The sequence below is a fragment of the Schistocerca piceifrons genome, chromosome 2, assembly GCF_021461385.2.
Source record: "Schistocerca piceifrons isolate TAMUIC-IGC-003096 chromosome 2, iqSchPice1.1, whole genome shotgun sequence".
Lineage (NCBI taxonomy): Eukaryota > Metazoa > Arthropoda > Insecta > Orthoptera > Acrididae > Schistocerca > Schistocerca piceifrons.
In genome coordinates this window covers 440984472-441128650 of record NC_060139.1, presented here as the reverse complement: position 1 = coordinate 441128650, position 144179 = coordinate 440984472, and the positions used below count along the sequence as shown (strand labels likewise).

The window sequence follows — 144179 nt, the reverse complement described above, 5'->3', positions numbered from 1 at the left end:
CCTTCGCAACCTCTTAGTTCATCCCTATGAAATCCCCAAACCACCTTCCCTACCCTCTGGCTCCTACCCCTGTAACCGCCCCCGGTGTAAAACCTGTCCCATGCACCCTCCCACCACCACCTATTCCAGTCCTGTAACCCGGAAGGTGTACACGATCAAAGGCAGAGCCACGTGTGAAAGCACCCACATGATTTACCAACTGACCTGCCTACACTGTGAAGCGTTCTATGTGGGAATGACCAGCAACAAACTGTCCATTCGCATGAATGGACACAGGCACACAGTGTTTGTTGGTAATGAGGATCACCCTGTGGCTAAACATGCCTTGGTGCACGGCCAGCACATCTTGGCACAGTGTTACACCGTCCGGGTTATCTGGATACTTCCCACTAACACCAACCTGTCAGAACTCCGGAGATGGGAACTTGCCCTTCAGCATATCCTTTCTTCTCGCTATCCGCCAGGCCTCAATCTCCGCTAATTTCTAATTTCTATTTGCCGCCGCTCATACCTCACCTGTCTTTCAACTTCATCTTTGCCTCTGTACATCCGCCCCGACTGACATCTCTGCCCAAACTCTTTGCCTTTACAAATGTCTGCTTGTGTCTGTGTATGTGTGGATGGATATGTGTGTGTGTGCGAGTGTATACCTGTCCTTTTTTCCCCCTAAGGTAAGTCTTTCCGCTCCCGGGATTGGAATGACTCCTTACCCTCTCCCTTAAAACCCATATCCTTTTGTCTTTCCTTCTCCTTCCCTCTTTCCTGACGAGGCAACCATTGGTTGCGAAAGCTAGAATTTTGTGTGTATGTTTGTGTTTGCTTGTGTGTCTATCGACCTGCCAGCGCTTTTGTTTGGTAAGTTTCATCATCTTTCTTTTTAGATATATTTTTCCCACGTGGAATGTTTCCCTCTATTATATTCATATCATTAATTTGAAGCCAACAATCACGTTTGTTATTGTTACCGTTATTGTTATTGTCACTGTTACATTTCGAAGTCTTTTCTGTCGTCTTATTTCCTCCTTCTGTTTTTGCCAGCAGTTTCACTTTCTATTCACCTTCTCCTTTTTTACCGTATTCCAGTATACAATTTTATCCCGTCGATATACACTCAATAATACGTAATAATACGTAAATCACTTCGAAACCATAACCAAAAAATTTTTTTTCCGCTTTGCTGCTATAAAATCCACCGTTTCCAGTCCACAAACAGTTCCTTTTAGCTATTAAACAACCCTTTCGGCAGTTTTAATAACTTTTGCTTTATTTCCATTTCCGTTTTTCTCACATCACCGATCATTTTTAGCCGCTTCCGACAGGTTTTAACGTCATTATTTCTTCATCAAACAATTGTTAGCTTCATTTCCATAATCTGCCACCACCAAACCACTCCTTTTAATACATCCTCACGTAGTTTTTTCGAAATTTTCCCGAATTTCTCCACCCTTTAACGTGTTTTGGCGGCAACACAACCACCTAACCTTTATGCACATCATTATCTACCTACACAAGTTCACCACAGGATCAACATAGCCCAGCCCTAACCAACCCTTTTTCGCCTTTTTTCACACCAGATCTCCATTTGCTTTCTAATTTTACCTTTATCTCTCCCCATATATTTTTTCATATTTATTTTCATTTTCATTTCAGCCTCGTGCTCCACTTTCCACCTTCTAGTACCATGTCACCCTCACAACACCTTCACAACGACCCCATTAAGTTTTATTTACATTCCCTCCGCAAACATGCCTTCGCCCTAGCCAGATTACACTCCCATATTTTATTTTCTCAGGCTTGTCTGACATTTGGCATCACCCCCAAAGGCCTCACACTTAACGTTCCCATCTCTGGCTGCAACCCTTCTTTCCATCAGTCCCTATACCAGTTCCAAACCAAACAATCCATTGCCCTCACCCACCTAATCCTTCACCTACACATCCACTCAGCCAATCAACACGCCCATCAACTCCTATCCTTTATAAAAATCCTCAATCTTTCCTCTCCCACATCCACACCTGTTGTTCAGAGCATCCTCCTACAGGCCAACCGCAAATTAGAGCAGCATGCCACCCTCCACCTTAAAAAACTATCCAATCTCCTGGTTTCCCACCTCCGGAAAGGCAACTCACTCACCCTTCACAACCTTTCCAGCAAACCTCAACCTCCTCTCATTGCACACAAACCCAGTCTCTCCCATCTACTCAATCTCCCACTTCCAGCTCCACTCCCTCCAAAACCTCAAAATTCCAATCAACGCAATCTGGAACCACAACACCCCAATTCAGTAGTTAACCTTTCCTCCAAACCTCTCTCCCAATCCGAAACCTCTGTCCTATCCAAAGGCCTCACCTTCAGCCCCACTCCCAGATTTAACCAAACAGCCCTCGTCAAAGATTTACTGTCCTACACCCGTACTCTCTGCTGGAAATATCACTTTGCCACGAAGAAAAATGATCCTAATCCTACTCCTAATGACCCAACTCCCCAAGACACTATCCAAATTGAACCATGCCTGGAACAGTTCCGTCCTCCGTCACAGCGGGACCCACCTCCTCTTCCTCAAAATCACCCTCTCCTAACCTTCCAGGAATTTCTGACTTCCAGCCTTGCCTCTCAATCCTTCTTAAAAAACCTTAATCCTACTCCCAACATCACCACTGCTGAAGCCCAGGCTATCCGTGATCTGAAGGCTGACCGATCCATCGTCATTCTTCCGGCGGACAAGGGTTCCACAACTGTGGTACTTGATCGTCGGGAGTATGTGGCTGAGGGACTGCGTCAGCTTTCAGACAACACTACTTACAAAGTTTGCCAAGGCAATCCCATTCCTGATGTCCAGGCGGAGCTTCAAGGAATCCTCAGAACCTTAGGCCCCCTACAAAACCTTTCACCCGACTCCATCAACCTCCTGACCCCACCAACACCCCGCACCCCTACCTTCTACCTTCTTCCCAAAATTCACAAACCCAATCATCCCGGCCGTCCCGTTGTAGCTGGTTACCAAGCCCCCACCGAACGCATCTCTGCCTACGTAGATCAACACCTTCAACCCATTACATGCAGTCTCCCATCCTTCATCAAAGACACCAACCACTTTCTCAAACGCCTGGAATCCCTACCCAGTCTGTTACCCCCGGAAACCATCCTTGTAACCATTGATGCCACTTCCTTATACACAAATATTCCGCATGTCCAGGGCCTCGCTGCGATGGAGCACTTCCTTTCACGCCGATCACCTGCCGCCCTACCTAAAACCTCTTTCCTCATTACCTTAGCCAGCTTCATCCTGACCCACAACTTCTTCACTTTTGAAGGCCAGACATACCAACAATTAAAGGGAACAGCCATGGGTACCAGGATGGCCCCCTCGTATGCCAACCTATTCATGGGTCGCTTAGAGGAAGCCTTCCTGGTTACCCAGGCCTGCCAACCCGAAGTTTGGTACAGATTTATTGATGACATTTTCGTGATCTGGACTCACAGTGAAGAAGAACTCCAGAATTTCCTCTCCAACCTCAACTCCTTTGGTTCCATCAGATTCACCTGGTCCTACTCCAAATCCCATGCCACTTTCCTTGACGTTGACCTCCACCTGTCCAATGGCCAGCTTCACACGTCCGTCCACATTAAACCCACCAACAAGCAACAGTACCTCCATTATGACAGCTGCCACCCATTCCACATCAAACGGTCCCTTCCCTACAGCCTAGGTCTTCGTGGCAAACGAATCTGCTCCAGTCCGGAATCCTTGAACCATTACACCAACAACCTAAAAACAGCTTTTGCATCCCGTAACTACCCTCCCAACCTGGTACAGAAGCAAATAACCAGAGCCACATCCTCATCTCCTCAAACCCGGAACCTTCCACAGAAGAACCCCAAAAGTGCCCCACTTGTGACAGGATACTTTCCGGGACTGGATCAGATTCTGAATGTGGCTCTCCAGCAGGGATACGACTTCCTCAAATCCTGCCCTGAAATGAGATCCATCCTTCATGAAATCCTCCCCACTCCACCAAGAGTGTCTTTCCGCCGTCCACCTAACCTTCGCAACCTCTTAGTTCATCCCTATGAAATCCCCAAACCACCTTCCCTACCCTCTGGCTCCTACCCCTGTAACCGCCCCCGGTGTAAAACCTGTCCCATGCACCCTCCCACCACCACCTATTCCAGTCCTGTAACCCGGAAGGTGTACACGATCAAAGGCAGAGCCACATGTGAAAGCACCCACGTGATTTACCAACTGACCTGCCTACACTGTGAAGCGTTCTATGTGGGAATGACCAGCAACAAACTGTCCATTCGCATGAATGGGCACAGGCAGACAGTGTTTGTTGGTAATGAGGATCACCCTGTGGCTAAACATGCCTTGGTGCACGGCCAGCACATCTTGGCACAGTGTTACACCGTCCGGGTTATCTGGATACTTCCCACTAACACCAACCTGTCAGAACTCCGGAGATGGGAACTTGCCCTTCAGCATATCCTTTCTTCTCGCTATCCGCCAGGCCTCAATCTCCGCTAATTTCTAATTTCTATTTGCCGCCGCTCATACCTCACCTGTCTTTCAACTTCATCTTTGCCTCTGTACATCCGCCCCGACTGACATCTCTGCCCAAACTCTTTGCCTTTACAAATGTCTGCTTGTGTCTGTGTATGTGTGGATGGATATGTGTGTGTGTGCGAGTGTATACCTGTCCTTTTTTCCCCCTAAGGTAAGTCTTTCCGCTCCCGGGATTGGAATGACTCCTTACCCTCTCCCTTAAAACCCATATCCTTTTGTCTTTCCTTCTCCTTCCCTCTTTCCTGACGAGGCAACCATTGGTTGCGAAAGCTAGAATTTTGTGTGTATGTTTGTGTTTGCTTGTGTGTCTATCGACCTGCCAGCGCTTTTGTTTGGTAAGTTTCATCATCTTTCTTTTTAGATATATTTTTCCCACGTGGAATGTTTCCCTCTATTATATATATATATATATATATATATATATATATATATATATATATATATATATATAATATATATATATATATAAACTTCTGCACAATTTCAGTGCAGTAATGTGTTCATTGTAAATAAGTGTGTATGTGTATGTGTGCATGTGTGTGTATGTATGTGTGTGTGTAAGTACAATCTAACTTCTGCACCATTTCGGTGCAGTAATGTGTTCATTGTAAATAAGTACTATAGTAGTTGTATTACACATTTATTACCTTATGAATAAATAAAAAACCTTTTTTTATTTTAAATTCAGTGCATTAGTAATTGTAAAATGATTCTTTCGTATAGAGTTCATTAAAAAATGATGATCATTTAGCTTATTTGTTTGAGTTGTAAATATTTGTCATGTATTGTTGTTTTTCTGACATTTTCTACATCCTGGAGGAACTCCTCACTATGGATCAATTGGAATGAAAGTAAATATAATCTAATATTCTGTAACCTGTCAAACGCATTTGACTGTGTGAATCACAGCATTCTTTTAAGTAAATTAAAATATTATGGCGTCACTGGTAGTGCTGCAAAGTGGTTTCAGTCATATCTTACTAACAGAAAACAAAAGGTGTCATTACGTAACACTTCAGCAGTAGGCAATCAGATATCATCTGACTGGGAAGAAATTACATTTGGAGTTCCCCAAGGTTCCATACTAGGTCCACTACTGTTTTTTGTGTATATAAATGACCCATTCTGTTACATTACCAGATGCCAAGTTTGTCTTACATGCAGATGATACAAACATTTCATTTCAATAAATACTAAATCAAATATAAATTTAGAAAGGGCAGCTAATCAGATTTTTACTGACATTAATAAGTGGTTCATAGCCAATTCACTGTCATTAAACTTTGAAAAGACCCACAATATGCAGTTCAGAACTTCCAAGAGATTTCCTTCTCGTGTGTGTGTAAAATATGACGACATGGAAATAGGAGAAGTTGAGAGTGTAAAATTCTTTGGATTACAACTTGATAATAAATTCAGTTGGGAGCAACATACTAACGAACTGCTAAAGCGCCTAAACAAGTCTGTGTTTGCAATGTGAATGATGTCAGACATAGGAGAACATTTATAAACTGGCATATCTTGCTTATTTTCACTCCATTATATCATATGGCCTCATATTTTGGGGTAATTTCACAAAGAGAGAAAAAATGTTTAGAGTACAGAAGCGTATAATAAGAGTAATGAGTGGTGTAAATCCAAGAACATCATGTCGAAACCTGTTCAAAGAATTGGGCATATTAACCACAGCTTCTCAGTATATTTATTCCTTAATGAAGTTTGTTGTAAATAATACACTCCTGGAAATGGAAAAAAGAACACATTGACACCGGTGTGTCAGACCCACCATACTTGCTCCGGACACTGCGAGAGGGCTGTACAAGCAATGATCACACACACGGCACAGCGGACACACCAGGAACCGCGGTGTTGTCCGTCGAATGGCGCTAGCTGCGCAGCATTTGTGCACCGCCGCCGTCAGTGTCAGCCAGTTTGCCGTGGCATACGGAGCTCCATCGCAGTCTTTAACACTGGTAGCATGCCGCGACAGCGTGGACGTATGTGCAGTTGACGGACTTTGAGCGAGGGCGTATAGTGGGCATGCGGGAGGCCGGGTGGACGTACCGCCGAATTGCTCAACACGTGGGGCGTGAGGTCTCCACAGTACATCGATGTTGTCGCCAGTGGTCGGCGGAAGGTGCACGTGCCCATCGACCTGGGACCGGACCGCAGCGATGCACAGATGTACGCCAAGACCGTAGGATCCTACGCAGTGCCGTAGGGGACCGCACCGCCACTTCTCAGCAAATTAGGGACACTGTTGCTCCTGGGGTATCGGCGAGGACCATTCCCAACCGTCTCCATGAAGCTGGGCTACGGTCCCGCACACCGTTAGGCCGTCTTCCGCTCACGCCCCAACATCGTGCAGCCCGCCTCCAGTGGTGTCGCGACAGGCATGAATGGAGGGACGAATGGAGACGTGTCGTCTTCAGCGATGGGAGTCGCTTCTGCCTTGGTGCCAATGATGGTCGTATGTGTGTTTGGCGCCGTGCAGGTGAGCGCCACAATCAGGACTGCATACGACCGAGACACACAGGGCCAACACCCGGCATCATGGTGTGGGGAGTGATCTCCTACACTGACCGTACACCACTGGTGATTGTCGAGGGGACACTGAATAGTGCACGGTACATCCAAACCGTCATCGAACCCATCGTTCTACCATTCCTAGACCGGCAAGGGAACTTGCTGTTCCAACAGGACAATGCACGTCCGCATGTATCCCGCGCCACCCAACGTGCTCTAGAAGGTGTAAGTCAACTACCCTGGCCAGCAAGATATCCGGATCTGTCCCCCATTGAGCATGTTTGGGACTGGATGAAGCATCGTCTCACGCGGTCTGCACGCCCAGCACGAACGCTGGTCCAACTGAGGCGCCAGGTGGAAATGGCATGGCAAGCCGTTCCACAGGACTACATCCAGCATCTCTACGATCGTCTCCATGGGAGAATAGCAGCCTGCATTGCTGCGAAAGGTGGATATACACTGTACTAGTGCCGACATTGTGCATGCTCTGTTGCCTGTGTCTATGTGCCTGTGGTTCTGTCAGTGTGATCATGTGATGTATCTGACCCCAGGAATGTGTCAATAAAGTTTCCCCTTCCTGGGACAATGAATTCACGGTGTTCTTATTTCAATTTCCAGGAGTGTACATCTCTTTTTCCAACTAACTGCTTAGTACACAGTATCAATACTAGGAATAAGAACAATACACATAAAGATTTAAAATCACTTACTCTTGCCCAGAAAGGAATCCAGTATTCAGCAACGCATATTTTCAATGAGTTACCAGCACCTATGACAACTATGAAGAGTTTAGTTTCAGACAAAGCACAATTTAAACATAATTTAAAAGAATTTTTGGTGGGCAACTTCTTCTATTCCATCCATGAGTTACTCAACAAGTGCAGTAGACCATTTTAATGAAAATTTATTATACTTTAATTTTTGACAATAGTTGGTTGTAATAGCCAAGTAACTACCTACTGTGTGAATGATGGATGTATGGAAAGCAAATGTAAGTCTGTAAATAGTGGAAGTTTAATTTTAAATCTTGTATGTAATCTGACTGTCCTTAACTGAGGATCACTGAAATCAAGCCAAGAAACTAACAAATGTCCGAATGATGGATTTAATGAAAGCGGATGTAAGTATTAAACCTGTAAATATTAGAAGTTTAAATTTAATTAATGTACATAATTTTACTGTTTATTGATTGAGGATCATTAAAATTAACAAAACTCAAGTTTTTCTAATTACATTTTTGTAATGCGTTTATCTGACATGTTCCACACCCAGGAGGATTCCCTCTTTTATGGGTCTATGGAATGAATAATTAGTCTAATCTAATCTAAAAAAAAGAGGCAACACTGTAACAATAGAAGTATGTTGCAATGCAGCTGGTTCATATATGCCTCTTCTTTTTATTTTTCCAAGGGTTTCAGCTAACGATCAATTAATGAATGACTGCCCTCCTGGAGCCTGGACAGCATATTACCCAAGTAGTTGGATGCAATCCGATATTTTTTTTTCAATGGTAAAGAAATTTGTTGACTGGAGCCAAGCTACTAAGGAGAGGCCAGATCTCCTGATTCTCGATGGACATTTTACCTACACCAAAAACATGGATGTTATTGACTTTGCAAGGGAAAATGGCATAGTGTTGTTGTGCTTCCACCACATTGTACTCATCGCTTACAGCCTCTCGATGTAAGCTTCATGATGCCTTTGAGTGTTTTTTATGACCAGGAAGTTTCATTCTGGCTCAGGTCGAATCTAGGACGTGTTGTCACTTTGTTCCAAATTTCTAAGCTATATGGAAGGGCTTTTGTAAAGGCAGCAACTATGTCCACAGTAATTAATTGATTTCACAAAACTGGAATTTGGCCTACCAACCAAGGCGTTTTCAGTGACCATCATTATGCCCCATCTGAGACTACAGATAGGCTTAGGCCAGATGTCACAGATAACGAACCCGCAACCCACAGGACTAGAAACACCAACCAGCTTTCTGCTGCTTTCAACTCACCCCAGCCTGCTGCTTCTGCCTATTTAGGCCTACCTCAACCTTCTGGTGTCTCCAGCCCACATCAGCCTGCTGCTACATTGGATATGTCAACTCCAGCTGTTCCCTCCGACATTGTCCAGGCTGATGCTGCATATGAAATACTTGAAGCTGCTGCTCCAATTGAAAATATTCAGCCTGTTTCAAGTCAAATTAACGTTACTACAACTGCTGGAAACGCTGTAACCATTCCAAAATGTCCAACACTAGAAGACATTTTACCGTTTTCCTATTGCAGTGGCCTCCATTCAAAAAAGAAGAGCCGAAAGCATGGTAAACCAGCAGTTTTCACTGAATCACCCTACAAAAGTGATTTACAACCAGAAATAAATTCGAAAAGAGAAAAATAAATGAAGCAAATGGGACAAGCTAGGAAAAACTTAACAAAGAGATTTGCTCAAACTATCACTAAACAAGTATTGCTAAAGAAGTCGAGTAGTAAGAAGAAAATACAAACAAGGCAAAGAAATTAACAAAACCAACTTAAAACGTAAGTAGATAAGTTCCTCTTCATCAGAATCTTCTGATGCTGAGTGTCTTTAGTGTGGAAACTTGTACTCACAGTCAACTGAAGGGTGGATTCAGTGTTTTATATGCAAAAGATGGGCTCATTGTTCCTGTGCAGGAGAAGAAGATGAAGATGATGAAGCAGTTCATGTTTGTGCACTGTGCAAAAACTGACCATATCATGCCCCACTAGTAACCCCATATTGCCCCATTAGATGGGAATTTGTCCTTCTATTACAAAGACAGTTTTATATTGTAATTGAAAAGTCAAAACAAATTTGTTTGTACTTCATTTTCAGCTACAATGATGTACAATTACACTTTAATTTTTTCATAATCTTCTGACTATGATTGTTGATGTTATGGCCCCAAATATAATAACTATCCCGTCTTACCCTACTCTCCCCTATGGTGTAAGAGGTGGGCCAAATCAATTGATTAAATCATATTTGGAATATCGCTCTCAGGTAACTGAAATTAAGTACATGGAAGGAAATGAACACCAGGTACACCTTTCATAACCATATGGACAAAATCATGATATTCCACAGGGATCCATTTTAGTTCCCTTTCTTTTTTGGTGTACATTAATGATTTCCTATCACACACTGGGCACTATGAACCAGTACTGATTGCAGATGACACCAGTCTGTTGATTGTAGTGAATAAAGATGAAAATCATACTGCATCTGCAAAAGATATCACAAAAGTAGTGTCTGAATGGTTTGCCAGAAATAGGCTAGTAGTTAATCCCCCAAAACCGATACTCATGAATTTTCACACCAATCAAAATAAAAATGCAGCACAACCCGTAATATGTATTGATAACCAAAACGTTGGTGCTGTCAATGAAACTAAATTTCTTGGGATTTATATCAAGGAAAATCTTAAATGGAGCACTCATATCACATCCCTAATTCAAAACTAGCAAAAATGAGATACATAGCATGAATTCTTTGCAAAAATACTAGTGCAGAAACAGCTAGGGCTGTATACTTTGCTCATGTACATTCAGTACTGAAGTATGATATCATTTTCTGGGGAAATGTACACCAGGCAATAACAGTTTTCCGTAAACAAAAGGCAATTATAAGAATAATGAAACAAGTGAGCAGAAGAAAACCATGCAATCTTTTCTTTAAAGATCTAAAGATCCCACCCCTTCCCTGCATTTCTAGACTGGAAATAGTCATGCATGTTAAAAAAAAGTATACTGAGAAACAAAAACCTTTCTCCTCAAAGCAAAAGTGTCCATGATTACAGTACTAGGTCAGACAGTGACATAAATGTTAATCATTGTAACACCACATTATGCCAAAAAGGTGTGTATCATACAGGAACAAAACTATACAACAGATTACCAGGACATAAAAAGTCTCTTCCTGAACTACAGAGCTTTAAAAAAGTCTGCAACAGCCTACCTTCTGAAAAACTGCTACTATTCAATTTCACAGTATCTTATGCACGGAAAAATGTAATTTGTATCTTTAACTGTAGAAATAAGTTATTAATGAACAATATTTTTAAAAATTTGTAATTACTAACTGTATAGGTCCAATTTGTTATAAAATTTTAATAATGTATATTTAACATTTGAAAACCCAGTAGATAAAAGGGTTTTCTGTTCAATACCCTGTGAACGAAATATGTACTGAAAAAGGGATTTATATGGGCAAATAAACAAATGAATTATGTGTTTCCCTTATGAATCTGTTCTTGTACTTTCTTTGCAAAGCTTTCAACTTTTAACTAACTACAGCAAAGCATTTGTTTGTTTTCTAAGTCTGTGCCTGCTGTGGAACTGTCACTCAAGATTACAACAATGCTTTTTAGATTAGTTATTACAGAAGTGTATTGTGCATTTTCTCTTACAATTTATTGCCATTCTTTTGATGTGACCATGTGACTTTTCTTAGGTATCAGTGGGACATATTGTCAAACTCGCTTTTCATTGTCTGGAACAGGCTATTTAATGCATTACTAGGTACAATTTCTGTAGTTTTCTATTGCCAGTCAATATAAGACAGTACAGGGATATTCAAGTTGGCGGTGCATATCGATGTAATGGTAAATCGCTCCATAAATATTGGTAAATTACCATCAGTAAACTGCTTCCTATGCGGAAAAAAGTGATAAAAGGTGTCAGAATATGTGTAGTGAAGCATAAATGATATTCATGTTCTTTTATGGAAGCAAAACTCAGAAAGTATTCTTGTGATTGTGGAACTGAGTGCATTGGTCAACAAGCTGCTCTAGAAATGTGTAGTGCTGGACTTGAAATAACTGTGAGAGAAGAACGACTTAAGCAAAGGTAGACGATATGCTGAAATGCTGAAAAGTTTGATTCAGTATATGAGCATTCCCATGGAGACGCACAACTGTGAACAAGAGAGTATATATATTAGGACTAAGAGATTCTCCCTCCCTGTGTTAAATAAGAACGCTTTTCTAGTTACATTTATGAATAAATACAATGTTCTAAATGAAGATTGTCCAAAACCATGGAAAGAAAATTTCAGTGCTGCGGAAAACTTGCTCAGAAGCAACCACTGACCAAGAAAGTGCCAGAGAAAACTCATTACTGCCGCCCACCATTAAATATAAAAATCGTGTTAGTGCAACATATGAAAACACGGAAAACAAGACAGAAAAGCAAAGAGCGAAGAAAAAAGATGAAATATATATATTATCAATAAGTCTTGGAAGGGGACTACCTACAGTCATGTCTGATATCTAGTCAGAATATAAAGTAACTGGAATTTCAAAGCCTGGATTTCATTTACGAGAACTGTTAAAGAACTGTGAAACAACAGTAAAAAACTGTGTGAACTGTGTCATAATCGGAGGGGGAAATGGTGTGAACAAGAACAGTAGTAGCCTTGCAGTGAAAGCACTGAAAGAATTGATAGGAAAAATTTCACAAGCCAAGGTATTTGTCGCAAGCATGACTTAACTGAAAACCCTTGTGTAAATAAAGACATCATCATGACAAACAGAAAATTCAGGAAGATCTGTAGCATTTTTGCGCACCCAACTTTCATTGCAGACACCAGTTTGTCAGAGAGCATTTTACCAGACATGGATACACAGAAATTAGCTAGGCAAGGAAGGGCTGGATGAAGAAGATCTCCAGATCATAAAAATTGTATAAGTGAACACCCACGATAAAACTGCACTACCTGCAATATGTTTGTTGCCAATGGCAAATGAAAAGAAGAATGGACTAACACCATATGAGGGAGTAACATCTCTGGCAACACATCAGGAAAAAGAAACGATGTCAGCACCCCATTTGAAGCATCATTGTCACCAGTGGCTTTATCAGAAGCAGCTGTAGCATCACGAGCCACAAAAAAAGTTTCACCATCAACAGTAGGCCTAACTGCAATACCAACAGGAGGAGGGAAGAGAACTACAGTTGAAGAAGCAGTGTCAAGTGTTATGGGTAAGTGGAAAACAGTGTGTCCTCTCTGTCTAAATGACTTTTTAGTGGAATGCAGCAAGATGAACAAGCCAATAAGATAAGTATTGTAAAAGATACTACAGCTTTTCACCAAAAGGGTCAGTCTGAAGGGAATAACAATTTTGAGATTACAATTTGTACCTGAACATTCAAGGAATAAAAGGTAAAGAATTTTTTGTGAATACATTTGGCCCAGATAGTAAATTTAATATTTTTTGTATGTGTGAACCTTGGGCTACTGAGGGTGAAGTTACAGTTGTGAAACTTTACAACTATAATATAGCAAATAGTTACTGTAGAAAATTCCATAGAAGAGGTGATGTGACATTATTTTCATTCTCGGACCATAATTCTATATCCTTAAATTCTGAAACTAGATTGTCCACTGATAAGCGTAATATTTCAAGGCCTGTCCCAAAAGTTGTAATCACCAGATTTATCACAAATGATAAAATTATGAGGTTTTGTAAGTCCCTTGCCGACCGAAACAGGTTTGGACAGTGTTATGGTGACATAAAAAAATGTTTGTAAACCACCGACTAATATACACATGTCTGTCTTTTCCAAATCTCATCCTAAGAATAGTAAAACAGCTAAAACCATCAGACAGTGTAGATGTATATGTCAGATCTTGCAACATACTAAATAAAGTAACAGATTATATTGTGTATCCCGTAACATATTGTATAATCAAGTGTACAGCTGAGGGATATTTTCGTGATGAGGTAAAAGTGTCTAGGGTAGTTTCAATAAATAAAAATGAAGATACTGACACATTTTCCAGTTACACACCAATTTCTATAGTCCAGCTTTTTCTAAAGAACTGGAATGCGTAATTTACCAACAATTATATGTTTCCTTTGAAAATCTAGGAATAATAAATGTATCACAGTATGCTGCTGGTAAACCTTTTGGGGTGTGAGATTGTAGTCCAAGAAATTCTTCTGTTCCTTACGTTTCGTCCAGGACTGCATTGGACATCCTCCAAGTCGCTCATCCGCCGAGTCTTGCCAAGTGAAGGAGCGCCTCTGAGGATGTCCAGCGCAGTCCTGGACGAAAAGTCAGTAACAGAAGAGTTTCTTGGACTATGACCTCACATCCCAAAAGGTTTACCAGCAGCTATGTCATCAGGTCGTGAAAGCCTTAATTCTGTAATCAAAGTATGGTTTTAGGAAAAATTTGTCAACCGTTGATGCTATGGGATTCCGGATATGGATCGTAATATACATAATAAACACTTCCCAAGTTTCCTATATACACATATATTTTACCATAAAGACTGATACACCTGAACACTTCATGAAGCACAAAGGCAGACTGAATAAAACATGGCAGCTCGTCGGAACAGTTAATGTTCCAAAGATTGTAATTTGTGTGGTCGATGTGACCTACCGAGCCCTGAAGGGGAGGGTTGTGTGGGTGTCAGTGTCAGCGTGAATGGTGCAAGGTGGCAGGCGCACAACCAGAAGCTCCATCTCCATCGGGTCGGCATGCGAAGGTCAGGCGGGTGGCCGCTGGTCCAACTCGTAATGCGAAAAGCAGTAGGGAGGAATGATGGGTTGGCCAACTCGGGAGTAGCGGTATGGGAGAGGAGGCGGCATGTGAGCGTTCATTCTCCGAATGCATACTGAGCCGTCTGAAGAAATGAAAGCTTGAACACAAGATGGGTCGCACTCTTGTTGGAGGTACAAGCTGTGCACTATCTTGACGTTGAGTTCCTTGGTGAGGGTCGAGCCTGTGCTGTCGGTGAGCAGTACAAGCACACAATTATCTAACACCATGTTCGACACAGATGAATTCTTCTTGGGTTATCAGCTGAATGGTGCTGTCATCTTGTCGCAACGTTTCAATGAGTTTTGTACCCATCAGCTTCTGGCGAAGTGTCGGGATGCTGTGTGCTCCATATCCATATAGCTGCTTGGCCGTCGTTTGCTACTGTAGGTCGGCCAATCACGTTCCTCCGGAAGGGGGTACCGCCATCCATGGTGGTGGGGGAGGCAGCGGTGCAGCCCGGCCTCAAGACCCAGTAGCTATCCAATCTGTCTGTGGACACTGCTGCCTGCAGATCAGAGCTTTCCTGATGTATTTTGTCAATTGTGGGATTACACGCTCCACTAAGCTGAAAACCGTTATCCCTGTTTACCAAATTGTTGTGCAGACATATCTCCACTGCCTCTTTGAAGATTGAGTACCAGAAACCATTGGCGCTGCACAATTTCTTCGTTTTTTTTTTCGAATTCGAAAGTGTGTTCCTCGATAACGCAAGTGGGCAGTACTGGTTCTGCTAATGTTGTACTTGATTCTGCTGCTGTTGTGGATGGTTCTGCTGCTGTTAATGATGGTTCTGTTGCTCTTGATGTTGATTTTGCTGCTGGTATTAGGGCTGGCTCTGCAGTTGATAAAGCTGTTACTGTATTTGTTGTTGTTACTGTAACTGTTCTTGATGTTTTTACTAGTTTTGGTGGACATACTGCTGTTGATTCTGCTGCTGCTGGTATCAGAGGTTATATATATAGACGCTACTGCCTTTGTTGTTGTTGTTGCTGTGATTGTTTCTGATGCTGTTAGTATTTTTGGTGGAAATACTTCTGCTGCTTGCCTTAAGACTAATGGCTCATCACAGTTTGCCCTTCTTCACATAGGATTTCTGGTTCTGCTTATTTTGTGTATTTAATGGAAGGAGTATTTGCTGCATGTTTATGCTTGGAAGAATGGGCTGTTGGAGCTGATGGTAATGATATGCTGTCATCATATTTGTTGAGTCTCTCCAACATTTCACTAATTTTCCCATACAAAAATTTGTTGTCCTTTTTGTTCAGATGCATCTCATGTTTCGTGAAGCAGTCCCCCTTAAGAAAATCTATACAAAGTAAGTTTGTATTTGGATACATTTTGCATATTTTCTGAAATAGTGAGTTGCCATGCCTAACTTCAGTGTTTACACACGAAGTGTGAAAGTAGCTAATAGAACATTTTTCAAACAATTCTATATCTACATCTACATGGTCACTCTACAAATCACATTTAAGTGCCTGGCAGAGGGTTTATGGGAATGGGATACAATTATCGATCGAATGCAATAACTATCCCCACTAAATTCCACATAGAGATCTATTTTGTAGTTAGTCATAAACGTGTACACAGCTTGAGATGCAGAACAGAACTAAAAACTAACATGGAAGCTCGCCAGAGCAAATAAGAGTCCAAAGATGGTGTTAATCGTGGTTGATACGATGCCACAAGGCCCCCCCCCCTCCCCCCCAATCACAGTACGGTGTACCACCTATGAGGTTTGAATGGAGGTCATGTGGGCGTCGGCGTCGGTAGTAGTCATGCTAGGTAGCAGATGCATGACCAGGATTTCCATCTTAGTCGAGACAGAGTGCGGAGGTGGAGTGATTGGCGGTAGGTCCACCTCGTAGTCAGTCAACCCAGTGGGGGTGGACGATGAGTCGGCCAGCCCGAGAGCAGGCATGTGGAACAGCCTGCAGTGTGGTGCAGGCATCCGAGGAGATGAACACGCAGATTTCTGATGAGTCGCACTAGCGAGGGTGTGACAGGCTCTGCACTACACTGACATTTAACTGCCCATCGGAGGGTGAGGCCATGGTGTCTGTTAGGAGCACTAGCACATGGTCATCGAAGGTGACAATCGACATGTCATCCACGTGGTGTGGTGGCATGTTGCAGCACAGGTTGAATGTGGGTGAGTGAGTCTCTGCGATCAGTGAAGTGGCAGCGAAACCCGCAAATGGGGTGGATGGCGACGTGCCTAGAAAACCTACAAATGGTGATGATGAATCATGGGTTGGAGATAACAGTACCGTGGGATGAGAAAAAGTATTTTCAAGCTCCAGGGCGGAAAAGTCGTCAGGAGGGTCTGACTGAGATGGCAGAGGGGTGTCGGAGTCCATGAAAGCAGGTTTGAGCCTGTGCAATGAAACATTTTGAGGACAATCTTTAACCATAATGTTGAACGTTGTCTCACGCCACCCGTGTACTTTAAACGGGCTGAGCAGGGTGATTGCAGGGGCTGTCTAACAGATTCATCCCTGAGCAGAATGTGGGAGCAAGTGTTGAGTGCGGTTCAAAAAATGGTTCAAATGGCTCTGAGCACTATGGGACTTAACAGCTGTGGTCATCAGTCCCCTAGAACTTAGAACTACTTAAACCTAACTAACCTAAGGCAGGATTCGAACCTGCGACCGTAGCAGTCGCGCGGTTCCGGACTGCGCGCCTAGAACCGCGAGACCACTGCGGGCGGCTGAGTGCGGTTGGCACTTAAGTGTCTGGTGGGGAATGGTTGATAAGCAGGTGTAGCCCTGCATGTTTGAAGTGAGTGCCCAGGTGACTAATGAAGTCTGGGGAGTGGGGAAATCCTCAGGTGCTTGAGGCAGGATAAGTTCCCCTGTTAGGACTCGGTTCTCCCCGAAAACGAATTCAGAGATGGTTCCCTGTAAGTCTGGCTTAAAGGTTCCAAGTAACACCCATGGAAGCACCTCAGACCAGAGGCAGTCATGCCACCTCAGGGCAATTTTGAGGGTGCAGTGCCACCGTTCAAGTAACCTGTTGTTTTGCGGGTGGTAGGATGTTGTATGAATTTTTTTAATGCTGCAGATGTTACATAAAATGGTGAACAGGGCAGACTCATACTTCTCACGTTGTTCAGTGGTGATGGTGGTTGGGCAGCTGAACCTGGCAATCCATGAGGAAATGAACCCTTGGCCACGGTTCCAGGGATGGTGTTGGGTAAAGGAACAGCTTCCACCCAGCGAGACATGCAGTCGATTGTGGAGAGAATGTATCTGTGGCTCTCCGGCGGTGGTAGTGGGCCAATAAGGTCGATATGTACATGACGAAATCTTCCTTGTGGAATGTCGAACTTGCCTAGTGGTGGGGAGGTGTGGCGGCCGATTCTGTTGCGTTGACAGGAAACACAACTGTGTGCCCAGGTCGGACAGCCCCATCTAATATTTTTCCAAACGAAATGCTCTGGTACGAGCCTTGTGGTGGTGCCAGGGTGAGCGAGGTTATTCAAAGGCGTCGAATGCTTGCCAGCGCAATGTGGGCGATAGCAATGGCAGCAAGGTGTCAGTAGAAGAATCACACCAAGCTCGTCCAAAATGCTGGGGTACTTGGCTTTGGTAAACACCAGAGATGTTTGAGGATCTGCGAGAAGAGCTTGAGATTCCTCGTCACAGGCCTGGAGAATGGCCAGGTTGGATAGGTTAATGATTAGTGAGACAGTACTGATCCGAGAAAAATAATCAGCGGGGATATTTTCTGTGCCTTTGATGTAGCAAACGTCTGTTGTGAATTGAGAGACTAAATCAAAGTGGCGGAAACGCCGAGGGGGTGGGTCCTCGGGAGGGTTGCAGAAAGCGTCCGTTAGTTGTTTGTGATCAGTAAGGATTTAGAAAGAATGGCCCTCGTTATCAGGGCGAAAGTGTTTGATGGCTTCATAGACTGTCAGAAGTTCCCTATCAAAAGCGGAATGTTTCTTCTGAGCTGTAGACAGTTTTTTAGAGAAGAAACGAAGGGGAGAAACCATGTTGTATTTGCGTTGCTGTAGTACTGCCCCCACCGTGATGTTGCTGGCGTCTGTAGTGATGAACAACTCGGCGGACGGGTTGGGATGGGCGAGTGTCACGGCCTGAGCTAAGGAAGTTTTTAGAGCCTCGAAGGCCTCCAGCAAAGGATCAGTCCAGCGAACTGGTTTAAGGCCTGAAGTATGTTTTCCCGACAGTGAGTCTGTCAGCGGGGCCTGCATGGCGGCGGCAGAAGGCAGATGCTGACTGTAGTAATTTATTGTAACCAAGAAACGTCGGAGTTCTTTGTAAGTAGAGATGTGGTGGCCTACACGCGGGATTTGGAACGCTATATTCCGTCTATGGAGATGGTGTAACCCAGAAATGTGACAGAAGACTAGCGCAATTGGAATTTGTCCTTGTTGACCTCAACGCCGTTGGAATCCAGGCCTGGAGGACCTAGGATAAATGATTTTCGTGTTCCTGTGCCAAATTGCTGAAAATGAGTATGTCATCTAGATATGCAAAGCAAAACTCGAACTGTCGTAAGATTGAGTCGATGAAACGTTGCCATGTTTGTGCCACGTTTTTCAGACCAAACGGCATGAAGCTGTATTGGAACAAACCGAGAGACGTGATAATAGCTGTCTTTGGAATGCCTTCTGGTGCTACGGGAATCCGGCGATAGGCACGTTTACAGTCATTAACACTGAAGATTGTGACGCCCGATAACACAAGAGGGAAATCGTTTATGTTCGGCCCTTGGTAATTGTCCATGAAGGTACGAGCATTTAAGCGTCTGTAGTTGCCACACATTCGGAAAGAACCATCGTGTTTGGTGACGAGGTGAATCCGAGGAGACCAGTTGCCTTCTGACAGTTGCAGGATAGCTGGCTCCAAAAGTTTGTTAATTTGCTGCTACGCCGTGTGCAACTTAATGGGGTTGAGGCGTCTAACATTGTGCCTAATAGGGGGGCTGTCAGTGGTAACTATCTTGTTTGTCATTCTGTCAGTGACGGAAGAAACTGAGAACTGCTCACGAGACTGAGAAACGTCCTGACGTGAAGTTTTTGGACGAGTGGGGCTCGACTAGGCGTAACCATTAGCACAAGTGGGAAAAGGCAGCACAAAAGTCACATGCCCATTACGTGAGCGTGGCGTGCAGTTGTTTGTAGAGATCGGCTACGCACGCAGCGTGGAGCGGGTTGGGATGCACACTGGCTGTCTGTTGTCAGCCTTGCGTTGGGTAACCGGCGCGGGCTAGAGAGGTGTTGGTGCCACATGGGGAACAGTGACAGTAACCGAGTCACGTGGTTGGCGAGCGAGGGAGGGGGAATGTTTATCAACATGCAGGGCAGCTGCCTGCATGGTAGTCGTGGTCGTATCATCTGTAGGACTGCCATCAGAACCACTGTTTGAAACACATTGCACTGAATGTGGCAAGCGCATCGGGGGTGCAGTGTCTACCAGACACGAAACGTCATATGCAATTAATATTTTTGGACTAACCTGCTGAGTGTCCAAGTTGGTGCCTGCTGGAGAAACACGGTTTGGTGGTGACACTGTGGTTTGCAGTATCAGCAGCAAGGTATGAGCCGTGACGAGCTCATTGTAAGTGTGTGCTATTCGTTGTTTCAGCTTGTCGTTTTCCCGGTGGAGTTGTGCTGCCAAGTCTTATTCTGACAGTAGGTTAGTGACGCAGGTCACAATGTAGCCCGTGAGGGTAGAGTACTCGCGTACTAACTCACATGTCGCAAGAGCAACAGAACGTGGAACATAAGTGCAGGAGCACAGTATATGAGTGTTAGTGGGATTATGTAGCACTGATCCCTGAACCACGTTCGAAAGGAGTTTGTAATGTGACAAAAAATCCGTACTGAGAATTGGTTCATCAATGTCGGCAATCCAGAAAGTCCATGGAAAACACAGAGAAGGAGATCGGTGCACCACAACTTTGACAGAGCCTGATGTTTGTAATGTTGATGCGTCGACAGCTCATAGAAGTGACCTCATCGGTGAAAAGGCAGGAGGAGCCAACGATGTGGGTATGATAGACATGTCAGTGCCTGTGTCGACTAGGAAGGCGAGCCGTGATGAAATGTCGGTCACATATAAATGACCGCTTGGTCGGGTAGACTAGTGGATGGAGTGCAATGTGTGAGGACGCCTGTGAGGTTCCCCGCAGGACTCGGCATCTTCTAGATCCTGCAGTCAATATTTGGATGCTGGCAAGGTAATCGACACTTCTTGGCATCATCACCGAAAATATTGTGGTACCAACAATACGGATGAGCCGGATGTGGTGGTGGTGGTGGCGACTGTGGCAGCAGAAGAGGCTCATCCTCATTGATTTGTTCCAGGATGTATACTGGCACGTATGATGCATGGGCGATTCTTGATTGCTCGGATGGAGAGAGAGTGAGCAGTTACTGCATAGGCAGTGTAGATGGTGTGAAGGTGCAGCAAGCTCTGCCACTGCCTGCAGATGACTGGTAAACAGGAGCAGTTGTGCCAACCAGTGGTGATTGGTGTGCTGGTTGGTGTTTTTGTAGCAGTGTATACAGATGGTTTGTAATGTGAAGACGAGAGCCGATTGACTCGAAGGAGTGCAGTAGCAGGTGAATCTGTAGATTGGTAAGTAACATGACAGACCATACCGCCCACAGAGTAACGTCCGGCATGTATGTTCACTCACAAGTAATCGAAGGTGTCCCCAGAGTTGTGATGGAGCTTGGTCCCCCAGGTGCTCCATGTACAAGATCTTGACGATCTTCTTGTGGTGAGCAGGCGAGTTGGTCCAATATTGTTTTCTCTGGGAACTTGTACTTCAGTGGAGGCGGTGGTGAGAGGAGTAGATCACAAATTAAGTCCGAGTGATTGTGGAGGTGCGTGACGAGACATAGGAATTTAGAGTTGTCTTCGGACACCTTACGTAACTTGAACAGATGCACATTATGTAACTCGAACAGATGCCCCACACGTGCAAACCTTGATACGTGGTTGTCCTCGTATAAGGGGGGCAGCTTCAGCAAACGGCCAGGTGGGAGGGGGGCGGAGGCAGCATCAGTGTATCTTGGAAGGCCTGCTGGTCCGTGGTAGGATGGGCTGTACTGCAGCACAGCACCATAGGCATAGGTGTGTTATTGGCAAGCACGTCCGAAGCAACGGTGGGTTGCATTGTCCTTGACATGTTGTGAAAACATGACCATGGGAACGAGTGGTTGCACAACATGTGTGGCGGTCCCTTAAACTGGACCAGAGGTTAGAGGTATAGATTTGAAATTGTCCACGTTGGAAATGACATGGAAGGCTGGCATGACAGACACAGGAAGAACTGTGGGAAAGGCGAGCGGTAGTTACACAGTTCTGAAAATTATCCACTTCACATTGCACATGTTGGCGAGCACAGTCCGGCGACACAAAACCTGAGTCCATTGTTTGAGTTAACGGTGTAGCACTCGACCATTAAAGAACAACAAAGTTTGAAGTTAACTTGGTTGGAGATCACGAATCACTGTTAATTAGCGGAGAGCCAGCCATTGGCAAAGGATTGGAATGGCCTGGTTGCCGTAGCTGGGCCTCCAAATCCTTGAACAAAGCGTTGCGTGAGGAAGCGATGGCGTCAAACGCATAACCTGTTGATTTACAACACCCGGTGTAGAAGTCGAGGAAGATGTAGAAACTTCAGGGTCACCAGTATGGAAACGGGATATGATTATCGGTCGAATGCAATAACTATCCCCATTAAATTCCACATAGAGATATATTTCATATCTAGTCATAAACGTGTACACAGCTTGAGATGCAGAACAAAACTAAAAACTAACATGGAGGGTCGTCAGAGCAATAAGAGTCCAAAGATGGAGTTGATCATGGTCGATACAACCTATCAATGCCACAGGTTCATCGAACCACCTTCACAATTCTCTATTATTCCAATCTCGTATAACGCATGGAAAGCATTAACACATGTGTCTTTCCATGCCAACTCTGACTTCCCTTATGTTATCATGGCGTCATTTCTCCCTATGTAGGTCAGTGTCAACAAAATATTTTCACATTCAGAGGAAAAAGTTGGTGATTGGAATTTCGTGAGAAGATATCATCGCAACGAAAAACAACTTTTTTTCATGATGTCCAGCCCAATTCCTGTATCATTTCAGTGACACTCTCTCCCATATTTCACGATAATACAAAATGTGCTGCCCTTCTTTGAACTTTTTCAATGTACTCCGTCAGTCCTATGTGGTATCAATTAAAATTGATCAATTAAAATTGCTTTTGTACTCTGTAAAATTAAATATATTATTAAAAAGAATTTAATTATAGGATAGCATATTTGTAAAATGTTTATTATTAAAAAACTGATCAATGCTTGAGATTTCTTTCATTGGCACATACCTAATTTTTTCTGATTTCTGTATGGCATTTAGCAGGTTCTGATTTCTTCAGAATAATATATTTATTTTCAATGATAAAATAAAGGGAACTTAAAACATTTTCACACTACTTATATCACTTTCACTGTTCACGACAAATGACGAGTATTGTTCAGATTTTTTCACTAAAATATTTTTGTCAAAACTAAAAAACTCAGAATCAGTTCTTCGGCACTTAGTCTGTTATTGATTTCCACTCTACATTACTGTTCAGTGATTTTGACAGTCTGTGGTATGGGCTATACATTCATCTGTTTCGTCTTGTGCCATAACAATGTACATTTTCTCTGTGTTTTGCTTCTGGTAACTTCTTTTTTTGTGTAAATTAAAATATAATATATGTATAAGTTTATTACAGTCATGGGCTTTTGCTCACAAAACAACGGGTTGGAGTGTGCCTTATAAGAAGAAGCAGTAATTACCCTAATAGCTTTTTTCTGTAGCATTGAGATATCATGCACACAACTAGAGTTCCCCTATAAAATAATACCCTATGTTAGTACGCTTTGGAAGGAAGAAAAATAGGACGTTCTACCACACTTTTTGGGGACACAGTTCATAAGTTGCCTTAATAGATAAATTACTCTTGACAGGTTACCACTAATACAGGGTGGTCCATTGATAGTGACTGGGCCAAATATCTCACGAAATAAGCATGAAACGAAAAAACTACAAAGAACAAAACTTGTCTAGCTTGAAGGGGGAAACCAGATTGCTCTATGGTTGGTCCGCTAGATGGCGCTGCCATAGGTCAAACGGATATCAACTGTGTTTTTTTTTTTTAAATAGGAACCCCCATTTTTATTACATATTTGTGTAGTACGTAAAGAAATATGAATGTTTTAGTTTTACCACTTTTTTTGCTTTGTGATAGATTGCGCTGTAATAGTCACAAACGTATAAGTACATGGTATCACGTAACATTCCGCCAGTGCGGACAGTATTTGCTTCGTGATACATTACCCGTGTTAAAATGGACCGTTTACCAATTGCGGAGAAGGTCGATATCGTGTTGAAGTATGGCTATTGTGATCAAAATGCCCAACGGGCGTGTGTTAGGTATGCTGCCCAGTATCCTGGACGACATCATCCAAGTGTCCGGACCGTTCGCGGGATAGTTACATTGTTTAAGGAAACAGGATGTGTTCAGCCACATGTGAAACGTCAACCACGACCTGCAACAAAAGATGATGCCCAAGTAGGTGTTTTAGCGGCTGTCACAGCTAATCCGCACATCAGTAGCAGACAAATTGGGCGAGAATCGGAAATCTCAAAAACGTCAGTGTTGAGAATGCTATATCAACATCGATTGCACCCGTACCATATTTCTATGCACCAGGAATTGCATGGCAACGACTTTGAACGTCATATACAGTTCTGCCACTGGACACAAGAGAAATTACGGGACGATGACAGATTTTTTGCACGTGTTCTATTTAGCGACAAAGCGTCATTCACTAACAGCGGTAACATAAACCGGCATAATATGCTCTATTGGGCAACGGAAAATCCACGATGTCTGCGACAAGTGGAACATCAGCGACATTGGCGGGTTAATGTGTGGTGCGGCATTATGGGAGGAAGGATAATTGGCCCCCATTTTATCGATGGCAATCTAAATGGTGCAATGTATGCTGATTTCCTACGTAATGTTCTACTGATGTTACTACAAGATGTTTCACTGCATGAAAGAATGGCGATATACTTCCAACATGATGGATGTCCGGCACATAGCTCATGTGTGGTTGAAGCGGCATTAAATAGCATTCAAGGTTTGTCGGGAAAATACGTATAAAAGTTGAATAATAACTTTATTTTACAATTATTCAGGTATTACAATATGGTCTCCTTTGAAGTACTCGCCCTGAGACACAATACACTTCTGCCAACGCCATTTCCAGTGTTGATAACATTGCTGAAAGTCTTCAGTTGTGATGTTGTTCGGTTGCCATGTCAATTCCACCTTGATGGCTTCCACATCTCCGAAGTGCCGCCCCCGAAGCACCATTTTGCATTTCTGGAACATGAAGAAGTCACACGGGGCTAAATCGGGTGAATAAGGTGGGTGGTCTGTCACAGTGATTGAGATTTGGGCCAAAAACTCGCGCACAAAGAGCGACGTGTGAGTGGGCGGATTGTCGTGATGAAGGATCCACCTGCCTCCTTTTGCCAAATCCGGTCGAACTCGGGCCACACGAGCTCTGAGACGTGTCAGAACTTCAACGAAAAAATTTCCGTTCACTCTCTGGCCGGGAGGGACAAATTCCTTGTGAACAATGCCCCTAGAATCAAAGAAAACAATCGACATTGTCTTCACATTGGACCTTGATTTTCGCGACTTTTTTGTTCTCGGTTCTCCTGCTAGTTTCCATTCCTTGCTTTGAGATTTGAGCTCCACATCGAATTCGTAAAACCAGGACTCGTCTCCAGTGATGACTCGGTTGAGAAAGTCCCCTCGTTCCTCTGCTTCCAACCAATCCTCACAGCACTCAACCCTCTTTGCTTTCTGTTCTGGCGTCAAGAGCTTCGGTACGATTTTCGCACACAATTTCTTCATTTCAAGTTTTTATATCAGGATTTCGTGAACGATTGTTTTGGGGATTGACAGCTCGTCAGCAATCATTCTGACTGTCAATCTACGGTCTTTAAGAACACAAGCCCGAATTCGTTCAACATTTGCATCGGAACACGATGTTGACGGGCATCCTGGGCGAGGGTCATCGTTCACTTCTTCTCGGCTATCCCGGAACCTTTTTAACCACTTGTTCACGGTTGGTTCCTACAGAGAATTGTCTCCGTAAACCTGTTTCAAACACTCAAAAATCTCACGGCCATTCTTGCCTAGCTTTGCAAGAAACTTGACGTTGATGCCCTGTTCCTCAATCAGAGAGAGCTCCATGCCGACGGCAGGTGAAAAAGTGTAACTGTCAACAAGCTGCCGCACACTCCCACCTTCACACAGAGTGCTCTGACTCGAACTATGCGTTGATGGGATTGATTACAGCAGTAGTCCCACCTGGCGGTGACTGCAACTTGTAACATAAAGACATTATTCAACTTTTATACGTATTTTCCGGACAAACCTCGTATTTCATGACAGGTGGATTGGTCGTCGAAGCACCATACCATGGCCCGCACATTCACTGGATGTGATGTCCCCGGATTTCTTTCTGTGGGGAAAGTTGAAGGATATTTGCTATCGTGATCCACCGACAACACCTGACAACATATGTCAGCGCATTGTCAATGCATGTGCGAACATTACAGAAGGTGTGACTACGAAGGTTTTCCCGGTGTAATAATTGATAATATTCTTTTCGGGTATGCAGCCGCCAGCCAAGATTAGAGCGCTTCTTGGCTCTTTTAAGGATGACTTGGATTTGAGGAAGCCCAGTGTGTACAAGATCCCTTGCCACTGTGGGAAGGCTTATATTGGTCAGACAATCCGGACCATTCAGAACCGATGTGTTGAGCATTAGCGGCACACACGGCTGCTTCAACCTGAGAAATCCGCAGTGACGGAGCACTGTCTCACCGAGGGACACAGAATGCTATATGATGCGACACAAATGGTTGCCCCTGCATCTCGCTATTGCGACTGTGTTTTAAAAGAATCCATAAAGATTCGTTTATCTGACAATCTTATTAATAGAGACAAGGGTTATCTTTTAAGTAAGACTTGGGACCCGGTGTTATCTGACATTAAAAAACAACGGTCTGTGTCTCACTCGTCGGAATAAAAAAAAATTTTTTTTTCTTTTATTTTTGACAGCGATATCTCGATTTCGCCTCTTTCCATAACTGGCGGTGCGGCATGTTTACTGCGCTAGAGGGCATCTATGGCACCTTCTCGCGCACGCTTTGTGGGTCTTCTGCGGCCTATATAGGGGCTGCCGCTTGTGCTGGGAAGTCAGTTCCGGCGAGATTGTGCACCAGCGCTCTCACCTGAAGATGGCGGCCAGTTGGACCGCGGAAATATTGTGTCATGAAGACGTTATGATGCGGCTGCATAACCGAGAAGAATATTATCATTAGAGAAGGTGAACTACTCGTTGTTGAGAGGAATGTCGTTATACGTATTGCCAAATGCAATGAGGTTGACAGACATCATTTTGAGCATTTATTGCATTAATGTGTTATTTACAGGTAATCATGCTGTAACAGCATGGGTTCTCAGAAATTATAAGTTCAGAACGATACATGTATCACACTGGAACAACCGAAATAAAATGTTCAAACGTACATACGTTCTGTATTTTAATTTAAAAAACCTATCTGTTACCAATTGTTGGTCTAAAATTGTGAGCCATATGTTTGTGACTATTACAGCGCTATCTATCACAAAGCGAAAAAAGTGGTCCAACTAAAACATTCATATTTCTTTACGTATTACACGAATGTGTAATAAAAAATGGGGGTTCCTATTTTAGAAAACGCAGTTGGTATCCATTTGACCTATGGCAGCGCCATCTAGAGGGCCAACCATAGCGCCATCTGGCTTCCCCCTTCAAGCTAGACGAGTTTTGTTCTTTTTAGTTTTTTCATTTGACGCATATTTTGTGAGATATTTGGCCTGGTCACGATTAATGGACCACCCTGTATACTGTACATGTTGAGCCCAAGATAATTTATCATCTAAAGTACTGAGTTACGTTGTGCTGGATGGTAGCAGGTCCGAGCTGTGAGATATAAGTCTGTGAACGACTTTTTCCTGTAGACCGAGTGTCCCAACGTACTGTCCGAATTTTTCTTGGTGAAAATATCCAAGAAGGGAAGGCAGCCATTCTCTTCTACCTCCATGGTGAATTTGATACTGTCACGTATGCCATTGAGATGGTGTAGGATCTCCTGTAGTTTTTCGTTGCCATGGGGCCACGATACAAAAGTGTCATCTATGTATCTTAGAGCACTTTTGGTTTACGTTCAGTGCCACATCTTCAAAGTGCTCTATGTACATGTTGGCAATACCTGGGGCCAGGGGGGAACCCATGGCAACAACATGTGTTTGTTCATAGAATTTCCCACCACATTTGAAGTACGTTGTAGTTAACATGAGATGAAAGAGTCCGATGAGTGTGTCCTCATTGAAGTGATCTTCGAGTAGAGCTAAGGAATCATCCAGCGGCATGTCTGCGGTAGCAGAACATAGAATTATTGAGGGACACACCTTCGAATTCGAAAAAACGAAGTAGTAGTGCAGTGCCAACGGTTTCTGGGACTCGATCTTCAAAGAGGCAGTGGAGATACGTCTGCACAACAATTTAGTAAACAGAGACAGCGGTTTTCACCTCAGTGCAGCTTGTAATCCCACAATTGACAAAATACGATGGTCACTCCAAAAGAAATGCACACTATTTTTGTAAAAATACAGTTTTCATTATCCATGTGTGAAAGTTTTACAGCGTGCAGAGACATCCTTCCTGCTTGTTTTCAAACTTAGTTCAACCTGTTCCCGTGAGTGGCGCCTTCACAGCATGTCTTCAAGATGGCTGCTACACTTGACGTTCGTCAGAAGCAAGGTGCTGTCATAGAATTCCTGTGCTGTGAAAACGAGACAGTGGGAAACATCCACAAGAGGTTGTAAAAGGTGTATGGAGATGCTGCCGTTGATCGCAGTACAGTTAGTCAGTGGGCAAGCAGGTTACGTGATGAAAGTGGGCACGGTATTATTGAGGATTGTCCTTGCAGCGGTAGGCTTCATACTGCAACACACTCCAGACAATGTGCAGAGAGTTAACGAATTGGTAACAACTGAAAGACTCATCACAGTGAACGAATTGTCACGCTACATTGGGATAGGGGAAGGAAGTGTTTGCAGAAAACTGAAAGTGTTGGCGTTAAAAAAGTTTTGTGCCAGGTGGGTTCCCATGATGTTGTCAGTGGCTCACAAAGAAACAAGAAAAACGGTATGCAGCGATCTTTTGGAACAGTACGAGAATTGTGGAGATGAATTTCTTGGAAGAATTGTGACAGGTGATGAAACATGGCTCCATCATTTTTCACCAGAGATGAAGAGGCAATCAATGGAGTGGCATCATGCAAATTCACCCAAGAAAAAAAATTCCAAACCACACCTTCTGCTGGAAAAGTTATGGCTACGGTGTTTTTCGATTCCGAAGGACTCTTGCTTGTGGACATCATGCCAAGTGGAACCACCATAAATTCTGATGCAAATGTGATGACACTGAAGAAACTTCAAGCTCGACTGAGTTTTGTTCGACCACATTGGCAAAAGCAGGATGTTTTGCTGTTGCACGACAATGCACGGCCACATGTCAGTCAAAAGCCCATGGAAGCGATCACAAAACTCGGATGGACAACACTGAAGAACACCCGCCTTACAGTCCTGACCTGGCTCCATGTGGCTATCATCTCTTTGGGAAACTGAAAGACTCTCTTCATGGAACAAGGTTTGAAGATGATGACTCCCTTGTACACGCTATTAAACAGCGGCTCCAACAGGTTGGTCCTGAATTTTACTGTGCAGGTGTACAGGCGCTGGTTCCAAGATGGTGTAAGGCAGTTGAGAGGGATGGAAATTATGTGGAGAAATGAAGATATTGTTCCTAAAGGATGTATCTACACACTGTAAGACTTTCAAACATATAGAACAAAAGATGGATTTTTAAAAAAATAGTATGCATTTCTTTTGGAGTGACCCTCATACATCAGGAACACTCCAATCTGAAGGCAGCGGTGTCTGCAGACAGATTGGATAGCCACCTGGTCTCAAGACTGGGACGCGCCACCCCCACCCCCCCACCCTCCCCGCCACCACCACCACTGATGTGGTACCCCACTTCCAGAGGAACGTGATTGGCCGGTCTACAGTAGCAGACGACGGCCAAGCAGCTATATAGAAACACAGCCTCCCGACACTTTGCCAGAAGATGATGGGAACGAAACTCATTGAAATGTTGTGACAAGATGAAGCCACCACTTGGCTCATAACCCGAGAAGAATTCATCAGTGGAATGTACTGAGAAATACTGCAAGCGCATATACCGTAATCGACACGTCATTGACGTGGTTAGGTGGTACATTGCACTGCAAAACGAAAGAGGGGGCGTCCGCGCCTCTAGTACCTGAAATGTCTTCAAAACCTGTGAATGGGGATGATGATGACATGCCTGAAGTGCCTGTGAACTGTGGTGGTGACTTGTTGGATGGAAAAAACCCAACTGTAGGTTGAACGGACTCATTAGCAGGTTCGTCAAAAGAAGATGTGGTTGGGCAATCCGACTGGGATGACAGAGGGGTGTCAGAGTCTATGAAGGCCGGCTTGAGTATGTGTAGAGAAATGGTTTGCAGGTGATCTTTTATCATAATGTCGAACGTCATCTCACCCCTCCAGAGTACTTAGAAGGGGCCGAGGTAAGGGAGTTGTAAGGGTTGTCTGACATGTGAGCACGAGCTGAGTGCGGTCGGCACGTAAGTGTCAGGTGGGTGTAGCCGGGTATTTCTAAAGTGTACACGCATCCTTCCGATAAAGACTGGGAAGGAGGAGGAATCCACAGGATCTTGGGGGAGAATTAGTTCCCCAGGTAAAACCGGGTTTTCGCCAAAAACGAGTTTGGAAATCGTCCCATGTAAATCTGGTTTAAATGTAGAACATAGGCCCAGCAACACTCAAGGAAGTGCCTCGGACCAGAGACAGTAGTGGCACCTGAGTGCAGTTTTAAGGGTGCAATGCCATCGTTCCACCAACCTGTTGCTTTGTGGGTGGTAGACTGTCATATGGATCTTTCTAATACTGCAAAGAGAATCATAAAAAGTGCAGATTCGAACTGTCGACCCTGGTCGGTTGTGATGGTGGATGGACAGCCGAACCTAGTGATTCAAGAAGAAACGAATCCTTTGGAAATAGTTTCTGCTTTGATGTTGGGTAAGGGGACGGCTTCCACCCAACGGGACATTCGGTCTATTGTGGACAGGATATACCTGTGGCCTTCCGACAGCGGCAGGGGACCGATAAGGTCGATATGTACATGACAGGAACGTCCCTTACGGATGTCAAACTTGACGGGTGGTGGAGAGGTGTGACGTCCTATTTTCTTTCGTTGACAGGAAATACTGCATGCCCATGTTTGACAGTCCCGTTTCACATCTTTCCACACAAAACGCTCAGTGACAAGGCAAGTGGTGGCTCAGATGCAGGGGTGGGCGAGATTATGCAAAGTGTCGAAAATCTGTCAGCGCAGTGTGGACAGGAGCATAGGCCGCAGAATGCCTGTAGAAGAGTCGCACTACACTTCGTTCGAAATGCCAGGGACCTTAGCTTGGTAAACATGAGCGAAGACTGCGGGGCCATGAGCAGAACCTGAGTGTCCTCTTCCAAAGCCTGTACAGTGGCGAGGTTGGACAAATTGACAATACTTGAAACGGCATTGATCCCCGAGGGGAAATCAGTGGGGATATTCTCCATGAGTTTGATGAAGCATTCATCCGTAGTAAATTGAGAGACCAGGTCGAAGTGGCGGAAATGTCGGGGTGGAGGATCCTCTGGTGGGTTGCAGCTGGCATCTGCCAGCAGTTTGTGATCAGTAAGAACGAAGAAAAGATGGCCCTTGATGTCAGTGCGGAAATGCTTGACAGCCTCATACACTGCCAGAATCTCTCTATCAAAAGCAGAATATTTCTTCTGTGCTGAAGACAGTTTTTTGGAGGAGAAATGAAGTGGTAAACTGTGTCGCCTTTGCTCTGTTGTAATACTGCTGGTGTCCATAGTGATGAGCAAATCGGCAGACGGATCGGGGTGGGCGAGTACAACTGCGTGAGCTAAAGCTGTTTTAAGAACCCTGAAAGTCTCTAGCATGGGTTCAGTGCAACGGACTGGTTTAATGCCCAAAGTTTGTTTGCCGGTGAGAGAGTCCGTCAGCGGGGCCTACAAGGCAGTGGCAGAGGGTAGATGATAGCAGTAGTAATGTATAGTACCTAGGAAACGTCTGAATTCTTTGTACGTAGATGAGGGTGGCAGTGTCGTGATAGCCTGCACGCAGGATTTGGGAGGCTGTATTCCGTCTGTGGAGACAGTGTAACCCAGAAGTGTCACAGAAGACTGACACAATTGGAATTTTTCTTTGTTGAACTCGACACCATTGGATGCCAAAGTCTGGAGGATCTGGGATAAATGATCTTCACGGTCTTCAGTCGATTTGCTGAAAATGAGTATGTCATCAAGGTATGCAAAGCAGAACTCGAATCGTCGTAAGGTTGAGTCAATGAAACGTTGCCACGTTTGTGCCGCATTCTTTAAACCGAAAGGCGTGAAGTTGGACTGGAACAAACCGAGCAGCATGATGATCGCAATCTTTGGAATGTCTTCCAGCGCTACGGGAATCTGGTGATAAGCACGTATGCAGTCAATCACACTGAAGATTGTGGGGCCTAATAACATATGAGTGAAATCATTAATGTTTGGCACAGGGTAATTGCCAAGTGCAAGAATTTAAGCAACTGTGATCACCACACATTAGGAAAGAACCATCGTGTTTGGTGACGAGGTGAATTGGTGAAGACCAATTGCTGTCTGATGGCTGTAGAATGCCTGCCTCCAGATGTTCGTTAATTTACTGCCAGGCTGTGTGCAACTAAATGTGGTTGAGGTGTCCAACCTTGTGCCTAATAGGAGGGCTGGCAGTGGTAGTTATCTTGTGTGTCATCCCGTCACTGGCGGAAGAGACTGAGAACTGCACATGAGGCTGAGTAATGTTCTGACGTAGAGTTTTGGGACGAGTGGGGCGCGATGAGGTGTAGCCGTTAGCGCGAGTGGGAACAGCCAGCACGAAAGTCACATGCCTATTAAGCAAGTGCGCCATGTGCTTGTTTGTGCGGAGTGGAGAGTGCAGCGACTGTCTGTTGTTAACTTTGCCTTGGGTAACCAGCATGGACGAGAGAGACACTGGCATCACGCGAGGGACAGTGATGGCCGCCGAGCTGCTCAGCTGGCGTGCAGGAGAGAGGTGATGTTTATCAACAAATGGGGCAGCTGCCTGCATAGTGGGCGTGGTTGTGCTGCGTGAGCAACTGTTATTAGAGACACTGTTTGAAACATGAGGCACTGCGCGTAGTAGGTTAGTGACGCAGGTCACAATCTTGCCTGCAAGGACAGAACACTCGCGAACTAAATCCCATGTTGCAGCAGAAACTGAACAACCACGGTATCTGAGTGTTAGACTGATGGTGTAACACAGAACACTTGACTACATTTGGGGAGAGCTTGTAATGGGACAAAAAATCCATACCGAAAATTGGTTCAACGATGTCGGTGAAGTAGAATGTCCACGGGAAATGCAGAGAAGGGGATAGGTGCACCATCACTTTCACAGAACCGACAGTTTGTAACGTTGATGCGTTGACAGATTGTAGGAGAGACTTTGTTGGTGAAAAGTCGGTAGGAGCCAATGATTGAGGTATGATAGACACATCAGCGCCAGTGTCAATTAGGTAGACAAACTGTGATGAAATGTCTGTCACGTATAAACGACCGCTCGGCCGAGGGGTCTGAGTGCAATGTTAGGGGATGCCTGTGAAGTTCCCTGCAGGACTCAGTGTCACTTACTTCCTGCAGTCGGTGTTAGGGTGTTGGCAAGGTAACCTGCACTTCTTGGCCTCGGCCCCAAAAATCTTGTGGTACCATCAGTACAGATGAGCTGGATGTGGCGGTGACTGTGATAGCGGGGGAGGCTTGTCCTCGTTGATCTGTTCTGGGACTTAAATTGGGATGTATGGAGCATGGGCAAGTCTTGAGTGCTCGGAAAGAGGAGAGAGCGAATAAATACTGCCTGGCAGCATAGAAAGCATGGAAGTGGAACGAGGCATGCCCCTGCCTGCAGATGGCTGGTAAACAAGGGGGTGTAGTGTCACACAGCGATGGGGGACGAGCTGGATGTTTCTGGTGCAAAAGTGCTTACAGCTGATCTTCGATGTGTAGGCGAGAACCGATAGACTCGAAAAAGTGTGACAGTAGGTGTATCTGCAGGTCGTTAGGTAACTTGGCAGACAATACCGCCCACAGAGTGATGTCTGTCATCGTGTGTTCACTCACAAGTAACCTGAGGCAGCGCCAAAGTTGTGATTGAGTGCAGTCCCCCAGGTGCTCCTCGTACAGAATCTTGATTATCAACTCCTGTGGCGAGCAGGCAAGTCAGCCCAATATCTTTTTCTTGGCGAACTCGTACTTCGATGACGGTGGAGGCGAAAGTAGGAGATCACAAATTAAATCCGAGTGGTCGTGAAGGTGTGTGGCCGAACATAGGAACTTGGAGTTGTCATCAGTCATTTGATGCAGCTCGAAGAGGTGCTCCACCAGTGCGAGCCATAAAACTGGATTGTCCTCGTATAGGGGAAGTAGCTTGGGTAGGCAGCCTGGAGGTGGAAATGAAGGTGGCTTCAGCGTGTCTAGGAAGGCCTGCAGTCCCGCTGCACAAGAGTTCGTGCTGGGATCCGGCATCACCGGAGCAGAAATATTACTAGCACATATGTTCAGAACAACGGCCAGTTGTAATGCCTCTGAAGATGCCAGAAAACAAGAGGCAGCAGGTACAGTCAGTACTGTGGGAGCAAACCGTCGAGTGGCGCATAATGAGGGCCCGTAAACTGGACCAGAAGTTGCAGGAATAGCACTGACGTCATCGAACTCGGAAATGACGCACAAGGCCGGCATAGCAGACACAGACGGTACCGCAGAAGTAGCAAACAGTTGTATGGTCGGAATTGTGGCCCCACATGGGTGAGGGGGGTAGGGGAAAGGGAGTGGCCTGGAGCTTAAAGTGGCAACGACGAGACTTTTCTGCACGCACTGGCCACACGCCTTTCGTGGTAGGACCATCAAACACTGGTGAAACCTGTTGTCGGTCGCATTGTCATAGTACGTGTGCAAATTCTGGTCCCTTTAAACTTCGTACAATCATCACACTATTTAGTAGATTGTCCACTTCACTTTTCACTTGTTGTTGTGTGTGGTCTGGCGAAAAAAAGGTGAGTCCATTGTTTGAGGTAACTGCATAACACTCGGTCGTTGTGGAGTTGCTGAAGTAGAAGTTATTCTCGTCGAAGATCGTAGATCATTGTCTGTTAGCTGCTAAATAACCGACGGCGGAGGGTTGTGTTGGCCTGGTTGTAAGAGCTTGGCTTCGAAATCTTTGTAAAGAATGTTGGGTGATGTAGCCATGGCGTTATACGTGAAACCTGTTGATTCTATACGACTAGTGCGGAAGTCGCGGAAGACGTAGAACTTTTTGTCCGGGGTAACCATATGGGATTCTGGATACGGATCTTAATACACATGATAAACAGTTCCCAAGTTTCCTACATACACTTATATTTTACCCTAAAGACTGATAAACATGAACACCGCATGGAGTACAAAGGCATACTGAATTAAACATGGCGGCTCGTCAGAGCAGTTAATGTTTCAAAGATTGTAATTTGTGTGGTCGATTTGACCTATCGATGCCACAATGCTATAGACTCTGTAGTTCGATACATGCATCACGTTTGAGGATAAAGGCTCTTCTCAAACCACCTTATGATCTAAGTAAAGCTTTTGACTGTGTAAAACACACACCATTTCCGGAAAAAATTGAATTCTACAGCATTGAAGGTAATGGTCTTAAAGTATTAAAGTCATATCTACAGGACCATAGGCAAATTGTCTGTGTTAGCAAGGAAATGAGAAGAAGAGAACAGGTTGAAGTAGGTGTTCCCCAAGGGTCCGTATTGGGTCCTTTCTGGTTCCTAGTAATGCATCTGGATCCCACTTTTCTTGCGACTGTACATTCTCCTGACCACCGCAACCAGCAATCATGTACGCTCCTGCCCAGTGTTTCTGCAGTATCACAGGAGGAGCATCGGGCTTCTCAAAGCATTATTTCACAACCTCGTTAAAACTCAGTGAGGTATTTAGAATGGTGTCTTTGCTGCATTAAAGGCATTCTTGACTAACATCAACTCACCACGCCCAGTCTCAAAGGTCAATAACCCTCACAACAATTATAGTGTGTATTTCAAGAAAACTTTATTTGTAACCTCGTAATGGAGTTATTAGCGCCATTCTTATGCAACTGGTGTGAAACCTGAATGGACACCATCTTTCAGATGTAGAAACATGCCTACCAACTTTTTCGTCTCTGTCGAAAAACTCCTTCTTAGTGCCTCGATCTTTTCCCATCAGTGTACTATCATCCCATTTGATTGTTGGATAATTGGAGTCTCTTCCAGTGATTATAGTATGATTAGGAAAGTTATGCACCAGCCAACTGGGTCTTTTAACACTCACTTGTTTACTCGCTCATATTTTTGTCATGAATGAATTTGAATCAGCAGCTGTTTCCTTACCTCTCCTGATGTTCTGAATTGAAAATGCAGTGTTGTATGGTCGTTGTAGAGCCGGGTGTAGTCCAAAGAAACTGTGCTGTATGTCGTACAATACTCATCCGAACTAAATACACATGAAAGCATTAGGATTGCCACTAAACAAATACAAATCAGTGAATCCTGCCTCCACCATATTGTTTAATCTTGGTGGAGTGTTTGTATTGCAGTGATACTCTTTAGCTGAAATTCAATGAAAATTACTCGGCCATTAAAAAATGCATTTGTTTTAATGACTACCATCCAACTCGCTTATACTATCCGTGATACTCTCTTCTCTATTTCGTGATAATACGAAAGAAGCTGTCCTTCTTTGAACTTTTTTGATGTGCTATGTCAATCCTACCTGGCTAGGATCTCATAGGGCACAGCAATACTCTAGCAGAGGACGGCCAAGCATAGTGTAGGCAGTCTCTTTAGTAAACCTGTTGTATCTTCAAAGTGTTCTGGCAATGAAATGCAGTCTTTGGTTTGCCTTCCCCCCACAACATTTAAGTTCTCCATAATTGTAATTCATAGGCAGTAGCTGAATTCACAACCTTTAGATTTGTGTGATTTATAGTGTAACCGAAATTTACCAGGTTTTTTTTATTACAGTACTCATCTGGATGATCTCACACTTTTCACTATTTAGTATCTATCGCGGCTTTTCACAACATGCGATCAAGTCTAGATCATTCAGCAATTCGTTTTGCTCTTATGATGACTTTTCTAGATAGTAGGCCTAAATGACTGCGACATCAGCAAACAATCCAAGAGGGACGCTCAGATTGTCTCCTAACTCGTTTATACGGATTAGGAAGAGCAGAGGGCCTTGAGCACTTTCTTAGGGAAAGCCAGATATTATCTCTGTTTTACTCGATCACTTTCCATCAATCACTTTGAACTGTGACCTTTCCAACAAGAAATCACGAATCCAGTCGCACCACTGAGAGGATACTCCATAGACATGCAATTTGATTATAAACCAGTTGTGAGGAATGGTATAAAAAGTCTTTTGGGAATCTAGAAATATGTAATCAATTTGAGATACCCTGTTGGTAGCATTCTTTACCTCTTGAGATTAAAGAGATTGTTGCGTTTCACAAGAATGATATTTCCTGTCTGCGTATTGAGTGTATGTCAATGGATTGTTTTCGTCAAGGTAATTCATAATGCTCGAACACAGTACATGTTCCAAAATACTACCATAAATTGAAATCACTGATATTTCTGTAATTAATGGGTTTACTCCTACTTCCTTTCTTGAGTTTAGAAGTCACCTGTGCAACTTTCCAGTCTTTAGGTATGGATATTTCCTCGAATGAGTGGTTACACATGATTGTTAAGTATGGAGGTATTATATCAGTGCCGGCCGGGGTGGCCGAGCGGTTCTAGGCGCTACAGTCCGGAACCGCGAGACCGCTACGGTCGCAGGTTCGAATCCTGCCTCAGGCATGGATGTGTGTGATGTCCTTAGGTTAGTTAGGTTTAAGTAGTTCTAAGTTCTAGAGGATTGGTGGCCTCAGATGTTAAGTCCCATAGTGCTCAGAGCCATTTTAAGCATATTATATCAGTGTCCTCTAAAAGGAATCTGACTGGTATACAATCTGGCTCGGAGGACTTGCTTTTATTAAGAAATTTACTCATTTTGGTAGCATTTCTTTATCCAAATTCTGGAATACTTACTTTGTCTTCTTTGGTGACATACAGTATTTTCGGAAAACTGTATTTACACTACTGGCCATTAAAATTGCTACACTAAGAAGAAATGCAGATGATAAACGGGTATTCGTTGGACAAATATATTATACTAGACCTGACATGTGATTACATTTTCACGCAGTTTGGGTGCTTAGATCCTGAGAAATCAGTACCTAGAACAACCACCTCTGGCCTTGATACGCCTGGCCATTGAGTCAAACAGAGCTTGGATGGCGTGTACAGGTACAACTGCCCATGCAGCTTCAACACGATATCACAGTTCATCAAGAGTAGTGACTAGCGTATTTTGACCAGACGTTTTCAATTGGCGACAGATCTGGAGAATTTGCTGGCCAGGGCAGCAGTCAAACATTTTCTGTATCCAGAAAGGCCAGTACAAGACCTGCAACATGCGGTCGTGCATTATACTGCTCAAATGTGGGGTTTCGCAGGGATCGAATGAAGGGTAGAGCCACATCTGAAATGTAACGTCCACTGTTCAAAGTGCCGTCAATGCGAACAAGAGGTGACCGAGACGTGTAACCAATGGCACCCCATATCATCACGCCGGGTGATATGCCAGTATGGCGATGACGAATACAAGCTTCCAATGTGCGTTCACCGCGATATCGCCAAACACGGATGTGACCATCATGATGCTGTAAACAGAACCTGGATTCATCCAAAAAAATGACGTTTTGCCATTCGTGCACCCAGGTTCGTCGTTGAGTACACCATCGCAGGCGCTCCTGTCTGTGATGCAGCGTCAAGGATAACCACAGCCATGGTCTCTGAGCTGATGGTCCATGCTACTGCAAATGTCGTCGAACTGTTCAAGCAGATGGTTGTTGTCTTGCAAACGTCCCCATATGTTGGTTGACTCAGGGATCGAGACGTGGCTGCACAATCCATTACAGTCATGCAGATAAGATGCCTGTCATCTCGACTGCTAGTGATACAAGACCGTTGGGATCCAGCACGCCGTTCCATATTACCCTCCTGAGCCCACAGATTCCATATTCTACTAACAGTCATTGGATCTCAACCAACGCGAGCAGCAATGTCGCGATACGATAAACCGCAATCGCCATAGGCTACAATCCGACCTCTATCAAAGTCGGGAACATGGTGGTACGCATTTCTCCTCCTTACACGAGGCATCACATAACGTTTCACCAGGCAACGCCAGTCAACTGCTGTTTCTGTATGAGAAATCGGTTGGAAACTTTCCTCATGTCAGCACGTTGTAGGTGTCGCCACTGGCGCCAACCTTGTGTGAATGCTCTGAAAAGCTAATCATTTGCATATCACAGCATCTTCGTCCTGTCGGTTAAATTTCGCGTCTGTAGCACGTCATCTTCGTGGTGTAGCAATTTCAATGGCCAGTAGTGTAGTAGTTCCACTTTAGCAGCACTGTCGTCGGTAATAATACCTTCACCATTGCACAGTGAATGTAATGATTGTGTCTTGCTGCTGATGTGCTTCAATGATTGTGTCTTGCTGCTGATGTGCTTCACATACACCAAGAATCTCTTTGGATTTTCAGCTAGATTTCAAAAATTTAGAAATTTGTGGTAATCACATATAGGACCAAACTGCTGAGGTCATTGGTGCCTAGGTTTGCACACAACTTAATCTAACTTACGCTAAGGACAACACTCACACACACACACACCTATGCCAGAGGGAGGATTCGAACCTCTACCCCGTGTGGCAAGATTTCGAGACAGTGTTTCATTATTGAAACTATAGAAAGCATCTCACAATGAAGTTCCCGCTAAATTTTTCGTCAATCTTGGGGATTTTGTGTTCTTTTAAATTTGGTAACCACAGCACCGAAAATAATTACGTATCCATCTTTTCAAAGTTGGCAATGCCGACCACCATGCTATTTGCAAATATAAGTTTTCCTGGACAAAGAGCGTGAAAGGAAGGTTCTTTTTTCACATTCCGACTCCAATAGGTTATCTTTTTGCGTTTGATGAGTTTTTAATTTGTGTGTTTGTAAATATGTTTTATAAAATCTGGTGAAATATAGTCATTAGTTTAGCTCTGTATCCAAGTTAAAGGCTGTAGCATCATTTCTTGTGTTTGCGTAAAGCATGAACCAGTAATTTCTTTTTGTTCACGGTGTGCTGTTTTCTGTTATTAAAGGTAACTTATTTCTCACATTAGTGTTAGTTCTTTTTCAAATTTCTTAATTTCATCCTCAATAAAGCCCTTTTCTATTTCTGTGGTTTGCTCCATTTCCTTCTTGTTCAGTGATTATGATACTAGTGTGTGAAGTGCACAATTACGAATCTCGTGAACCCTTCCTCTGATGAAACACTTTGAGGGCTGATAGTATAAGGCATTTAATCTTAGGTTAAGGCAGAAAATGACGTTAGATCAAGCTCAACCTGTAAATCTGCATTGTATAAATGTTAATCCTAAGTCACATCTCCATGGTGTCTGATCATATTTGACTGACAAAGATTCACGGTTCAAAGTCAAGTTCAGCCTAATCGTCAGTTTATAGTGTAGTGACACTACGATTCATTGCTTTTGTTTTTAGCAGGTACAAACTGAAATAATAAAACAGTTGTTATCCATACAAAAATAGCAAGAACAATGTGACTAAGCCATTCCCACGTCTCTGATGCTCAAAATACTGTTTTTCGATCTGGAAGGTTAGATTAAGGAACTTACTGGCTACCATGGGTAGTAATTCGAAATATTTGCAGTGAAAAATTAAGCTTGGGAATTTTGACAGTAAGCAATAACGATTCATCCTCACTTATATTCGGTGAGGGGGGGCGGAAGGGGGAGGGTCTCTACCCTAACAAATAAAGAATGACAGAAATTTCATAATACCAATTTATTTTTCAATATGATACCCATGTTCACTAATACACTTGCGGGCAAGCTCAAATAACTTTGGCAAACCAAATATAGAGAATATGGCGTACGACGTAACAATTCGAACCTGCAGTCACGCAGAGTTTCCAGTGTTGCGAGGGCTGTGTGCGACGGTGAGTTGTCCTGACGCAAAAGGACTCCGCGCACCAATTTTCCGCAACTTTTTCTCTTTATATCTTCTTTCAAACGGCACAGGAGCATACAGTAGTATGATGCATTGATAGTTACGCCCTTTTGCAAGAAATCCACCGCAATTACCCCTTCTGCATCCCACACAATTGATGACATCACCTTACCAGCTGATTTTTGCACCCAGAATTTTTTTGGGGTAGGGGATGAAGGATGTTTCAATTGTTGTGACTGTTGCTTTTTTTCTCAAGATCGAAGTGGTGAACCCACATTTCGTCTACTGTTGCATATCTTGTAACAAAGCCGTCTTCATCTGCTTCAAACTGGCGCACAATTTCTTCACAACACTGCACTCACTCTCATCCGACCTGCATTCAAGTCTTTTGGGACCTATGGAGATTAAACTTTCCGAATTCTCCAAAAATATCCACAACAATGCCATGTGCACGCCTACAGATGATTAAAAATGTGGTTTCAGTGTGCTGCAACGCTGTTTGACTATCCTACAAAATCGTATCGTGAATTGCAGTCACAGTTTCATCAACGGCTACGGTGACAGGCCTTCCACTCCTTGGGGCACCTTCTACACTCGTTCTTCCACGTTTTGATGTCGGACATCCAGTTTCTCGCCGTTGCATAAGATGGAGCACTGTCCTTAAGTGTATTCCGCAAGTCCTCCGCAATTTCCATGAGTGTCATTCTCTTCAAATGAAGATACTCAGTCGCAGCACATTTCTTGATTCTCTCGATAATCGCCATTTTGCTTACGCTACGGTATATAACTCAGCGTGTTCGGTCAGAGGGTTAATTGCTCCCTAGTAAAAAACTGAGTGAATGGATCAACAATGAACCTGGAACAGGTGTCATGGGACGTCCACCCCGAACAAATGCATCAGAGCTGTGAACTGCAGTGTAGAAGTTTACCTGTAAGAACCTACGTAAATTTTTGAAAATTTTGTTCTATTTCTTACGGTTCTACTTTCTCGGTCGTATAGATAATTATAACAACATTACCATACTACTGAAAACATACCAGCAATGTGCATGTTGCTGTTGAACTTAAGATTTTACGCCAAGAAACCTTTCAAAAAGTGATTGGTGATCTGTTTAAAGCAGACATAGCAAGAGCATGCAGAGCTGTTCATGAGGCATCGGCCTTATGAGAAAACTACAGTCAACAGGAACTTTACCTTGTTGGACACAGTGACTTTTTCTTTATACTGGCCCAGCACAATTTCCAGCAGCAAACCTTACTTATATTGAGAGAAGTTTGACAATAGCTTCTTTTTCTGTTTACTTGCTTCCTCGGTTACAGCACGACACCTTCGATGATAAATACTGCGTATTTACCATAAATATGTGCTGTCAATGCGCGATAATTGGGTCGATACCGATTTTAGCCATGTTGTCAAGCATGTTATGTGCTATCTAAGAACATGCTTCGGTGGACCCAAGTTTAGCATTATACAATAGAGCTGAGTCCTCTACATAGTCCAGTTTCTGATTTAACGTCAAATTTGATCTCCAGTCAGCGATGTGTATACAATCAGCGCTGGGAGTCCTGGTACTTTGATGAAACATCTTGTTTATTTTGAAGGCTAATGATATTTTTAAAAATGAGAAAACATTTTTTTGTTCAGAGATTACTTCAATTTTAAATCTCAGCTAATAACACAGAAATCATAATAAAATTTAAAAAATATTGGTATCGACAAAATGTCGGAAAAAACGCCACGTTATTAAAGGTTTCGTGAAGCACTTGTTCACTTACTGTGGAACACCAGTGAGCCTTGGAACTCAGTTTGGGAAACCCAAGCTAGAGGAACGTTTCGTGGAGCACTTGTTCATTTACTGTGGAACACCAGTGACCCGTGGAACACAGTTTGGGAAATCCTGAGCTAGAGGATGAAACAACAGAAGAAGTATCTTTAATAATGTGTAATGTAGTCACTGCACTCGACTTTATGACCTTCATAAAAATTCGGTCTGGAGAATCTCGTAAATAATCCTCTTCTTCAAAATTACCGTATGCTACAGAAAGCAGCACTTTTAATGTAAATGCCATCACTTATTCTACAGAGCTAAATCTACTCATCACACGTTTTTGGATATTTGGGGAAATTATGTTTCGTGATTATAGTTTTGTGATTATAGTTTAATGGCAAACATAACAAACGAAATCGACAGAACAGAAAAACAAAGAGCAACAACACAAAATTTATTCACTTCAACGAGTAAGAGCCCGCCTGGAGTGAGTGGACAGTGGTTAATGCATAGAATGGAGAAAAATCTCGGTTCTGCACACACAAAAGTCTCGCCTGTCAAACCAGTAACTGCGAGGGTGGTGCCAGAGCTGCATCCAGAGAGCATAGCTCAATCCTTCCAGGAAGCCACTCTTCCGCCACAGGTTCAATGTGTCGACAGGTGGAGCTTACTCCCTCTGTTCCTTACACCTCACGGAAAACTCAATCATGTTGCCGTGAACGGACTGTAAGACCTACAGTCTTATTACAAACTGCTGCTATGAAGACACAGAAATCGTTATCCTAGAAGAAATGTAGAGATATTCTACTGCCTCTGATGTGTGTGTGTGTATGTGTGTGTGTGTGTGTGTGTGTGTGTGTGTGTGTGTGTGTGTGTGTGTCATGGAAGCACCAACCAATGGGAAAAGGTACTACACCCGTACTTGTATGACGCTGTACCCTGAACTGCCAACATTGGGCCACTTGCCATGCTAACAATGAGACAGCTGATGTTTGCTGCAGAAACTTAGATACATGTGTTGCACAAGCACACAGGGCACTCTCCTCTTACTGTACCTCCTATTCCCCTGATGATGGGTAGCCAGTGATGCAGCCATGGCAGTCTGTCACATGTACAGATGATCATAGGATAATATTCTCTCTTTATGCGTGGAATATGAAAAAGAGTAAAAATTATGTAAAGTCAGGGCCGGTTTAAAGCCCCAGCGATGCAAGCAGTTACTTAGGGTGCTAAGCTGAGAGGGATGCCAGAGCACCCAATTGAAGGAAATGTATACATGGTATATCACAATTAATCACAAAAACTCACAGAGGTAGAAATATACGATGATAGAAACAAAAATGTTCCAGTAAACATGGATCTCGTGACGAGCCTTTTGAGAAATGATGGCGAATGTGTGTTTGCGAGCCACCTCTGTAATATTATCCTTGTTCATATAAAAGTGTCTGAAATGTGACCTTCTCGATTAAATCCCTCTCTAATCGGGCTCAGCCTCACATAAAGTCTACACTAACAAGAAATACAATACTACTTCAGCACGTTAGATGTTACAGTGTACTGGTGAATTTCCTTTAGGCGTAACATAAAATTTACTCAGTTCGTGCTATTTTTGGCATGTAATTATAAAATTACATTACATTTTTTGTATGAATGTGCCACTTTCTCCGATGGAAAGTAAAATAATTTGTAAATTATAGAATTAAATATTCGATTATTAATTTAAAAAGAAGAACTTATATTTCATATTTTAGTTCTTTCCACTTAATTTAATAGATAGCATATATTTACTGCAGTTAGGAAGATATAGTAGGTCTAATTCTGTTTTCAATAAAAGATTTTAAGGTTCTCAATAACAACCATACATACAAATGACTTGTTTCATCTTTTAATGTTTAACACTTGAATAAGATTCAGAAATTTATTTATGTTACCAAAACATCTCTAAGTAGTACATATTTTAAAAGAAAAAAACCAGTCACTTCCACTGTTACTAGATTTACTATTAAAAGTCGTACCTCATACCGGCCCCATGCCAAGCAACTCACAGCAGCTTGCAAAGTCACTCACGATCTAACAGGGTATTCTGTCTTAGGATTCAATGAACTGAAACAAAACTGAAGTTTGTGATATGATGCACACTGTTTAGCAGTCCCAAAAATTATCTAAGGGTGCAAAACTCTCACATGCCCACTTAGCCAAAAGCAGAGTGTTTTTATATATAAAAAAATTAAACTCTGTCCGAACAGACCATGAAGGTTCAACGTTACCGACCGGCCGCCGTGTCATCTTCAGCCCACAGGCATCACTTGATGTGGACATGGAGGGGCATGTGGTTAGCACACCGCTCTCCCAGCCGTATGTCAGTTTACGAGACAAAGAGTGTTTTGTTGTTAGTTTGAATTTGACCAGCATAAGATACAGCCAGAAGAAATTATCTTACACTCCGAGGTAACAAAAGTCATGGGGTAGCGATATGCACATATACAGACAGTGATGGCACCACATACACATGGCATAAAGGGACAGTACATTAGTGGATCTGTCATTTGTACTCAGGTGATTGATGTGAACATGAATCCAATGTGATTGTCTCAGAACAACAGGAATTAGCAGACTCTGAATGTGGATTGGTAGTTGGAGCTAGAGTGTGTTAAGAGCATGCCAAGAATAACAAACTTCAGGCATTGCCTCTTAGCACAGACAACACAGTGTACAACGTTCTCCACTTAACTACCAAGAGCAGTGGCACATGTGAAGAGTTGTCAGTGTTAAAAGACAAGCAACAGTGCATCAAACAACGGCAGAAATCAATGTGGGACATACGATGAACGTATGTAGCAGGACAGTCTGGTGAAATTTGGTGTAATGTGCTATAGCACCAGTGGACTGATGAGAGTGCCTTTGCTAACAGCATGACATTGCCTGCAGTGCCTCTCTCAGGCGCATGGCCACATCTCTTGGACCCTAGATGACCAGAAAGCCGAGACCTGGTCGGATGAGTCCTGCTTTCAGTTGATAGGAGCTGATGGTAGTATTAGTGTGTGGCACAGACCCCACGAAGCCATGGACCCAAGACGTCAACAAGGCACTATGTAAGTTGGCGGTAGCTCCATAATGGGGTGGGCTGTGTTTACATGGAATGCCCAACTGAACCGACTGTTGGTTAGAAATGGTTATATTTGGCTACTAGGAGAACATTTTAAGCCAAACAACAAATAGAATTTTTATGGATGACAATGCAGCATGTCAGCAGGCCACAATTGTATGTGAATGTTTTGAAGAACATTCTGGACAAATCGAGCAAATGATATGGTCACCTAGACTGCCAGACAGGAATCCCATCCAACATTTATGGGACATAATCAAGGGATCAGTTCGTGCAGAAAGTCCTGCACCAGCAACACTTTCACAGTTATGGACAGCTAAAGAAGCAGCATGCCTCAGTATTTCTGCAGTGACTTCCAATGACTTGTTGAGTCCATAAAAAAAAAAAAAATTGTTCAAATGGCTCTGAGCACTATGGGACTTAACATCTGAGGTCATCAGTCCCCTAGAACTTAAACTACTTAAACCTAACTAACCTAAAGAATCACACACATCCATGCCCGAGACAGGATTCGAACCTGCAACCGTAACGGTCGTGCAGTTCCAGACTGAAGCGCCTAGAACCACTCGGCTACTCCGGCTGGCCATGCCACATCAATCTGCTACACTACACTGAGCAAAAGGTAGTCTGACACAATATTGGGAGGTGTCCCATGAATTTTTCACCTCATTGTATAAAAATCCTTGAATGGCATCCTGGCAGAATATTGTAAATGTGAAACTTTAGTGAGCTAAATATTTTTTCTACCTCTACCGTTGTACACTTAACAATTCAAACTTAGGTCAACTGGAAATCAACAATATACATTAAGCAGAAAGTTTAAGTTCAAATGCATCCCAGCATAGCGGGTTCAAGTGAAATCGAATGTTTGCCGCCAAACAAAAGTTGAACAGTGTCAAAATGAGCGTCTGGACAGCTAGGCAAGGAGTGTGTAATAGATTCGAAAACACTGTCATTCCTACTGAGTGATCAAGAACTCATTGAAAGTTTTAATTTATGTAATATACATCATCGACTCATTGTCATCCATCAAGATGCTCAACGATCACAATGGATTGGCAGGGAAGATGCTAAAATGAAGTGTGAAGTATTAAGTTCTGTCTTCCGAAATTGCTCCACCAAAGATTACAACACAGGGTATCCAGGCTAGAGGTATACAGAAACAAATCCTTATAATGAAATAACTGGACGTTTTATGTTGTAGGTTAAATACAAAATCAATAGAGACACTCTCCAAGGTGTGATCATCACCATTTCGTGAACAGCACTGAGTTGCACAGCGCATGCATGCCAGTGACATGGCGCATCTATCTCAACATGTTGGCGAACTATGCCTCCCAACATCATTTTCCAGCAGGCTGGTTCCTCACCCCACTATCATGGGATGTTACCACATTTCTCTGTAAGACGTTTCCTGAACGTTGGAACGGAAGGAGATCCCATTGCCTACTACTTCAGTCTCCCAACCTGACTTCGCAGGACTTCAGTGCATGGGAGTTTATCTTAGACAATGAAATCTGACACATTTGAAACAAAGAATCTACGCCGCAGTAGAGGTCATAACACCTGTCGTGCTCATGAACATGTGGCGAGAAGCTGAGTACCACTTCGATATCTGTCAAACTGCAAACAGTGTCCACATTGAACTGTTGCAGCGTGCATAAAAATGTTTGACCTCCTGTATACAGTGCTTGACAAACAACATTATAAACCTTAAAATGAAATATTACAAATGTTTCTGTATACATCTAGCTGGGATACTAAAACGTGAGCGCGAAATGGAAAAACAAAGAAATACAGTTAAACAGTTGATGAATTCCATATTGAATATGCAGATAAATGATTTCTGTTCTCTGCTAATTACAGTTTATCGCAGATCGTTAGTACAACTGACTGATTGCATAAATTTTCACTTCATTGCAGTCCTTAGGAAGGGTCACATCATTGTTGTTGTTGTTGTTGTCTTCAGTCCTGAGACTGGTTTGATGCAGCTCTCCATGCTATACAGTAAAGCTGCATTACACGCCAAACTGTCGACTTATAACATATTATATATTAAATAATTATGAAACATATTTTGTGGTGTCATAGAACTAATTTTTGGAGGATGGAACAACTCCCCAGCAGGATCAATGAAACTCAGCTTTTTCTCTTTGTTTACAAGATCAAGAAAACTTTAAGCTACTGGTGGTTGAGCTTCTTTGCAGACGTTGCACTTGTATGGAAGGAGACTATCTTGTTAGAAAATTTCTACACATTCATGAAGACTCAGATGATTCGCCATTATGTAAAGACCTGCAGCTAACCCTTAGCATAGGGACATGTAATGTGCATAAACAGACGAAAAAGCTGGTATCCCGTGACTACATGATCGATCACCGAGAACAATCACACCCATCGATTTGTTCTATCTAGGAATATCTACTCGGATCGTTACATGGTGAAACGAGCATATAAATGCAAATATGGTTAAGATAGGTGCCCCAATGAGAAATATCCGGATAATCCTAAAAAGTGTAATTCATTCACGAAGGAGGTGAATTAAAAATTCTTTCGCCCATTTCCTGTGTATTACTAGGCGGTCCTGGACCTTTACTAAGCAGGATGAGAGGAAAATATAAGGAAATTTCAGAGGATAACTGTGCGTTTCCATATGGGTTTGTTTTGTCAACGTGAAAGCGTCAGAGAATAACAGAGAAGGCGATGTGCAGTGCATAGAGCTGGAGTCTCTAACTTCCAAAGTGCACGTTCCAGTATGAGTCAAGAACCATGTGGTAATGCTTCCTCCAACTTATACGTCGTGTGAAAACGAGGGAAAACATAGATAAATGTGGTCACATACAGAGCAATATCGATAATCTTCCATCATGTGCTAATATAACAGGAGAGGGTGCCGGTGATTTTTCCTTAGTGATACAATTGCAGCTCATCCTCGTGAGGAAAATTAGAAGCTACAGGATGGAGAGTAAATATAGACTTTAACACTGAGACCACAACACAGATGTCTTCTGGAGTATATATGCGGAGGCAAACGAAGTTGTACATACTGTATGATTCACGTAGAAACAGTGTACAGAGAAAGGGCTATTTTAAAGTAGAAGAAATTAAAAAATAAGCCAACTAGTTGCAAATAAAGGTTTATTAGCCCTTGAACTGGGTTTCGATATTTGTAAATTTCGATATTTGTAAATTTGTTACATCACGCGATGGTACATTAGATTAGATGAAGCCGAGCAGCTCTTGTCATAAACAAAATTGGCAAATCTAGTCTAATGTGCCATCATATAATATAACAAGGCTCGTTACTCCTGAAGAAGATATTTTTACAAATGTGGAACCCTACGTCAAGGGCTAAGAAACCTTTTGTGCAACTGGTTGGCTGACTTTTCAGCCTCTTCAGATTTACACAGTTGCTGTTTCGCATCCATGGTTAACATATTTTAAAGTAACTGTACACTAATATATCGAAGCATTGATGAAACTTCAACAATTAAGGGCGCCATTATTTGGAGTCGTTTCCGCCCTGCTCTAAGTTAAGCTAAAAGCTTTCTTACGACTAGGGTTATTTGTAGACGGTACATGTAAATGTAAAATATGAAATTACACTAAGGATACTAGAATTAAGTCAAGAACTAGTCACGCGATATGCAGGGCAACTACAAGATGAGTTATTGCGTCTTGTATCTATCATGCACTCTGTACTTATGAATACTTACCACCCTGATCCACGATGATTAACGAGATTTAATAGACTCAAAACTTATATTTACACGATTTACATCAGTTGCACGATGAATCAGTCACAAATTCACTTCGATTGTTTCCAAAGGTTATACTTCACTGCACATACAAATACGGCTGATATGAAACGACTCAAAGAAGCATTATTACCGTCTATACTCCCTTAACGCTGTGGCGGAAGTTGTCTCACAGATTTACACCGAGACAGTCAGTCTTATGGTCGTTATTATTACTACTTGCAACATAACAACACACTACAGAATTTTCTTTAGTTAGTATTATTGATAAGCAATACACGACGACGTTATAGGTCGAGATCTACTGTCGTTACATTATTCTTCTACCGCCTCACATTGGTGAGGCGTAGATCAATAATGTAATGACGGTAGATCTCGATTGGTCGTCTCTCAAAATAATTTTAAAGCTCAACGCTTTGCGCTGGCATCTAATTCCGTTGTGACTCCTCTGAATAAGACCACGCGAAACCACATCGGTTGTAAGTTATTACAAATCGTGAAAAATGAAAAGGAAAGATATTACATGTCAAATTGCGCTATGCACTGTGCACCAGGCGTGGCGATCACGGAAGACTGTACTAAATTAAAGTTAGAAAGACGAGTATCAGTACTAAAAATGAATATAAGCTAAACTGGTGAAAACGTCACTCAAAATAGTAAATGATCATAACAAAACTTTAGATCGTATAAACTGATGTCCTAACGTGATCATTTACGATTTTGAATGACATTTTCGCCATTGCCTGTGCTTTACATAAGTACAGTCAGTGTCAAAAATGTTTCCACTCAAAACTTTTCAAACTAATTCAAATGGCTCTGAGCACTATGGGAGGTCATCAGTCCCCTGTAACTTAGAACTACTTAAACCTAACTAACCTAAGGACATCACACACAGCCATGCCCGAGGCAGGATTCGCACCTGCGACCGTAGCAAAAACTTTTCAGAAGACTAAGAAACCACGACAAGCGCAGTAACATTACACACACGTCTCTTGTTCGGAGTCAACGGAGACAACAATGAGTTCCCCGTTTAGCTTATATATTTTTTAGTGCTGATACTCTTTCTTTCTGCGTAAGAAACTGTGAAGCGTCCGACTAGCCATTATAACTGAAGAGATGTTGCCTAGGATTAAACTGATTCGAGTCTTACGCACTCCATAGTTCATTCGCAGAGTCTGAATGACTAGCTGGTGACGTCACATTAGCAGCTGTTGCCTTCGATAGACACAAGCACGCGATTCTTTCAGTACAGGCTATTGTCGCTTTACGCTCTACTGTCAGACGTGTCGGCAAAATTGTGTAAGTGGGCTTTGTACATTGTAACTAACGAAATGTAAGTATTATTATCTTCGTTTAACACAAGTTTTTTGTTTATGTGTTTTCTCTGCAACTTCTTTTCTGATATTATGTTTTCTGTTACCTCCAATGTTAAAAATCAAAATATCAAGTGCTATAGAGGCCATTAATTCCTAAGAAACGGGCGAAAAGATCAGAATAAATCAATTCGGAGAGGAAACTTATTCTGAATGAGTCAAGACAGAATGTTATTTACATCCAACAGTACCATCAGAAACTGTTGCTAAAACTGCATATTCCACTGGGGCCAGTGGTTCGTTTGTATGCACACTGCAGTGAGATTAATACCATTGAACTTGTCTGGTCACAGATTAAGAATTACGTCACAGCAAGGAAAAAAATCTTCAAAGTGCATTAAACGAAAGAACTTCTGGTTGAAGCAGCCACTGAAGTAACTCCGGATGTGTGGCAGAAATGAGTGTAGCACGTTCAAAAAACTGAAAAATCAAAGTGGAACACGGATAATATTGTGAAAGCTCGTGAAGAGCATTTAGTTATTAGCATCAATGGTAGTAGTAGCAGCTCATCTGACTCTTTGGACGGATGATTATTCTGCCTGTGCTGGGAAAAAAATAGAGAGATTTCCACATCCAACTAAAGTGTTTGTCTCACAGGAATCGGGAAAGAATGAGTACATAATTGTGGCCCTAACAGCCAATTTGGTTCTCGTTTCTGTTCCTCATTTCCGAAGTGTTATGCACGCTAAGTGCCTTGCTATCAAGACATCTCGCCTTCCGTTTCTTTACCCTCGATGCACACATGATCAGGCCGTGCGCTACGACCCTCAGTATACACATCATCAGGCCTTGCGCTATGCTTCTGCGAGCACCCCAGCGCGTGGCATAGTTTACCCTCACTGTCCCGATTCGGTTAATGGAGTATCAATCCTTGAACCATTATTACAAATATGTTTTCCACGATCTGTCTGGCATGCAACACTTGGCAGTTGTAAAACACCTCGTTCTCTGTTTAGTTGATTCTTACAGACAGATTTCTTGAAGATTTTACTTGATACAAAAGCCTTACCTTCGACAAATGCATAGGGTAGTGTACATCCACTGACCAGAGGTGGTTGTGGAAGTTTCATAGTGTCATTCAAGTTTCATGTGGAAATCTGTATTCTCCATTACACCGCAGTCAGATACACGCCTATTTGCGCCATAATGAAAGTAAAGTAGTTCATATTTAACATCATCCAAGGGCGCCATACCCATGGGCAAGGGCGGCAATGTCCCTCACCATCCATTAGCTCTGAGGGAAAGGGATGAATATAGTGAGAGGTGGCATGCCTTTAGATGCACACAGTTGCCCCCTCTCATATTTATATCTTACTCTGAGTAATTCGATTTGGGGAAGTATGGCCGAGTATTGTCATTACAAGGCTAGTATTGAGAACTCAGAAGATATGAATATTTTCCTCTCTAATTGCATGTGGTGAAAAGCTGCTATTGCTTCACATGCAGACTTCCCACGCAGCATCTCTTGTCACCCGGGTGGTCCGGTGACAGCGGACTTTGCTGATCTTGAAAGGGTTATGCCGATGGTTGTGAGGGAGTTGAGTGGATGTTCTCCAGACGCCAACATTGTCATAAGACTGGGGGCGACACACCCACAGGGGCCTGAAGGAGCAGCTGGGGCAAGAGATTCCGTTATTTTGCAGAAACTTAGTGAAAACCCTTTCTGATGGGCTACCAGCAAGGCGTGGGAATGGCTTGTGTTCCCAGGCAGTCTTGGTGGGCAAATTCCCGCGTTTTCTGCAAAAATCATAACTGTGATTGGCTTGCTCAGGGGATAGCTCCATGACGTAGCAAAATCAGCGCAGAAATTGGCGCCAAGTATGTCCATTGGTGGAATGGTAGTGCTTCGGCAATAGAGTGGAATTTTCTGCCAGTTTTCGATTTGCTGATTGGAACATTTAACCACGGCCACTATTGTGGGGGCTGGAATGTTCTGTGTTCAGCTTGTACGGCTACTCTTGAGGGAGTCGTCTCTTGCCTTTCGGTCAGCCTGCCTTCCGTTGGCTGTCTAATATACTTTCATTTAATTGTAACTGTTTGACGAAGTTGCTGAAGTTTCGACTTCAATGAAACTTTGCGAGTACAGTTGGCAATTGTGCATTCTGCATACAAGCGGCCTATGTTGTTCGTCTTGAGCAGTTTGGGCTAAAGTTGACTGTATCAGAGTTATTGTGTGACTTCACTTGTTAAAATCAATCACTGTACTGTCAGTGATTGTGTAGCGAGCCTTCTTTGTCTCCCTTAGAGGCGCATTTGTGTTGCTAGGAAGTCTAATCTGGAACAACCAGACCAGGATAATTTCTTTTGGGCTAAACTCGCAACATTATCATTACCACGATGGGACGTCGAAACAACCAGCCATCGCCTCCGGTATGCCAGATCGTGTCCTTGCAGTTAAGAAGACAGCTTGGCAATGTATGTCTGCAGCACCGGCAGATTAGGGAATTTAGCTATGTGACAATCAGAGCTCAGCAGAGCGCGCCTGTTCCCGTCTTTTCTAACGTGGTTCTGTCTTGGGTGTTCATTGTCTGAATTCTCACTACTGTGTTGGGTTGGGTTGGATGGGTGTTTCTCTTAAGATCTGAGTTGCAAGGAATTGGCTCCACATACCACTTGGTCATAAATGTCACAGTCTAGTTTATAGACAACTTCACCTTCACAGCATTTATTTGAGTATCCAATGTGACGTATTGTAAATGTTTCATGTGTTTTGTTTATTATTTTGAGTTTAATCAAGTTGTTGTTTTGGACAGAACTTTCATTCTGTTGATCGGAGGAGCAACCCTTTCATTTCTCACTACGTTAATGAAACTTTCCTTTATCAAATTAATTTGTATCAAATTAAATTATTGCAAGTGCCAAACTGTTTTCTACTCCTCTTGCAGGATCAATTACAGTCAATTTGCGTTTCTTCTTAATCCATGTGCAACAGCAAAAGTCGGAGTTAGAAAAGGGGGGGGGGGGGGAGGCTTAGAGCATCATTTCCATATGGAGATTCTAGAAGAATTTAGTGTTAAATACACTGCTAGCCCCAGCACCTTGCAATAGTGTTTTCAGGTGATTTTATTTCCAGAAAACAATTCAGATATCAGTATCTATTACACAGGTTAAAACGTGATGGGAACTGGAAGATTTTTAATGGCTCCTTACAAGTTGCCATTCATCTTCTAAAATATTAAAAACCACCTTAGCGCCCACTGCCTCACTCGTGTGGACTGTATGGGCTGCAGATATTTTTTTTTTTTTTTATTTAATCAAATTTTTATGTTGTTCACAAATTGCAACACCTTCTAAGCTCTTCACGCTAATTAAGATCATATAAGTACGGTCTCTTCCGAATATACTTCTGACCAGAAAGCGATTCTGGTTCCTGCAGTCCAAAGTTTTTGTTAATCATGCCTTTTGCTTTCTTGTGGAGATACAGGTATTTCCATAGTAACTTTCATCCCCTAACTAATATTTCTTTATATCTAACTGAGAAGTGAAATATAATTTTCATAAATTTAGCTTTTGTAATGAAATATTTTCTTAAGAATTTTCATCCTTTATTGCACTCCATTAGGGGTTGCATTTCCAGAAACACTGACACAAGTTTTTTTTTTTTTTTAATTTCTAACAAAGAAGTCATAGAGTTAGCCTTAAAGGTCCTTTAGTAGTTCTTTACTAATTATTTATTTCTAAATAAACTTTCACCCACTATTTTACCCCCTTAGTGGTTCAATTTCCAAACTCTGTCAGACGTACTTTTTTTCTAACTGAAAAGCCAAGTTTAAATTTTCATGGATTTACCTTTAAAAATGCCTTCATAATAAATTATTTTCATAAAAAAAAGTCTCATCCCCTATTTTACTATCTTAGGAGTTCAACTACCAAAAACACTGAAAGACAAATTTTTTTAATTGTCAACCAAGAAGTCAAATACCAATACTCATAATGTAGCTTTAAAAGTACTTTAGTAGTTCTTTAATAATGATGTATTTCCAAAAGAAGCTGTCACTCACTATTTCAGCCCCATAGGATTAAATTTCCAAAACTGCTGAAACTCGTACTTGTTTCTTTCTGACTGAGAAACCAAATATCAGTTTTCATAGGTCCAGATTTAAAATTGTCTTAATAGTGAACTTTTTCAAGACAAACCTTCATCCCTTTTTCACCCCTTAGGGTTGAGGTTTTGAAAAATCCAACGACACCTACAGTATAAGATCCAAACCTTCTCCAAATTTCAAGTTACAATCCTTAGCAGTTCGGCTGGGTGATGAGTGAGGTAGTCAAGACAATTGCCTTTTATACATGGTGGCCCACACAAGCCATCTTCTGTAGTGTTATGTTTCCTGCATACGTTAGTGTAAGGAGGGTTGCCTCGTCACTACTGTCCAAAAGGGAAGTACATGTATAAGCGAATCTCCTCCGAGCTGTGCCACTGATTCCGCTCAGATAAGATGGCGTGGCCGTCTGATTTGTAGTTTTAATCAGGTCTTAACAGTGAAACAGGTAACAACTGCAGTGTACTCCAATGAAGACTACATCGCTATGATACTGATCTATCGAGAGACGCACCGCAATGCAGCTGAGGCCCGAAGGCTGTATTTATGACGCTTTCTGATGCGATGTCTACATCCTGCGCATGTTTTTAGACGTGCATAGATGCATTTAAGAACCGAGGGAGCTTTGCAGGTCCTGGACAGACCAATACGTGGCGTACCCAATATTGCCCAGAACGTGATTGACAATTCTGGAGCACATCCCACACACAGTAAGCATAGCTTACATGAAAATAACGCGAATCTACAATGTATCATAAACAAAAGTGTTACCGTGCCTTTGCTTTTAGGCTGCAGTATTGTTTTACCTATAATAATAACAATAATGGTAATAATAAAAATAATAACACTATTATGGTCATTATTATTAATATTATAAAAGTCATTAGATCTCGCCCATCTGTACCTATTTCCCACTGCAATTAGACAAAGAAGAGCTGCATCAAATCTGGGGAGATCAAGGTCTTCTGGACTAAGGATTCTGGAGGAATGGAAATAGAATCTCTAAGCTATAACAACACGAACAGCTATATGGAAATGATTTCCAAAATACAGTATAGTTCTGCAGGTGTCTCGTAAATAAAGTAGCCATAAATGTGAATGCTACTTCGCCAATGACACCACTATCAACAGAGTCAGTCAACATTACTGTACTCCTGTCAGACCTCACTGCTTATGACCACATCACATGCATGTGCACTGGAGTGTTAACTTACAGTGCGGCATTCTAGGAGATCATTTCACTGGACCAGTTCCTTTGGCTCTCAGACTAACCTGTCGGCTGCATTTGCAGTTCCTACAGAATGAGCTGAATCTTTGGCGTCTCCTGTAAGATATGTCGCACCATTTAGTTACAAGGCTGAAGGCACTGGTTTTAGCATGGCGGTGTACCACCCCTTTACTATAGAGGGTTTAGGGAATATGTCAACAATGTTTATCTGGGACGGTGGATAGGTGGCTAGTGAGGTCACCTGATTTAATACACTTAGATTATTTCTTATGGGGTTATATCAAAGCTAGGTTTTATGAAATGGAACTGGAAAATCCACATGTATTAAAATAATGAATATGTTATGCTTGCACTTCAATATGTGCAGAATTGTTAAGAGGTGTCCATGCTAATACCGAGAGTCACTTACATCAATGCATCCAAGGCAGACATGCATTTGAAAATTTGTATTATGAATAATGCAATTATAAAGATCTGTCAGTCTATGACATGGGTATAAAGGAACATCATTTATGATATTCATTGTTCTTTATTACAATCAAAGATATGATAGCATTCGTGTAATGCTACCAACTGTGAAGCACGAATTGGTGCATTATATGTTGTTAATAGATTAGTTTTTATATGTTGACTTGCCTTAAAACAGGCAATTAATATGCTTTGGCCCATGAATGTATTTTTTGGTTAGGGACAATCATTCTCCTACACAGACACGTTTCTAGAGCCCAGGAATCAAATCTGACATTCCTCCTACACCAAGAAAGTTTTCTAGTGATGAGCTATAGGACCAGTTTATTTTCAATCGCTTTCTTATGTTTAGTAGGGTCTCCTCTCTGTTGGTGTGGAGTCCCCTTTACTGTTCTGCTTAGGCAAACCTTTTGGCATCAGGGATTAATTAATGTCAAAGGAGGACAGCATGCTTGGGACGCCTGGTACATAAATATACATGATACCCTAGGTCTAGGTGACTGCCTCAAACCCAGCTACAAATTATTACAAACTATTTTATGGGGATATTAGGCATCAACAATGGCAAAAAGCACCTGACTGTGAAACTGCTTCTAATATGAGATGGGAGCAGAAGAACTGACAACTTTTCCTGGACAGTTAGGAAAATTCCACATTTTTTAAATGCCTTCACAATTTTTTTCAAATCTGGTTGTGCTGACGCAAGGTTCAACCAACAGAATACAATTCAATTATTACATGTACCACCAGATAACAGTGCAACAGCTGACATCCCACATGGTGGGGAAGGAGGAGGAGACGATGGTGGTCGAGAAGATGGGCGAACAAGAAGAAGCAGAAAACAGTGCTCAGGCTATTATACACAGAAGCAACCTTCATTTAAAGAGGAAGAGGTGACTGCTTCAGACAAACCTTTGAGGGTATAACACAGACAGTTAACAAAATACATAAAGAAAGTTCAGCAGAAATGTTTACAAAAAAAGTTGCATGTAGGCTAAGAGTAATTTCATACATGCAGTGGCACTATGCTGAGAAGGTTATAAAAGATGTTTTATTTATAAGGAAAATAAGAAACTTGAGTTACCATTCCACACTTCTGACACCACCCAAATAATCATACTACAGCAATAAAGAACATTACAGCTGGCAAAATTGCTTTAAATTCTGAGATACAAAATTTTCTTTACAATTTGACCCTACATTTCAGTTAAGTTTTTTAATTTGTGCATTTTAAAATTAATTACAACATTCCTTTAGAGATTTGTGAGTGGCTGTACATGTTTCTGTAGTGATCTTCCCCAAGCATGGTGGCAACATCATTGCCGAAAATTTCAAGCCTTCATTAGATCTCCTAGTTGCTAAGAAGTTTAAAGTTGCTATAAGGTCCTCATGCTGGTTGCCTCATATTTGTGTCTTTTTCGTGTTATGGTATCTCTGGTGGAACAATTTTTAGATCTCTAGATAAACATGTAATTATAGCAGTCTTTCAGGTGAAATCATTATTCTTTCAGTAAATTAGTATGAAATAACTTTGTCTCTCTTTCAAAGCTGTTTTTCGGTCCAATATTTCCTTTTATGAGTATTAGCAGGATCACCTCTCACAACTATGGCTGCCACTAAACTCAGCATTTCGTTTTCCATTGCAGAACTTCACCACACTGCAGTGCTTGTACCTTGCAGCACTGGGTGAGACCACTTGGCAGATTGCTTGTGTGTGGTGTGGTCGAGACAAGTTGCAGATTACAGTGATATAGCAAGCGAGGGATCGCTGCAATGTACAGACCTAAGTTGCTCAAGTTATGTCCACACAATGCCTCTTTCCCTTGTGCATAATCACAGATACACAGGAATAAATGGGAATGGTCGGTTGGTTGATTGATTTGAGGGAGGTCATCAGTCCCATCGGATTAGGGAAAGATGGGAAAGGAAGTCGGCCATGCCCTTTCAAAGGAACCCTCCTGACATTTGCCTGAAGCGATTTAGGGAACTCACAGAAAACCTAAGTCAGGATGGCCAGATGCAGGTTTTAACTATCATCCCCCTGAATGTGAGTCCAGTATGCTAACCACTGAGCCACCTCATGTGGGAAATGGGCATGCACAAGACCTTGTGGAAAGTGTGCATGTATGCATGTATGTCTCTTTGTGCAATCAATCTGTTACAGATCACCTTCTTTGCTTGGGAACTTCTGTTGCATGTATTGTGATGCAAAGGTGACAGAAAAAGCAAACACAAAAGTGACTGTAGGTAAAGAAGTATCTAAATAACAGACGTGTGATAAATACCAAGTGACAACATTTTGTTTGCAAATTTCAGAAGGTCACAATGATATTTCACATTTTCTTCTTGGGAAAATACAGCTGTAAAGCTGGTAATAACATTTTGTTAGGCAGTAACTGGCTACTTATATACCAGTCTGAACTATTTATTTCATATTTCAATACAAAGCAGTTCAGTGATTATTCTTGAAATGTAGAAATAACTAAGGGAAATTCTTAATCATTATGTGATGATAAATTAACTTTTAATATGTCATTTATATTTTATTTTAGAAAAAATTGTTTACATAATTTTAATCAATAAAGATTATACCAGTATGTAGATTAACATCCTTAGCCCTGACAAATTTGGGAATTCCATAGACACAAATATCTACAAGAATGTTCTGTCTGAGACTTTGGCCATAGTGGCCACCTCCTGATAGCAAGTTCTCCAGACTTACCTCCTGTATTCCCTAATCTTGAATACACCCATGAGGGACCAATTTCTACTAGATTTTAATACCTTGTCCTTGAACACAACTGATCAGGGCACCCACCTCCCTAAACCCCTCCTGGCTGCTTCTGTACAATTTTAGGGGGTAATATGTTACAGTGAAGATCAACAGTTTTCTGATGTAATGTTTATACATCACCCATGCATCCAAAATGATGTGGTCCAACTAAGAGCATGCGAAAGTTAAATGAAAACATGTAGTTATCATATTGATTTGAGATAAAAAAAGAAACTTGCTACCTGCAATAGATGCCCATGAATAAAGGTTAGAAACCAGACTTTCACAGGGTTAATACAAGCCATTCTGACAAATGAACAATTAGACCTTGTAGCAATAGATATGTACGGCACCTTACCAAAATCTAAAGTTAAATTTTATTACACCTTTTTGATGTTTGGTATTTACTCAAAGTTTGTAAAGTTGTATCCTCATAAGAAATCAAATTGTTTTCAGTTTCAGAGGGGACTATTTTTCTAATATTGACACCCCAAAAGTAATTCTTTCAGATAATGGGCAGAAGTTTACCCCAAAACTGAATTTTTGAAGTATTTGTAACAAAGTTCTTGAATTTGCTGGCCTCCTGGAAATTTCTTGCACTCAAATTATTCTTGGGACTGCGAGTGGGCTGAAAACTGAAATAGGAAGCTCTGAGATATTAAGCAATTCGTGGAACATATATAAAGAAGATAGATTAGATGCCATAATAGGGGGAGGGTTCATTGCAGTTGACCAAAATATTTTCTCTATTGAGGTCGAGACATTGAAGTTATCTGGTTGCATATAAAAGGTCTAGGTGTAATCAATTGAAGTGCTGGCTGTTTTTACGAGCCACCCAATTCTGCTGTGACAGTTTCAGAGTAATTAAAAGAAAGTCTATGGTCAATAGCATGAAAATATCCACATCATGGACTGTTAGTTGAAGGCGACTGTAAACTACTAGGTGTACACTGGGACATCTATGGACTGATTGCAGGTAGAAAGTTTTGCGAAGTACTTATGAACACATTTTCCAAAATCTGTCTTGAGCAGCTAAGTTTGACAACCCACAAGCAATAAAAATATTTTAGCTACAACAAGTCTCACCTTATTGACAATGTCAGTGTAGAGATAAGGATTAGTGATTATGATGTCATCATATTGACTATGGTTACTGAAGTCAATAAATCAATCAAGGAGGCTTGGTGAGTATTTATGCTAGAAAAAGCAGGCCTTTATCCATTGCTCATTGACCGGTCTGTTGTGGCAGTAAAAGTTATCAAAAGGAAAGTCAAAGAAGAAGTTATTCACCCAGGTGAATTATACAAATGTATCATCGTTTGACCATTGCACAGACTCCCATATGGAGGACATAGTATTAGTCCCTGGCATGGAGAAACAACTGCAAGAGTTGAGAGCAAACAAGTTGGCAGGAACAGGTGGAATCCCAATCTGATTTTACAAAGAGTACTCTGTAGCACTGGCCCCTTACGTGGCTTGCATTTATTGCAAATCTCTCACCCAACAAAAACTACTATGCAGTTGGAAAGAAGGGCAAGTAAATCTTGTACATAGTAATGGTAAAAGAACACACTCACAAAATTACAGACCAATATTCTTAACATCATTCTGCTGCAGAATTCTTGAACATATTCTCAGTTGTAATATAATAAATTTTGATAAGACAGAAAAGTTTCTGTCCATGGGTCAGCATTGTTTTAGAAAACATTGCCTTGTGTGCAACTCAGCTTGTCCTTTTCTCAAATGATATCCTGAGTACCATGGGTGAAGGGCAACAGGCAGATTCCATATTCCTAGATTTCCAATAAGCATTTGGTGTGGTGCCCCAGTGCAGACTGTTGTCGAGGGTATGAACATATGGAATAGGTTCCCAGATGCTGAGTGGCTCAAACAGAACCCACTATGTCATCCTTGATGGTGAGTGTTCATAAGAAATAACAATATCATCAGACGTGCTCCAGGGAAGTGTGATAGGACCACCGTTATTTTCTATATGCATAAATGATCTGGCAGACAGTGTGAGCAGCAATCTAAAGCTGTTCGCAATTATGCTGCGGTGTACAGAAATGTATCATTGCTGAGTGACTGTAAGAGCATACAAGATGACTCAGACAAAATTATTTCTTAGTAGTGTGCTGCTTCACCCAGTCATGTCAATTAAATATCTAGGTACAACACTGCAAAGCAAAATGAAATGGAATAAGTATGTAAGTATTGTACTAGGAACATGAAGGAGAGTACATATAGGACACTAGTGCATTCTTGAGTAATTCTCAAGTGTTGGGTTCCACAGCAGCTGAGGTTAAAAGAAGACATTGAAGCAATTCATAGGCAGGCTGCCAGATTTGTTACCGGTAAGTATGAATAACACAAGTATGCTTCTGGGATTCAAATGGGAATCCCTGGAAGGAATATGATTTTTTTCTGAGAAACACTGTTGAGAAAATTTAGAGTTGCTGCAGAGCAATTCTACTGCCGCCAATGTATATTTCTCATAAGGAACATAAAGATAAGAAAAATTAGTGCTTATATGGAAATGTATCAACAGTTTTTTCCTCTGTTGCAAGTGGAACAGGAAAGCTGTGGCTTTGGAGTATATATGTAAAAGGTTAGTTTGATAAATTTGGTAAATTTCCATGAAAGAAAGGAATGTTTTTATTGCACCTACATGGTTGGTAAGGTTGATTATTCCTAGGATTGTATAAAGAAATTCAAGTATGTACAGCATGCAGTTCACTGTTAACAGCCGTCTGATTTGGTCAGTACATCAACAGTGATTTAAATGGAGAAAATGAAGTTTTGTGCTCTTATTAATTATTTTCATTTGAAGAATTGAACAGTCACACAATTCAAAAGAGAAGTGGATGAAGTTCACATGACTCTTCACCATCACTGAAGTCCATTTGCTTTTTGGATTAATGAATTTAAATGTGGTTGGACAAGCACTGAAGATGAAGTGCACTCCAGCTGTCCAACTGAGGTACCCAAGAAGAAAATTATTGATAAAATCCATGATACAGTAATATAAGATAGCCAAATAAAAATTTATGAGGTTGCTGAGACTGTAGGAAGATGAAGTGCACTCCAGCTGTCCAACTGAGGTAACCAAGAAGAAAATTATTGATAAAATCCATGATACAGTAATATAAGATAGCCAAATAAAAATTTGTGAGGTTGCTGAGACTGTAGGTATCTCAATTGAGTGTGCATATAATATTCTGCATGAAGAATTGACTATGAAGAATGTTGTGTCCCTTGAGTAATGAATTCAGTAAATCATACATAACATATAGAAATATAATAGAGGGAAACATTCCACGTGGGAAAAATATATTTAAAAACAAAGATGATGATACTTACCAAACAAAAGCGCTGGCAGGTCGATAGACACACAAACAAACACAAACATACACACAAAATTCAAGCTTTCGCAACAAACAGTTGCTTCATCAGGAAAGAGGGAAGGAGAGGGAAAAACGAAAGGATGTGGGTTTTAAGGGAGAGGGTAAGGAGTCATTCCAATCCCGGGAGTGGAAAGACTTACCTTAGGGAGAAAAAAGGACAGGTACACACTCGCACACACCCACATATCCATCCGCACATACACAGACACAAGCAGACATTTGTAAAGGCAAAGAGTTTGGGCAGAGATGTCGGTCGAGGCGGAAGTAAAGAGGCAAAGATGTTGTTGAATGACAGGTGAGGTATGAGTGGCGGCAACTTGAAATTAGTGGAGGTTGAGACCTGGCAGATAACGAGAAGAGAGGATATACTGAAGGGCAAGTTCCCATCTCCGGAGTTCTGACAGGTTGGTGTTAGGGGGAAGTATCCAGATAACCCAGACGGTGTAACACTGTGCCAAGAGGTGATGGCCGTGCACCAAGGCATGTTTAGCCACAGGGTGATCCTCATTACCAACAAACACTGTCTGCCTGTGTCCATTCATGCGAATGGACAGTTTGTTGCTGGTCATTCCCACATAGAAAGCTTCACAGTGTAGGCAGAACAGTTGGTAAATCACGTGGGTGCTTTCACACGTGGCTCTGCCTTTGATCATGTACACCTTCCGGGTTACAGGACTGGAGTAGGTAGTGGTGGGAGGGTGCATGGGACAGGTTTTATACCGGGGGCGGTTGCAAGGGTAGCAGCCAGAGGGTAGGGAAGGTGGTTTGGGGATTTCATAAGGATGAACTAAGAGGTTACGAAGGTTAGGTGGACGGCGGAAAGACACTCTTGGTGGAGTGGGGAGGATTTCATGAAGGATGGATCTCATTTCAAGGCAGGATTTGAGGAAGTCGTATCCCTGCTAGAGAGCCACATTCAGAGTCTGATCCAGTCCCGGAAAGTATCCTGTCACAAGTGGGGCACTTTGGGGGTTCTTCTGTAGGAGGTTCTGGATTTGAAGGGATGAGGAAGTGGCTCTGGTTATTTGCTTCTGTACCAGGTCGGAAGGGTAGTTGCGGGAAGTGAAAGCTGTTTTCAGGTTGTTGGTGTAATGGTTCAGGGATTCCGGACTGGAGCAGATTCGTTTGCCACGAAGACCTAGGCTGTAGGGAAGGGACCATTTGATGTGGAATGGGTGGCAGCTGTCATAATGGAGGTACTGTTGATTGTTGGTGGGTTTGATGTGGACGGACGTGTGAAGCTAGCCATTGGACAGATGGAGGTCAACGTCAAGGAAAGTGACATAGGATTTAGAGTAGGACCAGGTGAATCTGATGGAACCAAAGCAGTTGAGGTTGGAGAGGAAATTCTGGAGTTCTTCTCCACTGTGAGTCCAGATCATGAAGATGTCATCAATAAATCTGTACCAAACTTTGGGTTTGCAGGACTGGGTAACCAAGGAGGCTTCCTCTAAGCGACCCATGAATAGGTTGGTGTACGAGGGGGCCATCCTGGTACCCTTGGCTGTTCCCTTTAATTTTTGTATGTCTGGCCTTAAAAGAGAAGAAGTTGTGGGGCAGGATGAAGCTGGCTAAGGTAATGAGGAAAGAGGTTTTAGGTAGGGTGGCAGGTGATTGGCGTGAAAGGAAGTACTCCATCGCAGCGAGGCCCTGGACATGCGGAATGTTTGTGTATAAGGAAGGTTCTGCGGATTCGTTGAAGCTCCGCCTGGACATCAGGAATGGGATTGCCTTGGCAAACTTTGTATGTGGTGTTGTCTGAAAGCTGACGCAGTCCCTCAGCCACATACTCCTGACGATCAAGTACCACTGTCGTGGAACCCTTGTCTGCCAGAAGAATGACAATGGAATGGTCAGCCTTCAGATCACGGATAACTTGGGCTTCAGCAGTGGTGATGTTGGGAGCAGGCTTAAGGTTTTTTATGAAGGATTGAGAGGCAAGGCTGGAAGTCAGAAATTCCTGGAAGGTTTGGAGGGGGTGATTTTGAGGAAGAGGAGGTGGGTCCCCCTGTGACGGAGGACGGAACTGTTCCAGGCTGGGTTCAATTTAGATAGTGTCTTGGGGAGTTGGATCATTAGGAGTAGGATTAGGATCATTTTTCTTCGTGGCAAAGTGATATTTCCAGCAGATAGTACGAGTGTAGGACAGTAAATCTTCGACGAGGGCTGTTTGGTTGAATCTGGGAGTGGGGCTCAAGGTGAGGCCTTTGGATAGGACAGAGGTTTCGGATTGGGAGCGAGGTTTTGAGGAAAGGTTAACTACTGAATTAGGGTGTTGTGGTTCCAGATTGTGTTGATTGGAATTTTGAGGTTCTGGAGGGAGTGGAGCTGGTATTGGGAGACTGAGTAGATGGGAGAGACTGGGTTTGTGTGCAATGAGAGGAGCTTGAGGTTTGCTGGAAAGGTTGTGAAGGGTGAGTGAGTTGCCTTTCCGGAGGTGGGAAACCAGGAGATTGGATAGTTTTTTAAGGTGGAGGGTGGCATGCTGTTCTAATTTGCGGTTGGCCTGTAGCAAGAGGCTCTGAACAGCCAGTGTGGATGTGGGAGAGGAAAGATTGAGGACTTTTATTAAGGATAGGAGTTGACGGGTGTGTTCCGAAACCTCTGTCCTATCCAAAAGCCTCACCTTCAGCCCCACTCCCAGATTCAAGCAAACAGCCATCGTCGAAGATTTACTGTCCTACACTCATACTATCTGCTGGAAATATCACTTTGCCACGAAGAAAAATGATCCTAATCCTACTCCTAATGATCCAACTCCTCAAGACACTATCCAAATTGAATCCTGCCTGGAACAGTTCCGTCCTCCGTCACAGGGGGACCCACCTCCTCTTCCTCAAAATCACCCCCTCCAGACCTTCCAGAAATTTCTGACTTCCAGCCTTGCCTCTCAATCCTTCATAAAAAACCTTAATCCTACTCGCAACATCACCACTGCTGAAGCCCAAGCTATCCGTGATCTGAAGGCTGACCGTTCCATCGTCATTCTTCTGGCAGACAAGGGTTCCACGACAGTGGTACTTGATCATCGGGAGTATGTGGCTGAGGGTCTGCGTCAGCTTTCAGACACCACCACATACAAAGTTTGCCAAGATAATCGCATTCCTGATGTCCAGGCGGAGCTTCAAGGAGTCCTCAGAACGTTAGGCCCCCTACAAAACCTTTCACCCGACTCCTTCAACCTCCTGACCCCACCAACACCCCGCACCCCTACCTTCTACCTTCTTCCTAAAATTCACAAACCCAGTCATCCCGGCCGCCCCATTGTAGCTGGTTACCAAGCCCCCACATAACGTATCTCTGCCTACGTAGATCAACACCTTCAACCCATTACATGCAGTCTCCCATCCTTCATCAAAGACACCAACCACTTTCTCGAACGCCTGGAATCCTTACCCAGTCTGTTACCCCCGGAAACCATCCTTGTAACCATTGATGCCACTTCCTTGTACACAAATATCCCGCATGTCCAGGGCCTCGCTGCGATGGAGCACTTCCTTTCACGCCAATCACCTGCCACCCTACCTAAAACCTCTTTCCTCATTACCTTAGCCAGCTTCACCCTGACCCACAACTTCTTCACTTTTGAAGGCCAGACAGAAGGGGACAGCCAAGGGTACCAGGATGGTCCCCTCGTACACCAACCTATTCATGGGTCACTTAGAGGAAGCCTCCTTGGTTACCCAGGCCTGCCAACCCAAAGTTTGGTACAGATTTATTGATGACATCTTCATGATCTGGACTCACAGTGAAGAAGAACTCCAGAATTTCCTCTCCAACCTCAACTGCTTTGGTTCCATCAGATTCACCTGGTCCTACTCTATATCCCATGCCACTTTCCTTGACGTTGACCTCCACCTGTCCAATGGCCAGCTTCACACGTCCGTCCACATCAAACCCACCAACAATCAACAGTACCTCCATTATGACAGCTGCCACCCATTCCACATCAAACGGTCCTTCCCTACAGCCTAGGTCTTCTTGGCAAACGAATCTGCTCCAGTCCGGAATCCCTGAACCATTACACCAACAACCTGAAAACAGCTTTCGCATCCCGCAACTACCCTCCCGACCTGGTACAGAAGCAAATAACCAGAGCCACTTCCTCATCCCTTCAAATCCAGAACCTCCTACAGAAGAACCCCAAAAGTGCCCCACTTGTGACAGGATACTTTCTGGGACTGGATCAGACTCTGAATGTGGCTCTCCAGCAGGGATACGACTTCCTCAAATCCTGCCTTGAAATGAGATCCATCCTTCATGAAATCCTCCCCACTCCACCAAGAGTGTCTTTCCGCCGTCCACCTAACCTTCGTAACTTCTTAGTTCATCCCAATGAAATCCCCAAAACACCTTCCCTACCCTCTGGCTGCTATGGCTGCTACCCTTGCAACCGCCCCCGGTGTAAAACATGTCCCATGCACCCTCCCACCACTACCTACTCCAGTCCTGTAACCCGGAAGGGGTACACGATCAAAGGCAGAGCGACGTGTGAAAGCACCCACGTGATTTACCAACTGACCTGCCTACACTGTGAAGCTTTCTATGTGGGAATGACCAGCAACAAACTGTCCATTCGCATGAATGGACACAGGCAGACAGTGTTTGTTGGTAATGAGGATCATCCTGTGGCTAAACATGCCTTGGTGCACGGCCATCACATCTTGGCACAGTGTTACACCGTCTGGGTTATCTGGATACTTCCCACTAACACCAACCTGTCAGAACTCCGGAGATGGGAACTTGCCCTTCAGTATATCCTCTCTTCTCGTTATCCACCAGGCCTCAACCTCCGCTAATTTCAAGTTGCCGCCACTCATACCTCACCTGTCTTTCAACATCTTTGCCTCTTTACTTCCACCTCGATTGACATCTCTGCCCAATCTCTTTGCCTTTTCAAATGTCTGCTTGTGTCTGTGTATGTGCGGATGGATATGTGTGTGTGTGCGAGTGTATACCTGTCCTTTTTTCCCTCTAAGGTAAGTCTTTCCGCTCCCAGGATTGGAATGACTCCTTACCCTCTCCCTTAAAACCCACATCCTTTCGTCTTTCCCTCTCCTTCCCTCTTTCCTGATGAAGCAACTGTTTGTTGCGAAAGCTTGAATTTTGTGTGTATGTTTGTGTTTGTTTGTGTGTCTATCGACCTGCCAGCGCTTTTGTTTGGTAAGTCTCATCATCTTTGTTTTTAGATATATAACATATAGAAAAAGTGACATTAAAAACTAACAAACAGTATTTTAAATATATAAAAATGAACAGTTATGTAATTATGTCAGATATTTATTATATGAAAAACAATCAAAGAGATGTAGATGCAAGCGGACATATAAGAATCACTGCCATTGTAAATAGTGTATAAATAGGTACTCAATATTAGAATCTCTCTCTATTGATCTTTATTGCTTGTTTGATTTTGATATTGTTGCTCATATGTCATATCGAGCTTCTTATGTTTCGTTTTTTTATAAGAGTGATTGTTCCTATCTGGACTTATAGAACTGTATAGTGGTAAATGTAGCATGGTCATGTTTCTCGATACATTGTAAAGCAACATACATGTATTCATTTATTAGATAATAACCTCCATTTGCCATTTATTTGAGATTTTCCAGCAATTTAGCACAGCTGTTCCAGAAGTGAAAAGGATTATCGCTGACAGCCGTTTGATCCGCCATTGTGTGGACTTTTTAAATTTCACTGTGTTTAAAACAAACTGCACTCTAAAGTGCAACAAATGTTTAATACCTGGAACAGATGATCCTGGCGAGTATCTAAACAAAAAAACCTTTGATTTAAATACCAGAAAGTGATGTAAGTAAAAAGGGTAAAACATACAATCCTGGCTTGACTGTACAACTCTGTGTAATTTCCAATTGTACTGATGAGGAGTGAGTCATTTTACGACATTTCTTGCAAATCATTTGATTGCCTCATAAAGAGGTGTGTGTGTGTGTGTGTGTGGAATGTCAATCCTAAGGGCCCAGGTTCGATTCCCGGTTGGGTTGGAGATTTTCTCCACTCATTTCATCCTCATTGGCGCACAAGTTGCCGAAGTGGCATCAAATTGAAAGATTTGCACCCGGCGAACGGTCTACCTGACAAGAGGCCCTGGTCACATGACATTTACTTTTACAAAGACAGGGTGTACATGACCCGTGACAACCGGGAGATCCGGGAAAAACCCAGGAATTTTTTCATCCGGGAAAAACCCGGGAACTGTTTAGGATTCCAGGAATGTTTCATTGTTTTAGTTTTCAGGTAAATTTTTGTGTTTCTGACTGGTAAGAACCAACACTCTAACAAAGGATATTACTGTATCCCGCCACTGCAGAATAATACTGCAGCTATAAAACACGAACAAGAGAAAAAAAATGAAAATTTGAGTTGTAAATGAAATGCGCCATATACAACAACAAAACAGTGCTCATACAAGCGTCTGCCAACAGCAAAGTGTGTCAAAGGCTGTAGGAAGACTATGCAATGTATTGTAACAACAAATTGCCTCCGTTCAAATTAGATTCGTTTGAGCAGTTTCAGGTGTGCTTTTGAGCATGCGCAGTTGAGTCGCGTGGGCGCCACTACTTTATATTGCCCCGGTTCGGAAACTGGTAAATCTGGGGCTGATGCACAGAGCAGTCTGAGTTGTGGTGGGGAGGTGGGTCATCTCCACGTGACCTGTGTTGACGTTCAGTGATTTTGTTGTTTCCTCTTCCTTTATTACTCTCACGTTAAATGATAACAAAACGTATTTTTGTGGCCTGGAGCTATCAAATGAATTAAAATACGTACGCGTAATTACATAAGGCTAAAATATGTTGTTAGTTTTAGATTTTATTTCCACCTTTCTGACAGTCAAACATTAATCGCCTTACAGAACAATGAAGTTATTTTTGCCGGTTTGCTAAAGAGATTTGGCTTTTATTAATCATTTCTGTTGAGGCAGTCTACTTATTTGAAACGAAATGTTTAATTTCACACTATTGGCTAGTTTCAACTGTTCACTGCATTTCAAGTGCACGTATGGCATATGCCATAATAAAGAACCAAACATTAGATAATACAGTATTGGTACTCCAAGAAAATTTACATATGAATGTGCATTTTAAGCCGAATAATGCATTTTAGTATGGTTCATGAAATTCTGTCGCTCTTGAAGTATCCTCTGATGTCTTGTTTCTTTTATGACATAATGTAAAATCTTTTAATGTTTTACACATATGAACATATGGGTTTCCTGCATCATCGTAGCTGCGCTAGCGCGGTGACGTTTGTTATCTGGTGCTCTCTTGCAACTGCTGAAACAAACCTATTTCTAACAGGTCATGGGAAAATATTGCAAATGGTGGTTTGAAAAGCATTACATTTAAAGCAGATTTCCTTTTACGTAAGATGAGCTATGTGCGAGAATGAACGATGAATCTCTTAAATCACAGAGCGTTTGACTCTCATTTAAAAATCAACTCTTTGAGGACGACCGTATTGAACAATTTCGAGCCCAGAAGATCAGACATTAACGTCGTTATTAAAATTTTTGCTGGCATTTGTGTGATGTATCTTAATGTGTGACAAGTGCAAAAAAGATCAATGTTATATGTAGAAGCTTAGCTTCTCTTCCAGCTTATTAATCTTCGAGACGAATATTATATGTGCATGCTATGTATACTAATTTAAACCACTAACTTCTCTTATTTATGTGTTCGTGCTACTTTAGAGTGATCTTGCAATTGGCTGACTACATCACATGTCCTATGCTGTCATCAGCTGGAGAGATCACGTGACATGAGCTATGACTGTCTTACAAAAGCATATTGAAATCTCGATTTCAATGCTTTGGAAAGTGACATGCAATGTTTGGTGGAATTCGAATTTATACCTTCATAATACGGAAATATGCAGCGTACATGTTGCTGCACATCAAAGGTCTTTCAAAACGTGTTTTTCCCCCCTGAGTTTCGTTTTCTAAAGTGCCTTGAAATTCTACTCCGGTATATAAAACCATAAACATTCAAAGGATTGATGAGTTTTACAGTGCCAAATAAGAGTATACTGTCACTTAACACGGAAAAAGTGTATTTTTAACCGGGAAATCTGGGAATTTTTTTTCCTTGTCCACGTATACACCCTGAAATTTAGCAACTTTGCTAATGAATTCATTGCAAAACTGTATGAGGTTAAATTAAAGCATGATTTTCATTTATTTCATTCTTATTGATCTGGTGAATCTAATAAAACCTGTCCCAGAAGTGTACCTACAGTAGTTTTCCAGAACATCCAGAGAAGCAAAGAAGTAATATCGTAAAATTTTTGTTTATTAACTACTTGGCTCAATTTGTTTTTTAAATCCCAGACAATTGCACAAAGTTTTCAACAGTACTTGTAGAGAATTTAATTTCAAAAAAGGTTTGGTAATAATGTTAATTGAAACTGTATGAATGTGTCAGATAATCTGCCTTTAATAATACTGTAGCACATGTTAAACCAGAAGAAACAAATCTCACTGTTAGGGAAGTTTTACAGTGTACATACAATTTCACAATACATTCACAATAAATGTTGATGTTATGAATGCAACAGACAAAATTAAGAACAACCCTGTGAAACTGAAATGAGCAACAAAATCTGTTCAAACATGTGCAGCTAAATGCTTTGAACTTGGTGTAGACATTTTTGTTTAGTTTAACCTCATACAGTTTTTCGATGGCTTCATATTAGCGAAGTTGCTAAATTTCAGGAAAAATCCTTTATTAGCCGTAACTCCGTAACCAAACACAGGGGGATTATAATTAAAGTTTAACTTTCAAACCACTGTAGAAGTAACACCACTGGTTAGAATGATGTCAAATTGCAATGGAATATTATTGAAGAAGGGGGAAAATGTATGGCAGAAGAAAAATAAATAGTTACAAAATGTAGGAATAGATAGCACTGTAAGAATCATAATTTAATAGTGGTCGACTACTAATGACAAATTTATTGTTCACAATGTCTAAGTGGTACCTTTGACATTAAACAAACTGTACTACTCAGTATGCATGGGAGTACTGGTGTGATAATTTTATTTATGTTAGCCTATCCACCATGCCAAGGTCATATCGTATTGGATGCGAAAAATTGGTTTTTAATTGTTGTGAGGCCAAAAACTGCATAAAAAGCATCAATGACATTGGTTTTTAATTGTTCTGAGACGAAAAAACTGCATAAAATGCATCAATCAAATCAGATTATTAATTTCTATGTGACTGGTGCAAAACGTGTTCAATATATTGTCCACTGTTTTCTCTGCAGTGAGTTGAAATCGAGAAACAGCATGTTCCACAATTTGTCAAAGTGTTTCTGGGGTCACGTTCAGAATGTGTTGCACAATGCATGCCTTCAATGCAGCAAAGTTTGCAATCTGAACACTGAACACCGCATCTTTCAGACAGCTCCACAGCCAGAAGTCAAGTGGATTAAGATCAGGTGATCAGGACGGCCAGGCTGTAGGGAAATGGCAGCTGATAATTCTAGCATTCCAAAAATGATGCTTCAGCAGCTGCTTAACTGCATTTGCAATGTGAGGAGGTGCACAATCTTGCATAAAGATGATCCCATCTACACTGTTGGAGAGCTGGAATGATGTGGTAATGCAAGAGACACTCAAAGCACTTACCAGTGATGGTACAGGTAACGGGACCAGGAGCACCTGTCTCTTCAAAAAAATATGGCCCTATGATAAATGGTACCATAAACCTGCACCACACAGTGAACTTTTCGGGATGAAGTGGTACAGAATGATTTGTGTGTGGATATTCCATTGCCCATATTTGACAATTCCATGTATTGACATATCCTGTGAGATGGAAGTGGGCTTCGTCTGTCTACAGAATCTTCCACAACTAATCATTGTCCACTTCCATGCGAGCAAGATACTCTAAAGCAAACGTGTCTCTTGCTGGCAGGTCAACAGGAAGCAATTCGTGAACATGAGTAATTTTGAATGGATAGCAAAGAAGAATATTTTGTAGGATTTTATGCACTATGCTCACATATACAGTGTGACACACAGGAGACAGACAGTTTTGAACTGCGTAGTACTGAGGGAGTGGTGATGGGAGGTGGTTGTGGTGGGGATAGTTCTGATCCACACAAGATGCCATTTCATTTACTCAGTCACTATGGAGCAGTGGGACTTGCAACACCGTCTGTTTGTCTATGACAGTTTCGTGAAAAGTGGCGAGTCTATTATTACTATACAGCGCTTGTTTCGTGCGCGGTTTAATGTCAGTGGACATGCAGCTGTTCTGAGCCATGACTCAATCCTCAGATGGGTGGAAAACTTCAGATAACTGGAAACATATTGGATAAGAACCATCCTGGCATGAGACGCAGAGTAACGACACCAGAATATGTTGAAAGGGTAAGGCAAGCGGCAGTCAGAAGCCCAGGACGGTCAGCTAAACGTCATGCTAGTGAGTTATGATGAACCAATCGTGAATCGGTTGGACGAATTTTGCATGAAGAATTGAAATTCCATCCCTACAAAATGCTCATTGTCCAACAATGTAAGGAAACTGATTTTGCTGTACGAGAAGACTTCACTTGCAGAATGCAAGTGATTTTGGGATCAAATGAAAATGAAATTTTTAATTGATGAGCGATGAAGCACATTTTCATTTAGACGGGACCGTGAATAAACAAAACCTACATTACTGGGCTTCAGAGCATCCACACCTTATCCACCAGCATCCTCTACATTCAGAAAAAGTAATAGTCTGGTGTGCTCTTGGCTCTGTTGGCATTATTGGACCTTTTTTTTTTTAAGAGAATGGGGCCACATTTACTGTTAATTCAGTTCGTTACATTTGTATACTTGAAACATTCTTGAAACCAGAACTAAGAAGACGACAAATCCCAAATTTCTCGACCTCTGCTATCGGGTGGAGAAATGTAGGGTCCCCCTGAATAGGTCAGGCATGCATTACGCGCAGGAAGTGGCTACAAGGGTAGTGGAGTACGTGTGGAGTGCACATGTGTGTTTGTTAGGTTAGAGAATTCCCTCCCTAGGCCCGACAAAACGGCTCCTGAGACACGGCAAGATAGTATTAGGTAAAATGCAACAGGGAATAACAATATTAATGTGGTAATAGTACACTGCAGGAGTGTCTATAGAAAGGTCCCAGAACAACTCTCATTAATAAATGGTAACAATGCCCACATAGTACTAGGGGCAGAAAGTTGGCTGAAACCAGATGTAAACAGTAATGAAATTCTGAACTCAGATTGGAATGTATACCGCAGAGACAGGCTGGACAGTGAAGGGGGAGGCGTGTTTATAGCGATAAAAAGTCCAATAGTATCAAAGGAAATTGACAAAGATCCGAAATGTGAAATAATTTGGGTGAAGGTCACGGTTAAAACAGGCTCAAACATGGTAATTGGATGTCTCTATAGGCCCTCTGGCTCAGCAGCTGTTGTGTCAGAGCACCTGAAGGATAATTTGGAAAATATTTTGAGTGCATTTCCCCACCATGTTATGGTTCTGAGTGGAGATTTTAATTTGCCGGATATAGACTGGGAGATTCAGTCGTTTATAACGGGCGGCAGGGACAAAGAATCCAGTGAAATTTTTTTAAGTGCTTTATCTGAAAACTACCTTGAGCAGTTAAACAGAGAACCAACTCGTGGTGATAACATATTAGTCCTTCTGGTGACAAACAGACCCGAACTATTTGAAACAGTTAATGCAGAACAGGGAATCAGCGATCATAAAGCAGTTACTGCATCGATGATTGGAATATTAAATAGAAATATTAAAAAAGGTAGGAAGATTTTTCTGTTTAGAAAGTGACAAAAAGCAGATTTCAGAGTATTTATTTTATTTTTTTGCATGGAGACACCAACTGGTGTCTTTTGCAAACGTATTTGACAGCTCAACACAAAAGTTTTGTCTCAAGTACAGATAGTGTTGAGGATCAGTGGACAAAGTTCAAAACCATCGTACAATATGCATTGGATGAGTATGTGCCAAGCAAGATCATAAGAGATGGAAAAGGAAAAGAGCCACCGTGGTACAACAACTGAGTTAGAAAATTGCTGTGGAAGCAAAGGGAACTTCACAGCAAACATAAATATAGCCAAAGCCTTGCAGACAAACAAAAATTATGCCAAGCGAAATGTAGTGTGAGGAGGGCTATGCGAGAGGTGTTCAATGAATTCGAAAGTAAAGTTCTATGTACTGACTTGGCAGAAAATCCTAGGAAATTTTGGTCTGATGTCAAAGCGGTAGGTGGATCAAAATAAAATGTCCAGGCACTCTGTGACCAAAATGATACTGAAACAGAGGATTACAGACTAAAGGCTGAAACACTAAATGTCTTTTTCCAAAGCTGTTTCACAGAGGAAGAATGCATTTCACAGAGGAAGACTGCATTGTAGTTCCTTCTCTAGATTGTCGCACAGATGACAAAATGGTAGATATCGAAACAGACGACAGAGGGATAGAGAAACAGTTAAAATCGCTCAAAAGAGGAAAGACTGTTGGACCTGATGGGATACCAGTTAGATTTTACACAGAGTATGCAAAGGAACTTGCCCCCCTTCTTGCAGTGGTGTACCGTAGGACTCTAAAGAGCGTAGCATTCCAAAGGATTGGAAAAGGGCACAGGTCATCCCCGTTTTCAAGAAGGGACGTGAAACAGATGTGAAGAACTATAGACCTATATCTCTAACGTCAATCAGTTGTAGAATTTTGGAACACATATTATGTTCGAGTATAATGACTTTTCTGGAGACTAGAAATCTACTCTGTAGGAATCAGCATGGGTTTCGAAAAAGACGATCGTGTGAAACTCAGCTCATGCTATTCATCCACGAGACTCAGAGGGCCATAGACACGGGTTCCTAGGTAGATGCCGTGTTTCTTGACTTCCGCAAGGCATTCGATACAGTTCCCCACAGTCATTTAACGAACAAAGTAAGAGCATATGGACTATCAGACTAATTGTGTGATTGGATTGAAGAGTTTCTAGATAACAGAACACAGCATGTCATTCTCAATGGAGAGAAGTCTTCTGAAGTAAGACTGATTTCAGGTGTGCCACAGGGGAGTGTCGTAGGACCATTGCTATTCACAATATACATAAATGACCTTGTGGATAACATTGGAAGTTCACTGAGGCTTATCGAGAGGTTGTAACAATGGAAAATTGTACTGAAATGCAGGAGGATCTGCAGTGAATTGACACATGGTGCAGGGAATGGCGATTGAATCTCAATGAAGACACGTGTAATGTGCTCCGAATACATAGAAAGAAAAATCCCTTATCATTTAGCTACAATATAGCAGGTCAGCAACTGGAAGCAGTTAATTCCATACATTATCTGGGAGTAGGCATTAGGAGTGATTTAAAATGGAATGATCATATAAAGTTGATCGTAGGTAAAGCAGACGCCAGACTGAGATTCATTGGTAGAATCATAAGGAAATGCAATCCGAAAACAAAGGAAGCAGGTTACAGTACACTTGTTTGCCCACTGCTTCAGTACTGCTCACTGGTGTGGGATCCGTACGAGATAGGGTTGATAGAAGAGTTAGAGAAGATCCAACAGACAGCAGCATGCTTCGTTAGAGGATCACTTAGTAATCGCGAAAGCATTACGGAGATGATAGATAAACTCCAGTGGAAGACTCTGCAGAAGAGATGCTCAGTAGCTCAGTACAGGCTTTGTTGAAGTTTCGAGAACATACCTTCACCGAGGAGTCAAGCAGTATATTGCTCCCTCCTACATATATCTCATGAAGAGACCATGAGGATAAAATCAGATAGATTAGAGCCCACACAGAGGCATATCAACAATCCTTCTTTCCACGAACAACACGAGACTGGAATAGAAGGGAGAACCGATAGAGGTACACAAGGTATCCTCCGCCACACACCGTCAGGTGGCTTGCGGAGTATGGATGTAGATGTAGATGTAGATCCTTTTAAAACATGTTTGGTTCCAGCAGGATGCGGCAACAATGCACACTGCAAACACTTCAGTGACAGTTCTTAGACGCATGTTTCCTGGCCAGATTATCTCATGTTTTGGCAATGTTCCATGGCCTCCCAGGTCTCCCAACTTGTCAGTGTGTGACTTTTTTCTGTGGAGGTACCTCAAGAACTGTATCTGTAACCACAAACTACGGAATTGGGACAAGTTGAAGAATGCAATCATTCAAGAAATTTCTGCCATACCTGCAGAGATTTTAGTCCGTGTGATGGAGGATTCTGAGAAGAGACTTGAGTCCTGCATTAGATATGATGGACATCACCTTGATGACATTATTTTTCATAAATAACTTTGTTAACTAAAATTGCAAATAATGAGCTTTGGTTTTGTGTAAATAAACATGCATTAATTTTAAAGTTGGCTGAGTATTATTTCATTAAAAACTGTCCGTCTCTTATATGTCACCCTGTACGTTCAATGTTGAGGCTATTCTCCATGCTCTACATGTTTGCATACCACCACTCATCTCCTCCTGTATTGTTGTGGCCTCTGCTTCCACTGATGTCGAATCAATTCGTTTCCTCCCTCTACAAGGTTTCACACCAAAGGAACCCATCTTTTTGAATTTCCAAATCATTTTCTCCAGACCCACAGCAGTCATCAGACCAATGTCTTTTTACAAACCCTTCAGCATTCTGAACTTCTGCAGAGTGACGGGTGCACAGTCATCATTCTTGTAATAGAGCTTTACAAGCAGAGCTTGATTCTGCATTGCAAAAGTCATGGCAAATGTCGCAGACGTGAAAGGAGGGAAAGCTGTGTATTTGGCATGTTTATACCAACTTCAGTGGGTCATGTGTATGACAGGTGTTTTCATTTAAGTATTCTGACACATACAGCACCATCTGTTGATCAATTTCCACTTTTTTTATTAGATGCTAACAAATATGAACCATTTAATCTGCAAAAGTGTTAGCTTGACATTAGTATAAATTTTCACCACTTGCAGGTGACATTAATACGAACAAAGGAGACAGCACTAACTGCATTTCTGTCATCTTAAACATCTTAACACAACTTTTTATACCTTATACACTACAAATGTGGCACACACATGGGGCATCGACTATATAATGTTGAGAGCTTAAAAAACACATGTAGGAAAACATTCCACGCGGGAAAAATATATTTAAAAACAAAGATGATGTGACTTACCATACGAAAGCATTGGCAGGTCGATAGAAAAACAAACAAACACATACATACACACAAAATTCTAGCTTGTGTCTGTGTATGTGCGGATGGATATGTGTGTGTGTGTGAGTGTATACGTGTCCTTTTTTCCCCCTAAGGTAAGTCGCAGCGGGACCCACCTCCTCTTCCTCAAAATCACCCTCTCCAAACCTTCCAGGAATTTCTGACTTCCAGCCTTGCCTCTCAATCCTTCTTAAAAAACCTTAATCCTACTCCCAACATCACCACTGCTGAAGCCCAGGCTATCCATGATCTGAAGGCTGACCGGTCCATCATCATTCTTCCGGCGGACAAGGGTTCCACGACCGTGGTACTTGATCGTCGGGAGTATGTGGCTGAGGGACTGCGTCAGCTTTCAGACAACACCACATACAAAGTTTGCCAAGGTAATCCCATTCCTGATGTCCAGGCGGAGCTTCAAGGAATCCTCAGAACCTTAGGCCCCCTACAAAACCTTTCTCCTGACTCCATCAACCTCCTGACCCCACCGACACCCCGCACCCCTACCTTCTACCTTCTTCCTAAAATTCACAAACCCAATCATCCTGGCCGCCCCATTGTAGCTGGTTACCAAGCCCCCACAGAACGTACCTCTGCCTACGTAGATCAACATCTTCAACCCATTACGTGCAGTCTCCCATCCTTCATCAAAGAAACCAACCACTTTCTCGAACGCCTGGAATCCTTACCCAATCCGTTACCCCCAGAAACCATCCTTGTAACCATTGATGCCACTTCCTTGTACACAAATATCCCGCACGTCCAGGGCCTTGCTGCGATGGAGCACTTCCTTTCACGCCGATCACCTGCCACTTTACCTAAAACCTCTTTCCTCATTACCTTAGCCAGCTTCATCCTGACCCACAACTTCTTCACTTTTGAAGGCCAGACATACCAACAATTAAAGGGAACAGCCATGGGTACCAGGATGGCCCCTTCGTACGCCAACCTATTCATGGGTTGCTTAGAGGAAGCCTTCTTGGTTACCCAGGCCTGCCAACCCAAAGTTTGGTACAGATTTATTGATGACATCTTCATGATCTGGACTCACAGTGAAGAAGAACTCCAGAATTTCCTCTCCAACCTCAACTCCTTTGGTTCCATCAGATTCACCTGGTCCTACTCCAAATCCCATGCCACTTTCCTTGATGTTGACCTCCACCTGTCCAATGGCCAGCTTCACACGTCCGTCCACATCAAACCCACCAACAGGCAGCAGTACCTCCATTACAACAGCTGCCACCCATTCCACATCAAACGGTCCCTTCCCTACAGCCTAGGTCTTCGTGGCAAACGAATCTGCTCCAGTCCGGAATCACTGAGGCATTACACCAACAACCTGACAACAGCTTTCGCATCCCGCAACTACCCTCTCGACCTGGTACAGAAGCAAATAACCAGAGCCACTTCCTCATCCTCTCAAACCCAGAAACTCCCACAGAAGAACCACAAAAGTGCCCCACTCGTGACAGGATACTTTCCGGGACTGGATCAGATTCTGAATGTGGCTCTCCAGCAGGGATACGACTTCCTCAAATCCTGCCCAGAAATGAGATCCATCCTTCATGAAATCCTCCCCACTCCACCAAGAGTGTCTTTCCGCCATCCACCTAACCTTCGTAACCTCTTAGTTCATCCCTATGAAATCCCCAAACCACCTTTCCTACCCTCTGGCTCCTACCCTTGTAACCGCCCCAGGTGTAAAACCTGTCCCATGCACCCTCCCACCACCACCTACTCCAGTCCTGTAACCCGGAAGGTGTACACGATCAAAGGCAGAGCCACGTGTGAAAGCACCCACGTGATCTACCAACTGACCTGCCTACACTGTGACGCATTCTATGTGGGAATGACCAGCAACAAACTGGCCATTCGCATGAATGGACACAGGCAGACAGTGTTTGTTGGTAATGAGGATCACCCTGTGACCAAACATGCCTTGGTGCACGGCCAGCACATCTTGGCACAGTGTTACACCGTCCGGGTTATCTGGATACTTCCCACTAACACCAACCTATCCGAACTCCGGAGATGGGAACTTGCTCTTCAATATATCCTCTCTTCCCGTTATCCACCAGACCTCAATCTCCGCTAATTTCAAGTTGCCGCCACTCATACCTCACCTGTCATTCAACAACATCTTTGCCTCTGCACTTCTGCCTCGACTGACATCTCTGCCCAAACTCTTTGTCTTTAAATATGTCTGCTTGTGTCTGTATGTATATGTGTGGATGGATATGTGTGTGTGTGCGAGTGTATACCCGTCCTTTTTTCCCCCTAAGGTAAGTCTTTCCGCTCCCGGGATTGGAATGACTCCTTACCCTCTCCCTTAAAACCCACATCCTTTCGTCTTTCCCTCTCCTTCCCTCTTTCCTGATGAGGCAACAGTTTGTTGCGAAAGCTTGAATTTTGTGTGTGTGTTTGTGTTTGTTTGTGTGTCTGTCGACCTGCCAGCACTTTCATTTGGTAAGTCACATCATCTTTGTTTTTAGATATATATTTCCCACGTGGAATGTTTCCCTCTATTATATATATATATATATATATATATAAAAAACAAAGATGATGTGGCTTACCAAATGAAAATGCTGGCAGGTCGACAGACACACAAACAAACACAAACATACACACAAAATTCAAGCTTTCGCAACAAACTCTTGCCTCATCAGGAAAGAAGGAAGGAGAGGGAAAGACGAAAGGATGTGGGTTTTAAGGGAGAGGGTAAGGAGTCATTCCAATCCCGGGAGTGGAAAGACTTACCTTAGGGGGAAAAAAGGACGTTCGCAACAAACTCTTTCCTCATCAGGAAAGAAGGAAGGAGAGGGAAAGACGAAAGGATGTGGGTTTTAAGGGAGAGGGTAAGGAGTCATTCCAATCCCGGGAGTGGAAAGACTTACCTTAGGGGGAAAAAGGGATGGGTATACACTCGCACACACACACATATCCATATACTACACTGTGGCAAAGCCATGTACTCCAGAGTGTAGAACCAGGTACCCGTTCTGTTAACAGGAACAGACAGAATAATAATGTTCACACAGGCAACGCAGATAGGTATGGCAAAGCTAGTATGTTTCAGTGTGAGCACAGAGCCATACATGTTGGCAGTTATCCATGCAGTTTGTGACAACAAAACCCATGTAACATTCTGCAAGGGATTATGTCACAAAATGTGAGCAACTTAACTGGATGTGATCACAGTCTTTGCAACGCAGTTCAGTTGTGGGGGGCAGTATCTCCAAAGTCAGAATTGCCCATGGAAGAGAGTTTGATAAAGAAAACACAGTTCCAGCCTGTTATTGGTGACAAAAAGTCAGTTCAACTAGTTGTTTTCATATGTAGTTTTGGAACTTGTTACCTATAACATGGAGTGAGAGACAAAAGATTCATTTAGTATGATCTCACACTCCAGGTGAGCCAACGTTGTGAGCTATGCAAGTCTCCAAATAATAATTTTAATTAGCCAAGCAATGTCACAGTGTTGAGTCTTTATGCTCCACAATGGAGTGGTAATAACAAGCAAACAGTGAGAATAGTCAAAGTGGCAGCAGGTGCACATCAGCCAGGTTCATCTGCATTGAAAAACTAAATTTGGCCACAATACACTCTCCAATGTTGGCCGTGGAGGACAAAAAGAGCAAACTTATTCACAATCTTAGTCATGCATCACAATTATTGAGACACAATGACAAATGTTACGATTAGAACATAGATCTTGTGCAAGTACAGAGAAAGAGATAGACTAGACTGTGGTGGGAGGTAGTGTTAACATATACGTGTGAAAGTAGTAGTCATCACAGGAGCTTCCACAAACGTGACGAGTGTGGAGTTTTTCAAGAGGCTAACCCAAGTCCAAGGAATACTCACTTTGCTGCCACAGAAGCACTGTCCCAACTGATTAAATATCAAAACAAGTCATAATCATTGTCAGAATGGACTCTTGAGTAACTTTCTTGTCATCTGGGGACTCTTGGTCACTTGTGTTTCAAGTTGTGAGCTTTTCAGGGAAAGAGAGGGACGAATTGACCTCTCTCATGGAGAAGTCATGATGATCAATGAAGGCAAACTAGTAGCTTTGGTATTGTTTTCAGACAAGTCTGGAACAGTCAAGGGCTATGAGTACAACATTGAGGTAATTCATCATGAAACATACTGTCATGACTATTATTCTGTACCTTGTAACTTAACATGACAAGGAATGTAAATTAATGTTTAAGAATATATTGGCTAACTAAGAACATGTGAACCTTAAAATCTGAAACAAATTTTAACAATGGGGAGGGATGTGTTGAGTAATATGGGTTCCAAGTTATAACATTTTTAACGGAATTCAAGCATCTTGACATAAAATAGGATAGTTATGCCATGATTAGCAGTGGTCCATGGAAGCACGGTGATGCAAGACAGATAAGCAGCACAGCCTACAACTCCACAGTAACTGAGTGAGAGAGAGAGCACACACAGCAGGAAAACAGAGGACAATGACTAAGCAAAATAACACACAGGCCCATTCACGCAGTGGAATGCTGCAAGAAGCAATAGCCACGGCTAGGGAAACCACTCGCAGACCAATTTAACTTGCCGCTAAGAGGGAATTAAAGCAAGAGTAGCAGAATAATGAGACCACATGCAGTCATCACTAGTAAACTGCACGCACAGAACTACGGAGAACGATTCAGGTCAATGGGAACAATGGAGTCCGTGTTGACAACATTCCATTCCATGACCAAGTTGTTTTAGTAAGTCTTGGCTCAGATCAACCAGCACAACAGTACTAGCCAGCAGTGCAGTGCCGTTGTCATGCCAACCACTATGGATGGGAGAGCCGATGAACTACCAGCAGCAGTGCAGTACCAGGTGCTGTATTCTCAGAGTGTGGGGCTGACGACTATGACCAGGATGGTAGTACTGGGTTCAACGCCTGCTGCCTACACCACACGGAAGATGGGGTGGTCCAGGGAAGAAGAGACACGGAGTGGGATTAAGTACACTCCCTCAGCTGGCAGCAGCCATCCATGCAGTACCAGGCTGGGCTAAGCATATGTATTGATGCAGGAGGAACAGCGTCTCCCTAGGATGCAGGCACAAGGAAAGTGCAGCGTGACCAGGGCAGGAGGCAACTACAGTCAACAGGGCACCACGCTTCATAAAGTTGTCACAATAAATGATTCACTGAATAATCATGTTTTCTTAGTGCCAAAGGCGCTTCCAGATGATTCTTGATGTCATGCAGAGGTGTCGTCCACTTAGCACCTTTGTAATATAGCTGCACGCTGGTTTGTCAAATATATAGAGATTGAAAAATAAAATTTCAAGTCTCATATATCTGACAGACATGTGTGAAGCTGTATTATTATAATTGCAGCATGTTCTCAGTACAGCAATGAGACTGATACGTAATTACATTTCTGGGAGACCAGATAACTGGAAGATGACAGCTAGTTACTGTTGAAATTGGTCATGAAATAAACTATTTTACATCTAGCAATTTTGATTTTAATATTATAAATTACAACATTAGACCACCTCAACAACATGTGTTATTTAGATATTATTGTATTAGGTTTATGTCATCTTTTTAAAAAAACATACTCTTAATAAATGTTAGTTGTTATTTCTTACTGTGTTACCACATATCTGTTATATTGCTCATGTGTCAAAGAAGTGTGAATGCAATCAACTACCTTTAAGGAACTACAACAGAGAAACTTTTTCCACTGTTGTGGATATTTGGGCAGAATAACAATAGCATTCAGTTACTACTGGCCTTAGAAGGAACCAGATGTTAGAGGAATGATGTAACAATATTCAGATCTGAAAATAAGATGCAAGACAGTTAATTGTCAATGCAACAGCAAAGTGGGTAAGCAGTTAAGAAGTAGTAATCTGAATGCTGCACATTCCTTTCAGAACTTTCATTACAGGTATGGTACCAAAAATAATAAAGGAGATCAATACTCAGAACACAGATACAGACCATAAGTATTTTTTGAAAAACACTGCAAAACTAATAACTATATCCAGTTTACAATTGATTCAGGTGCAAGATGTTTCTGATATGATGAAAAAGTTGAGGATCACCTTGAATAGTGATATTTATGGACTAAATATAAGAATGTTAAAATGGTCCATTCACCTAGCAGAATTAGTGATACATATAATGAATACACACATACTAGAAGCCCAGTCCTCAAGGCTGCTGAAGTACGTGAAAGCTACTCTAGTTTGAGATGTAGCATGTTGGAATCCAATCCATCTTTGTTTCCTGGTCCCTGGAATAACAATTTTTTTTCACTTTTCATTCTATATCTAATGTAGCTGCACACATAATAGGTAATACAAACAGGAATATGCCAAATTGTTACTTATGCAATATCTCATCCAGACTTTTAATTCTGTTTATATTTATCTTCCTGTTTATAATGATGCACTTAGTTTAACTAGAAGCCTAAGTAATTAAAAGATATAGGAAATTAAAGTTATAACAACATCATACAATCGAAAAACATTGTGAGGAAATAAACAGCACAGGAGGTATTTTTACCAATTCAGTTATACCTAAAGGACCAAAATCAGACCATAATACTGAATGGCTCTTCTGGAGAACCTTCTTCATTGGCGTGGGGTACCTAAGTTGTGATGTGCCCAAAGGCCCAATTTTAGGTCCACTACTATTTCTTATTTTCATAAATAACCTCCCTCTTTGTTATGATACAAAGAGTAATTTTATACTTTTAGCAGATGATACATCAATTCTCATTGATGAACTGTCTGACAACAATCTTGAACAAACTACAAACAAAGTTTTCTCTGAAGTTTTAAACTGGTTTTCTGCAAATTGTCTCTCGCTCAATACAGACAAAGCATATTATTTGAGCTTTCATGCACCACAAAGAAATCTTGAAGAAATTAACATAAAGTGTAGAGATCAACTAATACAAAAAATTGATGCAAAGTTCCTAGGTGCATATGTAGACAGCAAATGTAATTGGTTTACCCACATACTTCATCTCTATAAAACACAGCTCAGCTATATATACACTATGAGTTATTGCTTCTGTGACTGAAGTGGATATCATTAAGGCTTCCTACATTGCTTACTTTCATTCAATAATGTCTTTTGCTATTATGTTCTGGGAGAACCAAACATTCACAAAAACAAAACAAAAAATGTCACCGTTCAAAGAAGAAAAACAAAAAAGAAAGAAAGAAAACCTATTAGAATAATGAGTGGTGTCCACCATTGGTACTCTTACAGAAACTTGTCTCTAAAGGCTGGGATCTTTACCACCTCCTCATAGTATAATTTTTCTTGTTGACCTTTCTCTGTAAAAGCTTTTCTCTATAGAAAGGCAAGTAGTGTGCTTACATTTCGTAGCATGCCATTGCAGCTGTAGCGGTTATAAAGCTAAGTACTGACAAAGTTGTTTGTGCACTGTTACACAGTTATTAAATTTAATAGTTTTCAATGGTGTTTCATGCTGTTTGTGACAGAACAACGATTTAATAAACATTTGGAAATGTTTACTCGCTGTGTTTTTTAGAGTTTTCTGTGCATTGAAGTCATTTAGTAAATTACATGCTGTAGTTTTCAGCTGAATTTTCTTATTGTTTTTAGTGAAATATTTCAGTAAAATTTCCATTCACTGTTTTAACTTATTGTGTGTTCCAGTGGCTGCTTGAATTTTTCGTTTTGTCTAATAAATTTTGTGAAGTCTTGTTGGTATTGGTATAATAAGTTGTTGCTTTCTTAGTACAGAGAGAATTTGAAGACTGCTATTGTTAGTTCTATAAATAATTCTACTGATGTAACTGAACTTAGGTAACATAGATGTTCAGTTTGTTTTCAGTAACTGTAAAATTTTATCATGAGTGAGAAGTGTGGGCTCTGTTGTAGGTTTGTGAGAAGTGGGTTATGGTGTGGAATTTGTTCAAAGTATTTTCATTGGTGTATGCAGTGGAAAAGCCATTGGGTATTCTAGTGAGATCCTCTCCTGGGAATGCAGAATCTATAGTAGAAATAAGTTGATAGAGGAGCAGGAGCATAAGATTTGTGCCCTTCAGGTGCAGTTACAATATGCAAAGGAGGAACTAGATAGTTTGAGAAGGGTGAAGGGTGCTGAGGAACAGCAACTGGCAGTTGGCAAGAAGGCAGCTAGGAGGAGGGGGTAATAAGACAGCTGTACTTTGCATATATGGAATGTATGTGACCAACTGTCAGAGTTAAGTGGAGAGGAGCCTCTTGTAGCTGTAGGTGTAGGAAACATGCAGCAATCCTCAGCAGTTAGGAGGCCTAAGCCAGTTGCAAAGTCTAACAGCAAGAAGAAGGTTCTGCTGCTAGGTGGTTCACATGGTAGAGGTGCGGGCCAGAAGTTACAGGCAGTTTTGGGGAGTGAGTACCATGTCACCAGCATTGTTAAGCCTAGTGCAGGGTTGGCTCAGGTGACAGAAAGCATACAGGAGTTATGTAGTAATGTTATGAAGGAATATCAGGTAGTGATAATGGGTGGAGCAGGGAACAGTCTTGATAGGGATGCGGAATATGATGTGGGTAGTGACCTGGTAAAGATAGCTACTCAAACTGGTGGCACTAATGTGCGTTTCTTGCAACTGTTTCATTGTCATGACCAGCCTCATCTTAATGTGTTAACTTGGGCTGGAGAAGGAACTGATGGCAGAGGACATCGGTGACATTGCAATGGTGTCAGTTGAGTCTATCAGTAGATTGGGCTTCACTAGGCATGGCCTGCGCCTCAATTGGTATGGGAAGGGGAGGCTGGCAAAGTTTATAGGTGACAGAGTAGTGGCTAGTGGTGGGAACACTCATGGGAAAATTCCTGTAGTAGTTGGTGTTAGAGCTGCACCTTTTTTAGATAGAAGTCCACTGATAGGTATACCTGCTTAAAGGAAATCCCTCTAACTAAGTAATCACCTTCAGAGGACATCATGTTTCCAAGTAGAGAAGGAATTAGCACATTTCATCAAAATATTAGAGGTATTAGAAAATGAAGTTAATGAACTGCTTATAGATGTTGACTCTGAAATTATTGGTATGTCAGAGCACCACTTAAATAATTTGACAATTCAGAGGCTTCCCTTACCAGGATACAGGTTAGCAGGCTGTTTTTCAAGGCATTCCTTGTGGAGTGGAGGAGTGGCCATGTATGTAAAAAACAGTGTTCTGTTTGAGTTCATAGATATATCTTGGCACTGCACTGAACAGAAATAATCGTGTTACCATTATTGCTGTAAACAATTTCATGTTGGATGGTTTGTTTCAAAATAAGGCACAAATCAGAAACATTCTGAAATGTACTTCTTCATATAGCTACCTGCTTTGAGAAATTTTAGCAATACATATTTTGTGGAGCATGCTTTATTTTAAACAGGTCTTGACAAGAATACAAATAAAGTAGCGTGGTGCAGAAGATGGGCTTTATGCAGCAGCAGATCCCACACATACTGGTGAGCAGAGAAGCCAGACAACACATACATGTGGGTGCTGTTACGGCAGACTGCAAGGAACAGGTACACTGCAGCAGCTGTTAAACAATTTTTACAAATTAATGCTCACTGATGCAGTATAGACCAATACTGCTCATTCAAGCCATTATAAATTTAACAAAAATGCTGCTACTTTTAAAAATGTACTTCTGTCTCATATATTAAAGTTGTTGCTAATTGTACCTCTATTAGTTACTTAATATCCTGATGAACACTTCATTTTGCAATGTGACAGTATTATGTATATTCTCTTACTATAGCCATTGAATCTAAAAGTCAACCACAATTTCCGCAGTTCCTCTTTCAAGTGTCTTGCATTGATAATTCAGTGTGCTCTTTTGATTAATGTGTGCCTGTGGAAAGCTTCTGATTTGAGTAATGGGAGATTGTCTGCAAGTATCTGCCAGTGCTGACAGGATTTCTGTATACTCTGTGGCTGAATGAGTCATCAGGTTTTTGGTAACATTATTTATCAAACAAAGGTAGCATGTCATTCCTTTCAATTACCACCATGAATGATTGTGGTTCCTTTCCATCACATGACCAAATGACAAAGGTATTATTTACCTACCAGAGCCAATTTCTGAGTCACAACATTTATTTATAAGACAACAAGACATTGTGGTCAAACATCTGGAAGTTTTACTGGAGATGATAATTGCCAAGAAAACCTAGGCTGGCATATACTGGTTTCCTCTATTTGGATAAGGAAAACTGCATATAATATTAAACATAGCTCTATCATTACCAATTAAAGAAAACAATTTCTGGGAGGAGAATAAGAGGTCAGAGTTTGCTCAAGAAGCCTGAGAGCTAGATAGTCACAATAATAAAAAGTTTTGAAAATAAAATAAACAGCACTGATGCAGGTAGCTACCGCAACCATGTGATTCAATCTGGATCAACCTAAGAAACAGTAGACAGACTAGGATTAGAATTCACTGAGCAGTAATACCATCTTGCATTAGCTTGAGTATTAGACATTAACTGACTAAAAGCTGAGATTCTGACTATTTGTTATGACTTCCAAGTAATCTACTGTTCATAGCTTTTTATTTACTTTATTTTTCCATCCATAGACAATAAATATTGTGTGGATGCTGTCCAAATGTATGTTTTGTTTATGGGAAACCATTTCAAGGAAACTGAATGCAAAAATATATAAACAAAAAATTATGAACAAAATAATACAAGATCATACAATACATAGTAACAAAGAATAACACAAGATCATACAATACATAGCATTAGCATTCCAGCTAAAGTGGGCGGAGATAACAGTCATTGCATGAGGTGCACCTACTTGTGGCAATGTGTGTGTCTTCCCTTCTTTCCTGAAGAAGACTCTGGCCAAAAGCCAAGTGTGTACCAGTCTTCTCATTGCATCTGTCTGCAACTCAACATGTCATCTTTACAGTCAGTAGAAACCTATCCTTTTCATAACTGTTGATATCCCAATCTGGACTTTCGATTGTTTAAATACATAGTAATACAACTTTATACATATGTATGCTTATGGTATTATAACTGTATAGCCTGTTTTCCAAAGCACTTACTTTTTCTCTTATATCCACCATATTAATTAAGTAGAGATTTTACATTACACAACAGCTTTCTGTTAGATATGCACATACAATAAAATGTTTAGGGGCAAAAGACAGTATTTTCAATTTTGCCTTAATACAGATATTGTCAGATATGTTTATTGGCCAGCATGATCATTTACAAAGTAATAACATTGGTTGACTAGACTTTTTTTAAAAAAATTCTGCTATAAATTTGTTTTCATATTTTAACTTTCTGATGTTGACTGGTAGTCTGCTGTAAAGTTTTGTACCCATCACTCACATGTCTTCGAGTGTTTGTTCTTCTTGTTTATTGAGTATGGAGTGCTGTGCTATTTTAGGTACTTCGGTTATGGAAGTCAGCATTTGCTTCAAAATCTGCAAGGTGGGCTGACATAAAAAATGCATCTGTCCATATATAATGAAGATATTTTTAGTATTTTAAGGTTTTTGAATATGGGTTTGCAGTGTGTCTGCAGCTGACTGTGTTATTATTTAGATACCCTTTTTCATAGTAAAAAATTGTGTTAGGCAGCAAGAGATAAAACGCCAAAGTATTATTCCACATAGTGCAAGAGATTGAAAATAACCAAAATATGTCATCCAGGCATCCTCTGAGGTATAAACATTTGCTATAATTCTAAGAGCAAAACAGGCTGAATTAAGTTTCTATGCAAGTTTCGTTATATGGTCAATAAAATTTAAGCTCTCATCAACATGAATCCCCAGCAATTTTGTAGATGTCACTCTGTGTACTGCTTTGTCACCCATCACCAGATCAAGATTTACATTTTGACTTATTTTTTGAAATTTCATGTAATGCATGAGTGACTGCACAAACAGAAGATTTTTCAGAGAGTTTAAATTGTAAAAACCCTGCTGTAAAATCAACTGATGCAAGTATTCCTTACGTTAAAAAAAATATGTGGTTTACATAATAGTTACATAATTTCTCTCAGTTCCAATCTGTGGCAGTAAATGTTTCATTAAAGTTCTATGATTATTTCTGTTTATTGATGTTCCAGTAAAGTTAACAAAAATGCTACTACATTGAAAAAGATGTATAAAACAGCTACTATTTAATTCTACAGATTGCTTGATTACTGCATAAAGTAATTGACTTTCCTCTAAAAACATTACTTATATTGCACTATACTGTTTAAACTAAAAATAGGCACTCATTATGGATCCAACAGGTCTTTGTAGAAACAGTTATTTTAGTGTGTTTTTGAATTCTGCTTTATGTTTAGATAGGGTACTATCAACAACTTTCAAGCCACAACACAGACCACCATTCTGAACAGTAATCCAAGAGGTACTGATAGCACATTTCTTTATTGTTGGTGTATAAATCAAAACTCAACTGGAACTGGTATTTGCTATTAGCAACAACTGCGACTAATGCACATTGGTAAATGTATGTAAGACTCCACTATCCTGAGAGATACCAGATTCACAAATTATTATTACTGCTTTCTTTTGTTATCTGGGTGCTTCCTTTGCTTTATTTGAATTAGAAAAGAATTCTGCACATCTATTTCATGAATTATTTTTAGTAGCCATTTTTTATTTTTTTATGTTGATGCTTCCTTTGCTTTATTTGTATTGCTCAAGAAAAGAATTCCATATCTATCAATATTACTCTCCAAGCCTAATATATTGTTATTATAAAGACTTTTGTTGTGGATTTCTACCAAATTGATTCAATATTCTAAGCTTCTGACAATATCGTAAAGTGTGTTTGGCACATATGAAACTTTCAGTTGCCTGAAACTGATCTCATCAATGAATAAATGGATTATATTCATTAATTGTATCATTCATTCAGAAAGTTATTCAAGCAGCATGTTTAGTCAACTTGTCTTCAATGATGATTTCCAATGATGTAGACCAACTCAAAGTATGTGTTAACAACAACTCAAAGTATGTGTTAACGAGGAGAAGCTGAATGTTAATGTAGGAGGCAATCATGTAAATGATGAACATGTTGTCGTATTATTCACTAATTTTGAACTGCTTTGTCCAAAGTCATAGCAAGGAACTGCATATTTGGTCTGTGGAACTGGAAAATTTAAATATGCTAAATTGTTGTTGAATATGGTTTGGTAGCACTTTGAAAATGGCAAACCACAAATACTGAAGATCCAGGTCTGAAGTGGAAGCTGGCAGCTGCCAAAAAGGTTGAGATAAATGAACATTGAAAGAATAATGATAAAATACTCTACAGGATGAACCTAAATGTTGCCATAGCAGTTAATTGGCAAAGAAAATTTCCGTTTGTAAACACAGTACATGTGAAAGAGCTAAACTGTAGTATTGATACAGATGCTCCAGTTGGACAGAAGTCAGATATAAAAGGGATAAACAGTACTTTTGCAGCATGCTTAGTAAACTTGTTGTCAATGATTATTTACAATGATGTGAGCAGTGAAATTTAATGAGAGAATTTAATTGAAAACAAAACATGGTATGCCACATGTAATATGAAAAATGGACTTCTCATGAAAAACTCTTCAGGGACACTTGAGATACTTAGATTCACATGCAAGTACTTTACTCCCTACTGGTATTTGTGGTTAGCAGAACTCTGCAACTCACAACCACAATACTAGAAATACAATCTATGTATTCCAATATATAGTTCTCCATACAGTTTTATACTCTGGTGCACAAGTATACAACAGGTTAGCAGCTAGCATAAGACAAGAAATTGATAATTCCTAGATATTAAAAAACAACATAAGGAATATCTCAATTAACCTTTCCTTATATAATTTACCAAAATATTTGGACCCAGGGATGTAAGTTATACATAACTCTAATATTTATATTAAATAGATATGTGGTTATTTGAGTATTGGATGAAAACAGCAGCTGAAAATAGTAGATGAAGAGCAGTAATCTTTTTCAGTACCTAGTTTTATTCTAATTCAAATGTAGAAAGTATGTAAAAAATAGGAACAAGACAAATTATTGTATTATAAGAGGGCAGTTCAAACAGTAGCCTCTATTTTGCTGTAAATAAAAAATTTGCTTTATTTTATATATATATATATATATATATATATATATATATATATATATATATATATATATATATATATATATATATATATATATATATATATATATATATTGAAACTACAGCTTTTTGCTGTTTTTCAACATAGCCACCAATTAAAGCATCTGACACACTGTTTCAGTAATTTACAAATTTCTTCTCATAGACTTCTGCTGCCTGTTATGTCATCAGTCTTTTGCAGCATTTTGAAGTTTGTTGTTGTCATCAAAGTGCTGCTATATAAGCCACTTCTTTGCATGAGTGAAGAGATGAAAATCGCTTCGCACTGTATTAGTGGTAGCAGTGCTACTGTGAGTGGACACTGTACTCTATACACCACTCACTTTGCCCTGAGTGCTTCTCAACTCAGGTACCACATCTTGTGCTAATTGGTTATGAGATTCTAATTGGGAGAACAAGATAAAAGAAGAGCAATAAAATATAGGGAAAGAGATCAAGCCTTGCTAGCTCAATTTGGGGAGCAGCAAAGAGCCAGAAAAAAGGAAAGGGATGAAAAGCAAAAGCTCTGGTGTGACAACCTCACATCACAGTTGGATACCAGAGAAAAGGGATCAAACCTGTTTTAGAAGAATGGAGGATAGTCTGAAGAGCATCACTACCAAAGTAATTCTGCTAAAGAAAGTGTGGAAGGGCTTACCTGAATCAGTTGACAAACTTACGGAGGGACTGCAGAAATGGCAAACCTCCACTGATAATCTGAATAATCAGGTAGACAAAGTGACCAATAGTCTGGATCAACTGCAGATAAAACAAGCAGTGCAGATCCAAGAGCACATTAAGGAACATGACAAAAAATTAGACAACACTGTAGAACAACGGTTGCAACAGAAGGGAGCGGACATAAAGGGACACGTAAATACAGTGATACAATCAGCCACTTCAAGGACCACCACTGTCAGCTTGTGGAAGTGGAGAGGCTGCTAATGAATTAAAGTCTGAACTGCAAAATATCATATGAACTTTAAATGAAGATTTGCCACAAAGGAGAAATGAAATCTTGTCACAAATAGCTTGTATTGAGTGAGGGCAATCTGAGAGCACACTGCAGCATACGAGATATGGTAATGAATAAAGGTATCCACTAGCCCCTGTTCCAATAAATCATGATTATGACACACCAAGTCCTATAAGAGGACCTTTTGTACCTGCAGAATGAGAAGCCACACAGGCCTACTCAAGTATAAATATCGAAGAGAGTTTAATAAAGGATGAACTTTTGTCATGAGAAAAGAATCATGCACCCTGTGATTTTTATAAAGAATTTTAAGATTTTTCTGCCCAAAGTTTGATCAGAAAGAGGAAACTCCAGTTTCTTGCAATGCACGTAGTAGTTGATGCTGTGTTATGGGCAATGGAGACTGCTGATGGCTGTGATATGCTCCAGTAGTTTGAAAGAGCATTTTTGTCAAAATTTTGGAGTTGTTGCACTCAGGAAAGACTTAGAAGTATACAATCCTTAACAATATAACATGAAAAAGGGTAGTACGGGAAATGTTACAGAGAAGTATATTAATAAAATGAGGTACTGGGATGAGACGGCATCTACAACAGATGTACTGCATATTTTGAAAACAAGGTTGTCCAGGTTGGTACACAAACAGTTCGTGAATGCACCTGACACAGGCCTGCAACAATTTCTAGCTACTCTGGATTAAATTGATATGATCCATGAGCATACTAAAAGAGACAATCGCGGTAGTTATTCTCCATCAAAAAATCTCAACAAAGGTAATGAAAATGGTCATGGCAATGGTAACCACAAAAGAAATGGTTATTGCAACAGTAATAGTTATGATTATGGATCAGGCAGCAATGATCATACCATAGGACATTACAACAATTACAATAGTAACAGTTCACCAAATGCAAATAGTAAGTGCCAAAGTGACGCGATAAACAGCCAGATTCAGGGGTACCAATAATTCTAGGCTGGGATGTTTAACTATGACCAGTGGCAAAACAAATCTGCTGCATCTCTGAATAATCAATGGAGGGTGAATGCAAACTGAAACAAGGGTGATCAGAGATATATATCTTGGCAAAACAGTCTGGAGAGACATTCTCCTAATGAACAAAGAGTACAAATAATTGAAATGCATAACGAGAGCCCACCTAGCCCATCAAGCTTGGGAAACTAGATTTGACCATACCACACCTTCCAGTAGTGGTGTACACGAACATGATATGACCAATTGTGTCAGGAGCCAGCAAAGTGTAAAAACATGGCAAAACAGGTAGAACAAGCTGCTATTCACGCCATAATTGGAAACAAAGATTTGTGTAAAGAACCCACCTGATCCATACCTACACTTCCTGTACGCAGATGCAAAGTTGTCCGTTCTTTTGGTGCAAAAGCACAAATTGTCAAGTACCAGGCTCAGGTGGACTTGACAATAGAAAATGATGTATTTCAGTGCATGTTCCCTATAATTAAAAATTTGTCTGTCACCTTCATGCTGGGATGGGACTTCCTCTGGGAGAGGCAAGCAAGAATTGACCTCTCTATGGATAAGTGCAATCTTGGCAATACAGGCCATCAGGCTGAATTAGCTAGTAAAAAAATATTAGGTACATGGCAAATATTGCTGATGTATCTGTGTGAGATATCTTAACACAGGTCTATGGTGGAAGAATAAAGAAATACCAGCACTGGTATTGGTGGATAGTGACAGTAATAGTATTACTAAACAGATCTGCAATAAAGTGGTGAAATCAGAGTGATTAAGTGTGGACCAGCAGAAACAGTTGGCAGATTTGTTAGTCAAATTTCAAACTGTGTTCGCAGAGAAACCTGGAACCATTAAGGGTTGTACTTACCATATTGAGGCATATGCTCACCAAATGTCTTGCAAAGTCACATATTCAGTGCACTGGACAATGAAGGAAGAAGTTACCATGAAATATGGAAAGTGTTGGAATGGAACATTATAAAGTGTCAGACTCACCTTATAGTAGTCCAATGCTTGCAGTAGGTAAAGCAGATTGCAGCATACACCAGTCTTTGATTCAGCACAGGATATAAACAAAATAATAATAACAGTCTGTATCAGGTCAGAACATTTGGAAGAACAAACCCAAAAGTTTTATAATGTTAAATACCAGTTGAGTATTGCCTGAGATATTCTTATTGGCAAATTACATTAACAAAGGAATCTAAGAAGTATAAGGCCTTCCTGTTTGCTGGAAGAAGTTGCCAATTTAAAGTATTACCTTTTGGGATGAATATAGGTGCTGGCATCTTTATAAATGCACTTGACACCTTGTTAGGCTATGATCTATTAAGCAGAGTGACTTTATGTTGATGATCTGGTCATAGCTACTAACACTTGGGTATATCATAAGGCTTTGCCTTTACAAATGCCTGCTTGTGTCTGTGTATGTGTGGATGGATATGTGTGTGTGTGCGAGTGTATACCTGTCCTTTTTTCCCCCTAAGGTAAGACTTTCCACTCCCGGGATTGGAATGACTCCTTACCCTCTCCCTTAAAACCCATATCCTTTTGTCTTTCCTTCTCCTTCCCTCTTTCCTGACGAGGCAACCATAGGTTGCGAAAGCTAGAATTTTGTGTGTATGTTTGTGTTTGTTTGTGTGTCTATCGACCTGCCAGCGCTTTTGTTTGGTAAGTTTCATCATCTTTCTTTTTAGATATATTTTTCCCACGTGGAATGTTTCCCTCTATTATATTCATATCATTAATTTGAAACCAGTGAACTAAGGTATGCTAAACAGTAATGGTAACACAGCTGTGTGAAAACTTTGGTTACTTCCTGTAGAGCGACACATCAATGGACAGAAATCAGCTGTTCTTTTGTGACTCTCAGGTCAGTATGTTCCAGTGAGCAAACGCACTGACAATATGGATTCTGGACACTTTGTTGTGTAGCGGATCATGGTGCATGCATAACAAATGTGACCGTGGGGAAGTGTCGGATGTGTCATGGAGCAAATAAAGTTTTTTGTTTGGCTTTCATAAATTACACCATTTACAGGCAATTGCTGAAATATGTGAACATTGTGCAGCAACATTACATGAAAGTGCAATGAACTGGTAAGATTAGCAAAAGACAACTACTGACAAAATACTAAGCTGAAACAACACAAACACTGAACTCACTCACAGTGTTCTAATGTGATTATGTGCCATATGCCTTACAGCTATAAACCATCTGCAATTTAGTAGAGTGTTGATACTGCCAACATTATTTGCATGCACTCAACCCAGGGTGAGGTGAAGGACAAGCTGACTTCTGAATTCCTGTCCAATCACATCGCCAGCCCGGATACAAGCATACCTGGTCAACGCTCCATGGTATGAAACTTCACCCACCAACCTCACCACTGTGACTGCACATACCATCACAGGCTTGTGATCACTGTTATGGGGGCAGAGGCATTGCAGCATGCTCTTACATTGCAAGCATTGTAGCAGCATAACCATTAATACAAATGTCAAACTATTTCAATGTCTTAAAAGTTTCGTGATGTTCAAAAGACAAAACGACAATTGTCCAAATCCATATTCTCTGTATATGTGTTTCTCTATGTATTATGTAAAGAATATGATTGATGTTACTTATTTCCAATTTGTAATATATCAATGTAGTATGTCAAGCAACCACTGATGTTAATGTATGTCATACACAATATGAAAGATACCTAAAGGGTGCAATAAGCACATCAATAATTGACTATTAATGTATTGTAACATCAACTTTATGAAATTAAAAATAAGTGAAAAACAGACACTGGCAGTCTAAAGGCTCTCGGCCAGGTTTTTGACAGCTGGGGTTTTCTCTCAGGCCATGCCATATATGGAAGCTTAATAACTTTCATCTCCAGAAAATGTAACCTGCACCAGACTGCAACTTAATGGACTATTATACTGTATAACATAACTACTAATACAGTGCCATAGTATGATCTTACAAACAATTACCAGTGCCTGACACTATGAAATGACAGCTCCAATCAATGTCAGAAATTGTTAGCTGAACTTTTCAGGGGGGCAATTGTGCTGTCCCCAATAATATGATAAATATTGAATGAAATAGAGTTTTAGATTAGATTAGATTTACTTTCATTCCAATTGATCCGTAGTGAGGAGGTCCTCCTGGATGTGGAACATGTCAGAAAAACAACAATACATGACAAATATTTACAACTAAAACAAATAAACTAATGTACCATTCCACAGGTCCCAAGTGGAATGATCGTCATTTTTAATGAACACTAAGAGTCATTTTACAAATACTAATGCACTGAATTTAAAATAAAAAACGTTTTTTATTTATTTATAAGGTAATAAACATGTAATACAACTACTGTAATACTTATTTACAATGAACACATTACTGCACTGAAATGGTGCAGAAGTTAGATTATACTTACACACACACACACACAAATTTTCAGTGAACACATTACTGCACTGAAATTGTGCAGAAGTTATGTTGTACTTATATACAAATCAGTTGGTTTTACTAAGAAATTCATCAATGGAGTAGAAGGAGTTGGCCACCAATAAATCCTTTAGGCTTCTCTTAAACTGAATTTCATTGGTTGTTAAGCTTTTTATGGCTGCTGGCAAGTTATTGAAAATGTGTGTTCCTGAATAATGCACACCTTTTTGTACAAGACTAAGTGACTTTAAATTCTTGTGAAGATTATTCTTATTTCTAGTATTGATTCCATGAATTGAGCTGTTGGTTTGAAAAAGTGATATATTTTTAATGACAAATTTCATTAAGGAATAAATATACTGGGAAGCTGTAGTTAGTATCCCTAGTTCCCTAAACAGGCTTCTGCAGGATGTTCTTGAGTTCACACCACATATAATTCTTACTGCACGTTTTTGTGCCCGGAAAACTTTAGCTTGGCTTGATGAATTACCCCAAAAAATAATCCCATATGACATTATGGAATGAAAGTAAGCATAGTATGCCAGCTTTTTCATTTTTATATCCCCTACGTCTGACAAAATTCGCATTGCAAACAGAGATTTGTTAAGACGCTTCAGCAGTTCTGTGGTGTGCTCCTCCCAATTGAATTTATTATCAAGCTGTAATCCCAAGAATTTAACACTGTCCACTTCTTCTATCTTCTTGTCATCATATGTTAGACATATACTCTTGGGACACCCCTTACAAGTTCTGAACTGCATGTAGTGTGTTTTTTCAAAGTTTAGTGACAAAGAATTGGCTAGGAACCAGTGATTAATGTCCACAAATATTTTATTGGCTGATCTTTCTAAGACTACACTTGATTTGCTATTTATTGCAATGTTTGTATCATCGGCAAACAAAACAAACTTGGCATCTGGTAATGTTACTGATGAAAGGTCATTGATATACACAAGAAAAAGTAAGGGCCCCAAAATGGAACCTTGTGGGACCCCACATGTAATTAGTTCCCAGTTGGATGATGCCTGATAGACATGTATCAAGCTCTTTCCTAATAACACCCTTTGTTTCCTGCCAGAGATATAAGATTTGAACCATTTTGCAGCATTTCCTGTTACACTATAATATTCTAGTTTACTTAAAAGGATATTGTGATTTACACAGTCAAATGCCTTTGATAGATCACAAAATATACCAGTTGCCTGCAATTTTTTGTCTAATGAATTAAGCACATTTTCACTGTAAGTGAAGATAGCCTTCTCAATATCAGAACCTTTTAGAAATCCAAACTGTGTCTTTGACAGTATGTTATTTGAGATAAGATGGTTATAAAGACGACAGTACATTACTTTTTCGAAAATTTTTGAGAATGCTGGTAACAGTGAAATTGGACGGAAATTTGATGCTATTTCTTTATCTCCCTTCTTAAACAGTGGCTTAACTTCAGCATATTTCAGCCATTCAGGAAATATTCCACTGATAAACGACTGGTTACACAGATAGCTTAATATGTTACTTAGCTCAGAATCACATTCTTTAATTAACTTTGTTGATATTTCATCATACCCACTAGATGTTTTTGATTTTAAAGATTTTATGATGGACATTATTTCTGTTGGGGTAGTGAGGGTCAAATTCATATTATGGAAATTACTTGAAATGTCTGGTCTAAGGTAATCCATAGCAGCATCTACCGAACCTGACAACCCCATCTTTTCAGTAACAGTTATAAAATGTTTGTTAAAAAGTTCTGCAACACTATACACATCTGTCACCAATGTATCATTTACTCTTAATGCTATTTGTTCCTCTTCATGTCTGGTCCTACCGGTCTCCTCCTTCACTATATCCCATATTGTCTTTATTTTGTTATCTGATATGACTATCTTTTCCTTGTAATATATTTGCTTTGACATCCATATTACAGTCTTTAATATTTTGCAGTATTTCGTATAATGTGCTATAGCATCAACATTGGAAATGTTTCGGATTGACAGATACAGTTTTCTTTTTGTTTTACAAGATACCCTTATTCCTCGAGTAATCCATGGCTTCTTTGTAGATTTTCCTCTAACCTTGGTAAGTTTTGGGGGAAAGCAGTGTTCAAATAAGGTAAGCACTTTATTAGCAAAAATGTTATATTTTTCATTCATGCCATGAGCACTGTAAACATCAGTCCAGTGAATGTCTCTGAGGAGTGTCCTAAAATAATCAATTTTTGGCTTACTGATTACCCTCTTGAGCTCAGATTTAACAGATTTTATATCCTGTTCAGTATTAACATTTAACAGAAGGAACTGCATGTCATGGTCTGAGAGGCCATTGGCTATTGGTTTTGTAATATAATTTTGTTCATTGGACTTTTCTATAAAGATATTATCAATGGCTGTTTGTGAGCAAGTGGCTATCCTAGTGGGGAACTTTACTGTGGGAATTAAGTTGAATGATAGTGTTACTAACTCAAATAAGTTCTTATTCGGAGAGTCTTTAAGGAAATCTACATTGAAATCACCAGCAACCACTATTTCTTTGTTTTTGGTTATTAAATGGGCCAGTACAGCTTCAAGGTGGTTTACAAACAGATTAAAGTTACCTGCAGGTGCTCGATATACACTTAATATTATGAAAGATTTTTTGTGAAAATCTAATTCTGTTGCACATGCTTCCATATGCTGTTCTAGGCAAAATTTATGAATGTCTATGTTCTTAAATTTATGACAGTTCCTGATGAATGTGGCAACTCCTCCTTTCTCCATTTCTGATCTACAAAAGTGAGATGCTAACCTAAACCCTGTAACACTTAAAAGTTCTAAAGTGTTAAGTATTGTGCTAAAAAGGCAGTGTGAAAGTGACAAGAGTACCACAGAAAATCAAAAATAATGTCAGAGATTATTACAAATCTCTTTTATGTGATAAATTTTGTTCATCAAGAGAGAGAGCATTTCTGTACTAATGTATCTAAATAAACAATGGAATTATCATTTTGTTGAAGCTGTATGTATCATGCAGGTATGTTCAAATATAAAACACATGTTAATTTCAAGTTGCCATGGTTTCCTTTACCTTCAATTCCCTCCTGTGATATGGAATTGAATAACAAGAATTTTTCTAGCTTTGCAAAGTTCTGCCATTAAAGCATTGTTGGTTAGCAGCCATCAGACATTACAGCAGAAAACCTTAATATCAAATATTACAGGCTTCACCTGGTAAATAAAGATACACTATTTGTGTTATTTAAGAGTGAAAGCTATAATGATCATTTTTTGACAGAGAGAGTATTAACTGAAATAGTTCCTTTGATGAGAATACATAATGTTCCAATCTGATTGGTCTTGCTATGAAATAAATTTATAAAATAATCTGTGAATGAACCTATATGATAAACTAATGGATTAATGATCCATTTGAAAGTATAAAGTAATATTTTCAGTCAAAGGTTGGCATATGTTCACTATAACTTTATTTACTTACATAGGTGTGCTGTAATGGTGCGAAAGTTTATGCTGGGTAAAGCATACTGCTTACTACATGCTGCATTTAATAGCACTGGGCACATGACTTGCAAATAGTGTCACACATATTAACAACTTTAAATTTTCTTCGGCTTCGTAATGAATGATTATTATTCTTGGCTGTTGCCAACAGCCCATTGGTATTAATACTTTCACATGTAACTTGACACAACTCATATTAACATGCTGAGCAGTGGCTGTGTGCATGAAATCAAATAACTTTGCAGAATTGGCCATTTGTCACCATCAATAAGGAGAAGCAGGAAGTGGCAAGTACTACAATTTGTCACCATAATTCTTCCTGGTACATGTGAGGCATGATGGCCATGGCAGCTTTGATGCATCAGAATGGGGAAGGGTGAAAAGAGTAAGCTGCCTGCCATTTACCACTGTAACAGTGTTCTTATGAACAGACAGTAGACAGGTATTGAGCTAAGATGGTTCTCATGCCAGTGTCAACTCGCGTTTTCTAGCAGCATGCCAGATTTTATTAAGGATGAGCACATGAGCACGTTTTGGAACTTTCCAAGTGTTAACATCATTGCGTCACACATTGTGGCCTTCGTGCAAGAAAATTTGCTGTGTGACCAGTTTTTTCAAGCTTGGCTCCTCATGTTACTAGCAAGTGCAGATACGATCTTCTGGGACCAAACATGTATGTTTTAGATGGTTAAATTGTGTGTGGTGCAACACAGCATCCATTAGTAATTCTGATATAATAATTATGTTCTGAAGATCTGTTCTTTTTCACATTTCGTGCCCAGTTATGCTTCATTTTAATATGCTGCCTGAGAGGGTAAAAGAAATTTGTGAGTTTATTCCACTCTCTTCTGGTGTGATGATGAGAGCTGCCAAGGTACAACAACCCACTGTTGTTTATATGATGAAGCACGTTCATGTGAAATAGGTGTTGGTATTTACTTCACTTATTAAAGAACTTTATTCTTATTAAGCTATTTGTTTTATTACTACTATAACTCCAGTTTTCTCATTATTTAATTGTTAATTTTAGTGTATTATACAGATTAAGTTTGTGTCCTCTAGTTCAAGTGCCACTGCACTTGCATTTATTTAAATCATTCGGGTTCACAATCAAGTTTAAGAACCTTTTAATTTCTTCTCAAATGTTAAGCTTACAGTTCTTGTTTAAGTGCATGAGCATTCATTAAACCTCAACACCTTGCTGTCAAATTTTGGTGCATGTCCATTTGTATCATCTGAACTGTTGGTAATTAACATGAGGTGCATATTTTTGCTCACTGTTCCAAACGTGCTTGCGCTATTAGAAATTACTGGATATTCATTGCAATCAATTTAAATTTGATTGTTTTTATAAAATAGAGATTCTTATGGTTTATGGCAGTATCTAAAGTGTAAATTAGATCAGTTGTTATCACATGCATACTAATGCTATTTTGTGTCTGCGTTTTAAGAGTTAGGTGATGTCTCAGTTCCTTGACAAGTCTAACATGTAAAGCATCCAATTATCTGGTGGTGTCAGAATTAAATCTTATTCTGTTTAACTTCAGTTGACATTTTTCTTTGTACTGCTAACTTCTAAATACATATTGTCAAGGAAGTTTTTCATTGCAATCATGCATGTTTAAAATTTATTTGTCATGAATGGTGTTGAAATCCTGTTTGCCAAGTCCTTCCATCCACAAGGCAACCAGGCAGCTGGCCATGTTTTAAAATGGTAGGCAGAGTTTGGATGCATTTGGAGGGTCAGGCTAGCTAATTAGTCTTTATTGAGCCTTATTTATAATATGCAAATTAATTAATTTATTTTTTCTTTTGTCAGGATAAAAATAATTTGTTTTTCCAGAGTGTACTTGTTTGATGTATTTGCAGGTGCGCTCAGTGGTGTGAAGAAGCCTAGGGTACTGGTGGGCTGACGAGGGTTGATGCCTAAAGAAAGAACAACTACAATATGAACTCCAGATATGTGGACAGTCAGAAGTCATGGAGCTCTACTATTGGCTGCACTGTGTGGCGGAGCATCTGGTGCAGGTAACTGAGGCACAAACTGGTCAGGTGAGTGCAGTAGTTGAGCACTGCGCCACTTCTCTCTCAGGCATAGAAAAGAATATTACCTTCTTAGAAGGTAATCACCACTCTCACACACAGGCATATAGCATGCAGGTGCATATTATGCATTGGTTCCATGGTTGAGGATCTGAGTCTCATAGTTACAGATCCTCAATAGAAGTTACCTGTAGATGAGTTGCAGGCCAAGGCAATGAAATTGAAAATGAAACTGAAGCATTAGAATCAAGCAAGAGCCCAGGGCATGGTGACAAGGAAAGCTCTTTGTTATTAGAGGCCAATGGCAGTTCTCCTAGTCAGGATAATTGGAGTAGTGTAGGCAGTACGATGTGCCATTTTGCTAAATCCACAATTCCTCTTCTATGTGTACTCCATGGCATCAAATGTGTTTACATTCAAACCATGCAACAGGTAACAAAATTCTTATGGTTTTCCGTAACCTTGGAGAGGCAGGTAAATTTTCCAACTTTCCTACCCTGTATGTCATAGCTTCTTACCCAAGAAAGTGAGTGTAAGCTTGGTGGAACAAGGTTCCCTGCAGGAACAGTGTGAGAGTGTTCTGAGAGAGAGAGATTGTCAGCCAGGATTAAAAAATGATTTAATTAGTCAGTATTTCTATCAGGTTCAACATGCGGTGCGGGGGAGTCCCTGATCGAGTATATACAGAGATAAATATGTGCAGCTTCCAGAATTCGAGATCACAGTTACTATTTTACAGGGGATGTAACCTAAAATTGCTCACAAGTTTTGTTTTCTGAGGGATTAGTTACGTTCAGCGAACTAGACCATTTAGCCAGCAGCACTGAAGGGGCTAAACAGGCCTATGTCAAGTGAGGGAGTGAGATGACACCTGTTCAGTTGAGGGGGGTTCCATCACTCATGAAACATCCAGTAAAAATGTCAGAGCTAGTTGCTATCACTGTGGTGGCCCCATACACTCTGATCGCCAGTGCTTTTTAGAAATGACATTGTTGAACAACTGATGTCTGAAGGGCTGCAGTCGTTTTCCAGAGTGTGTCTTATTGACCACTTGTAACAAGGTGATGGTGACGAGTAATGACCCACTCGCCTTCAGTGTGCTCATATTAACAACAATCTAACATGTGCCTTGGTGGACTCAGGAATCAATATTTTGTCATTGAAGTATGAGTGGTATCACAGGTATTGGTCTATTTGTAAATTCTCTGATTTACTCAGATTTGTAGTATCATTAATGGTCAACCACTCATTGTGTATTAATTGTAGGATGGGTGATTCTGCCTGACTTCTAGACTTATTTGTGACAAAGGGGCTGAGTTTAACCTGTTGTTGGAATATGATTTTGTTGGTTGGTCTTGGGCTATTCACATGGGTTGTTTTATTTTGATTTATGTCCTCTGTAAAGATTTAGATGATGCTGACATTGTAGGTCATTGTATATTATTATGGTAGTAACTGAATTGGGGGGGGGGGGGGGGGGGGGAGGTTAATGTGGCACACTTTTAACCAGTGAAGCACAAGAGCTGATTTGAGTACTGCAGTACTGCAGGAATTTCCTGAGGTGCTCACCGATAAGTTGGGTGTAACTGATAAGATAGAGTGCCACATTTGGCTTTTGGATCAGGTACCAGTCCAGCAGTCACCCTCTTCCTGATTTGCATAATTGTTTTACCAGGTTTGTTGGAGAGCAGTATTTCACTGTAGTCGATCTCAACTGGGTTTATTACCAAATTCTATTAGCAGAGGATTCCAAAGCCATCACAGGTTTTGTCATAGACTAGAACCTGTATGAATTTAATAGGGTGCCTTTTGGGTTAACTACTGGTGCTGTTGTATTCAAGTTCATTTACAATTACCTGATGACATGGTAGTTTATAGTGAGTCATTTCCTCATTACCTCGAACATCTGAGACTGGCCTTGGCAAGGTTGAGAGAGGTGGGGCCTGCCATCAAGCCTTCTTAAGTTAAGATCTTTTTCTGAGACATCTGGTTCTGGCCTTAGGAATCAGAATAGATCATTCATGCACTAAGGCAGTCTACAAATTCCACTTGCCTAGTGCAATCTACAACTTCTACCTGCCTAAGTCCATGAACGACTAGCTCAGTTTGGCAGCATGTCAAATTTTTTAAGAAGTTTGTACCTAAATTCATGGAATTAGCTGCACACCTCCGTAAGATGTGGCAGAAGGGAGAGCCAACAAGCAGTATTCAGGGTGCTAAAAACTGCCCTCAGTAATGCTCTTGTGTTGGTGGTTCCTGACTTTTTGAGTGTCCCTTTGTTGTACAGACAGATGCTTCAAACTCAGGGGTCGCAGCAGTATTACTGCAGGAACAGGGTGGTAACTGTAAGACAGTACCATACATGTTCAGGTCCTTGTCGCTGACAGAGAGTTGTTATTCCACCTATGAGCTAGAGGCTCTTGTGATACTCTTCACCTTGAAAAATTCAAATTCTGCCTGGAACGCAGTGAATTTTTGCTCGAGACTGATAATCAGTTTTTCAATAAAATGCGCCGAGTTTTTAATGTAACTGAGGGAGATTAACGTCAGCCCAAGTGATATTCTTGTGAGCTTCAATGTAGTGTCATTGTTTACCATGGTGCCTGTAAATGAAGCTATTTCATATATAGCATATATTTTTACTACTGACATAATGGCTTTATTTAAACACTGCCTGATGACAACTTATTTCCAGTATAACAACGAGTTTTATGAACAGATCGACAGGGTGCCGATGGGAAGTCCTCTCAGCCCTGCTGTTGTCAATTTATTTATGGAGATCTTCGAACAGTGAGCCCTGCAGACTGCCAGTAAAATGCCTACTAAATGGTACCGCTATGTTGATGACACATTTGTAGTGTGGACTTATTATGGTGAAGAAGATTTCGATGTCTTCTTGGTGCATCTGAACAGTATTAACTCAAAGGTACAGTTTACAATGGAGAAAGAGAGCAACGGTCAACTCAATTTCCTGGATGTATCGGTAATTAAATGGGTGGATGGGATGCTGGGCCACAAGGTATATAGAAAGAACACTCACACGGATCGATACCTCCACAAGGAATCTAACCATCATCCAAGACAAAAAAGAGGTGTCATGAAAACCTTGGTGGACAGAGCCAACAAAACCTGCAAGCCCGCTTACTTACAAAATGAACTAAATCACTTATGGTCAGCCTTCATGAAAAACGGATATACCAGCAAGGAAGTTGATCAAGCCCTCCATCAAAGAAGAAAAGAAGCCAGAAGTCCACAGCAACAACGTTCACCTACTGGAAAAGTTTTCCTACCATTCATTAATGAAGTCACGGACCGCATCAGGAAAGTTCTGGCCAAGTATGGGATCGAAACAATCTTCAGGCCCACCAAGAAGATAAGGAATATTTAAGAACTGCAAAAGACGCCCTACACCCCCTAGCAAAACCTGGGGTATACAATATTCCATGCAGTTGTGGACAAGTATATATTGAAACAACAAAAAGAAGTGTAAACATCCACTTAGTCAAACATAAAAGAAACTGTCGCTTAGGACACATCGAAAAATCGGCCGTAGCTGAGCATGTTTTTCGAGATGGGAATCACGAAATTAAATTTAATGAGACAAGTGTTCTAGCATGAACATCCCATTATCATGCACGCATGTATAGAGAAGCAATACAGATTCACAAACACCATAACAATTGTAATAGAAAAGAGGAAGTTTTAAAGTTAGACAAAATATGGATGCCGACATTGCACCAGCAGAATGACAATTGATTACTCTTAATCAAGAATGATGATGCCTTCCAAAGATAGGCATACCGTTGGCATCACGTGATGAAAGGTGGTGCCCTTATGCTCTCTATAAATGCTAGAGTACCTGGAGCCTCAGTGGCAGTAGCCGGACAACCTCAGAAGATCTCTCCCGCAGCTGGAGACGAAACGTCAGGTAGAAATTTTATACACTGACCATGGCCTCTCAGCCCGGAAGTTTCAATTGAAGACAACACCGGCCATGAAAGCCTACATTGTGTGATCCCATGGACTGTTGTTTATAGATTACACGGGTCCATTATCTCACACTAGAGGAGAGCACAAGTACTTCTTTGTAGCAGTGGGTAGATTCCTCATTTTACCTGGTTAGTGCCCAGTGGAGGAGTGACAGTCAAAACCAGCATCCAACATCTTAGAAGAATTCTTTCATTGTTTGGTTCACTCAAGGTTATGGTGAGTGATAATGCTCCAGCCTTTGAGTCTGGGCTCTATTGCAAGTCTTGTTTCCAGTGTGGTGTAACACTTGCTACCACCACACCATATTATTGTCAGCTGTCCTTCAAAGAGCAGGTCAACCAGAAACTAAATGCTGCATTAATTATATTCCATGCTGATGACCACACCCCATGGGCTTTTTTATTGCCTTGGCTAAACTTAGCCTTCAGCACCACGAATCATGAGGCTCATTGTCTAATATTTGGTCCACTAAAGATTTGTTGCTTGATAAGATTACTCCAGAAAATATTAAGGACAAAAATATTGAGGACAATTGACATAGTGCCTAATTAACATTGAAAAGGTAGACCAGAGAGAAGCGGCATGGTACACCTGTGGCAGGCGCCGGGGGAATTTTACGGTGAAGGATCTAGTGTTTGTAGAGGATTTTCGTGGACGTGATTATTCTAATAGGATGTCAGGCAAGTTGGCACCATGTTTCATGGGGTCATATCAGGTTCTTGAAATGCTGACCCCCGTCACACTCCAGGTCAGGAATGAATCAACAAGATGCAAGCACCACAGCACCTGAGCCAGATTAAGGGCTGTGGTCTTAGATAAGTTACTTATCTATTCTGTTTTAAACTCTACAATGGGGGTTTCAGTTTATGGGAGGGGTAAGCTGAGCTGTGTCACAAATTGACTGGTCACATCCTGCTCTCAACAGTATTCATCTATGGCCGTAGTGCATGACTAGTGGCCAGATAGGCCACAGCGGAAGTGGGTTTGTTCTCTCAAAGTTCAGTCATGGTATGGCGAAGTTGCTCAAGGAGCACAGCTGGGGCCACAAATTCACTTGATGTTGGTTAGAGCGACTTCCTATTCTGGTTCCATAGTTTGTTGCCACAGTTCGTTTTGATGTGACCCATGCATACTGACTATGGCAACTTGGATGGATCAGAGTCACAATGGCTGCAAGGAATAAACTGCCTGCAGTTTACTGCTGTAGCAGTTTGAGAAGCACATGGTGAAGGTGGCTCTGACTCTGATGTCAACTTGCATTTTCTAGCAGCTTATTGGATTTTACTAGGTGAGCATGTTTTGGAACTTTCCCAGTGATTAACATCACTGTGTCACACATTGTGGCCTTAGTGCTAAGAAGCCACAGTGCAATCAGTTCTTTCAATGTCTTCGGTGGTTTTAATCAATGATGCTGTGTATTCTGTTCCTTTTGTTACTGGCTGGCATAGATATGATCTTCTGTCATCAGATAAGTATGTTTTAAGTAGTTATATTGTTTGTCACGTAACTCACCCTCCATTAGTATTCCTGATTTAGTATAATCTCTTTTAAGAACTGTTCTCTTTTAAATTTTGTGTTTCATAAAATGATTTCACTATACTCTCCTAACTTATGCTTTATTTGAATATGCTATATGATCAGAACAATTTGTAAGATAAATTTGTGAATTTTTCTGCTCTCCTCTAGTGTACTGACAAGAGCTACCTTTTGTTGGGTGCAGTAATTAGGGATGCATTCAGCTCCAACTATTGCTTATACAGTGAAGCAGGTAATGTGCAATGGGTGTTAGCATTTCCTCATTTATTAAAGAACTTGATTTTTATTAAGCTATTAATTTTTATGCTGCTCAAACTCATTTTCTCATTACTTAATTGTTAATTTCAGAGTATTACAGTAATTAAGTTTGTGTCCTCTTGAGTTCAAGTGCCACTGCACTTGTATTTATTTAAATCATTTGGGTTCAAAATCAGTAACTTTTAAATTTCTTGTCAAGTGTTAAGCTTTCATTTCATGTTTAAACATAGTTGCTTTCATTGAATCTCAGATTACTCGTTGTCAAATTTTGGTGCATGTTCACTTGTATCATCTGATTTGTTGGTAATTACCTTGAGGAGTGCGTTTTGCTCACTATTATGAATACACATGCACAATTAGAAACTACTGGGGATTGCTTGCATTCAGTTTACATTTTACTGTTTTTTAGAGACAAGAGATTCTTGTGGTTAATGACAGTGTCTAAAGTGTAAGTTTGACCAGTTGTTATCACATACACTTCAATGTTATTTTTTGTTTGTGTCTTTTTGAGGTGATGTCTCACTTCCTTGTCCAGTCAAACATGCGAAGCATCCCAATTAGCCGGTGGTGTTGGAATTGAATCTTATTCTGTTTAGCTTCATTTAACATTTTCATTGTATTGTTAAGTTATACACTGGAACTTGGTTCTTGTAATAAAGTGTGTTTAAAATTTATTTGTGTCATGAATGGTGTTCAAACCCTGTTTGCCCAGTCCTTCCATCCAAAGGCAACCAAGCAGCTGGCTCACTTAAGTTTCATCAAAGTTTCACATTAGACATCTCAAGTAATCATCATTCCACACTACATAAATTTAGCTTGCAAAACTCCCTCAGCATCTCACCATAGCCATAACCTTCATTGATGACAAAGTCTGGCTGGCATTCTTTGTCTCATGTTGAGAACTGGTATGGCCGCAAGCCATAGACTGTTGTTTCTTATGTATGTCTTTCAAATTTTGTCAGCAGTCACAATTCTCTTCAGAAAACCATATCCTTCTACATTATAACATGATCATACATTTAAGGCAGAGCCCATTTGTTTGCTTTTGTGACCTCTTTGAGCAATTTTGAATCCCACTAAATGTAGAATGTTCAGTAGCCTAAGTATTGCTGAGGATCTTGTACAAAAGTGTACAAGAAATATGTGGGACTTGTTCAGAAAATTTGGAGATGGTGAATGTTCTTATTTCATAAACTTCCTCGTCAATTTTCTTGGCAAATCATTGCTCACAACAGTAGGCATACCACTCCTCTCTTCAGCATAAATGTTTGTTCAACCACTTTTCAAAAATTGGACCCATTAGTGCACAATGCTTGCACTCATAAAGTTTGGACTGTTTATAGTATGCAGCTGGTGATGAATGTCAGCTGGCTGAAACAATCTGCAGCAAAAAAAATCATATTATTGCTCGCACTTCACAGAATTTTCATTACCATGCTCATGTTTTGAGGTTATAACAAATGACTACATGAAAGAATGAGGTTCATACTTTCACAGCTCAACACTTACTGAATCAGAAAATGTGCAAATATGACAATGGCAGTGCTGCATGCACAAATATTAGCACCACAGTAGAATGGCCATTGCTTTCTGAATAGCCCTAGTATATAACTATTGTATGCTGCAAATACAAACTGTGGAAACTTGAATAGTTAAGAAGGTTACTTGGAGGAGCAGAAATGGTATGTCCAGAAATTATTTTTAAGTGAATAGTAACAGTCATGTGCTAGATAAGCAATATTTTTAAATACAGGTAAGTCACATTTTTATCCTATTTCCACAGTATCAAGCGGGATGTAAATTGATTGTGTATGGTAATAGGTGTATTTTCCTCAGATGGCAGCCTCACGGCCACGCAATCGAGGCAGACCAGTTGCTGTATCTGCAGGCTTCCATCAATGGCATCATAGTACAGTTCAGAGTACACTTCTTGTAAATAAATACACTGGCTGCTGTACAAATGCCTATATTACAACATGTTTAAAAGGTAGCCCGTGGAAGACTCCACAGAAATTTGTGTCACCAGCATCACTTGATGACTATTTTCCATGGACTGGTCATATACTGTCAGAGGACAGATGAATAATATTCTGACAGGTATGTACTTAAGACACTGTTTGGCAGCTAACGAACCAGTTCCATTGCAGAACCAGTTGCAGGTCATCACTGCTCCAGAACATCCACAAGCATCTAAGCCATCACCTGCTGAAAATCATTGCACTCCTTGCTGACCATTATGTCAAGGGACTTAGTCTGTATTCCAGTTAACAAGCAGTAATGTGTTGCCAGAAGGAAGCTCTCACTCACCTCAGTAAACACTGCCTTGTTTGACATTGTGTCTAATTCAGCCAGCGAGCAGCCCAGCAGTCACCATCTGCAGCCATCACTCACCACTGACCACTCACTGAACTCAGCTACCCAGGAACAGGAACTTCCTACCTGGATTTGGACTTACTGAGAAAATTCCAGTTGGTTAGATTCAGTGATCACCTTGCCAATGAACTTCACCAACCAGTGCTGATCAATAATTATGTTGGAACTCAGTCAAACAAGTGAACTGTATTATGTCACTGAGTAACTAAAAGATATATGTTCACACCTCTGTTGTATTATGTTTAAAACAAGATGCAATAACTGACTTAAATAAAGTGATCCTAAAATTAGTTAAATTGTAAGTTATGAAGTTGGCAATCAATTATGCCAAATACTATTGTTTCTTAACTAAGTAATGTAATACAAATTTTGAAATTTAGAGATCAATTACAGTGTGGTTATTGTTGTATAATGAAATCTGCTGTAAGAGGTGTAGCTTGGACAAAGTGACAGTCAAACCTGTTGAAAGAAATGGACAGAAAGTATGTTATCTGTTTTTTTGGGCCAAGTAACATAAATCTCATCAAAAAAAACTCATTCATGCATTCACTGATTTGTTCATTCAGCACATTATGCAGATTCCATCAAGAATTGGAACAGTCAGGAATGTCTAACTAGACAGTGAATACATATACATGAGACAAGAACACCATAGAAACTTAATCTGTATACTGTATTAACTACAATAGTTCATGATTATGTCAGCTAAATTTAACCAAATAAACTAGAAAGAATGCTGTCACTTTGAAAAAAAAAATGACTGCCTCCTTAACTGTCATAGATAGCTTCTGATTATCTGCCTTTCAAAGGCTAATATTTACTTGATAACTGAAGTATTTTTCAAAGAACATGTTTACCTACATCTGTAAATGGTGTGTCCTATTTGCAATACATTATCATTTTTCAAGAAGCTTTACAATGAACACTGCTGCTTGCCAAGAGGCTAACAAAACTTTTGGGTACCTGTATCTACAATATTCAGATAATTTGTGGGAAGAATGGCTAACAGGTTTTTAATTTGTTTTAAATTGGTGGGGATTCCCAATTTATTGCTGTTAGGCATAAGCTTGTTGAATATCTTCCAGCCCAGAGTACATAACACCATTATGAACCCTATGCAAGAAATCAAAGTCTACAAGAAAATAATATTTGTCTTGTACTGTGTTTGTGTAAATCACAATTCAGCTAAATTGAGATTTTTATTGTCAGTTTTCAAGAATCTTATAACAGTCTCTGCAAGATGTAAGGCTATATACTTAACACAATATTCTTACTGCTCTTCTGATGCATAAACACATTATTTACTTTAGGTGCACTTCCCCAGATAATAATTCTACAAGAGAGTAGGGAATGAAAATTTTCAAAATAAGCCAACAATTTTGTCATTACATCAATAGGATGAGAGATGATTCTAAGAGTAAAACATGCTGAACTGAACTTCATGGTTATTTTATCTTTGTGTTGACACCATTTAAATTGTTATTCAATGTATCTCAAGGAATTTTACACACAACGTTTCATTTATTGGATGGCTATCATTGATTTGTATGGTTGCTTTTGACCCTTTAGAATCAATGGTAACAGAAGATAACAGAAGCTGTTCACATTGTCTTCCACTGAATTTCAATCTTACAGCCAGAATCTGCAAACAGGACTTCAGTCTTACTGTACACTATCTTGGGCCCACGTTTCTCTGCAGCTACAGCAAGCTATTGCACTGCCATGTTTACATATTTTTCATTCTCACGCAGGGATGCCATATCACTGGCAAAAGCAAGAATGTTTAAACTGGTTTTATGTTTTACTTCGTACCCCATTTGTACACCTTCAGCAGCAATGGCTTTGTTCACATGTCTCAACAGTTGGACAACAGTATCCAGCAACAAGTTGAACAGAACTGATGACAACCCATCTCTCCTTGATGAATTCCATTCTTCTTTTCAAAGCTTTCTGACACTGAACTTTGGTACCTAATCCTAGGAGTTGTGCCTTTCAAGGTGACCCTTACTAATTCAAGGGTTACTGTGTCTGGTTCTCAGGCATGGAGGACATTCAACAATACACTTCAGTCTAAGAATCACAAACTTTGGTTAAGCCCACAAAGGTCACTATAGTGTTTTCATGTTTCCTGTAATGGTTTACTAATATCCTTTTGTGTCCAAAAATCTATATGGTACAGTTTCTCCCTTTTTGGGGACAAGCCTGATAGTTGCTAATGTCTGATTTGAGCTGCTGTTCCACCCTACTGTTAAAAGTCTACAGAATGTCTTGTACACACTGTTCAGTAGTCAGATCCCTCTGTAATTGTCCAGTGCCACTTTGCCAATCTTCTTATGTATTGGAATAATGATGGCATCTTTCCAGTCCTATAGTATCGCACTGTTCATCCAGCTGCCCATTATTATTTTATACATGCTTTCTCCTGACACAGTCTATTTTAAATTAAAAACAATAAACTAAAATAAAAAGAGAGAGGGGGAAGAAATGGAGGGAGAGGTAGACAGAGATAAAGAGAGAAAGAAGGAGGGGGAGGAGAGGGGGAGGGAGAGAGAGAGAGAGAGAGAGAGAGAGAGAGAGAGAGAGAGAGAGATAGAAGGAGGAGGAGGAGGAGGAGGAGGAAAAGGAAACCTTCCCTCTTCTTGCCTGTAAAGATCTCCACATATAAATTCATAACTTCACAATTTGCCTTTCCCTAAGCCCAGTGCAAAACAGGTCAGAATTAACCTTTCACTAAAGTTATGTTGCAGACACCTGCTTCATATGTCATTATCTTTCATACCAACAAGTAGCGCAGAAAATTGAGCTTTCACCTGTAAGACTCTCACATACATTGATTCTCAGTTATCACAACAACCAGGATTTACTGCTGGCACATTCAGGTCTTGCTCAAATCAAGTGTCCTTTTACAACCAGCACTTAATAGGAAACCCATGAACCAGCTTTCATCAGCAGTTTCAAACTGATAATGCCTCAGTTCCAACCACCCCCTCTGAGCCAAAATTTCATTTCTAAATTGTTTCAGAGAACTTAGTGCATATCAATGGGTGACTGCAGATATAAATTATTGTCTGTCTATTGTTTGGCACACCTACCAAAGTGCTTAGGTAATTGATTATCCCTTTTTGTTGCTGGCACAGATGATGTGCATTAACCATTTCTTCTAGTGTTGTAAATACTGATCTTCTAGGTAGTTGTGCCTACTACTGCCATCATTGAGAGTAGGCCTTGCTGTGGGCCTATTCACCAAAATGACCACCTATGCTGCATTACTGACAACCACTGTGTGGGTTTCTATGTTCTGTACCTGCACACCAGAAGGAGATGGCATACTCTACTTATTTTGCTACCCACCATCATCAGGATAAGACCTTTCTATGTCCAGACTTCCTGATCTGAGGTCTCATTTAAATGACTTAACAATTTACTGTGTATGCCTCAACGTGCCATAATTCTTATAGATATCAAGCTATTGCTTTTCCAAAAGGAGGAAGGAAACTCACAGTGTATAGACAAAAAACTGTTAGAATGTGAGTCCACTGTAAGTCCTACAGACCTTACAAGATATAATCAAAGTGGTTACTAATATGGGTAAATAGTTACCTAGCATCTCCACAACACCAAGTAAAGAGAAAGGGGAACTGATACTCAAAACTCTACTCAGAATCCCAATCATTAAGACACTGACCGATGGAATGCAGCCATCCACTATTCACTTTAATTTTTGTTAACAGCCATGGCATCCTTATCCACCAACATGCACAACTAATGCATTTAGAGGATGATTTAATCACCAACACTCAACAGATTAGGGTAGTTGCCACTGAATTAACAAAGCAATATGGAAGATCTAAAAATGCCATTGATCAATACTTATCTACATTACATGAGGACTTATACAATCTCACAGCCATGTTAGAAATAACTCAAGCCATCCGGAACATTTTTTACAACTCCTATGCAGCTCAATTACATGTGAATACACTACAACAACTACCCAGACAGGGATACAACATAAACTTAGAGCCACTCTCATGCCTGCTGATCTGTTCGTGTGTATTTTGACCAATGTTACTGCTCGAATTATAGCACCCCTACAAATGATCTATCCCATTCAGTGGTATTTCCTCTCCTATTACTATGCTGCTGCTAGACCTCATGATAGACTTCACTGTATGGATAAACCTACCAATCACTTGCACCACCTGCAAACTTGAATGGTATCAATTATATACTTTTCCTGTTGTATGCACAACCATGCAGAAGCACATTACCTGTCAGACCCACAACTTCTTGGCTGTTAGTGAAGACCAACAAATACATTAATTTGCAACATTGTATTAGAACAAACAACTGATTGTGTTTGGATTTAACAATTTGAACAGACAGTTCCAGCTGTGAAAGTCAACCATTATGTTGGCAGAAATTACTGTACCCCTGTGCCCATGAGTAGTTGTGACTGCACTACAGTCACCCATTTTCATTTCTGTCGGGAACAGCACGCTGTAATCTATGTATATAACATCAACTGTTTCCTTAGTCTGATATGACCATGCACTCACTCCTTACTTTGGCTGGTAGTAGTCTGCTGTTCAGTAGCTCCCATTGTAATATCATCACACCCTCTCTTAAGCTATCAGCACAACTAGGTTACAATTTCAATATAAGCTGGGAATGAATTCCGTTGTATTTACCTGAACTAACCATGAGGTGCACTCTTATGACAATTGTCCAATAACCCTCAACTGTGCAGATGACCATATGCTTTGATCTATTGACCGACTTGTCACTCATGAATAAGAACAGATCAGCAGGGATCACACCATTGTGCATATTAATGATTGACACTATTAAAGATATATGTTAACTGAAAAGTTGCCTAGCACTGTTTCTACTCCTCTAGCTTTAGTTTTTCTTGGGATTACCATATAGTTCATATACTATAAGGATTACTGTAAGCAGCTTAGTTAAATAACCTGAGCAAGTTGTGCCTGAGTTTCGGCTGCCATGCAACTATAATGACTAAGTAGCAAAATGATACACTGTCAATGCGACAGCACAGGCTTTTTGTATATGACTGAGGTGAAGGCAAAGCAGTACCTGCATTAAACTGTATAGATGTATGGGATGGTGTAAATTATTAAATAGCAACACAGTGGACTAGTTTTGCCACAAAATTGTATAATACATGGTTTATAAGAGCTTCAAAACCAATTTTACTATTTATTTTAATGGTTATCATGTAAGATAATTGTGTATCACCGTTATCTGTAATTGTAATTGGAGAACATGTTAAGAAACTACTGCAGTTAGTAGTATATAACACTGACACACAGCATAGATGTTCTGATGATAATGAGTTTGTAGTGGCATCTCCCCTAGGACTACTCCTGCGAATTTTCTCTGCAGAGCTGACAACACAATATCCAAAATATTGTGGATAGAAGCTAGCTGTAAACTGCAGATTGACTGCTCTTGTATTTTGAGTAATGTGCCTACTGCACAAGTTTTTTTTGAGAATACGTAATTAGAGTTTAACCTATTTGTCATAGTTTAATGTTTGGAGCTGCCATGTTTAAGTTTATTAGGAATTGGAAATAATTCAAAAAAATTAAGGACTTATGGACTGCTATTTGCTAGGAAGCCAAGTAGTAAATATATGACAGTTAACACAAAGAACTACAGTCATGTATTTACTGACACTATAGTTAGTGGCCTTCAGTTACATAATAATAAATCAACATAACATGTTGGAATAACTTGTATTATTTGTAAGCCTTGGCCCCAAATTATCTGTGGAATAGGTATAAGAATTTAGCCTTTCTGTAATTTTATCAGAGAACTTTTTCAAAAGTAAACCACCTTTTTACTTTTTACATTCCCCATTGATGCCCACTAATGAGTAGGTATTGAATAGAATTGGGGAGAAGAGGAGTTTGTGGCACAACTTAACTAGAAGAAGGGATCGCTTGGTAGGACATGTTTTGAGGCGCCAAGGGATCCCCAATTTAGTATTAGAGGGCAGCGTGGAGGGTAAAAATAGTAGAGGGAGACCAAGAGATGAATACACTAAGCAGATTCAGAAGGATGTAGGCTGCAGTACGTACTGGGAGATGAAGCAGCTTGCACAGGATAGAGCAGCATGGAGAGCTGCATCAAACCAGTCTCAGGACTGAAGACCACAATAACAACAACATCTGTTCCTATTTCAGTTAACTCATCATTAATGCCACTAAATTTGCTATTGTTATCTGCCTTCATTTCCTCTAGTTTTGCCAAAATTATGTGCAAAATATCAGTTTTTACAGTTTCTTTGCTGACTATGCTTTCACTCAGCTCAAACATGTCCTGACTGGGTCCCACAGCTATCACTTCTACATCATACCTGCCCTCGTCTCTATTCATTTCGTTAACAAGCACACAAGTCCACTAACAAATTAATTTCACAAATAGTTTGTACTTATGTTTCCTTTTGATGTCCCTCATAATAGTTGTGAAGTCTTCTTTCATTTGATCCAGTCTGCCATTGATGGTAGTACATCATCACTGTTGATACTACTTTGTTGGGCAGCTTTTGTTCTTCTTTCTTTGAGTGATCAGAAATCCATTCATACATAAATTACAAATCACACATTCCACTCTCCCTTCTTCTGGAACAGACAAAACTTCATTATCAGTCAATTGATCCTGGATGATGCCACCACTTGTAACATACCCCTCCCTCCCATTATTTGTTGGCTGTCACTGACTTCATAATTAACTGTTTTAATAAGTTTTGATAGGAGTAAGATTTACAATTTACATAAACTTTTTACTTACCTTCTTTTCTTGTTGTTGGCTCCAGTTCTTCATGTCAAGGGGCTGATTCTTGAAGCTGTAATTTTTGACATTGTAGGTTCTCATTGCTCCAATTGACGTAAATAATGTTGAAGTGTTGTCTGAGCAGCAATTTCTGTTTCTGTAATTTTTATTCTCTCACATTTTTCTGTATCACACCGTCTTTTCAGCTTCTACTTCAACAAAACTGGAAATTATATTGTTATTGCCAAAAATAAAAACACATCCGATCACAACAGAGGCATGCCCACTACTAATCCATTCTGTGGTACTAACAGTATTCCAAAGAGTTTACAAATTTTCTAAACAAATGAATCTCCACTATCATTATTTTATAAGTGAATTCAGAAGTAAACATAACAAATATCATCAGTTTGCACTATTAATAACAGGAATTTTAAATGTGACAAATATTTCATAATTTGAAATATTTCTAAAAAAAAAAGAAAGAAAGAAAGAAAGAAAGAAAAAGTAATTTTAACAGTACATACAGAGCTAGTACATATTGATTGTAACAACGAAAATAGAGTAATTTCTTTTTATAGTTCAAAAATGGCTTTGAGCACTATGGGACTTAACATCTGAGGCCATCAGTCCCCTAGACTTAGAACTACTTAAACCTAACTAACCTAAGGACATCACACACATCCACACCCAAGGCAGGATTCGAACCTGCGACCGTGGCATTTCTTTTTATGGATTATAGCCTGAAATATACCATATTGTCTAAAAAATCATAAGAGGTTCTTTTAGAAAAACAGCTGAGATAATATTAAACTGTTTAAAAAGTTGTAATTATGTTTTATATCAACTACTTCTGTTAAGGAGAAGTAATGCTAGAGAAGGGCATCCCTTCACACCCTGAAGGAGATAACATTCTCTCAGAATTATTGAGATTTCTGAGAGAGCCAGTCATGCCAAAATTATTCCACCTAGTATGCAACATATATGAGACAGGTGAAATATTCTCAGACTTCAAGAAGAATGTAATAATTATAATTCCGAAGAAGACAGGTGCTGACTGGTATGAATATTACTGAACAATCAGTTTAATATACCATTTTTGCAAAATACTGACACCAATTGTTTACATAAGAATGAAAAAACTGGGAAAAAATAGGGAAATTAAGTTTGAGTTTGTGAAACTGCAGAGACATGTGAGGAAACACTGAATGAGAGGGTAGGTTAAAAAAAGGCATATCAACATATACAGCACTTGAAAATTTATAAAAAGCTTTTGAAAATAAACTAAAGGTGAAAACATGCAGCAAAAGAAATAGCAGAAAGAGAACTTGCAGCAAATGAAGCAGCAGAGAGAGAAAACAGAGGTATGACAACCATCGTGGATTGTGTAAACATTGGTGATGTGGAGCTCAACTTGTATTTTTCTCAAGTGACATTCTGAAAGCCATGGATCAAAGGGACACCTATATGTAATACTTCCTGATTTCCAAAAGAATATTTGACTCAATTCTGAATGAACATTTATTAATAAAAGTATGATTATATGATGTATCAAATGAAGTCTGTGACTGACGTGAGGATTTCTATATAAGGTGGGCACAACATGTTATCTTGGATAGAGAGTCATCAACAGATATAGAAGTAATGTCACAGGTGCTTCAGGGAACCTTTCTGGAATCCTTCTATGATCAACATTACCTGTTTGCTGTTTCACATTTCCAAAAATTGTTACACATAGGTATTTATATTTTTTGACTGGTTCTAAATAAGACTTATTGGTATTGCAGTCATAGTATACTACTCCTCTGGGTTTTGTGAAGTGCACAGTTTTACTTTACTCAACATTTAAAGAACCACTTTGAAACTGTATCAAGACCTGATTGAATATTTGTGCAGCTTTTTCAGGTAGTACTTCATTATAGATAACTGCATCAGCCTTAAAAATTCTGACGTTGTGATTAATAGTGTTTCAAAGATCATTAATATGCAACATGAACAACAACTGAACAAATAGTATCTGGAAAGGTAAACAAGGGTACTGGCATGAATGAGGTTACACTGAGGAAATTAGATCAGGAAATGAGCCATTAAAACTAGAGAAAGAGTTTTGCTATTTGGGGAGCAAAATACATTATGATTGCAGAACCAGAGAGGATTTAAAATGTAGACTTGCAATAGCAAGAAAAAAATTTCTGAAAAAGATAATTTTTAAACCTTGATTAAGCACTTCTTTTCTGAAAGTATTTGTCTGGAGTGCAGCTTTGCTAAAAAGTAAGGGGAACTAGTAAGCAGAAGAGTGGATGAAAATGCGCAAAATGTATCATTCTTTTCTACATTAAAATGTAGATGGACTGTGTAATAAGATAAATGTTTCTGAGCACTGTCATACAGATATGGCACCCCACATGCTCATTGTCAGTGAAAATAAAAAATCTGCAATAACATTCACTTGTTTAAAATCCAGAATTACTCCTTATCTGGTTTTTACTATCATACTGACCATAAAGGCAGAGAAGAGGCAATATACCTTAGAACAAATAACTTAATAGAATCTTCTGAAAATATACCTTGGGAAAAAAATTTTCTTCTGATTAGCACTGTGAAGTTATTGCTATTAAGAAAAAATTCTCATCTGTTGTGTGCTTTATCTTAGCATTGTGTAGATCACCAAATGTAAATTTTGAATTATTTCTGAATTCCCTTGATTTGCTTTAAAGACAATCTATTCTTATGGTGCAAAAGATCTGTTAGGAGATGTGCCAGTTAGAATCACTCCAACTGGTATGAGCTCCATAGATTATATTAATACCAACATGTGAAAATATTACTACAGCTGTTATCAACATTGACAAACTAAGAGAGAGCCTTAGTCAGAAATCTTGGCATTTAGTATTACGAGCCTATGGAGTAAATAATAAATGGGATGCCTTTCTAAATACATTAACTTTTCATCTAAATAAGACTGTTCCTATCAGAAAGATAAATATAAATAAGAATAAGATGCTACAGTTAAGACCTGTAGAATTTGATAAGTTTACTAGAGAACTGATAGAAAAATTGGAAGAAATATGTGATACAAAGAGAGCCAAAAAACAAGGAGCACATTGATAAATACAGACAATGTAAATTCCAGTCTTGCATGCAAGTCAAAAGATTGAAGGCTGAAAAGATTAAATTAAAAATAGTGAACTCCGATTATATCTCAATGACCTGCTGGACCATAGTAAACGAAATAGAGACAATAAAACAAAACTGAAAAGTAAATTCAACAAACAGATATCTAATAACAATATTTTCACCAGTCCTCAGAGATAAGGAACATTTTTAATGACTACTTCATAGCTATTGTAGAAACTGACTTTTATACTACAGATAAAGTACATGTTTGAAATCACACTGAGGTCAACTCTGAACCTGATCAACTTCCTGAAGTAGAGCCCAAGGATATTTTGTATCTCATCAGATATGGTAAAAACAAAAATGTGTTGAAATTTCTCCATTTTTACTTAAACAATGCCAATACAATCTAGTATATCTTTTGATGCGTCTAATAGGGCCTTAAAAGAAGGAATGTTCCCTGATACACTTAAAATTAGTCATTGTTAAACTTTTCTGCAAGAAAGGTGATAAACAACTAGTATAAAGTTACAGACCCTTCTACTTAACTTCCGTCTTTATTAAGTTAATGTAAAAAATAATTCTGAAAAACAGACTAAAGCATCATAATATGCACAGACTCCTGGGAGATTTTCAGCACTGTTTTATGAGTGGTCACAGCACCATGACAGCAGCACTACAATTTATGCTGAAAGTTCTTGATAACATTGATAAAGGCTTGTAAATAGCTGGAGTTTTCCTAAAACTATAAAATAGCTTTGATAAGGCTGATCATAAGGTACTCCTGTCAAATTTGGCCAGAGATAGCATCAGTGGGAAGTGTTAGCATCTTATTACATCCTATTTAAAAATGGAGAAACATTAAAAAGTTACACTTCAAGGGTTAGGATTATTAAATTCAATGTGCCTCAGGGATCGATAACTGGTCTCTTCCTTTTTATATGCAATTTCAATATTTTCAAAAGTACACTTAAAAATGGTACCTTCATTACAATGTATGCAAATGACACTTCAGACCTTTGTTTGGGGAATAATATGTTTACTCTCGGTATAGGGGTAAAATTTTTTATAGATATGGCGAAGTCTAGGTTTGGAAAATGACAATCTAAAAGCCAACTTACAAAATACAAATACAATTTCCTTCAATTTGATAATTTGCAAAAATTTTATGATTCTCAAGACATATTAACAGGGAAAATCTGTAGTGGGTGCAAATTCTTAGGTATATGCATAAATGGACACAACAAATTGGCAATAGAAGTAGCTTACGTGTTTTATGAAGAATAGCTCCATATGTCAACATCCCAACAATGAGGATCATGTATTTCAGTTTAATGCACACCTTTCTTGCATAGGGCCTATGGTGTTGTATTATGGGATGGAGCTTTCAAAACTCATGTAGACAGAATATTTAAATTGCAGAAAACAGCTTTGAGAATATTAGGCAAAAAAAAAAAAAAAAAAAATGCTAGAACATCATACAAGAGGTTGTATACAGGTTTTAAAATTATGACTATCTATTTTACGTGTACATCTGAATAAATAGCACTAGCTATAGAAGACATGAAATATACATACTGTAATGCAGATATTCATGAACATAACACTAGTCATGCACAAAATTATCTTATGGTAAACAGTAGAGTGAAAAAGACTGCAAACAGTCCATACATTAAAGGAGCAAAATATTTTAATTTATTACATAAGGAATTGAAGCTGTTAAGTGGTGAAAAATTCAAAAAACATCTAAAATCATAGCTCACTGAGCAGTGCCACTATAGTCTGCCATAGAAACTAAAATTTTGTGTATTATTTAGTAAAATAATTTAAGCTGTATGCTTTAGTATCTATTCCAAAATTAAATTAGATTGTATACTGTTGTATTCATTGTACTACTAATTGCTATGAACGTAATTACATGTTTCATGCAAATAAATTACAAATTACAAATAGTTCATGTAGGAAGAGAATAGAAGTATTTGAAACGTGGTGCTACAGAAGAATGTTAGAGGTTTCTACAGTGGCCTGAAACTGCAGATATGTGTGCATGAGTTGTATTTCCATGAGTGAGTGTGTTGTGTCTGTTGTGTATTTTTGACAAAGGCCAAAAGCTGTATTTGTCTTTTTGTTGTGTCTATCTGAGACTCAGCATCTCCGCTATGTGGTGAGTGGTGACTTTCCTTTTCCTAATACTGTTACATTCCATCCTGTATTTTATATTGTTTGATTAGAGGTTAAATGAGTAGACTGAATAATTAATGAGGTGGTACTGAATTGAACTATGAAAAAATTATGGCACGATCTGAATAAAGAAGGGAGCAGTTGATGGGATGTATCCTGAGGCATCAAGGAATTGTCAGTCTGAAAGTGTGGCAAGTAAAAAATTGAAGAAGGAGACCAGGATTTGAATATAGTAAGTAAGTGCAAATGGATGTAGGGTATAGTAGCTATGCAGAGATGAAGAAGTATGAACTCTGTAGACAAGTATGGAGAACTGCATTACACCAATCTTCAGACTGAGGGTCACAATTACTATAGTGCAGTTATTTTATTTCATATTGCCATTATTTATTTTTTTCCTTAATTACAATTCTTTCAGACTTATTCTTTTCGACTTTGCTGTAAGCAAGCTTGCTTTGCAGGCCTGTCAAGAACTTCCTTTCTTACCTTAGGAGCACACATTGCCAACCCACTTTCCCCAACACTTTCCCTGTCACAGTGCTCACATCTTTCCCAACTATTACTCCTTCAAAGATTCTCATGTGTAACTTCAAATGATGTTGTTGTTGCTCATCATCTTTAGTTACACATGAAGATGCTGAGAACTGTGTTGCTTGAAAATTGTGCAGTTTACATGACAGCATCTGATGTTATGCCCAAGAAACTTTCAAGCAGTTACCCTGTTACTTGTCCCATGTTGCTCCTTTGAGCTGTACTGGCAAGGAAATTGTTTCTATTTCTAGACAAACCCATCTCAGATACTGTCCACACATCACTGCTTAGACAGTGAGAAGTCCATGTAAGTGAAATACTAAAGAAAGACTCCTACATCTGTTTAGGCTACATCAGTCTATATAGCAAATGCCATCCTAGTCCTACAAAATAGTGCAACACACAAGCATCCATGAACTAATTTGTGTCCTCATAAAATGCTAGTCCTATACAATCTCAAATTCCTACATACTATCTTACAGTTAGAGCTTATCAGTCTCCAATATAGAAACTAAAACACAAATGCCAACACGAAAATTTTCTAACACACTCAGTTTAAATTCTCTATTAGAAATTCACATGTCTGTAATGACAACAGTGGATTTCACCAGATTTCCCATAATGCTCTAGTAGCTGTCAATACTTGCACTGTTAACATGTTAGAGTACCATAGCTAGGGTGCCCCCACATAATAGTTATCAGGACTCAAAATAAACTGATATAAGAATCACTAAAGAGTAGTCTTACAAAAGACTTTAATCACACTAAACATGTCATAAACTTACTGTCATTCAGCCAGTCTCTATAGTGAAATCAATTCTTCCATTTACAAAAGAGAGTACAGTAAGACCCAAAGCCAACACTGAATCCTGCTCACAGTTCCACAGTTTCCTCAATCTCAAAAGTACAGAAAGAACTACCCTTCTCACCTCAAACAGGCACTATCTCAAGTATCTACTTGCATACAAATGCCTTACTGCCATCATGAAAAAAACAGTAACTACCTAGTGGAAGGTATCCATTAGCTGTCATTAACATATGTATAAAAGTCCTGCTGTAGAGGCACCACCTCAAATCTAGCACAAACCACAATTTTTTCTCAAATGCAGATCCTATCTCTTGGGCATGTTTCAAATCTCACTCTCTCCAATCAAGAGCCTCCAGATTTTTACCTAATTCACAATATCCAATAGTATAATCACACAGGATATCAAAATGTAGTCAATTATAGCACCACCACAGAAAGAATCTCTGCTCTCACACACAATCACCTTCTACCTATGCCTGCAACCTACTTCCCTACACCAGAAACACAAATGTCTTAATCACCCACTTTTCCACAAACTGATAGAGATATCACAGTGGCCAGCACACTGTTCCATGAACCAAGGCAGGTAGCACTGTGTTTAGTACACTGGACTCATATTTGGGGGGATGACAATTCAAACCCCATCCAGCTTTCCTGATTTAAGATTTCTATGATTCCCATAAACTGCTTAAGGCAGTTGTCAGCATGGTTCCTTTGAAAGGGCAAAAGTGATTTCCTTCCCCAGCCTTCCTAAAACTGATCTTGTGCTCCCTCCCTATGGACATCTGTCATTGGTGGGTGATCTTTCCTCCTTCTTTACTTTTCCACAATTCCTATCATTTAATAAACTGGTCTGCTGCTTGTTACAATTACTCTTATCTGTCTCTATACTGGTCCACTGTTTGTTACAATTACTCTTATCTGTCTCTATACCAACACTCCTACTGTTGATTAGCTTGATACTGCTGAATACTAGGTCTCTCAACAGCAAGATCACTCAAAATTCACTACCTGTCACTGAATAATCCATGACTAACAATATCCTCGGTTGCTACTACTACTCTTTTGAATGTAGAAGCTACAAACAAATTAAAACTGCAGCCATGGACAATTATGGTGAAGCCTTTGTACGTTGGCAGGTAGTTGAAAACAAGTGTCTGTTTTTTGTCAGTTTGTTCAGAGGTCATGTAGAGGAATTCCTACTTGCAACCCACTATCCCAAACCTATCACATGGATCAGTTTCATTCATGACTTGGATGTAAGTCAAGGACCCCTATCGAGATTGCTCATGAACTCAACCACCATCTCTCTCATTCATTTCAAAACCTTTGTTCACTGAGCCACTTTCATGTATACTGATCATTACAATACTGATGTAGAAATATCTCTTCAAATGAAATGAACTTTGACAAACGCTATCTATTTCACAGCAATAAATCTATCCCTATAATTTCTCTATCTGAGTAACTATACTGAATTCACAAACAGTTTTCCTCCTGACACACTTCTCTAGGTTTAACGACATCTCTAGATCTTCACAAACTGACAATACTCTTCTCACTCTGTTAAGCAATTAATATTTAAGATTTTAGTCCACAAAATCTAATACTCCTTGCTACCAGCTGGAGGCCTATTTCTTCACTATATGATGCCACCCAGGATTAGAACAACTGAACCAAATCCTCAATCAAACCTTTAACACCATCTTTGTGATGATTTTAAATGAAGATTAATCTTCACCCTGAGCTCCCCATTTCTCCCCAGAGACCTATATCAGAGCCATGTCCTTCCCTATGATAATCCTACAGGTAGCTCCAAGCCTCATTTTCTGTCTCATGCAGTTACACTCTTGGTCTTTCCCACTACATTCCTGATACCAACACAAAGTCACAATCTTCCAGCAATTTGATTACTACTTCAGATTACCAGTAATCCTGTAGCTTCCTTCTTTAATCTGCTTCAATCACTCTCTTCTCAGAATGCACCTTCATGTTTCGAATCACGCGCCCCAGCTGGGGTTGATATTCTAGTACTGGGTGGTTATAATTGAAGTGCAGGTACTCTCCGAGGTCCATGTGGACTGTAATTATCAAATGGCAGTGAAACTTGGTACATGTGGGACTGATTTGTGCTGGAAAAAAACTAGTTCAAACAATGGAAAATCCAGGATGGAATGTGACAATATTATGAAAAGGATAGTTGCTACTCACCATATAGCAGAGATGCTGGGTCGCAGATAGGCACAACAAAAAGATTGTCAAAAAGTAAGCTTGCGGCTAACAGGGTCTTCCTCAGAAACAGACAACACACACACACACACACACACACACACACACACACACACACGCACACACGCGCGCACACACACACACACACACACACACACACACACACACACACACACACACACACACACAAAATTTATTTAACATGAGCACCAGAGAAATCGATGAGATGCTGCATCCATAAAACAAGGTTATCAACAGTTGCTCACAGCAGTTCGGGTGGAATATAAGAAACATATTACTATATATTGGCCTTCATATCAGGCAGAGACAGAACATGTCCCTTGTAAATGCTTTCAAGTATCCACAGAACCAAAAGTCATCTGGAGATGACATGTTCTTTGAAGGATGCCTTAAGCAGATCTTTCACTGGGTGAGTGACATTAGGTTTTGCCCACCTTGCATGAAAAAGAGGTTTCCACACAGTTGCACTCTTCCAAAGCAGGATTCATATCCTGTACAAGGAGGTCTCTTATAACATACAGACAACACAGTACACCTGACATGCCCACTGGGTGTATTCTCTTCAAAGAAGAACGGACAAGAACAACGGTGCTTGTCAATCTACACTACATAGTCACACACATGGGTGCAATGGCTCTTTGTGCACAACACACAGTTTAACAGTACCCCAAATTCAGCAGTTCCATGTGTTCACTGCACCCTGTAGTGTGAAATATGCCTTGTTGCTCCATAGACTGTTGCATACCCACATTTCACCAACTTTGATAAATGCAAGAAATCGAAGAGCAAATTCAGAACACTGCTGTGGGTCATTAGGTTTCAGTTGCAGCACTGTATGGATCTTGTATGGGTGTCAGTGTAAAACAGATGCAAAACTTTCCGTACTCAAACAATGGAAAATCCAGGATGGAATGTAACAATATTATGAGAAAGTAAGTTGCTACTCACCATATAGCAGAGATGCTGGGTTGCAGATAGGTACAACAAAACAACTCTCTTAATCTCAGCATCTCTGCTATATGGTGAGTAACAACATACCTTCTCATAATACACTTTCCATGCTGTTGAACATGGGATGGACAAATCTCGTGACACTACACGAGCACTAGCACTACCCAGGGGACATGCTGTATGGTCAGTTACAGCAACACCAACCACATCAATAACTTCAACTGGGATAAAATGCCTTCCCCTTTCAGGTGCCACACTGAGCTCACCTGTATTTTCAAATTTCATTACTCTCTTCTTTAAATTATTTAATGACATTGGATCTCATCTCAGATCTTCCAATCAGGATACTATCTCAATGCAGCAAGGGGGCTATTACCAGTCACAGAAAACAGTTTCACTAACAGCGCATGGTCTCTCTTCTTAATAGCCATACTGTTCATTCATGTAATGTTTGTCAAATGATGGTGTTGATGTCATACTGTCATACAGTGTACAGCACCAGATTCACAGCTGTGGCTACAACTGGAACTAATGTTTTTCCAGCATAAATTGTTTCTGCATTATTGCATTAGCATATCTACCAAGTTCTGCTGACATGATAATTACGGCCCACACTGGACCTCAGTGGTTAGCTGCACTTCAGTTATGACCACCCAGTACATGACTGCTTTCTTTGCAGTGGCATATTGATGAACCTCCTCTGCACATGTAGATACTTTCATTTTGAAGTATCTGTGTATCTGAGCATAGTTCCCTAAAACTAAAATCAGGCTATTGCCTAATGTTGCATGAAAATAAACAAAATTCTGCTAACATTTAAAAGAACAATCTGTAGCACTAAAAGAAGCCAAACATAATATGAAAATTCCTATACACTGCCAAAACAGATGTTATTTGATTAGGGAGCAATGGTTAACAGGTCGGTACAAAATAGTTCATTAAAGGAAACAGTGTCATGGCATTAGATTTGTCTCTGACACATTGATTAAATACAAGTTTTTTCATAAATGCTGCAAATTAGATTATTATTGTGTGTGGCAGTGTATCAGTAGCTGAACTACAGTAGAATATTAATAATGCTACACACATAAATAATTACACAGCCCTAGATGAATACTGTGAATATAGATAAACCAGTTGTACAGTACCTAATGAAAATTCCAGGCTGGTCGACGATACTCCTCCGTCAGTTTTTGCGGCAATCCCCAGTTGCAGCAGAAGTGCCTTTTCACTGAGTAAAACATAAGGGTGCAACACAGTCAGAAGGTGCTGATTTGTTCCCATACATTTCATACAATTTCTACGGTTTCATAGAATACAGAAGAAATTAGCTTTGATTGGCTGTGGCTGTGTAAAATGCTATACTACATAAAATAGCCTTTCTTTTACAATGATCAATACAACTATCTCCTGTTTATTGTGCTCCTTCCCATACAAGGCCTAGTAGCTTTGGTCCAATGAAGGTTTTTTTTCCTTAATTTTATGTTATTTATTTTTTTCCAAAAGTTTTGGAAAGCTTTTACAAAATTGTCATGAGGGTGATGATAAGAGTGATTTAGCAGGTAGCAAAAAGGAAACTGTCCACTTCTAATAACAAATAGGCCCTGTAAACCATGGTCTTAACTACAATCATGACTTCCAGTTGCCAATTTTATTTATTAGGTAGATAAAATACCCAGTGAATTATGAGTGAATGTATGACAAGGAAATGACATTTTGTACAGTAAATAATACTTAGAAAGTGCAAAGGATGTGCAGAATATGCAATAAGAATTTTCAGTAGCAAAGTATGAAGGTATGATGAATACAAGATGGCATCACAAAAAAATTTGTGAAGTGCCTTGAGAGACCATCATCAACGTTGCAAACCACTGTTAGCAAATGACAAGATTTTGTAGAAATTGTGTGTCGAAGAGCATACAGGCACTGGGAACTGAGATGTGGGAGGTTAATTCAAATGGAAAATTTTTAATTCAGTGGCTTCACCAAACTAACACTGAGTCAATTCTGTAGACTAATGAGCATCTAGTTCCAGAAAAGAGACTAAAAATTCTTAGAGTAATAAAAAAAAATCTGCAATATATCAAGTATGGCTTAGCAGTTATAAGGCATATTCTGGAATTGTTTACAAAAAATTAGCAGTACTTCTTAATCCATAAATCATCTGGAAAAATTGTGGGCAACCAGTTCTGATGGAAGAGTATCAGACAGTGTCATCTTACATTCACAAATTAAACTATTGCTGCTGGGGTCAACATTTTTACATTATGTATTACATTAATATAGGAAGTCTTACATTTCAAGATGAAGCTTTGGCAATCAAGGGCATGTGCAGATATATTCTGAAGAATTTGGAAGAGCTGCAGAGGTTACAATGACACCAGCTTTGTTAAGAACTAGGACAAGGATGGGGAGGGTAGTGGTGAGCAGGCAGAAAATTCTGTCAAGCGCCAACCCTGGAAATGTATACTGTGTACCTTAGCTTCTCATGAACATCTATTACATTTAAACTGCAGTTTGTCTGAATCCATTTGTAGTTGGAACTAAACTGATTTTAAAATATGACAAATATTCAGCAACAACATGCATTTCTGCAGGAGATGTAAAAATTTAGATTGGGGCCAGTGCTGTACTTAAATGATTTGTGCAACAGTGTTGTCAATGATTGTTCTGAGGTATGATGGCAAGAAAAGATAGGGGAGAGGGGTGTTAGCTGCTGGTTCTACACAGCAAATGAGAGAGCAGTGGGCACACAATACATAAGGAAACAGAGAGGAAGGAATATTGTCATGTCCTCTTTACACCAAAGAGAGCACACGTGAATCCACATTCGCAAGCAATGCACAGGGAATTCACTAGTGCACACCACAAGTGACTTGTACTTGCAAATAAGTATTTACAGTGAAGAAACATAAGAGAACATGAAGAAACAAACATCAAAACACATGCTGTGTATCATTTTCTGCACTAACATTGTAGCAGTAAAGTTGCTTAACTTGCATTCTGTAGAGCACATAATAGTCATGAAGGAGAACAAAAATTTACAACTTGCATTAGGAAAGGAAGAATTTAGTCTCTCAGTTTGAACATAAATGGTAAATGCATAGAGGCAGTGCAATTAACACTGAATTTCAGATCCATCTTTCCTTAATATTAGCCCAAAACATTGCACATATGTTGGTTGATGCATTTTGTTGGCTTCTCATTACAATTAAGGAGGAAATTTAAAAGCAGAACACTAATTACCTAAGACCAATATAACCTGCACAAGAGCTGGCATTCACACTCTGGTTATTAACAACTGAAGCCATTTACACTAGTGGTTATTTTGTATTTCAATAGCTACTTTATAACAATATCTTCTAGGCAGCAGTCAGCCAGTTGGAACAGACCTGAGGCCTCCCTGAATGGTTAGTGTTAGTTGCTGATGTCTGCAGTGACATTTGTGAAGCACTTCAAGGATTTTATTAAAGCACATGCAAGTAAAATAATGTTAATAAAATATGACTAATGAAATGTAAAACATGCATACAACCTGTCTTGTAGATAACTCGATAAAAGCTGCTACATAGCTGGTTAGATGGCAGATAATGCGACTCCAGATAAGCCACTTTTAGTGATCATCAAAAATCCCTAACATAACAGTGATACACCAAACATGTAGGTACAGATAACAAGAATGTAAGCAGTAACAAAAATAAGATCTTTCACATACTCTTAATTTTAATCAGGGTAATAGACAGAGGAGGATGACATGGCAGTCAGATGGCCCCGATGGACCACTTGTGTCCTAAAGATGGAGTGCTAACAGACAGAGATCCACACTTGGTATTTTCAGGAAATTTATTGTGCTTTTCATACCTAACAAAAAGAATTACAAAGTTTGTGCTTACTCACTCTGTTCTCACCTGATGCAAGCATTTAATGAATTTATCATCTTTCACAGATCCCCAGTTGGACCTCCGAGTGCTTTGGCAATTTTCTACTGATCAGGTGTCTTGGATCCCAGAAGTATGTATTGTATCTATATTCTTCTATTACTTACAGTACATTTTCTTCAGATTGTAGATTTTATTTTATTGATCCTGTTGTCTACATAGCAGCTTATGCATAAGACATTGGACAAGTCAAGTTATAAATATACAGTCTGAAAGTAATTTCAAGGCATACATATTTAAGCTTACAATAATACACTTTACACGTAAGTATTTATATAACACATTTCATAAATATAAATATTCTTCAATGGAGTAGAAGCAGTGATGCTGTAAATATGACTTTAGAGATTTTCCAAATGTATTGACCTCAGCGATAGCTTTTATGTTTTCAGGAAGTTTGTTATAAAGCTTATCTCCCATGTGAAAAGTACCTTTTTGGCACAGTGCTGTGCTGATTTGAGTCATATGTAAGTTTCTGTTTTGTCTGGTAAAGTGCTCATGTATATCACAGTTTTTTTGTAGTCTCTGGTCCTTGCCTATTACATTTAATTTAAAGAACAAAAGGGTTTCCATAATGTATACACATGGTAATGGAGGAATACCAGATTTCTTAAACAGGGGTTTACAAGAGTCTCTAGGCTTGCACCCAAACAAGATTCTAATGGCCCTTTTTTGTAGTTTAAAAGTGCTATTAGCTATTTTAGAGTTTCCCCAGAAGGTGACCCCATATCTAAGACGAGAATGAAAGTACGCATGATATGCATTCAATACTGTTTTCTCACTACAGCATGATTTTAATGAACAAAGAAGATAACATGTTTTGCTCAGTTCTGCATTGAGATATTCAATATGCTTATTCCATCTGATGTTACTCTGCAGCCAAAGTCCTAAGAATTTGGTTTCAGTACTGTTACCAACTGGTTCGTCATTGATAGAGACTGATGGGATAAACATGTCCTTATTAGGAACATTGTGGAATTTTAGAGCAACGGTTTTCTTACTGTTTATTACAAGCTGATTACTCTGTGCCCAGCTGCTAAGTTGTTTCGTGACCGTGTTTACTGTCTGCTGTAACTGTTCATCGTCGTCTCCTTTTAGTAAAATCGTGGTGTCATCTGCAAATATGATTGATTTGTGTGCATCAATATTTAAGCTTAGATCATTTATGTACAGAAGAAACAGAAGGGGTCCCAATACGGATCCTTGGGGTACACCACACTTTATTTGTTTATAGTCAGATAAGTGATTAGATACAGTTTTTAGTTCAATATTTGTGTGCTTGACGCATACTGCCTGCATACGATTTGTCAGGAAGGACCTGATCCACTTGTTGGACAGACCTCGAATACCATATCTTTCTAGCTTTGATAGCAGAATTTTATGGTCCACCATGTCAAAAGCTTTTGACAAGTCAATAAAGACTCCTATTGTTTCCTGTTTTTTGTCCATCAGGTTTAGGATGGAATTGATGCACTCATAGACAGCAGTTGTGGTTGACCTCTTATTTCTGAATCCATGTTGTTCATTACATAGGATGCTGTTTTTATTTATAAATTTCATAAGTTTCTCATACATAACTTTTTCCACTACTTTAGAGATGCAGGAGGAAATTGTGATGGGTCTGTAGTTATTTACATTGTCTTTATCCCCTTTTTTATATACAGGAATAACTTTTGATGTTTTTAACACATCAGGGAAAGTGCCTGCCTGAAGTGAGCAATCGCATAAATATGTGAGTACTTCAATTAGGTTTGATGCGCCCTTCTTTAACATTGTTGCAGGTATACCATCAATACCTGCCGATTTGGAATTTTTTAGTCCTTTTATTGCTTTAGCTACTTCATCTCGTGAAACAGAACTGATGTACATTGATCCTCTACAAGCACTTATTTTATATTCATTTGCCTGGATGCTCTTAAAGTTTGATTGTAACATATTTTCAGCAACACCCGTGAAAAAGTTGTTAAATGTGTTGGCTACTTCTAAGGGGTTTGTTACTTTTTTATTTTTATGTGATAGTGTTATATTTTTCCAAGGTTGTCTGTATTCTCCACATTCTTTTTTTATAACACTCCACATAGCCTTTGATTTATTAGCTGAATTATAAATGATTTCATCATTATGCATTATTTTTGCTGCTTTTATTACTTTTCTTAATATTTTGGAGTATTTTTTATAGTATGCGCGTACTACAGGTGAGGAATTTTTTGTTACATATTTCATGAAGTAGTCTTTTCTTCTGGCATGAAACTCTTATTCCCTTTGTGATCCAGCTGTTTGTTCTAGAGTTTCCCCGTATGGTTAATGTTTTCAGTGGGAATGCAAGTTCAAAGAAATGGGTTAATGTATCAACGAAAGTGTTGAATTTTTCATTTATATCGTTCATTTTGTACACTCCTAGCCATTTTTCTTTCTGTAATAAGTTGTTGAAGTAGTTCACATTATGCTGATTATAGCTTCGATATGCTGTTCTAAAAGACATGTTGTTAATAATACTGCCTTGTACTTTTATGCTTAATATTTGTGCAAGATGATCACTAAAACCTGCATTGAAAATTTTTAGTGAGGTGTTGTGTAAACTCTTCTTTACTAGAAACTGATCAAGAGCTGTTTGACAAGTTTCTGATACTCGGGTAGCTGCTTTTACTTCAGCCTTTAAATTGTAGGACGTTGCAAGGTTAAAAATGGTCTCCCTATTTTCACTATTCGTGAGGAAGTCAATATTGAAGTCACCACAGATTATCAATTCACAATCCATTTTATTTACTCCATCACTCATGTAACTCATGACAACAACAAAAGTAGACAAAACAGCAGATGAAAGTTTACTGTACTGATAGCAAGATAGTGGAGAGGATGTGAACTTCCTTCAATGGCTTGCTCACTCCAGACACATTTGATTAACTGCAAATGTGAACTGTATACAACTGGATGCTATTTGCACACTTGTACCTAGCATTTACACCACAGAGAAATCTCATTTGCTGTTGCACATTCAATTATGTTTGGTTTGATGTAAAGGGGGCTTGACATTTTTATGTCAGTACATATGAAAAATCTGCTATGTATTTAGAAGAAAACAGTTGTGTTCTCAACACCCATCATAACCACAACCTCAGAAATCACAACATATTTGGATGAAACAGCCAAATATATGTAACAACCATGACTGCACATTTTATTGATGCCTGTTTCACTCACAGTAATGTGAGCTGTGCTTTTAGGATGATAATGATTATTAAAAATAGCAATACCAAGGACTCAAAGGGAGCCAAGATAAAAATTAATGTATACCATTTCTTTTTGTTCGTTTTATTTCTCTCCGTACTGTCAAAATGTAGGAAATCAATAAATGGCATATGTTTAGAATGCGTATAATGTTCAATTTCTTTGGCAGATGCTCTATGTCAATACAACAGCTTGTAATTTTAATTAGTTAGAAAAAATTAAAAGTATTTTTTTTTCTCAAGTAGCCTCTTAAAAACAAGGGGTGTAGTCTTACATTCAGGAATGTCTTATACTCAAGTAAATAAGGTATTTAATGCAGGTGCACAGTTGGTTGTTCAGCTTTGTAATTACAAAGAGTTTTATTCCTCTGTGCATAATGTCCTTTTTCACATGATGAGGGAAAGAGTTTTGCCTTAAATGTATCTGTTGTATAGTGTGGTGTCATGTTTCGTTGTATGATGATGAGAGACAGGAAGTGGGAAACCTGTGCTGGTACATAGTCTGCCCTCACACTTTTGCAATAACCATCCAGCTCAATATCTCCATTCAACAGACATATCACCAACAACTAAGTCAATATCTCCATTCAACAGACATATCACCGACAACTAAGTCACCTGTTCTTAGTTCATAATGCACAGTAGAGAGATATGGAATTTAATCCAGAATATTGGTGCAAACTGTGCTATGAAAAACGTTACATTACCACCTCACTTCCACTTTCTAGCCAGACATTCCAGATTGTGTTGTTCCAGATGAAATAGAGTTGTAATGAAAATCTAGGTCCATTTCTTGAAACATTAGGTCCAGCACTCAATTAGTATGACTTACAGATATGTCATTCCAAGAAAAATGAGTCACTTGCTTGCACTGACAGTAGAAATCATCACACTGAAATCTGTGTTACTTGTCAGTGCAGACGAAAGCAGCAAATGTGCAATTTATATGCTACTGAAAGAGTTGTGTGTATGTTATGGTGTGAATTAATTGAAGTTTTGTTACACATTTAAATAACTTCATAAAACATGGTATGCATTATGTAGTGGAATATTTACAATACTGATTACAGATTCTCACACAACACTTTTCCCAAATGATATGTCCAATCTGTGGGCCACTAAGAGGCATTTAAATAAAATTTCACCACAAATGTCATACCATCCTTTCCTGGTAATGGGGAATATGAGAAATACCTGCAATGAGTGACTCAGATTAATGACAACCTCTTCTTCTTCTTTTGCTTGGGCCTTTGACTTCAGTTTTTGCAGAGTCGGCATGGTTACAATCGGATTTGACATGGTTAGTTTGAAGGCATGGCCAGATGCCCTTCCTGCCACCACCCCATACCCCCCGGGAGGGAATCAGTGTACCCCAGCTGTCTGTGTCTAGTGTGAATCATGAAGTAGCGCAATGTGTCGTAAATGTCTGCAAGTCATGTAACTGAGGCAGGACGTGGGGACCAGCCTGGTACTCACCTAGTGGGATGTGGAAAACCGCCTAAAAACCACATCCAGGCTGGCTGGTACATCAGCCCTCATCATTAATCCGCCAGGCAGATTCAATTTGGGACCAGTGTGTCTACCTGAGTCCAGGAAACAGCGCATTAACACTCTCAGCTAACCTGAAGGGCAGGTTAATGACAACCAACTGTACATAAGTTGTACTGTTACAGAATCTGTCCACAATCCTGTTTACCTTTACATTATTTATTAACCAAATTTACTGTGTTATGCTGTTTCCATTGTTCTCACACCCCTTACATTAACTGATCCTCCTTCCCAAGTTATTGACTCATTATTAGTGAAGAACTTCCTTATAAGAACCACCTTTACCTGTACATGAATAAAGGATAGCAAATGCAAAACTTACATTGATGTAGCAGATCAGAAAAAATAGCTATATTCCACTCTAAGATGGAAATACAGTGATAAAGAAAAGTACCAACTATCTAGTGTATGAAAATGCTGCTGTTTTGATTGCACTTAAAGGTGTGTTTATCTGTAATGGGATTAGGGATATGACACAGTTAAAAACACTTTTCATTTAATTTTCATGTTTCTAATTCTCATGTAGAATTTAATTTTAGGTTGTGATTAAAAATAAAGTGCTTAAAATAAAGTGCTTTATAAAAAGTAAAAGTAAATATAGTCTTTGCAGCTGCAATGAGCTACAGGCTATGTGGTACCACACTGTACCAACAATTCAGAAGCCCAAGCAATGGCATACTAACCCTTTTCATTATAGGAACATGGCTGTCAATGGCAAATGTGATGTTATTGCAACATCATGAGAAGTAATACACTATAAATAACAGAAAAATGATGCACCCCAAAAGAATTATTCAAATGGGACATAATGCAGTAGACATGATGTACATGTACCAACATACAAATTATTACAATTTCAGAAAAACTGGATGATTTATTCACGAGAAAGGGCTTCACAATCTGAGTTGTCAATAACATGTTGGCCAACCTCTTGTCCTTATGCAAGCAGTTATTCATCTCGGCACGGATTGATAGATTTCTTGGGTTTCCCTCTGAGTGATATGATGCAAAATTCTGTCCAACTGGCACATTAGATCATCAAAAAACCAAACTGGTTAGAGGGCCCTGTCCATAATACTTCAAACGTTCTCAGCTGGGGAGAGACCTGGCTACCTTGCTGGCAAAGGTAGGGTTTGGCAAGCATGAAGGACAGCAGTAGAAACTCTTGTCATGTGTGGGTAGGCGTTATCTTCCTGAAATGTAGGCCCAGGGAGACTTGCCATCAAGGGCACTAAAATGGACAGTAGAACACTGCTGACATACCATTATGTTGTAATGGAACCATGGATGACAACCAAAAGTGTCCTGTTATGAAAAGAAATGGCATCTCGGACAACCACTCCTGTTTGGTGGGCCGAATGGCAGCCGACAGTCAAGTTGGTAGCCCACTGCTGCCTCGGGTGTCTCCAGACATGTCCTCATTGACAATCAGGGTTCACTTCAAAGTGGGGCTCATCACTGAAGACAGTTCTACTATAGTGAATGAGATTCCTGGCTGAAGATGTGACTGAAAATGCCCCAGGCAGTGGTGGGATATCAGCTTACATGTCGGCCATCAAATGGCCCGACAACCAGGAGTGATCATTCTGGGGTGCCATTTCTTTTCACAACAAGACCCTTTGGTTGTCATTCATGGCATCTTTACAGCAGTACGTTGATGCCCTTCATGGTAAGCCATCCTGGGTTTACATTTCAGCAAGATAATGTTAGCCCACACACAGTGAGTGATTCTACTGCTTGCTTTTGGGCTTGCCAGACCCTACCTTGGCCAGATCTCTCCCCAACAGATAATGTTAGGAGTATTATAGGCAGTTCCATTACTACCTTGGGATTTTGATGATCTAACAAAACAAGTCTGTTTAGACTTTGGCATGATATCCCTCAGGAGGACATCCAACAAATCAATACCAAGCCACGTATCTGCTTGCATAAGGGTGAGATGTGAACAAACATGTTATTCACTTGTTCAATTTGTGAAGCTCTTTCTCTTGAATAAATCATCCAATTTTTCTGAAATTTTACTCATTTGTTTGTCTGTACATATACACTCATTTGTTTGTCTGTACATATACATGATATCTAATGATTTCCATACCATTCAATTAATTCCTTCATTGCGCATGCATCCTCTTCTTCCTCTTTTAATATACAGGGTGTCTCATCTAACTCTGCCACCACAAATATCTCTGAACAACAATAGATATTCAAAAACAGTTTTCACCAGCATGAATGTATGGCAGGAACCAAATACTATGCGAAATTTTAAAATGTAAACAAACACTAATTTCAACACAAACTTGTGTGTTTTTAAACGGACACCCTCAATTATTTCATATGCAATCAATAGCATGAAAAATCACAACAATAATGGCATTGGTTGCATCACAATACGTCAATTACATCCAGAGAAATTGAAAAGCAAAGTTGATGCTTGAGATAAATGAAGCACATAGCTAGCACACATCCTGAGACTCAAGCATGCACCTCACACTGCCCGGTAATCATGATGTGATTGACATACTATGTCAGTAGAGTGTTAATGGATGGTGTGCTATTGTATGACAACACATCATTGGCCTATATTTCATTGATGGGGCTCCTAAAGGGTATAGTTTAGCCCCTTCTTGAGCTGTACCTTATGTGAACCGGTCCACCTCTTATAATGTGTCAAATAATGTAGCATCAGAATGATGGATGTCCTGCGCATAATGTTTATTGTTGCAAAATGCCAACTAGAGATACAATTAGTGATAACACACTTGGTTTCACGTTTCTACCCCTCACAAGTTCTGAAATATGTGGCTTGTAAAGGATACCAATGGCGTCACAGTTTCTGACGAAATGTAGTACTGTGCTCAGAGCAGGGGTTACCTCCGCTAGCACCTGTATTCTACCATAAACATCTCAATATCACCATGGCACAGTCTACCTTCAGTGTACAAGTGTTTCCTAATCTGGTCCACTGAACTGCTCTCATATGGTACTGTAATTCACATATTTTGCCACATTAAAACTTGTTTTCTTGTGGCTTGTTACATTTGCCATCATCTAGCTGATATGCTGACCTTCAGTAATGAAGAAATACTAGATATTATTTTAATTTACAGTGAATGTCACACAAATGCAACCGCAGCTGTGACACTGTATGGTGAAAGCTACTCAGATCGGTGGTGTTTGTCACATTGAACCATTGGCAACAACTGCAAGACACTCACGGAAACAGGAAGCTGGACTCCCACAAAACGTAGACATATGAGGATAAGTCAATATTTATCTCCAAAGTGGTTATAAAATTTTATTGTAATCAAATAGGAAACTTACAAGAACATCATTTTTCAACATAGTCTCCTTGTGTTTCAATGCACTTGGTCCATTATTGTACAAGCTTCCTGATGCCCTCATAAAATAAGGTACTCGGTTGAGCTGCTAGCCAGGAATGCACCGCTTCTTCCACTGCTTCATCTAAGGCAAATCAAATTAATGCCTGTTTGAGTAGACCAAACAAGTGATAGTCAGAAGGGGCAAGATCAGGACTATATGGAGGATGATCCAGTACTTCAAATTTGAGTTTCTGGGCCATTTCAGCAATGTGGGGAGCAGTATGCAGACGGGCATTGTTGTGCAACAATGCAACACCTTTTCACGGCAATTCTTGGCATTTGCTTCAAACTACAGGGTTTAGCCTGGCAGTAAGCCTCTGACTGTAATGTACACTGATTATTGTTGTACCCCTTTGCCCATAATGTTCCAGTACTTGACGTGCATTCCAAAAAACCACAAGCATCAGTTTTCCTGCAGACGGTTTGGTCCTGCACTTTTTCTTGCATGCCGAATTTGGATGTTTCCATTCCATACTCTGCCGTTTACTCTCTGGCTCCTAATGATGGATCCAAGTTTCGTGACCAGTAATGACACTGTCTAAGAAGAGGTCCCCTTTGTTACCATAGCGATCCAAATCTTTTTTGCAGATGTCCAGGCATTTGTTTATGCAACTGTGTGAATTGTTTTGGGACCCATATTCCACAAACTTCATGAAACCCAAGTCTGTTGTGGATGATTTCATAGGCAGAACCATGACTAACTTGCAGATGATGTGCCACTTCATCAATAGTTAATTGTCTGTCTCAGAGAAACATTTCACGTGAATGTTCAATGGTTTCTTCATTTGTGGTGGTAAATGGTCATCCGGCTCCTTCATTATGTGTAACACTAGTGCAACCATTTCAGAATTTTTCAATCCATTCATAGACACTACTTTGTGGCAAAACGCTGTTCCAATACTGTACCAAAAGTCTTCGATGAATTTCAGCCCTTATATGCATTCTGACCACAAAAAACAGATCACTGAATGTTACTCTTCTTTGGTGCAAATAGACAACAGAGCAGCCATGATTAAAAGCATGGCAGTGATAACAAAACTCACCTAGCAGCTTGAAAACTGCAAAGATATAACAACAAATAAACAAAGCATGTGTCACCAACATAAAATGACAGTACTACCAAAATAAACATAAACATAATTAAATTGCTGATAATAATTTATTTACCCTCATACAATGCCAGCAACTGGCAATGGAAATGAAATTGCTGTTCCTGCACAATCCTCAGGCAGGTGTACGAAAAATTGCATGAATAAGCAGGAATAAGCCAAAGTAGTGTGTGCAGAATCTTGCATTGGCATCGATTGCACCCGTTTCATATCTCACTGCACCAAGAACTGTACAGGAATGACTTTGAATTCCACATTGCATTCTGTCATTTTGCACTTCAGCAGTTGCAAGGTAATCCAGTATTCCTAAGCAATATGTTGCTCAAGATGAAACTTCATTTACAAATCATGGTAATATGATTCTGCAGAACATGCACTATTGGTTCATGAAAAATCCCCACTGGATTCGCCAAGTTGCAGTGAGAGACAGAGTGTATCAAGAACCCCCAACAACAGTAGAGGATATGCAACATTGTATTACTGCAGCATGTGCAGCAATTTCTGTAGAAACTCTACAATCTGCACAACACTCTTTCGTTACCCATCTGCAAATTTGTACTGAAGCAAATGGAGGGTACTTCGAACATATGTTGATGTGACACAGTTTCATTGGTCAAGATGTTGGTGTATTTTCTATGCTGGATGTAATGCACAACAATACAGTTTCTGTGGGTGACAGGGCACTAGTAAATGTGTTTACCAAAGTGGATTCAAGTGTGTTATCTTTAATTATAGCTCTAGTTGTCATTTTGCTAGACTAAACAAGTAGAAAGGAATTTTGCTATTTGGGGAGCAAAACAACTGATGATGGTCAAAGTAGGGAGGATATAAAATGTAGACTGGCAATGGCAAGGAAAGCGTTTCTGAAGAAGAGAAATTTGTTAACATCGAGTATAGATTTAAGTGTCAGGAAGTCGTTTCTGAAAGTATTTGTATGGAGTGTAGCCATGTATGGAAGTGAAACATGGACAGTAAATAGTTTGGACAAGAAGAGAATAGAAGCTTTTGAAATGTGGTGCTACAGAAGACTGCTGACGATTAGATGGGTAGATCACATAACTAATGAGGAGGTATTGAATAGAATTGGGGAGAAGAGGAGTTTGTGACACAACTTGACAAGAAGAAGGGACCGGTTGGTAGGATATTTTCTGAGGCATCAAGGGATCACAAATTTAGCATTGGAGGGCAGCATGGAGGGTAAAAATCGTAGATGGAAACCAAGAGATGAATACAATAAGCAGATTCAGAAGGATGTAGGTTGCAGTAAGTACTAAGAGATGAAGAAGCTTGCACAGGATAGAGTAGCATGGAAAACTGCATCAAACCAGTCTCAGGACTGAAGACCACAACAACAAGAAACAAACATTTACAATTTGAAAAATGTAACTTTGTGTTGGACATATTACTTGTTTATTTTTGTGGATTGTGCAGACCTTCCCATTGTGTGAGCCCCTGACACAGGCAGTGTGAGGTGCATGCTTGAGTCTCAGGACGTGCGCTAGCTGTGCACTTCATTTATTTCAAGCATCAAGATCACTTCACAATTTCTCTGGATGTAATTGACATAGTGTGATGCAACCAATGCCATTATTGTTGTGATTTTTCATGCTATTGGTTGCATATGAAATAATAGGGAGCGTACCTTTAAAAATACACAAGTGTGTGTTGAAAATATAATTTGTTTACATTTTAAATTTTCGCGTAGTATTTGGTTTCCTAAGCCCCTGCAATATGTTCATGCTTGTGAAAACCGTTTTTGAATATCTATTGTCGTTCCAGAGATATTTGAGGTGGCAGAGTTAGTGTACATGGAAATTGTACACATATCCACTGCTGACTCATGGGGCTGGATTGACATTAATTCAAGTGAGTTGACAGTGGTCTCATGTGACACTCAGTACTTAAGGGTCCAAGTAAACTAACATCATCAATGATTGCAATGATTGTAACTAAAGTGCGCGTCATATATCTTGGCGGCCGAGTTTAGGTTCATTCTGCACATTGACGTCACAAAACACAGTCAGCCAATGAACAGAGAAAGACGTTGCCAGATCTCGACTGCAGTGCAGAGCATGGACGAGTGTCTTCAGTTTTTGAAACGTTCAGTCATAAATAAAGTAATAGAACAAAAGCAATGTCTTGATAGCAGACTTTCTTTAATAGAAAGTTTGGAAAAAGCATTCTTTATACCAATTGCTTCATATTCTATTAATTAATTAAACCAAACAAGCAATAAGACTCCTAATTCAGGCGATAGCAAGGAAAGGTGTTTGTTTCAATCTCACCAACTGCTTTTTCGCAATAAAGAACAGCGGTAATTATTTATTTCCTACTGAACTTCGACAAAGCGTGAGTAATTCTAAGTCATACCAACAGTGTTTATAAGTAGTTGCGTGAGATGTTAGAGTCCTTATGGAGTTACACTGTTTGATGAGCCGAGGTAGCGGAACGGTTAAGGTGCTGGGCTGCCAAGTGAATGGTTAAGAATTCAAACCTTGTGCGGTGCTTAATATTTTCTTTATTTAAAAACAATATTGGAGTGCCTTACTTCACAAATTTTATTCGTTTGAATGAAATTTCTAGTGCTTTGCCTCTTCATTAACTTTTTCACTGCTGCAGACACGTGCTCCCCGCATTCCGCGCTGTGCGCGATTTTGTCATCACTGCACTTCTCACCTGTGCAGACACATGGTGTTCCCAATGCTTTGACACACTTATCATTCGATTTCACAAAAACTATCTGGCCAAAAAATTTGATTTTTACACGTCTTCTTGACTGATACCTTCCCCCCATAAATGACTTAA

General features: G+C 40.2%; 1 long non-coding RNA gene across 1 annotated transcript; it reads left to right on the top strand.

Moving 5' to 3' along the window:
* Positions 1 to 51035: 51035 nt before the first annotated feature.
* LOC124777658 lies at positions 51036 to 103323 on the top strand. Its single transcript, XR_007015760.1, has 3 exons — positions 51036 to 51110; positions 87681 to 87819; positions 103206 to 103323. It is a non-coding gene; the product is annotated as an uncharacterized LOC124777658 (long non-coding RNA).
* The last annotated feature ends 40856 nt before the right edge of the window (positions 103324 to 144179 follow it).